Below are 144,179 nucleotides of genomic sequence, written 5' to 3' on the forward strand. Positions count from 1 at the left end.
GGCTAAAGGGAATTTAGGTTCATGGATGCCATGTCTCACAGTGAGATCAGCTTCTACCCTTAATAAACACACATCCCCCATACCCCGTAGCAGGTACCGGACAGCAGATCAATTTGATCCTATGTTGGAAATGGGAGGGGAGGACAAACCCCACCATGCTGCTGATCCTGGCTGCCAGCACAGTGTTTTGGGGCTGTGAGCAGCCTAAATGCTGGGGCTGCTCTCAAGATCTGGCTGCTGCAGAGTCAGCGCCACACCCCTCTCCCACCCACCTCCTCCCACTTGCTATTTTCATTGCCTTCTGAGCGAGATTAAATGGATAGTTAGCATGTATGGGTTTCATGGAAAAGCTTGGTCATTACCTGTAATAAGAGCAGGATCAGACTCTTCTAGAGTTCATACAGTTCCTGAAAGTGATGAGCACTGTACCAGAATGGAAGCAGTGTGCTGTGTGCAATAAGATACATATAATGAAGTTACTGGCATCCAAGAACTCTAATGGGGAAAATGCTACCCAGAATTGCTGTTACCACAAGGAGGGATTGCACTGAGTAGCCTAAGAAATGAAACTGAAGGAAACGCCAATATTTTGTGTTTGCATGCCTGTGAACTGCTTAGGCAAGCCTTCAACAGACTGTGCCTGCTCCTGCTAAGCATTCATGCTTTGCACACTCACCTCCAAGCTCGACAGAGAAGGCCATGGATTTCACCTCCTCCGAGCCTGCACCAAGGTCACAAGAGGCTGTTTTTGCCATGGTAAGGGAACAGGTGGTATTTCTGCTCTCCTGGTGAAGGGAAGTCTCTAACCAGCTGCCAAGGCTGAAGAAGACAGCCAAGACCAGAAGCACCAAGGCAATACAAAGTGTTGGGAAGAGCTGTGTGGGTTTCTCTCTGTGAAAGTAAAAGCAGAGCCATTTGCCACAACTCGTAGCAGTGGCTGTGGCTGGCCATATATTTTTTTCAGCATGAAATGGAGAAGGGAATCTCTTGAGGCCATCAGGTAAAGGCTTTTGCAGGCCCTCCAGCCCATCCCCACAGCTAATGCCCTCGTGTCCCTGTGATAAAGTTGCTGAGACATCTGAGGTTGGATGTGATCACCTGGGAAGTGTCTTACATCAGTCAGCACTGAGTGCACTTGAGGACAAAGCTGCACCATTCATCTCAAAAGTGAGGCAGCTGTTCAACTGCTACAGCTGTATTGGGTTTGGATTCTAACTGGATTTTACAGCAGAAAGTCTTGAAACAGGAAAAAAGTATCAGGAAAAATTATAGGAAGCCTAGTGGTCTGATAGTCTATAGATGCAATACAGTGAGACTGAGGTATAGAGTTTAAAACCTAAAATATTTAATATATTAAAAATATTCCAGTGATTCCATTGGGAGGATTACACCTAGCTTTACACTTGACTCAGCCTTCTTTTCCTAACTTTCTGAAAAAAAAAGCTGCTTCCTACTCACAATTTTTCAATTATTTTCTCTAGCCAGAGAAGGATTTTTGTGTGTGTAAAGTCTGAAGTTAATCTGACAAGGATTCTTAGAGAGATGAGCCTCACACAGACTAGGCTTTCTTGTTGGTATAGCATTTTCAGTTTGGGGAATTTTGAAATCTTATTTTTAAACACTGTATCTCTAAACTTGAGGTATGGAAACATTTAATGTGACTATTTAGGTTTCTTATCTGAAAAATTATTATCCTATAAATATTTTAACAAGGACACTAATTTGAAGAATTCTGCAGAACAATTGTTTTAACACATGCCTCTGACTATAATCTGCTTCATGCCAGCAACAATCTCATGCACTGATTTAAAGAAAAAGTTCACCTACCTGCTTAAGTTGCTGTGCTTTTACAAGCAAAGCAGACTGGGCAACCCTTTTCTGTCTATATCAGAATTTTATGAATGAGAAGACAATCTTAGGAAAACTAGAGAAAACTGGGTAAGCAGCTTAAAGCCTCTGAGAACATCCATATTTGTTCCTTTTTCTCACTAATTTCTGTGGTTTATTGCTAGTTAAACAGATATTGAGAGGTAGGCTCGTGTGGCTGCTACTGCTGCTAAATGTGGTGGTACAGGTAAGCTCTGCTGGCTGGTGTGTGTCCAGAGAGGGACTGTGACAGATGAGAGGGGAAGTGCTGGTGGTTTCAGGGTTGCTGATGATGGGATGGTGACAGCCAGCAAGGGCTGCTGGGGCCCTTATCATCTGCAGCTTGCTGTGAGGTCCTGCGGCAGATGCAGGCAGCTTCCTCCCTCCCACCCTGTGAAGCGACATCAGAGGAAATGTCATTGTCTGCTCTCTGTGAATCACTAAAGAAACTCTCGGTCCCATCAATCTTGTGAGGAACATTAGGTGTGTCTTGGTGCTTCTGGGACATGGCTGAGAAGGGCAGTTGACCTTCCTGCTGCTTTGGATGGTCAGCTTAATCTTTGTGCTGGACTTCTTAGTTCACAAATAACATTTAGTTACGAATTTTATGTTAAAAGTTATATAGTTTATTTATTAGTAATCCAAACAATTTAGTTGTAAATTCTATTGATTAGCATGCCGTTTGCTAGAAACCTTTGATGCAGGCACAGTCTGGGCACTATTAGCACCAGCATCACCTTATGGCTTGTTTCACCTCAGTGTCTGCCCAGGTGACCACACTTCTACCAGCTCTGGCGAGACTCAGGTCTGGCATTGCAAGTATATTTGGGCTCAAGAGCTGCAGACTGTAGGAGGTTTTCAGGCTCTAGCCAAGCAAAGGAGTCCCAGCTAACATGAACACCTAGCTGGCCTCACTCTTGGAGTTCAGTTGTTGTCTAACTGGCAGCAAATCACACCAGTATCTCCAGAGTGCTAAATTACTTTATTGCTCACTGCATTTTTTGGTAGGTAGGAAAGATTTCTCTTTCACATCAGTGGGACTAAAGTGCAGCACAGTGAAGTGGAAGATAAATCCAAAGTGCCATCAGATTTCTCAAATCCTAGCCCGTGCTCTGCTCACTGGAGACTTCCCTAGCTCTGCAGCTGACCTACATTTAACCTTGTATTTCTTGCCCTTGCAGCTCTTGGGCTTTAAAAAAAAAACAGTTCTCCCTCAATATAATCCTGGTTCTTTCTGTTCCTTTCTTCATCCGTGATTCCTGATTGTTAGAAGAATGTTTGATGGAGCTGGTTGTTTCTTTCATGTGATCCAACAGATCCACCCATTGTGGAAATATGTTTTGTTTTCCCTTGTGTGGTAAGAATTCACCATCAGGAAATAATGTTTCTGTTTTATTGCTTTATGTCTTTTGTTTGTTTGTTTCCTCTCAGAAATTTTCTTTCAAATAGTTTTTGCTTACTTATGCCCCTTTGTCTCCTCCTCCTGTACTTTGCTCCCAGCATTTATGATGTTCTCTTCCTTTTATCTTCTGGTTTTATTACTGCTCCCATTCACAGACATGTATTTCATCCAAACTCACTTTGTAAAGCATTGCCAGTCACACCATATGACTTCCTACTGGCCAGAGTGTCCTGTCTGTATTTTGGGTGATAGTCCAGGTTGTTTCAGCTCTCTCTCTCCAGGACAGAGTTTAAACTCTGCTCTGCTAAGCCCAGTGTGACTTTCCAGGCCAAGAGATTCCAATCTCACATCAATCATAGCAACATTATTTAAATTTGTATGGTTGAAAATTGTGATTCTATTTATGATTTATTAATGATTTTAAACATTTACAGGTTTTTAAGGAGCCATCTTCAGCTTCACTCACTGTATTATGCTGCTTTATGGCAGCTGCTGCTGCCTGTCAGAGGTCCCTCATGTCCTTTCACATGTGAATGGGGCAGAACAGGGCTTCTGCTGCCATTATCAGGGATCCATGTTGTATCTTGCTCCGTCTTGGGCTACATTTGATGAAGAGCTCCCCTGATAGCTCATAGAATTATTTCATCAGAGAATATCTCTGGTGTGAGGTCCTGCACAGGGGTCAGGGCAATTCTAAGCACTAACACAATGTACTCAGAACAGCTCTTAATATGAGAAGGACTTGGACATGTTGGTGAATAAGAAGATTGACATGACTTGACAATGCACACTTGCAATCCAGAAAGCCAATCGTATCCTGTGAGGGGATTCTGTACCTCTACTCTGCTCTGGTGAGACCCCACCTGAAATGCTGCATCCAGCTCTGAGGCCCTCATTATAAAGACATGGACCTGTTGGAGTGAGACCAAAGGAGGGCTGGGAAGGTGTTCAGAGAGCTGCAGCACCTCTCCCATGAAGACAGGCTGAGAGAGCTGAGGTTGTTCAGCCTGAAGAAGGCCCAGCAAAGACCTTACAGCACCTTGCAGTACCTCAGGTGGGTCTGCAAGAGAGCTGGAGAGGGACTTTTTACAAGGTCAGGTAGTCACAGGATAAGAGAGTAAGACTTCAAACTGAAAGAGGGTAGGTTTGCATGAGGTGTTAGGAAGAAATTCTTTACTGCGGTGGTGGTGAGGCGCTAGAACAAATTGCCCAGAGACGTTATGGCTGTCCCATACCCTGGAAGTGTTCAAGCCTAGGCTGGATGAAGCTTTGAGCAGCCTTCCTTAGCTACATAGTGGAAGGTGTCCTTGCCCATGGCAGGGGGGCTTGTAAGGAGGTGATCTTTAAGGTCCCTTCCTGCCCAATCCATTCCATTAAATGACTCTATGATCCTGAGTGAGAAGGATCCCACAAAGATCATCAAAGTCTAACTTCTAGCCCTGATCAGGAGTCACACACTGTGCTTGAATGTGTTGTCCCAACGCTTTTTGAACTCTGTCAGGCTTGGGGCTGTGACTATTTCCCTGGGTGGCCTGTTCCAGTGTCCAACTACCCAAACCTATTAAAGATTCTAATATCCCAACCTAAACTTTCCCTGACACAACTTCAGGACATCCCTTTGGGTCCTGTCACTGGTCACCACAGAGAAGAGATCAGTGCCTGCCCCTCCTGTTCCCCTCACAAGGAAGCTGTAACTGCAATGATGCATCCTCTCAGTCTTCTCTTCTCCAGGCTGAACAGACCAAGTGACCTCAGTCACTCCTCGTAAGGCTTCCCCTCAAGGCCTTTCACCATCCTCATGGCCCTCCTTAGGAGGCTCTCTATCAGCTTAATATCCTTCTTATATTGTACCTCCCAAAACTGCCCCCAGCACTGGAGGTGAGGCTGCCCCAGCTCAGAGCAGAGCAGGACAATCCCCTCCCTTGCCCGCTGGCCATGATGCCCCCAGGACAGGGTTGGCCCTTCTGGCTGCCAGGGCACTGCTGGCTCATGTTCAGCTTGCCATCGACCAGGACATCCAGGTCCCTTTCCATGGGGCTGCATTCCAGCCTCTCATTCCCTGGGCTGTCTGTACCTCCAGGGCTGTCCTGTCCCAGATGCAGAATCTGTCACCTTCCCCTGTTGAACTGCATACAGTTGGGGATTGCCCATGTCTCTGATTTGTCAAGGTCTCTCTGAGGGTCCTCTTTGCCTTCAAGGGAGTGAACAGCTTCTCTCAATTTAGTATCATCCTCAAACTTACTTAGTGTACCTCTGATTCTACGTCCAAGTAATTTATGAAGATGTTGAAGAGCACTGGCCCTAAATAGGGATGTGCAGAGCCCAGTGAGTAACCAGTTGCTGGCCTGATATCCCCCCATTCACTGTAAACCTTTGTGCCCAACCTGTCAGCCAGTTTTTTGACAAACAGAATCCTGCTATAGATCTGGAAGGGTCACACAGGAAGGATAGTAGAGAGAGCAGCAGAATGTTCACTTCATTATAGGAAAGGTCAAACAGTTAATGTAATGAGCTCCACAAAGTGTATAAGGGTGCAGATCACCAGTGCACAGACTTAAAAGACAGCATGGTAGCAAACTTCAGAAGCAGTTTTACTAACTTAAGAACATTCTGAGTCTATGATGGTACCTGTCACAAGAGACAAAAAACCCCTTAACAAACCCAAAACAAACATCTCCCCTGTGAATCCTGTTCCAGGTCCTTGACTGTAGAGGAATGCTAGGCACAGAACTATTAGTATTATTAGCTTGAAATTGCATCTTGAGAAAGTGACTGAACTTGGAAAACTGGAGAGAAGAATTCCACTGAGGAACCACAGAGCTGGTGGGGGACGTAAAACCGTTCATTATTCTTCAGGTCTGGGGAAAATTACAGCAGAAGTAAAGAATTTATTTTGAAATACATTCTGGTTATTTCAGACACTAAGTGAAATTTGTACCAGCTGAATTGTTAGCATGCTTTTTTTTCTTAAAGGGAAGAAAATCATGTGAAGTCATGGCACACATGGGGTGCACTCTTTTTTTATTTTTGAAGTAAGATCTAAATTAGTGTGATCTGAATTAGTCTGATAAACTTAGGGTAAAACTAGTCTGGACTTTTGTAACTGGGAACCATACCCTATACAATACAGCAGGCAACACACAAGCCATCTCTCAGGAGCTGTGATTAAGGATGTGGTTAGTGGCTCATTCCTGCCCCAGAGCTGAGCCCACCAGGAGCTCAGAGAGTTAGGAAGGAAATGCCCTTCCTTGATCCTGGGTTTCTATTAAGCTGATTTAATCACTCGAGCTGAGAATTGCTCCATCTTTGTCTCTAAATTCTTCAGAATATCTAAATGACCTCAGGGGATATAAAAATAATATTTACATGTAAGATCATAAAAGAAGAGCTATGCCAGGCTAAATTTTGCCTTTTGATGCATATGAGTTAATGATAAAGGAGTGTCTTGGGCTAAAGAAGGAATCAGATTTGCATCTCATGTAAAGTCTTGGATTTACTGCTGCAAGATTAAACAATCAACTTTAAATCAGGGGTTTATAGCAAGTGATTCTTGGCTTGTTTTTGTAGTAACAACGAACATTAAAGAATTTTTTGTTTCTTATTGAAGACATAAAAGGGGAGGGGCAAGTGGTGAAAGCACTAGAAATACAAAGCTGTAAGTTTTATTGCATGAACACTTTTTTTTCCTGCTCCCTTACGAATTAGAGGAAAAATTTTATACTTTCTTATATTGTTGGTGAATTTAGGATTGGTCTTGCAGTGTCCTGCATTGTAGGAACGGAAGAGTAGGGAATCCTTCCTGACCTATGGCTGTGGCTGTTCTTTCTGGTTACTCTTTTAGAGAGACAACATGCAAACCACATACAAAGTGAGAAAAAAACCACAGCAAATCCCATCGCAAAGGTTACTGTCTTCCACACTAATTTTTTTTTTTTTAAGTAAACTGTCTGGAGAAACACAGATTCATCACAGCTGCTTCAGCAACTGGCAAGGCTCTAATTATGTCTCACTGTTCTGAGTATTACTGCTAGGATATTTTTTGGATCACACATAATAAAAGGTGACTTTGACTTAGCTAGTTATTAGCTAACAAGCACAAAAAGAAGAGAAATCAGGCAGTGAATGAAAATTACGTAGGAGGGAGAGAGTGACTTCAGGAATTATCAAGTCCTGTTCTAGCACTGCTGCAGGTGGTGTAGCCAGCCTGAAGTAGTAATGGCTCGATGACTGCTGGAAGATGCAGCCAGGGTGGTGATGTTTGCATCTTGGAGAAGGCCACTGTACCTTCCAGTGACCTTGAAATAAATTATGCCCATCCAAGATGTACTGTGGCTTCATCTTGTTAGTGGAATCAATCCATACATTCAAAGTTTCTGACTCATGTCAAGCCCCGATTTTGGCAAGCCCGGGAGTGTGTTGTCTGATCTGTGATTAGCAATACCACAAAGTAACTCAGAGGGAGAGAACACAGGCAGATCCATGGCAAGCTTTTCAGCTTAAGTTTTGCCACAAAAAAAGGTTTCGACAACTTGCACGCAGAAGTAATTGCCACATCTGTATGTGCAGCTGGCTTGAGCCTGTGCGGGAGCTCATGCAGCTGGCCCAACAGGAAATCCTCACAGTCTACATTTGCAGCTACAAATTAGCCCTCACTGACAAGACCAGCTGGGGGCTATCCCAGCCACGGGTCCAGTAGGTATCATGGTAGTGTTTTGCAATAGCAGCTTGGCTAATACCTAATCCTCTGTTCCCCCAGGGGCCAAAGAATAGCCTTCTTATGCTAACATCCATGAATCACTGCTTTGTCAGGTGTGAACATGGGGCAGGAAGACCTAGGGGAGCTCAAGTCCAGTCACACAGCTCAGGGAATTTCCGAAGGAATAACAAAACTAAAAATTTCTTCATATAATCTTAAAGTGGATTTGAATTTTCAAAAGAAACAATCCCTTAAAACAGCTTTCTATATTCTGTTTCTATATAGACTTCCACTTGGGGGTTAGCTTTCTTGTTTATCTTACTGAAAATGTTTTCCAGTGCTTCAAATTTTCAAGGGATTTTGATAAGGTGAGGAGGCATTTTGCTTGTACATGAGCTGAGGGAGAACTTTTGGCATTTCTCTTCACACTGGTGTGTTTTTGTCTCCATTTGGGACCCATCTGAATTCCTCCACTTGGCTGCTGTTCTTCTGTCCTTCATGCATGCACAACAAGACATCCATTTTCACTCTTTTCTCCAGTTCAAATAATCTTGTAATCTGATAAAAAAGCCCATTATGGAGACTGAAAAATCATGAAAGGTGACAAGTGTTGTCCCCTCCTGACTTTCCTGACATTACCTCTCACTCAAGCTGCCAGGCAGCAGCATCTGCTTCCCTTGTTATCCTGGCATTTCCTCTGCGTGATGAAGAAAAATCCTCTTCCTCATTACCAGCCATGCAGTGCATCCTGCTTTGCACCTGCTTCTTGTTTTCCCCAATTATTTTCTTTACTTTAGTTTACAAGTCTTAATTTAGAAAGGAATGAGCAAATGCAATTCTTCCCAGATACATTTATTCTCCTCCTTACCAGCCCACTGAAATGCCATCCTTCCTTATTCCTTTCCTTCCTCTTCTCTTTCTGTCTGCTCAGATTCACTTCTTTTCCCAGCCTTTGTTGTTTCACCTCTCCTCCCTCTTCTACCACCGACTTGTTGCTCCTGCCCTGTGGTCAGCAGTGAGATTATCAGCTCTGTTGTGTTGTGCAAGGAAGGCTTGAAGCAGCAGCTCTGCTTGGCACCAGGATCCTCTGGTGCCAGTCAGCCCCAGGGCATTGCACCCAGCATCCTATTTGGGATCCACTTCTTTGTATTCCTGAAGAAACCAACAGGTGACAGCTCACAGGTTTGATGCTGGTGATGGTGGGGCTCAGGCCAGTGTAAATGATCTACTCTATTTTTAATTCCTAAGGCCTGGAGGAATGGAGCATCACAGAAATTGCCTTTGAACCACTAGGAGAAAGCTGTAAATCCAGGGTGAATCTCAAGCAATCTCACATGCCTCCAACACCTCATTCCTTGTAACTCCTCAAAACACCCTGTTGACAGACAGCTGTCATGTGGCAGTGGTACACTCCCTGTGAAAGCTTTTCCAGGCACTAATAGAAGTGATCAAACTGTCTCAGAGCCCAAGGCAAATGTTTGCTTCAACATTACCGGCACAACTTAGTACAGATAAGCTGCCTGTGAAACACATAACCTCAACGGGATTCTATCTCAAAATTTCCCTTAATTTGATGGGAATAGCTAGTGACAAGCAGAGCTCGCTGTGGCTCTTGGAGGGCCAGGCTCTGCAGTCCAACACAAGTGGAGGTGGTGGGGTTTGACCTCCAGCTTCTGTCAAGCGCTTGGATTCCTCTCCAGCCCTTGGCCTCAAAGCAGAAAACACCGTGGTGTGGCTGTGACTGAGACAAGCACTGAATGCAAATGTGCCTTGCTATCAATTAAGCAGGAAGAAACAATCATTTGGCTGCAAATATCTTGACTGCTAAAGCAAGCAGTTTAATTACTGAATCTTGCTGAAATTCAGCTTCATTGAGAAATGAAGTCTAATTCTCTTCCCATGGGGGTGGCTGCACTTCTGTTCCCTTAAGGAACATGGTAATTTTTCTTTTTGTGGTCCTCATGGTTGGTTAAAAATCAATTTTCTTTATCCTAATTCTATCTATATAAAATCCTGCAGTGTGCTAACTGCAGCCACCCCTTTGAGCCCAAATACCTACTGAGATGACTTTTCTTAGGTGAACTTTACCTCATAAGTGTTGTGTCATTATTTAACATGATCAAAAGCTATTATAATGGGTTTGTATAATTAAAGTAATTAATTTAACTAATTACCTTTTTATTTTTTGTAAGGAAAAAAGATATATGTAATAAAGTAGTGGTCTTGTTTTAATCTTCCATCTTATTGCTATACAAATTGAGCCTCCCACATGTGGACCTTTTTCTCATTTCATAAATATAGAATAAATCAATTTAACAGGATCTAGAAATTCTCCAGGACATGTAATTAAGGGCTTGGTCTATTTGTCTGCCTCGCTTTCATAATCTACCAAATATTACTGCTTCTGGTCTAAAAGCTGGGGTGTATGCTCAGCTAGAATGTCTGTACTCAACTGGGTTTCTTTCAGCCTAGCACATACCAAAATGTCTCATCTTCAAAAATTTGGGATTTTGACAGTTAACATAAAAGAAAAACAGAGGTGGAACTACTATTAAGAAAAAATATTCTCTTGATTTTCATTATTCACCCTACCTGTTTCCTCAAATGGCTCAAATCCAAATGATTTGACACACAAATCCTGACATCAACCTGATGTAACTGTGACTGTAAAGTTAGCGCATTTTTTAGCTGCTAAGGAACTGTATGTTGTCAGTTTGTCACATGCTGTAAACTGGCACATCTTTATTGAAGCCAGTTGTACTCTCTGTCGACTCCATGCAAAATAAATACTTGGTCCATTGTGTTCTAAGTCTTTATCCAATTCTAATTAAAACCAAATAATTCTTTTGCCAGCTTCCTAGAGAGCTAGACCAGACTCTGGGAAACAATGGGGGAAACTGTAATTTGTGTGATTTTTTAATATCATAGCCAAGGAATTATATTTATGCAAATTTTCTTGGCTAAAATCCATCAAGCAGAGCTGGGGACTTCAAACAGCCTTCATCCCCCCAACTTGAGGGCCCCAGAACCAATGCAAAGAAGCCCCAGAACCAAATTTTATAAAATATGTAAATTTGAGGTCTGAGGTCACCAATACTAAATGGCAATCCTCAGCTCAAAATGCCAACCAGCTGACCAGAGAGAAAAATGTAATGATGCTCATATAGGATAAGAATGATGCTCTTATAGGATAAGAAAAATCTTAAAGTTTAAAATTTGTCCTTTCATCTTATCAACAAGCCATAATGGATGAAAGTTACTTGCTACACGATTCTAGTTCACTGAGAAGAGGGAAAAGAAGTGTGACAATGAGTCATCTGGTACAAAGCATCAGAATTCAGTAAATAAAGCTTCTTTTTTTTTTTTTTTTTTTTTTTTTTTTTTTTTTCCCCAGGCAAACTGCCTTTTATCTGATAAGGTCTGCATGACAGCTGTGTATTTCCAAGAGCGCCATTCTCTAGAGGCCAGAGAACTAAAGAATACCAGTAAGTCATGGGTAACCTACTTCTCTTGTGTATTACCTCACATGCTCCTTTTTTTTTGGAGCTTCTATCTCAGCAAACCAGGGGAATCACGGGCAGTGCACACACTTACAAAGCTGTTCCCCACCCACACTGACCCCCCCAGACTCTAACTCAGGTCTTTGGACTGCTCACTTACAGGTTTACAGTGCCCTCAATCAGTCCTACAAATAAAAACTAGGAACCGGGTCTGCTGTTAGAGGCTCTGAATCAGGAACCTGGTGATTTGCTGCTGGCACAGACAGGCAGGCACAACCTTGTCAGCCCTGCTAATAAACTTCAGTCACAGAGATGACCTTCTGACAGCCTCCACAAGCTGATGATATCTTGCAGCTCTTAGGCAAAGATTGTTTCACATGTCAATGCAAAAGGATTCTCTATGATACTATTTTTAGATTAAGGTTTTTATTAGAGAGCTAGAGTGAAAAGAGAACATGAGGAAGAGGGGAGGCCTGTGACAGCAATATTTTCAAATCCTTCTCCCTTGCTCCCTGCTCCTTAATCTATGCTGAGTTACCATTCAGTGATGCAGCTTTGCAATTCCACACATCTCCCATCAAGAAGTCATGGACCACAATATGGCAGTGCTGGATATTAAACAAAACATGCTTCCTGGAAGGGGGCCCCAGTCCCAGCTGTTTCAATAGAGGATGGAAGATAAGGCATGGCTGTTGGCAGGCAGGGAATCGTGAGCTAAGTGACTTTAGGTTCAATGTAACATCCCGACCCTGCTCTACACAGGGCTGCCCATGGACACAGCTCTACTGAATCCTAACCCTTCGTGAGCTGTCTGTCCCAAGGGCATCCACACTGCACATCACAGGATACACCTGCTGAGGATGCACCTGCCCTGTCCTGCACCACCTCTGGAAAGATCAGAGAATCAGAATGATAGAATACCCTAAGCAGGCAGGAACCACCAAATCATCAAAGTCCAGCTCCTGTCCCTGCTCAGAACAGCCTAAAGAGTCACACCATGTGCTTGAGAGCATTGTCCAAGTGTTCCTTGATCTCTGTCAGGCCGTGACCACTTCCCTGGGGAGCCTGTTCCAGTGTTCAACCATCCTCTGAGTAAAGTACCTTTTCCTGATATCCAACCCAAACCTCCCCTGAGAGAACTTCAGGCCATTCCCTCGGGTTCTGTCACTGGCCACCACAGAGTGTCTGCCCCTCAGGTCTCCTCCCCTCAGTCTCCTCTTTGCCACGTTGAACCGACCAAGTGACCTCAGCCCCTTCTCATATGGCTTCCCCTCAAGGGCCTTCTCCATCTTTGTAGCCCTCCTTTGGATGCTCTCTAATAGCCCTGTGTCTTTCTGATATTGTTTTGCCCAAAATTTTACACAGGACTTGAGGTGAGGCTGCACCAGCATGGAGCAGAACGGGACAATCCCCTACTTTGGCCAAATGACAATAATAGAGACACGAGATCCCTCTAATACCCAGAGCATCTTGCACCTGTACAGGCATCTGTCCTGTCAGTGGCCCACTGATGTCTGGATGTGAAAGGTTGCCTTCCAAGGTACTTGTGGTCTCCACCTTGGGAAATAATTATGTGTATTTATGCCATCTTCCAGGTTCAAGGGCAGGTGAACTTTGAAGAGAGATGCAAAGCCATGCACTGCTGCCCAAGCCACACACTGAGGCTGTTTAAGGTATCTCAAGTGGCCACTACAGCATGCAGGAGGTATGACGTACCCCAGTTGTACTGGGACCACCAGTGGGACACACTGTCCTCTCCAGTAGTATCCTGACCCCTCCATCACCCAGTGGGACACCACTGATGTATGTAGGAAATTTATTTGCACACCTTGGCAGTACTGGTCATGCACAAGGTGCCCTTGCTGTATCTCAGCACTGCCTACCTTCATGATAAACTTGACACTAGCTAGGAGGAAGCCAGTAGTCCACCTGAGGCCATCCAGGTCCTTCACCCAAACTGTGCCAAGGCAGAAGGGATAACTCACTGTGATCCTCACAAGGGACAAGAAGCATATGCTCTCTGCATACATCAGCAAGGTCCTCTGTTTCTATAACCTTCCATATTACCCTGCACCATGACTAGCAACACCTTTGCTACTGCCTGCCCTGGAGATTCCTCTTTCTCTTTCCATCTCTTCCAACTCAATCCCTTCTACTAGTTTTCATTTCTCTGTGCTCTCTCTTTTCTCATGGCAGGCTCTTCTTTCCCTTCTCCACCTGTCTGGATTTGCCAGCCCCTCTCACTGAATCCTCTCTCTGTGAGAAAAAAAAAGTTAATTCTCTTTTGAGCTCCTCATTACCTGAAGCAAGAGGTATTGCTCCAAACAGTGAGGACTGACTGGGACATCCAAAGACCTCTCTCCCTAGCTACACTCCCATAATGTAGGTTTTGTCCTCTTCATGTAGATACTCCAGCACAAAGGTGAGCAGGAAATGGGGCAATTTGGCTACTTTGTGCAGCCTCCATCACTGGTGGGTAGCTGATTAGATGATTGCGTGAATATGTCTTAATACAGAATCTTCTGGAAACCTAGGTGGTTTTACATGTAATTGTTTCTTTCAGACCTTTGTTGAAACATTCATTTCTTTCCTACAAGCTCATGTCATGAGCAGAGTGTTTGAAGGGCTACCCTGTGCTTCAGTGTAGAAGATCCTCCTGAAAATGGATCCTTCATGGGCCATAATGTTCTCCAACCTTTGGAGAAACTTTTGGTGGATGGGTGCCTTTCTGCCACCACACAGTTCATGGTGTGTCCGGAAAAGCTGAACAGCTCTTGACTGGTGCTGCAATATCCTTTACATTAAAGGCCACGCTGTGGTCTCAGTCCTGGTGTGACCATTTAGTCTTTGAGCAGGAAATGGTGGCTTGAGGTGTTCAGCTGGAATTTGCCAGGCAAGGATGCAGCCCTGCAGATTCTCACCGGTGCAGTGAGATAAGTGCTGGTAATAGAAAGAGGAAGGCTCAAAAAAAATATTCACCTGGCAAGATCCCCTTAAACCCATGACTCATCATCACAAGCACGCTTCCGATTCTCTCTCCATTCATGTCTCAAGGACCAATACCTCAGTTCATGAAAATTTTAGGCAGTTGTTTTTCTGTGTGGTATTTCAAATTCAAGCTAATGGATGTGGGTAGCACAGATGACTTCGTTATGAATGAACAGTGCCCTGGTGAATAAGTCCATGCATTTCTCCAGCTCCTCACCAGAACACGTGAGGCTGTGAGTGGGTTTGACAGGGTCAGACTTTGACATCTGAAATGGAGCAATGATGGAGCAGCTGCTGCTTCATATGCTTGTCAAACATAGCCTCAGAATGCAAAACAACCTGGATTTTAGGGCTCTGCTTTAGAGAGAAATCCCTTTGAGTCAAGGTGCAGGTCTAGCCATAATGCAAGTTCTTATCCCACATTATTGCATTGATTATTGTAATTATGTCCTTTCAGGACAGTTTCAAGATATACTCTATCCAATTAGAGCTGTTTTAAGTACCTTTGTACTGTACAACATGTGGTGCTGGAGAAAGGAGGTAGTACATGTATTTTATTTAGTTTCTTGCTCTTACAGTAAGGCTTTTTATGACAAAAGCGTTGGCATTGTTCATATTTTTTATTTCACTGATGGCTGTATATGAAGCTATCCTCCTGTGCACCATGCCAAAAATGTTCTTGTAAATGTGTTTTTGCAGTGCATGCAGAGTGTCCAGTTTTATATACGGATGAAGAATAGACCCTCCTTACTCTTGGGCCATTCTTTTGTGACAGGCTTTATACAATGAATTTTCATATAATTCATTTGCAACAGAACACATGAAATTGTGACATCATTGAAGTCCACAACAGAAGTGGGAAAAGGGTTTCTCCTTGAATATCTACATATGTTGATCAACAATGTTTAGTGCACCTATGTCGCCTGGGCTTCTTAGGCAGGGTAGTGACTCTACTAGATCTATCTCCTCCTTCCTCCTTCTTCCTTTTTTTCCTTCCTCCTTTATGATTTAGGCTTGATTTTTTTGTTTGGTTTTTGTTGGGGGGGGGGAGTTTGTGAGTTTGTTTGCTCATTTTGGGTTTCTATTTGCCTAAACTTGAAGACAAACTTTCAAGGCTTTAATTTGCCCAAAAATGGATCCTCCTTCTCTCTGTGCAGAGGGTGAGACCAATACTGATGTGTAGTTTATTTCTAACACCTTTAATGGATTTAAACAATGGCTTTCTTTTTATTCCTCCATGAAAATTATCTCAGACTGGGAGAACTTCCACAAAAGCCATTTACAGATGAAAGTCACACTGTTACCAGTTCTTTAAACTGCTTTTCCACTTCACAGAACACTCTCCTCTCCTCTCCTCTCCTCTCCACTCCTCTCCGATAACAAGTTTTCCTCCTAGGAGGCCTCCTATGTTTTTTTCAACATACCCCTCTCAGGATGCATGTGCTCCATCATGTTTCTATGCATGTGATTACTTCATATGTAGACATCATCAAGTGCTCTTATGTTTTGCAGAGCCAGGTGTAGTTTTACAACTGAAGCCTCAAGTGTCCCTTCGAGATATTGTTTTACCTCTGCTAGAGTGCCAGTAAGCTCAGGCTCTGGGTGCTGCAAATCACTCTTACCTGATCTGTTATTCCTCCTTCCTGAGCTGAGACCATCTGACCCTTCTGCCCCAATCCCGCTGGTTTCCAGCAGCTCTGGTGACCTCTCTGAATTTGGCCCATTGGTAGCAAATGCCTGCAACCTCCCTTTGCAGTGGATTTGCCAGGCAGATCTCCCACCATGGCACAGTTTGAGGTATTGGTGGCTCCTGCTGGGGTGGAGGAAGAGAAGGAAAAGCAGGCCTGTACTGTTTGGCAGCCTGCTGGGTAGAGCCTGCTGGTTTAACAAGGAAAAGAAAGGGTAAGAGATTATTATCTTTTTTTTTTTTTTTTTTTTTTTTTTTTTTTTTTTTTTTTTCCCTCTATGCTTTCAAACAGTGAAGGTCAAATTGTATTCCAGCATTTACTGTGCATTCAAGTGTCATCAAGGAAAGGAACCCCAGGTGAGTCTGTGGACGTTCCATGCTCCCTGCTGGTCCCACTGCTCAACTCTCAATGGTGCTGGCCCACTGTAGCTAGTTTGTGTAATGAATTCCCCCGGCCATCCTAGACTTCAGATTGTGTCTGGGAGCATCAGCCCCGCACTTGTGTTGTTATGAGTTAATGTCTTCTGGTCTCTGAGTCATTGCTGATGAATATTCGGGTGTTTGGAGCCTCATCCCTTGCACACATGAACACTTTCCAGCAATGTTAATGACATTTGCAGCCAATCCTTGTTGACTAGAGCACAGCCAGAGCCAAGAAGAGCAAATAAAGAATAACAAATTGGCATAATCCAAACGTTCTGATAGCCAGATTCTGACCTGGTGACCATAATGCTTCTGGAGTCAAATACTTCAAAATTACCTTTGCTTTGTTCTGCATAAAAATACTTCTTCCTAGTCAAAAACAGAAAAACAAAGAGCCCTAAAATGTCTAAAATCTATTCCTGGGACATGTCTGAAGAATACTGACTTCTTAAGTCAGCACGAATATAAAGTTTCAGTAATTCAGGATGATGATATAGGATACTAAAATGTTCTAAATCCCCTGAATGTGTGGGTTTTTTTCCCAAAAGCGACCATCATTGTGATAGATTTTTCTGTTTAAGCTCATGCATACCTCCCAGTCTCTATCATTGCTGTTCTTATAGTAGCAGGCACTACTGAGATCCTGTATGTAAATCAAGTTGCAGACTCATTAGTGCTACTGCTGCTTGCTTGCTAGCTGAGACACCAGTTCTGATTTAGGGTATTTTGACACTTAGCAACAAACTAAGCTTTGTGAGCAGGTGGCTGAGCCAAAATAGTAGCAGAGTTTGCAGTTAGCTGAAATAATAACAAGGAATTGCTGGTCAGAATATGCTTTCTTTCTTGATTTATTAAAACAGCCTACAAAAACTCGTTTGTGAAGGATCCACTCCCACGAGACACCTGTTCAAAGCTACCATAACACAGGTGTTTTTCTTTGCACACAGAGTCACCACACCCAGAGTGTCCAACCAGTGGATCCATTCACCTGTCATGGCCAAAGTCATCAACAGCCTGTGTTTCTTGCCCACCCAGGAGATTTTTAACTTCTCAGTTCTAAGCTCTCCCAACAGCTTCTTGCACCTGCAACTCTAAATACACCCTCCTTTCCAGATCTTCATTGCTGTTCTCTCTGCCTGAAGAATTGGAAGTTGTTTCAGATGGTCTCTCCCAGCCCTTGTGTGGCAATTCCCTTTTCATCACTTCACTTGTGTTGTACAGAGAGGGTAAGGACATCCACGTCTCCTTTGAGGGTCTCAGTGATACCGTGGATCAAGGACCTCCTCTCACTGTTTTCCAGCCTGGCTGCCCTTTATAAGCAAAACAACTTTCCAGGCACTGGAGATAGCATAAAGCTGTCACTGTCAGCAGTGTCGGCAAACTTTGCCTCACATGTCCCTCTCAGTATGTCAGATACCCAGACTAAGACAAAAGAACAACCAAAAAATTGGAGGAGAGGTCAGCTCTCCACTTTGGACAATGTTCATTTGTACTCCCTGGTCACCTTATGTTCCTTTTATGCTGCATGTTTGCAATCTAATGCCGGGATTTGAAACCCATGGCTGAAGGTCAGACGTAGCCTGAAAATTAATCTCTCATGAGCTGTGGCCACTCAGTTTTTAAAGGCGTGACTGCTGGCTTGCTTGACAGCCTGAGCTCTTGTGGTGGCCGGCCAGCAGTGGTTGAAAGAGCAGCAGAGCTGCTGTCAAGCAGGCAGACCCCACCCGAAACTTAGGTCTGGAGGATGGCACTTGGGAAGGTCCAAGAATCCGTCTGCTTCTCGCAGCTCCGTGATTTCACTGCGAGGCTGTGAGCAAGCCTCTTCCAGAGTTCTTGTGTTCTGCAAAATGGGGCTAGAAATAGAAATTTGTCTCATGCGCGAGACTTGCCATCTGTTTGGGAACCTTGCTAGCAGGTTCACCAGATGAAAGTGAAGTGTTGAAGGCTTTGTATGGGAGGATGAGAAGGTGTATGTGTGCCTGGGGGGACAGGTTGGGGTGGTAGCCTTGCAAAGGTTCGTGCAGCAGTCGTGAAAGCAGCGGAGGGGACTGGGAACACAGCCTTGGTTGAGGTGCTGCGGGTGTTTCCAGCGTGCCGAGCTGGACATGAAGCTGCACACTCAGGCTCGTAGGCCAGTGAGTGGTAGGTACTTGGTAGCTTCATTATGGGCATGCATCCTGAATCACTTTAGAGGGCAAAACTTATTTTCAGAAGGCAGAGGAATATTCTCTAGGAAAATAAGCTTTCTTGCAGCACGAACTTGCAGAGATTGCTAGTCACTTTCTAAAATCCTGCCAGTTTACATTTACAGATAATTATGTATAAAGAACTAAGTTTTATTAACAGTTGCAGAAGAAATCAATGAAGATATTGCAGAGAATTGTGATCCCAATGAGGAAATTAGCTGCAGGAGAGGAGGAATTGTTTACTGGGAAGCTTTTCCCAGTAAAATACCACTGCTGTTATTAGGAATGCATAAGGAAAAAAGATATATATAACTCAGGACATGAGTGAGTTGTCTGGCTTAGGGGAAAAGGTAAAGGAGAATTGTTTTCTAAAAAGTTATTTTTGAGATGTAAGCAGGTCTTTAAAGCACAGGCAAGAGTTCTGCATATTATGTTTTCTAGCACAGGGAATTCAGCAAATGAGCACCAAACCCAAAGGGCTCAATCCCAGATGATAATTCTCATGCAAGGAGTACTTAAGTGTACCCCTGGGCCCACATGGAGAGATTGGGCAGGGACTTCTGCAGTGAGTGCACTACAGAGAAAGAGGAAGAATGATCAGCAAAGGCCATGGTATAGACTGGAATTGTCAGAAAAATATTAACCCTGTAGAAAATGGTCAGATCCTGTTATTGCTTCTTCGAACCCTTAGCCTGATTATTGCCATGTGACACATTAGGTTATTTCCTCACAGTAGCATTTGGAAAGCCCTTTATACATTCATGAATAGGCATTAAAAAAAAAAGTAAACCCCTTTCTTACCAACTTGATACATTCCAAAGGGCCAGGGCTCAACATCCTTGGATACATGAGTGCTTTGAAGATGCCCGAAGGTGAGCATGGGTGTAATGCATGAGTGGAGACCTTGAGGGCATTGTGGTTGATGGTGCCCAAGCATTTAAATGGAATGATTTGGAAGACTTTCTAAAATAAAACAACTGCAGGGAAAGAGTTTTTTGCAATGAAGAGGTGGCAAGAGAGAAGCACTGGCTCTTGGGTTTCTGGTGCTCTTGCCTTTAGACCTCAGTGCCTGTTCTTTGAGTTGTTTGGGATCTCAATAATGCACTCAAGGCTACTGAGTCAAACAGAGCTAGGCTCAGACCTCAAAACTATTACAGATCTTCCCATGAAACCTCCAGGGGACAGTTTAACATTGAGGCTATAGGCTGTGTAATGTACTTTACCACAAATTTGATTAATTTTCACATCAACAACCTGTATATGTGCTAATATTTCAAAAATCAGTGGATCAGTTTGAAGGGAAAACTGTCGGCAATACTTTAGAATCATTATCAACTGAAGTGGCTGACTCAGAGGTAGTAGGAAACCATCAAGACTGTGGCAATAGAATGAAACAAGCTTTTAAGGAGGTAGAGATGTGCCTAATTTTGGGTGAGAGTCATCAAAACATCAGTGTATGTACTTCTTAGATTGCCAAAAATTGTCTTACTCTGTTCACATCACTCTGAGCCATTTTGGATCAGCCTCCAGCATAGTGAGATGCTTAAGATGACTTACAGAAGTGTTGAGAGAGGAAACAAGGTGAAAAGTGTTTTCAAGGCTGATGCAGTAGTAAAAATGCTGGTCTCTGATGAAATGAGAAAACCTGGCTGGAGTATGGGGATGTTTATTTACTGTGCTTGACACACAGAAATGCTCAGTTGATGTTCTACTCAAGAGAAATTTCTGAGTCAACGATGACACAGCAATGGTGTGTTCAGCATTTGCACTAGTATCAAAGTAAATTTATCAAAGTCCCAGGATACAAGCATCCAGCTTGGGCTAATTAAAAGTAGATCTCTCAGTTGCAATCAAATACTGTGTCTTAGTCAATAAAGAGCACAAAGCCAAACCAAGATCTGATGTAAGCCAGCCCAGCCCTGCAACAGCAGCTGCTTTAGATATCACTTTAACCTGCCTTTACAACACAACAAAACATAGTTAATATCCTTTAAAAGCTGGCACATTATCTATGATCTTGTATGTGTTCTGGTAAGACATGACTCTTCCTGGGAGGGACCATGTGTTTTCACTGAAGTCAGTGGGAGCTGAGCACTTTTTAGTCAGTACCTTTGAAAGACAGCCCTGTATCTCACTGTATATCAACCCTCACTGGAAGCAACCATCTGGGATGATGGTTGCTGGAGAGGTTACATATGGAATAACTTTAAGTCCTCTGTCTACTTGTATGTTACATACAGGATTTATAATAACTTGGAGTAATAATACCATGTTTCTGATTTATATATATTTTTAAGTACATAGCCCATGCCTAGTCTTTGGGAAAAAAAAATACTTTTTGATCATCATACAGTTTTTAATTTGAAGCTTGCTTATTCTTTCTGTCCCAGTTGTAAAACAGGACAAAAAACCAGAGAACAGACTTGCACAAGGATGCCCAAAAATCATCTGCAGAGATGCTTTATCCTGAATCACCATCCAGCTCTATCTGGTTAACGTTGCCTCCCTCAGCAAAAGACTGATCCTCAGAAATATGTCCTCCTTTCTCTGACTTCAGGGATGGGATCAGTTAATTCCTATATTATGGAGCTGTGGTCTTTGTTCAGGTTCTCTGATTTTATTCCCATCATTCCCCTTGATTTTCCAGTTAATTTTTCAAAATCTCCTGAAGTCAACATATGTGACAGCAAGAGAAGCAACAACCACATTTCTGAGGAAGATTTGCCTGCTCTTCTCTGTGTTATTTTTTATCTTTTCTGGTGTACTGTAGGAAGAGCTCCTTGAGCTCACTTCATTTCCTATGTCCTTTACCAGAAACCTATTAGGGTGGATTGCAATAGTAAATGTAACCCAGCCAGACATCAACAATACAGCTCAAAATTAATGAAGCACAAAAAATAAAAAAGGAAGAGGAAAAACACCATTATCTTTTATTATTTTGTGTTTCCTCATGTGTATTATTTTCTTTTCAAGGGATGGAGAGGTGAAGAGCAAAATCAAAACTCTCCCCTCACCAAGGACTGTGATGGGGCCAAGCAAAGGGGAGCAGAAAGGATTTCTGGTATCTGCTGGTATAGGCAGCTACCAAACTTATCTCAGTTACCTCCCAGCCACATCAGCCTTTAATTCCAGCCTTCAACTCCCTCACCCTGGGTTATGGTTCACCAAAGCTCTGAGCTAGTAGGCTCAGTGTGGGGCTTATGATTTTCCTGAAAGCCCTGATCCTACTGGAAGATAGAAGTGTTCAACTGCCCAGACATGCAACATCAATTAATATAACAAATAATTAAAATAAAAAATTATAATAACTGGACAATTAAGTCATTGTAAATTTGGTTACTGCAGTGGCCCATCACTTCAGCCATTCTAGTCCCACTGAAAGCAGCATGGGATACTCCCACTCCCAAACTGCTAGCACAGCCAGCCTGCCTCAATCTTCTGTTCCCACAGATGTTTCAAAGAGGGGATCCCACCACCAGTGCAATGACCATAGATACCCAGTTTTGGCCAGGAATTTTGCCTTCTCCCCTTCGGCTCCACGACATCCCCTGCTTTTGTCCTTTTGTGGGCTCTGCAATGTGTTTCAACTTTTTGCCCTAAATTCAGCAAGGCCAAGGAAGCAGAGAAAGGACTGGGGTAAGGAGTCAAGGAGCACTTTGACCCAAGCCTGTCCTGCTCTTCCCACCTACTGGCTCTTCAAGATCTACTCAGAAAGCAGATTTTCTCCTTCTTCACAGGCATTCTGTTGTATACCATGGTTCTACCTTTCTGTAACATACAGGGTGGTGGGAAACTCAGAGTTGCCTGGAAAATGGAGATGCTCAATTAATAGCTGATTTTTGAGAGAAGTTACACGCCTGCCACATTTAATGGACTCAGCGTGTGACCCTCATTGTCCTCTCCCACACCAATGGGTTGGCCACCTCTGCACCCAAGAGCCCTGTGCTAGCAATCCGTCTCCCAGAGCCACAAACAGCTGATTGCTCATCCCAAACAGACCCCCCAACCCATCACCAGAGGAGTGCATTGCCAGTGAAGGCACACACAGCCTAAATAGTGATGGCCTTCATCTTGTTCTCCTGTTGATCCCTTCCCTTATCCACTACATTTTCCCACACTCCTGCAGGAATGACACTGGGATCCAACAGGCAGGGGCTGCACTCTTGATCACAGTCCTTCCTGCCCAACCTCATCATCCATCCTGGCCAAGGGAGAGACTATTCCTGTGGAAAAAAGTGTGTAATTGGTCTATACAGTGGTGATGACCACCCTGCAAAGGGGTTCACTTAGCATCCATCACGTATTTCTGTTTCTGAGCACTTGGCTTTGTCACCTGCTAATGTCTTTGACATTGACCCAGCACTGGTAGAGTAAGGCACATGCCCAGAAAGGAAAATTTCCTAGAGTGTCTTTACGTGCTTGGACCTGTCCAGCTAGAGCTACCAGCTCTGGACAAAGCAGACAGAATCAGAGGTAATGTGATGCTAAAATCAGAGGTAATGTGATGCCTGCAGCTGTGGCCCACCATCATTATCAGTTTAGTCCATGCTTTATTTCTAAGCACCTATTTTCTAGGTACATGTTTTGTGCAAAAGAGACCTATAGGCTGAACAAATTTTTGTGGATGAAAAGCACCCAAGAAGGGGTCTGAGCCATAAAGTCCCTTTTGTGTTGCAGGAAGAGACATATTTGTCTGCTGTTTGTTTGAGCAGTGATATAAAGGAACCAAGATCCACTTGGTGACAGGAATTACAGATTTAGAGTGGCATAATCAGTTTTCCTGGTGGCATGTCTGTGTTGTTCTAGACACAGCCTCTTCTGCCTCTCTCCCTCAACATTATTCCTAGTTGTATTTGTTTCCTGACACTCAATTTCTAAATATGTAAAAATCACATGTAGAGGTTCTTTTACTTTCCTAAATTCCTACACTCCCGTCTAAAGTCTGTTTTTTTTTTCCTTTTCCTCAAAATGGTGGCTTTTCCCATTGCTTAACTTCACACTTCCATTTGTAACCACAGTTGGATGCAAGTTAATTTGCAGTTTGATGATGACACTTCCCCATTGCTGAGTCTCTGAACGCAAAGGTATTTTTTTTCTTGGGCACCAGTAATGCTGATGAGGTCAACAGAGCTTTGGGAATAGGTTTTATTACTTAAAAGCTCTTCCAGAACTAGCTGATTGGAGCACAAAGTATTGTTTTATATTGCAAAAACCGTGGCTACCTAACTTAAACCAGTTGAAAGGCAGAAAATAATTCATCAGTATGTTGCAGTGGGGTTTATAATGGCCCTGCGCAAAGCTTATCTTAGTAAAGGAAAATGTCTTCCTACAAACTAAACTGTTTAGGCAGCAGAGGCTTTGGAACATCATCTTTATAACAGTCCCTAAATTAGCTCAACTTGTTTGCTCTATAAAGGCCAACAAACCCAACAAACTTTTAAGCAAACAGCACGGCAAACTGTTCCAGCTGCAAAGGGGATTTGGAGGCAGTGTGCATCACTAGTGAACTGCACGGCATTTGGTTAAAAGGAGACCAGCTCCCAAAGCATGCATCGTGGTACAAGCACAGATACAGCTAGATCAGCATAAAGATACTCCTAGGGATCACACAGCGTTAGCGTGCCACTCTGGAGAGAGCACCACCAATTCCTGCTGATGCAAAACCAGACCGGGGGGAGACTAGAGAATTTTTTCTTTAAAGCTGGGCTATCAAACCTTCCTACCATTACTTCTGAAGGTGCACTTTTTGTACCTGCTATTGGAGTGAGTTGGAGTGATGTGAGAACTTTTGTGCCAGTACATCTACACAGAGAAATAGTGAATGCTTCGATGCTCTCAGATCACATTGCCCAGGCAGATCTTTGCCATGCAGCTGTCACAGACGTTGAGCTCTTGACCATCCCTCACATCTTCTGTCCAGTAACATGTTTTTGAAAAAATGGTTTACGGTGTTTCAGTTCATGTCACAGTGATCTAAGAGCACACATTGGATCAGCTTAATTTTATCTGAGCTGGTTGAAGAGTGATTGAATTGAAGAGTGCAACAAAAGGCTCTCCAAGGGCTCACAGCCATTCAGACCAGAGATGGCAAGTCTAATATAAACCCTCCAAAATACAGTGTAGCTATCAGGAACTCAGTACCAGCAGCTTCACTCTAAAGATCTGTTCCTGTAAAACTTACTAATGCAAATATAGCTGAAGAATGTTAAAACTGAGTTACAGCTCACTGGATTTACCCCTTAGTCTCTGAGGTTTTTTTCTGTGCAGATGTTTGAAGTTCACAGCAGCATTTCACGATTATTCTGCAGGTTATTTCCAAGCAGAGGAATTTTGTAATCAGATAAAACAACCTTTAGAGTACCATATGACCACAGAGATTCTGAGACATATTTACTTTGAAGAAGGGCAGCATGCAGATAACATTTAAGCACATCTCATAATCCTATGAATCTACACAGTGATGAAAGAGATCGGTTGGTTTTCAAATGTTAATGCCCTACTTACTGTTCATACACTGCTGTAGAAAGATGACCTGTGGTCTTTTCAAGGGTAGTCACACTTCTCTGACAGAGTGGAGGTATTTAATGAAACAATGCATGCGAATGCACAAAATGTGTTCAACCTTTATGGTAGAGATCTTGCAACAAGGGCAGGTTTTGAATCTGTTTCAGCCACAGTTGAGTCCAGGTTTAACTTGATGAATCTGGGTGCCAAGAGACCCACATTCTCCCTGCAAAGGTAGGCCAGTCACTCATTAGCAGCATCCTTTCAAAAGGCAGATGCTTAAAACTGCTGTGTTTAAATGGTACTTAGAGTGGCGTAACGTTGGGAGAAGTTCAGAGGAGAGAAACAAGACTGGTTGCAAGCATGGAAGAGTTTACATGCACAAAATGACTGAGGTAGGACTCCTAAATCTGAAGAAGATGTGATGTGGGTGAAATGCCGTTCAGAAGTCTATGAAACTATAGGTTGCATGTTGGAGGGCGAAGAATTCCCTCTGATTCTCCCAGTACTAGAGACACAGGATGTCAAAGGACGTCAGTGGGAGAATGAGTTTCAAAGTAAATATAAGATGTTTGATTCTATCTGTTGATAGCACACTTGGGAATTGCCTTGGTAGATGCCAAAATCTAAGGAAGCTCTCAAAGATCACAAAAAAAGAGCCACCAAAGCTACTAAACAGAAATTCTATGTTGCATTTGTACCCAACCAGGATATTCCTGTTGCATAAGCAAAATACTTGCATCTGGAGAACCATTCATTGCCACTACAGTTTTCACTAGACCAGATGTTTCCCACTCCTTCCATTAGGATGGGAATGATCCATTTGGGTTGCTTGAATTTTGATAATGTATTAAAATTAATACATAAATTAAACTCTATTCTATGAACCTACTAGGAAAGAAAACAGACACTTCAAACTTTGCACAAACCAGTCTAACATGCCATTTCACTGATTCGTCACTTAATTCATGATGTTTCCAACTCACAGTTCTCTTATTCATAACTCACACAGCAATGAACAAAATAGTTACCAAGTAGACAGTGAGAGTTCTCATTCTTCTTCCCCCATCACTTTCTGGGTGTCCGCTGTTTCACACCTGGAGGCAAAAATGTCTCATCCGTCTGCCTGATGTTGGATCCATTTGAAAAGATTTTTGGGTAAGCCGATGTATTTTTTTAACTTCCACCTTGGAAGCTTGATCGACACCATGGATTCTGAGGAAACATTCACACAACCAATATGCCAAGTTTATGGCTGCAGGGATGGCAAGCTGCAGGTGATGGCAGCTGCATAATGACCTCCTCCCCTCCCCTTCAATCCTGCCCGTGTGTTGTTGTGGCTTTGAGTGGTGCTTCCAGCATATGCCAGGGCCTTGTGCTCACTCTGTGGTAGCCAAAACCTGAGCAGGAGCTGCGTGCATGTTTGCAAGGAGTCCCTTTTATTCCCAGGTTAATCCTGCAGAGACCAGACAGGCACAACCCTGTTTGAGTTGGGCTGCAGGTGACTTACGGAAAAGGCTGAGTCCAGCTTGGATCTCCTCACAGAGATCCAAGATATCCCACAGAGATCCAGATATCCCTTTCTCATCCAGCTATCATGTCGGCTCCGATATATAAGACAATTCCTCTCCTTCCATCGACACTTACAGTGTACTTTAGACTTTCCTCTTTCATAACAGGGATATCAATTCTGGTTTTCCCACCTCCTCTCATCTGGTTGTCTTCCATTGTCTTCCTCTGTCACTCAAATTTAGAAGTTAGCACCAGCAGCCACAGCCTTCTCCTTGGGAAAAACAAGGACTAATATGAAAGCAATATGCTGAGAAAATGCATAGCAGGAAGGAAAGTGCCCAGCAGCAGAAGGGGGAAGGGGACCAGGTGTGTCACTGATTTGACACTGTTTATTGATTAGTTTCAGTTCAAACCAATTATCACTGGTAGTACCACTCACTAGAAAAGTCAATGCTCAGTCACGTTCTCTCCTTTTGGTGCACAAATCAGATGCTGCCATTGCTTGAGAAAGGTCACAGCTTGGTGTTAACCTAGCAGCACAGGCACCAGGGCTTGTCAAGATTTTTACCTTTAAGAGCAATTATCTAATGCCCTGGTATCTACTACTGGCTTTCTTTTAGTTTTTGCTGTGCTTTATCTAATTGCATGGTGAAATTCTTGCTGTTGTATGTCCTTTTTGTAACTAGTAGACAGTAAGTGCAGGTTGTTATTCCTTGTAGAATGAACTATTTATGACCTCAAAATAAAATGGAGCATAAGGGTTCACTAGGACAGGATGGTAACAGGGGCTGTGACAGTGCAGGTGTAGGATGATATGGGAGGCCTCAGGCTACAAACAGCTCACCAGTAGTTAATAAGTGCTTGTCAAAGGGTGCAACATTAGGAGGTAGGTAAGAAAAATTATAAATGTAACAAAAGAGACCAAACATTAAGTACCCAACACAAGTACAATGCACCACGTAGCAAATTGGGATCTACTGTGGAGCTGAATCAATAAAAGAAAGAACAAGATATGAAGTGTACAAGAAGTCTGTAAAAATGACCTCTGATATATCATAGGATAACAAGGAAGATATTTTCTGTTCTTATCCTAGTAAAGAGGAAGATAAACTCTCCACACTGATATCAGACTCTGCTTGGTGGAGGACTTGGGACACTGATGACTTGCTGTTACACATGCCCCCACCCAGATTGGTGACATCACAGGGGCAGTGTAGAGGTGCATAAAAAAGCAGAGAAAGTAGAGTATGCTATAAGTTTATGTGTACCAGTTTTACCTAATATAATTTGGACAATAAATGTTAGCATCATTGTGTTAAAGATACAAGAATATAATACCATCCTAGTTATTACAGCTACTAATAATTCTCTGATTAGATTATCTTTAACAAGACTAACAATATATTCTTCACAGGTGGAAGATGTATATATTCTTCAGAAGATGAATATATTCTTCTGCTTGGAAGATGTATTTCCTTTTGATCATAGCAAGATTTGGATTGTGACAAGTTGATGGCTGTTGGAGCAGCCTGCCCCACAGCTTGGATGAAACAAGTTGGTAACTTGTTTCATAACAAGGTGTGCTTCAGGAGTGAGTTTTGTTTGCATTTAGCATCTCTGAGCTGCTGGACTGTGAGAGCTGTGGAAGTCTCAGCTCTGTCTCTTTGTTTTTGGACTGTTTCCTCCCCAGTGCATCTCTGAGCTGTGATGGTTGCATTGAGGATCCAAGTTCAGCCCTCTCAAAAAAGACCTTCAGCTGAAGAATTTGAACTCTGTAACTCATTTCAGGTTCAGAGCTTCTCTGGATCTGAGGCTGCCAGTCTGTCCTCATTATTTATTGATCACACCCTCTATGTACATAAAGTGCAATCACAGCACTCCCTTCTCCTCCAGTCAGGTTTTACCTGTGTTTGATGTGACAGCCCATGCACGGGCTGGCGAGTGGCTGAAATCCTAGAAGCCATCCTCATTTTTTCCTTAGATTTTTGTGAGCCTCTTGGTGCACAGTGAGTGGGCTGGTTGTGCCAAGGGCTGTTGACATCCCTGGTCTCTGTTCCCAGCCATCACTTCAATATACCTCTCTAATAAACTATAAATAAAATCCTTCCTGTCTCCTGGCAAAGGTCATTCAGCTGAATGTGTGTTCGTAAAATGACTTGGAATATTTAGCTGAGAGAAGCACTCCTTAAAAATAGGTCATAGGTAAGGTTTCATTAGGGGCAAACTGGTGTCTTAATGGTCTCTGACAAGTTAAAACAAATTCCAAGGATTGTTTTTCCCGGCACTAGTGATGTTCTCTGGAAATCATCACCTCCAATTCATTAGGTAGCCAGTTGTTGAAGCAGAAGGAAAATCGAAGGAAACCAGTAAAAATTAGCCTGCAATATTATTTTTCTTATATAAAAACGAATACAACACACAAGAGCAATCAGACACACTTTATTTTGAATTCTTATTACACTGTATTTATAAAATGCCTGGAATAGAAAGCAGGTTTATATGCAAGAGCACAAAATGGATAATTTTATTAAAAGATGTAGAACTTGGTTAAGCAACTTGTAATTGCTTAATTACATAACAGATCGTCACCTTGCACTGACAGCACATTGTTCAGTCTCTTTTACCCCACAGGACTTTGACATGGCAAAGTTTCTGATGTGGTCACATAAGCTGTATAAAATAAGCATGTGTCCATTCCTGAAGTGAAAGCCCCCAAAAATCTGGTTTTCCTGCATCCTAGGGTACTCCCAGACTATATGAGGTGGTATGAATTTTTCTTTCTTCCCCACACCTTAGTAAAAAGAGTAGCTGCATTTCTCCTCTCCCAAGACCTTAACAGCTGGTTACAGGTCTTGCAGGAGTTACCGTGGGCAACATGCAGCAACGAGAGGAGCAGAAGGGAAGGAAGGCATCTCCCTGCTTTTCATTGAGATCACCAAATGACTTGGCCATCCAGTAAAGCCCCTGGGTTTAAAGAGAAAGGTGTTCCTTTTAACTTTAGAAGCTCAACAGGCTCCCTGTGCTGTTAATACCTGATCTGCTCTTACACACCCACCACGACCAGAGGGGAGGAGTTGCTGTGGCTTGTGTAAGTTTCTGACTCTCAGGATACATCTTTACTCCTTTCCCAGATGAGTTTCTGTCCCTCTGTATTCCTGGGGTTACTCATGTAACAGGTCTTCGTTCTGCTTTAGCCATGATTCTTGGGAACTTTCAGGCACAATTTAATCTAAACTCATGCCCATATTTTTAGTTTAAAGTCACCCCGAGCTCCAGTGCAGGACGCTGGCTAGGCTGGTGGCACTGGCAGGAGAAGACCCTCAGGGTCCCTGCTCCACTCCTCTTTCCTCCACTTGCCAGCCTGGACTGCTCTGGGACAGTGAACACTCCTGGCACACTCATGTGGGAGATGGGTCTACAGGGTGGGCTCAGGAGAGAAAAAAAGGCAGAGAAGGATGAAAAGAGAACACGTCTTACACACGAGATGTGCCCAGCAAGTGCAAGTTTTTTGTGATGAACTCTGAGCACAGGCAGAAAAACTCTGGATTTTCACCCAGCAAAGGAGAGTAACAGCACACCAACTGCATATGGGGTCTGAGGAGGGTATGAAGTGAGTCTGTGTGAGTGTCTGCACACATCAGACAGTCGGAGAAAAAGCATAGGGAAACTACAAGACAAAACAAGGGGCTGAGAATATTCTAGAGGTAAAACATCCTGAGAGATGCTTCCAGCAAAATGAGCTCTCCCCTAACCAGAACATTATTAATTTGTAAGATAAAGAAGACCCTTTTAGCTAGAAATACCTGTTTCTATTGCAGCCTGAATGATCTACCACAACATTGTGTAATTCAGTCTAAGAATTTATAACACTGGGTTCTTTATTTTTTCCCTTCCCTTTTCAGTGAAATACCAGGCCTTAATTAAAACTAAAGTTCAGATTACTCTGGCGAATGGAGCTTTTCAAATTCCCTTGCAGCACTAAAGCAAAAGACCATAAATACAAGTGAGCTACAGGAATAATATGACCTAGAATTGCCTTTAATTACATATAGCTAATTTTAAATCATTCAGCATCCAGGTGCTTTTTTATGCTCTCCCCAGTCATACCAATTAGTTTCCTTTATCAATTTTTTTTCAGCAGAAGGATGACCAAAATAACAATAAGCAGATTTATACCTCTCCATCAGCTACCCCTTACCATGATATTTTAAAAAAATAGCTAAATGAGAGAAGAAGGAAGCACCTTGGTTCATGGTTTCTGAATCTGGACATTCAGCTCACCATAAACATGCCTCAAAGCATCGGAATTCAGGCTTGCAATCAGCTTCCGTAAACCTGGTCGCATTGGGGTAAATTTTACCTCCCAGGTCAATGTAGAGTTCATCGGGATTCTCCTGAATAAAAAAAGAGAAAAGTTTCAATATTGCAGTCAGTCAGCCAGTGCTCTCAACCTGGCACAAAACTGGAGAAACTGAAGGTAGATAGTATAACTTGTCTCAAATCTTTTATGTTTCATTCATTCTCATAAATGTCATATAAATTACTTTCTCCATCTTCTATTCCTCTCAGAACTGACCCTGTTAAAATCTTTTCTAGCCTTTCCTCCAGGCTAATTTTAAATTTCCAAAATAAATCCATTTTCTTCTGACTCCTGTCACTTCCTCTCATGATCACCTTCAGAATGACCTTCTTTATATATAACATATATTTTTTTCTACTTTATAATTCCATTTTTCCTGTTTATTATAGCCTATAACCTGGTGGTGATTCCTTAAATGGTTAGATAAGTCCAAGTGTTCAGGTCATTCCTCTGCAAACCCTATGAGATATTCAACCCCTCAGTTTCTCCTGCCCTGAACCACCCTGCCATCAGCAGATCTCCTTGGTGGCCCCTTCAGATGACTTCTCCATGTCCATACAAACGAGCCAAAATATTCTGCTGTTGTTGGTTACTCTTTTACATTATGTATGACTACTGATAACTCATATATAAAACAACGGCACCCTACACTGTTCTTGATTTTCAACTTTTTTGCTACAATTAAGATGCATGGACAGCCTCAAGTATTGGGTTTCTGTGTTTTCTCAGTGCTTTCACAAGGTTCTGTGTGCAGATTTTAAAGGCTGATATTTATTGATTGATTGATTGCGTTTGGTGGATGCTGGGATAAAACTGCTCCAAAGGAAGCAATGGAAAAAGCAGTATAGTGGGAGCTATTTATGAAAATGTATTTTTTTTATCTCAGCATTAAATAAGAGGGTTCTAAGTTCAAGGTTCTTATCTTCATATGGCTACAGTGTCCTGAAAACCACTGAGCAAAGAGAGCAAAGCAGCCTATACTTCAGTCCCTGTTTCAAATTCTTATGTGGTAGGATTTGGTTCTCAGGTGCTTTGTCGTATGCCAGGGTCAGGACAGAAATGTCTGCCCAGGCTTAGCACAAGCTGCCACAAGACAAGAAACCTTAATTAGCTCTAAATGATCTAGCCTGGAATCCTCCCACCTGAATATTTGTTTCAGTGCAAGTGTGTCCCTGGTAAAATGAGTTATTCCAGCTCCTTTTTGCATACACAGACAGAGGTACATTGGGGCACATACCCACTTTTAGAGAAAAAAAAACAGAGAAAGATCATATTTTTGATATGAGCATGTGCAGACTGCTTCCAGCAAGTGTTTTCCCTCTTTTTGCCTTTGTTATTAATGAGAGAGGTTCTGTTCCCTATAGCTGGTCAGCTTGCATCTACCAGATGCCCGCTAAAATGGAATCATGATAAACCAATGACTTCAATTGCTGAAGAAAGTAAAATACATTTTAGAGTTTATGGGAATTATCTGCAAGGGATTATCTGAATGGTAAGTGTAGAAGTAATTATAGAAGTCTGCTGTGCAGACTTCTTGAGCAGTTGGGGGTCCAGATTTTCTAAGGATGAAGATTTTTGGGCCGCAGCTTCACAGGGCTCCAGTGAGAGAGAGTAGCACTACCATGTTTGCTTTATAGTGCTCTCATCTCAGTACATATACGTGTGTGTGTGTGTGTGCATGTGCAGGAAGACAATAGCTGTGCTGGGAAACCAAACCTGCCTTTTCCTGTCTCTCTACTGTCCTGTTTCTAAAATATGTTGCTTCTCTCTACAGATGCTAATACTAGCTTAGCTCTGACATATACAAGCACTCAAAATTACTTACTTGCTAGTGTGAAAGTATGCTTGGCTATAATTGTTTTAGCACTATCCATCACTGCCTAGTTAATTCTCATTTGTCATGCAAAGACTATGCCCTGAGTAAGAATCGCTGCTGCCAAAGGCTTTTCCATAACTCATGCTCCTCATCTGTCTGAGGCTAATAGCTAAATATCAATATCTTTATCTATATATAGACTTTATGAATGGTCAAGACTGAAGCCCCCCAGCCACTACATTGCCAGAATAATGTTGTATCAGCTAGGTCACACATGATCAGTTTTTTGGAGCCACTCAAGTGATAAAGAAAAACTACCTCAAAAGTACACAGAGGCCAAAAACCTTATCCCCACTTAGAACTGTAAAAGCTCCATCCGATATGTAACAGTCCCTGGTAAATAGGGAAGTGTTGAAAGGGTGGGGAAAACCTAGAATGTGTTCAAGTCTCTTTGCAAATGGAGTAAGCCACCGTGATCTGATTTTACTGGGAGAGAACTCAGTGATGAATGATTCTGCATAATATGCTGAGCCATCATCACACTGGAGCCATTTATCACTTTGAATGCATGGAGATAAATGTGATTATTATTTAAATAAACTACAACTGCCCCTTGCTCTGTCCTCTGTGTGTATCACCTGCATCCTACATTCATCTCAGAGAAGTTAAATCTTAAAATGACTAAGCTGATCCTTTTCCATTTTCAATGTTGCCAAGGGCATTACTGAAAAGGGAAAAACATGGTGACTCTAAGGAAAATGACGTGTGTTCCATGAGTCATTTTTCTCCCCTAACTCTTGTGCCTTTGATGCACCTGATAATTTCTGCATCCTTGAAGGTGAGGGCAGTCCCCAGCAGCTTTTGGATCAAAAAGGATGCAGAACAACAGGGGAGACTGGCACAGCTGGGCAGCAATGAGGGCTATTGCCACAACTTGTGTAACTCATGTGGACCATGCTGAGTCATGCTCAGCAGCATCTGTGACATACCTTGTGCACAAAGCAAACGCAGTATGTTGCCCTTTCACGGTTATTTTTCTATCAGCTCTACTCTGGAGATTGGTTTTGATCTCTTTATCCCTGTCCCTGGTGCAGTCAGGATGAGACCTCTCCTGCCGGCTGCAGAGGACGCTGACAATTTATGCAGCTGCTGAAGCACAGGCAATTTCTCAAACTCCTTTTACACACACCTGGGGACCATCAGCTCAGGTAATGATAGATACTAAGCCCAGATAGATAGATGCCCATAGCCTCAAAATTTTCCAAGTTTCTTTGTTATATACCCTTGGCTAATGCTAAGCTCATAACACTGAACTCAAACAGAAAGAAGATTTACAACTTGCTTAGCATAGGGATATCATGGTATCAATGTAAGGTGTGACTCTGAGAATAATGAAGGTGGCTTTCCTTTTCCTCAGATCTGGGAGTGCCCTGTGCTGGGAACATGTCTGTGTGCCAGGACAGCCCTGTGCAGTGGAGCTACTGGGGGGAGCTGTGCGCTCACACACACGCCGCAGCTGTGCCAGCAGACTCTGCAAACAACACACATTTTGTGTCTTGACATGAGCTTGAAAAGATCATCTGAGGTACCTGAACGTCTTGTATAATCATGATTAACATGAGCAGAGAAAAGCCCTTTCTAGAAAACAGCACAGGACTCGATTTGCACATGCTGAGTGAGCGGCAGTAAACATTTCAAGTGCAGGATTAATCTTCCTCTCTGCAATAGTGGCTTGTAGGTGCTATTGTCAAGTGCTAAAAATAATGTAATACAGTGAAAAAGTAAACTTTGGGCTGCACTAGCAACTACCCACAAATACTGCCAATTCCTCCAACCCTGGTACTGAGGAAATGAAATGCTCTCACAATCTCTCTGGATAGCCCAACTTCTACTGACTATTGAGACCTATAGCACCCCTGTGTATTGGATTTTAAAGTACAGAGAGAGTGTTTGAATTAAATTACTCAGCACAGCATTAGTTAAGTGTCTCTTGTGAGCTTCCTACTGTGAGCAAGCAGGGGACAAACTCCCAGCTGGTTGTGCTTTCTTCCCTACCCGAACTGCTTTTTTATTGTTCTCAGCATGCCAGGTCCCTCGAGGCGGAGCGTGACATTCTCCAAGGTTTGTTTCAGAGGATTGGTGAATTCCACAACCACAGACGTTTCTTTACCAGCTACCAGTTCACCTTTGGTCTGCAAGATAAGGAAAGGACAATGCGCCAGAAACTGTTAATAACATACACAGTACAGGCAAGGCAGAAGAACAGAGCGCACAGCAAAATTGCAGGAGGCAAAGAAAGCCTAGTGAGAGCAAAATTGTTGGATGGCACGTTTTTCTACCCATTGTAATTTTCCCTCAAACCACATGGCAGATCGAGAGGCTGGCCCTCATTTCCATAGAAAACTAGAGATCTGTATGTACAGTTCTGGAGCTGAGGGCCCAACTGAGTGTGAGTCCAGCTGATGGGGCCTCTCTTCCAGACTCTGCCCCCCTTCTCAGGCTTCCCACCAGCACTGAAGGGATTGCTCAGGACATAAGCTCCAGAAGAGAAGGGCAAGTCTTACTACCCTAAATTAGAAACACCAGGTTATGTGGTTACACCCTCAAAATTGTCATGCCCATCTTCCCCTTGCTTTTGCATTCTCTTCTCGTGCTCTGAAGAGTTTCTAACTTTGCACGTGTGCCTTATGGAGGCCTGGAGGCCAGCTTTCCTCCAAACCCTGTGTAAGCAAAAGAGCAGCATATTTTGCATTGGAAAATAGTAAACCTCCAAAGAAATGTGTTTTTAAACAACAGCTACATGCATGGGGATTGGGGGCTCTTTATCCCCCTGGAAATTCAGCATTTCTCACAGAAAATGTGTACTTATTTTGCTCAGGCAAGGGTTTTTATCTTAAGGCTGGCAGATCTTCCAGCCCACTTTATGGTCCGTCAATGGAATTAAAGGGCCTTGAGAAAGGTAACTAAGAAAATCAAGTATCTTGTCAATAAATTTAAAGTGGTGCTTTAAGGAAGTATGACATTTGCAAAAAGCTGCATAGGCTCTGGTCTAAGGGATTACTCTGTGCCAAAAACCAATAAAATAACTGGAGTAAAGGAGGAGACACAACTAAGCTCTCAATAGCATTTGGCCACCTGAATATGCAAAAGGATATCACTGGCATTTTCAGAAGTCTTGGCTCAATTAGGGATCCTATAACCTCTTAATTTCAATCGATCATATAAGATCACTGGGTGTGAATCAAAATCATCCTGAAGTCCCAGACTTGCAGCTGAGATCATGATATGCATTTGCTGCTCTTATTTTTGTAACCTGATCTCAAGGTTAGAATATGGTGTAATTTCCTCAACTGTTGAGTCTGACAATCTCCTTAGACCAACAGACAAAGATCAAAGGTTCATCTAAAGACATAATGGGAGATGCATTTTTTCATTCTTCTCTCTCACATCAAGAAATTTGGTCTGCCAATCACATCCACCGGCCAAACTGCACAAGAAAACTAAACAGATAAACTATCCCAAATTTCATTAAAAACAATAAATCAAAATTTCCTCTATCAATACCTGCATACACACCCCACCCCCACACCTTTAAAAAACCCAGCTTTTAAAATTTCAGTGTATTTTCATACACCCCAAAGCAACAGAAAAGAGAAAAACTTAGTTTTACTCGGAAACATGGGTTTTGGACAACAGTCTATTCCATGTGTTAAAAGTCCTTTCTTCAGAACAGCAGAGAGGATAAACTATTTTGAAGTTGAAAATCTGAGATGATGTAGAAGATGTTCTGTTTAAGTATTGAACTGAAAGAATTCTTTACTTTTAAAATTTGGTTATTGAAGACAGGTATTTGAAGTAGAGTTTACTTGTCTTGTTTACCTCCTCTCTGGAATGCTTAGTACCAAAAATATTTTGTTTGAAAATACAATTTTCTGATCAGAATATCATGGTATTTCTAACGACCATGAAACAGAGTCAATTTTTTGGCAAACTTTGATGTAGTCTTGATCCACGTTTCTAAAAAAAGATTTTTTTGCAGTTGCTACATAAATTATTATATGGAAACCTGAGCACTAGTTCAAATAAATATATAGAAGGGGGAAAAGTTGGATTTCTTTCAAGGTCCTGAATTTTATGGAGCCATATTCATACTTATATAAAGTTTCCTGAATATGTGTTCTGATTTTTTTTTTTTTAATATTAGGAAAAAAGCATATCCAAATTCCATCATTCAAAGCAGATGAAGGCTTGGTGCTTTTGAAACTAATGCAATTTATTTGGATGCCCGGTTGTGAATTGAGAAGTTTAAATCCCAGTTAAAGAGGCTTGTTAAATTAATCCCAGTTAAATTAAAATGCTTTGTCTTTGCCATACAACATAGACTCCTTGTAGTATCACAGACATTACTCTTCTCTATTTTCATAGGTACCACACCACTGTAGAAACACACTGCAGAAATACTCCAGCTTTCGGGGAGCACTGCTACAGTACATTTAGAGTGGCAGCAAAGCACTGAAGTCCCAAGACATTGTTCTGAATCAGTGCTGCCCGTTCAAGTTTGGAGAAACTTTCCACAATACCTGCGGAAGCTTTCCCAGCAAAATTGCTTCAATAGCAGTGTTCTTCGTTCTTCAGCAAGAGGCCCCTGTTTTGTGTTGCTTTAAACATAATAGACTTTTGAAGTAGTTAAAGAATTTGAGGAACTTGAGTGAGTAATCTCTCTTACCCTTTGAGTTTCTTCAGCTTTCTCAGATCTTTTCCCCTCTTTCCTCCACCGAGATTATCTCAGCTCTTCCCTACCAGTGCTGCTGTCAGCCTCTGTCTTCAATGTAGGGATGCTCAATACACTATAAAATGTAGCTATGTGCCCTCACACCCTCCAGCCAGCCACTGCTCTATAAGGTCCATGTTAGGTGCTCTGATGTGTGTAAGCGCACACGCTCCTCCACCCCACAAGTCAATGCAACACCCTTGTAGGGAACACATTCCTTCCACCCCAACCTTGAGCTACCTTGATCCGCAGGGTGGGAATTTCCAGCATTACTGCCTTCTGCACGGCCAGAATCTTCCCCGTTTCATTGATCCGTGCAGTCACAAAGAAATGAAAGGAGGCTTGCTCCAGCAGGTCGCGCATGTACTCGCTCGATTTGATCATAATGTCAAAAGAGGTGGCTGAGGGGAGACACAGGAAAGAAAAAAGGCATCTGAAGCAATCTGATCACTAACTGCTCCTCTCATCATGGCCAGCGCCAATTACATGAGTGCCTTGGAAAAAAGGTGGCTCTTGAGCTAAAGAATGGCTTTGATTTTTTTTTCCTCAAACTAACTTAATTTCTTTACTACACCATTTCCCCTCTAATTTTTCCCTCTTTCCATTTAGGCTGTGAGTTTCCAGGGGCAAGGGCTGGGTTTGTGCACAGCCCCTGCCCAGTACCCTCAGCATGGGCCAGGCCACTGTTGAAGGCTTCTAGGTGCTACCACAAAATAAATGAGAAGGAAAGCTGGAAATACGTATCTATTGGCACAGAGGTCCAAACCAGCTTTTGAGTATCATTCCTGTAAATGTTTGCTCTTTCAATTTACTCCTATTCCAGGGATGCCACCAGAGCAGCAATTGGGGGGTGTGAGCCCATGCAGGTTACCTGGGAGATCATCTGCTCTCCAGGACCTGGCTGGATATTTGCTTTTGTTCTACACTGGACTTGCCTGCAAAATTTAGCAAGAAGGTCTTCCTGTCACTACCATGCCCTCCAGAGAGCTTTCACGTGCTCTCTGACAATAATTATCGGAAGGAACAAGTCCCTGTAGGCTAGATAGTTGAGAAGCAGGGAATCATTAATTTTAACTATATTGAACTGCAATTCCCAGGCCAACAATGGTGTGAGAATGTGATGCAGAGAATCAGACCTGCTAACTAACTGACCAGGCAAAATATATAGACCTGAAGCTCTTCTCTCTATAAACATTCATTACAACCCTAGTAAACACATCAAGATCTCCCATCTGTTACCTATGGTGATTACTGTTATCTGTTATTTGTATTGTATTTGTGACATACACTGGAAACACTGAGATAATTGAACTCAGTTGGGTAAATGACATTCACCCCTTCTCGCTCTTTTGATCTGCTCACATCAAAACCAGTTCCTTGATTTGGTTTCAAAGCTATTCCCTTGGTGGCCACCTGACCTGGATTTACTAGGCCAGCCTTAAAATTACTTGATGTACTCCTGCTCCCTCCCTCTCACTCTTTATCTTGTGTAAAAGTATTTCCCATAATACCCTTAACAGTAAATTATAATTCAGGCAAGGTATTTCTCATCTGAGAAGTAAATAAGTAAATAAATTAGTTACAAACCAGGAGAAATTTACTTTACAATGGAAGAAAAGGTAAACTTTCCAGTTTAAAATTAATCACTGCAGGAAAAAAAAATATTTCCATTATCTTAGCACTGGTTGTGCTGATAAATTGTCAGTACCACTTACTGCATGTGGGAAAGCCAAGGGAGACACAACACTGAGTTGCCTTATAGTTTTTCAAAAAAATAGAGAAAACTAAATATAACTCTGTAGATCCAAGAGCACCTTTGAAGGCACTGGAAGGTTTAAGCTATTCAAATCCTCAAAGATATTTTCAGCCCACACAATTCCTTTCATCATTATTCTGAAAATAATTCATTCTTTTCCTGTTTGAAAACTTAGCTTACCTTATGCTTTCAGTATTTTGAAGGCCTTTAATACATCTGTTTAGCATTGTAATTTTTTGTTACATATATATTTATACACACACACATACTTCTTGACCTGAACAAATCCTGCTTGGGTGCCTTGGAAGGTATCCTCCCATTACATCCCTGACAGATTGTTCTCATGCACTTGCAGATAATCACACTACCTCCTTCACACTGCCCACCTGCTCAGACACTATTCCTGATCCTACATGTACTTCTTTCCAAGGAAAAGGTGAAAAAATTAATGTTCAAATTTCATGTATCACCTTCAGAAATGGTGTAATTTCTGAGGAGTTTTTGTCCTGTTGCAGAGAAGAGCACCCCACAAGTTGATAACTGTAGCTTAGATATAAGCAAATCCCCACCTTGAAAAGTGGGAATAATTTTAAAAATGTCTCATTGTCGAGAAGCAGTGATAGGGGCATATTCTTGCTACACATACATAAACATCCATGTTCTGTTCTTTCAGGTGCCTCTCCCCAGTCTGCATTCACTCACCATTGCTCAATTCAGAGTTTCCAGCACTATTTAAAGAAGCTTTTTTCTTAGCATTTACTTAAATTAGAAGAAAATAATTATAATGCTCAGTAATGTTTAAAAATCTATTAATTTCATTTCTTGCAGAGAGGAGCCAGGTGATCCTGAAAGCACTGCAGAAACTGTATTTTAGGTAGTAATACCCTACACAGACCTTTGATACAAGTGCAGACATAAATAAGTCCTGTAACCATGCACAAATCACAGCCAGAAAATGTAGCAGACGTTTCTCCTACAAGATGACTGAATTTTCTCTCATCAAAGAAGTGGCACAGAATTTAGACCAAGATTATTGAAACTGATTTTTTTTGCTGTACCTGTTCAAGTCTCCAAAATTTTGCAGTGTTTCAGATTAGATATTTAGTAACTGATGTAAGTCACTATAAGCCCTCACACTGTGTTTTGATAGCATATATTGGAACAATCCAATTTCATTTCCAGGCCCCCTACAAATGATCCACAGAGCGAGAAAGAATCAGTAAGTAGCTCTCAGGGCTTTGTTACAAGTTGGAGGTAGAAGTTTTATTAACCTTCACAAGAAGATCTTTATCAGTGGACTTCTACTTTCTGCAGAATAATGAGCTCCAAATAAAATGCACCATTTCAGATGATGTTCAAAGTGAGGAGGAAAGCAGAGGAATTTTTTTGTGGCCTGATACGAACTGTGGTTCCACGGAGGCTTCTCACTGAGACAAAACTAGTTCTCTTGGAAGAAAGAGGGCTCACAGTGTCTCTTGAGCTGGGATGAGGTAGAGAAGATAGAAAGCTCAGAGGTCAGCCAGGACTGCTGTGATCCAGCAGCAGACCCAGTTCAGGAGGCCCATCCTTTGGGTTCCCAAATTCCAGCCACTCCTCCTGCACTCAGAAAGGTTGATTTGCCAGTAGCAGTGTCTAGAAGGCAAAGTCATGGCTGCTGACTCTCTCAGCAGGGAACTCAAGTGAAGGATCCTCTACTTCATCTCTGTAAGTGGACATGGTCACGACTTTTGCTGAGCTGGCAGCACTGACCAAGGACACCAAGGACACAGGCCTGTCAGGAGAACAAGTGACTGGCAGTCACTTGTTGCTAGAGCCTGCTAGGTAGCATTTGGAAGTACAGCTGGTCCTAAACACCTGTTGCAATGGCTAACAGGAAATAGATTATGTCCAAGTTTAAAAAGGAGAACATCCCTCTTCCCTACTTTGAGCAGTACCAAAACCTGCCCACAGCCTCCTGAGCTGGTCTGCCAGGAACTGCTTCTCTCATGAGAAGTGGGAGGCAGGATCTCCCTACTGTATTCCAGAGGGCACTATGAAAAGTAAATGCTGCATCTGTAAAGATAATTCACCTTTGGGGCTCCTGCCCAGCTGACAAATGTCCCTGCCCTATCATGACACATTCTCATTACATATAAACTTTTTAGGTCACTGTAAATATGAAATCCTGAACCACACAGTCCTCCAAAGCAAGACATTCACTTGAATCTGCTCAGAACTTGTCAGCTTCTACCAGGTAAGAAAAAAAATACACCCTTTCTGTACATGACACCCTGTGGAACCAGATCTTCCCCTTCACTCGCTAAAATGCTGCTAGGAAAATAAAGGAATTCAAAGGAAAAACAATATCTTGCAGCTTAATACCTGTGCTCCTTTGATTTCTTTTGCACTAAAAAAGAAAAACTAACAATTCCCAGACATGCAGCTTGGTGTAAAAGAGCATTATGCAGGAAGAAAACAGCCTCAGCTTTAAATGATCCTGGGATCAAGCCCAAGGTAGGGAGGGGATCCTTCTGATACCCAATGGAATATTCCTACCCCGAGCCACTAGAATTGGCTCTACCCAGTGGAAACACTGGTGAAAGCTAATAACACAGAAAACAACTATGCAAGACTTACATGACGAGGGTTCCAGTTTTGCACTGAAAGAGTGTTTCTTGAATTCACTTTTTGTGACTCCTGTATAAAACACTATGTTGCCCGAAAAGTAGGTAGTTGCAGTGTAGGAGTTGCGACTCTTGTTCCTGAAAGTTATAGTGACTTTAAAGTCATTGCCAAGGACTGCCTTTTGCGCTTGGAAGTCCATGTCAACATCTGTCTGTGGCTGGTACGTGGTGTCTTGGATACTTTGTTTTTTAACACCATACATCACAGCAGTCTCAAGAGCCAGCCTCTCCTCATCTGAGCCTAGGAACGAATGAAAACCAGACTTAGAAAAGAAACAGAAGTGCAGCGTTAGCCCACCTACTGATCATAAGGGTGTGTCTTCCACAGTTTGCAGTAGCTGAAATAAACAAATGAGGACAGTGAACTCTCATGGGATAACATTAACAGTGGGGTAACTTCACAGCTGCCAAGGGAGTTGGTGTTAAAGCCATATCAGACAAACTGATGTAGCTGAATTCTTATCAATACACTGGTTAACTCTGTGTGAACATCGGGCCTGAATAAGAAATGTCTAAACATCTGTACAGAAAGCCTTGAATTGTTTTGAATGCTTTGACTTGCTCCATGACTGGCCTTTATTCTCACTACAACTTACTTAGGCTAAAGCATTTCAGAGTAGCAAAGTTTGTGCTTTGCTTGTGCCTTATGATCAAGGCATCTACAGTGTTTCTGGGATGGAGTTACAAATAAGGAATTCCAGCGAGCACTTTGGCAGCTTTTCATGAAACTCCCTCAGTGACAGAGGTTTCCAAGTCATCATCCAGGATTTGACTGAGATAAGTCTATGTCCATATGGCCCCAGCTCATTTCAGGTTACCTTCTCGGAACTTGTACTCTTCAGTAATGTCCATCATTCCATCACCTCCAACTTCCTTGGTCACAATCAACTGCCCAATACGGGTCGTGTCAATGTTTTCTACCACTTGGGTTCCATTTTTCTCCATTCTTGTGTAGAAAATGTCACTATTCACCTATGAAATTAAATGAAAGAAGATTGAGATATATGGAAGTAGAGAGAAGAAGAGGAGTCAGCCTATCCCCCCCAAAATAATGACACATTGATTTGAAGTCCCACTAATTACTCACATCTACATTTCATGTTTAAAATTAGTCAAATTAGTTGTATGCTGAGATGCATTTTACTATTCACAGCTCCAGAATTACAGAGAGTGTAAACTTTACAAGGCTACAGAGAGGTCATTCAAATTTAAGGAACACTACTACACATTTCTTGTACCAAAAAGGTTTAGAAATAGAGAGGAGAATGCTTAATAGCTAAAATATCTTCATTCTTTTCTGTCCTAAACCATTTACAATTCAATTAGAGAGAAACATGTCCTGCAGTGTTGCAATTCTGGGCATGCCTCCTCTGGTGATGCAAGAGGTTAAAGCTCCAGACCAGGCTCTCTGTCTCCTTATTGAGATATTTCCCTCTCTGATCTGTCAGTCAAATCACCCATGTGAGGTCTCCATGACTCACAGCAGCCAAAAGGAATGTGGTGAGCAGAAAGAATGAGCAGCTAGATCTAGCGACCCATTCAGCATAGCTGAATCTTGGAAGGAAAAATGGCTACAGCCTGAAGATTCAATGAAGTCAGAGCAGCTTTTTCTTATTATTACAACGGGGAGGAGAGAGTAGAGAAATCTCTGTCATTCATTAGAGCCATATCACACCTGCCGGCATGTCAAAACATAAGGATGAGATTGTTCTGTCACATGAAGTATACATGAAGTAACTTCTCAATCCATAAATTGAAGTGGAGCCCTATCTTCTGTCTCACTATGGTCTCACTGATATCACTCACTGCAGTAAAAATTTTCACATATGTACCTCAGCATAGACAAAAGGAGCATCAAATTGGAAGCAAACATGACCATGTTTGATGGCTTGAACTGAGGCTGGACCACACCTGTACATACCTATGGGGAGAAGAGAGACAAAGTGAGAGACTAAATAAATTAAAAACATGTAAAAATATTATGTTTTCTCAAAAAAACCAAATTCTTGGGATTTGATGAAATCTTCTAATAGTTTACAGGAACTGCTGATCAAGGAGCAAAAAGCTTAATTTTGTTACCAGCCCTGTAGATAACATAGACTCAGATCTGGAGCAACCTGGTGGTTCAGTACCTTTAATGGCACTATAACATCCACTGTAGGTCTCAAGCACAGCTTGAGAAATACAGTTACAGCTGGGTTTGGTTAAAACAGATAATTTTGGGAGGAGTCAGGTACACCACAGTGACTTACAGGCTAAGACCTTGCAACAAATTTGAAAAGATTGTATTTTAAGGGCTGGGAAATTAAAGACTGGAAAGAAAGACCAGTGATTTTTTTTTTCTCCTGTCTAATGCCTGCTTTTGTGGTTCAGTTAGGGCTGCATAAAGTAAAGGAGAATTAATCTGATCAGGCTCCTATATAGGTACTCCAAAATGTGAGAAGCCATCTTTGGCAACAGGATCACATCTCTTCAGTACCAAGCAGGACCTTTCTCATGCAGGATTTTGTGTTCCAGGGCATCATGAGCAGTCTTATGATAAGGACAGATTTATTTTAGAGTTCAGAACAGATCAGGAGAAGGCCCTGAGGTGAGTGTGGTTATTTGGTTCAAGAAGTTATCACTGGCCTTATGGTGCCACTGGCTCAGCTATCGTCAACTCATTGTTTGAAACAGAGATCCCAAACACTAGAAAGTGAACTAAGGAGGACTTCAAGCAATATTACCATCACTGGTTTCTTGAGGTGTCCCATCAACAACCTGCCATCCTCCGAAGCCAACAGGAAGGTCAGGTCTGGTCATCCAAGCTTCGTTCCAGCAATGATAATTCCTTAGACAAGAGATGAGACCAGTATATTAAATTCTTGGAAATAAGCACACAGACCAAAACAATTCCTGTGTATTTATGTCCTGGCATTGCTTCAATAACACTGTTTGTCAGTTCAGGGATAGAAATGTTGACTCTTTAAAAAGAACAGATTTTTAGGTCTGTAAGTTTGCTACCTAGCTGTTAAAATCTGAAAGCCACAATCCTTCCTTGTAGTTTCTTGACTGAAAGTTGAAGAAGGTTTTTTGATTGTTCTAATATGTTCTGAGTGTAAATGTCTCAGAAGATATGCCAGTGTTTGGAAATTGCTGGGGTATATGAAAAACTACACAAACTAGAATCCCTTTCCAGCCAGACACCTCCACTTCAATCTGCCTGCTAAAGCAAACTTTGAACCTTCAAGCCAATGAAAGATATTTATAATTATTCGGACTGAAGCTTTGGCATCTCTTATGAAGAGATTCAGGATCAGCTCTGCACATACAGTGTGTAGTTTTGTTTCCATGGCTCAAAACCAGCATGCTTTGCTGGCTTCCATGTTGGTTGAGAAAAAGACCCTGCACAGCCTTTCTAAAGCTATCTTCAATGTAGATTTCTTGTAAGTTTTTTCCCATGTGTCAGGCATGATGTCAGATCTCCTAAAACACACATCTTTTCCTAAAACCTACCTACAATCACTGTGAGCCAGCTTGGATCTTTAGGGCCCAGGTCCATGACCCCAATTATAAAATTCTGAGAGTAGTTTATCTAGGTGCTCAGGGTTAAAATGTTCTCACCTGGCTGGATGCTCAGGAGAATTAAAAAGACAGCAGAGCACCATCACAGTTTGCCCTGGGTGTTTCAAATATAAACAGAAAAGATGGACAGATGTTGTAACTTCCAGCAATGCTACTGAGGCTCAAGGGAAAGCACAAGCAAGAAAAAAAGATGATCTGGAAAGAGGATATCTCAGTAAAGCCAGCAAAGTGTTTGAATTTCATTACTGCAAAAAATAAAAGAAGGAAAGAGTACAGAAAGGGGCAATTTTGCTTGCAAATTATACATATCCTACAGCAGATCTGAATAAACTTACATCTGTGCAGCTGCTGATATAGCCTCTAGTACACACAATGATATTAGCAACCAAAATGGGGATTGTTAAACTCTGACCATTCCATTAATAATAGGTGAAAACCAGCTATGGAGCAGAGTCAGAAGGATCTGAAACTTGTCTAACAAGACATTTCAAAGTGGAAATGAAAGCTTGGATCAGGGTAAAACTTGTCAGTTAGGAGAGTTAATGAAGCAGCACTACAGAAAAAGGAATTATTCAAGGAAAATGACGCACACTCAGAGAATTTTTGATGCTGCTGAATAGTCAGCGCTGAATCATGCTCACAGAACTTTGCTGAGGGCTACCTGAGAATGGGGACACCCTTCATGGAAGGTGGGTGTTTGCAAACTGCTATGCCAACATATGAGAAAGACAATCCCTGCCCTGAAGCCTTCTCTGGTTCACTTTGAATCAAAGTCGGATGTGTCACCGGCTTTGCATTCTGCGAAAGAAGAACCTGAAGAGCAGGCAAAAGGAAAGGATGATAAAAACAAGGCTGGGAGTGGGGTAACAGTGTGGAAAATGGCAAATCTAGTCTAATTATTTGATTAGGCAAAACAGTTTTACTATAATTTTTTCTGTATTTGTCTTAGGGATAGGACCTTTCTTTCTGGTTTCTATTGGTGTAGTGTGGACACAACAGGATGGCAATTTTTTAGGTCTGCCTCCATGCAAATAACAAATACACATAAGGATATAGAATCTGAATGGACAGAAAGACAATGCCTGTAGAGCAGTGAGCATTAAGAAAAGGAGGATGAGGGAAACATTTGCCTTTCCAAAGGTAGCAGAAACCTCCCTATAGAAGTGAGTGTCACTGAGGAGCTGATTCTGTGGCCATAACTTGTTGAACTGATTCTATAATTGTTGTATTCTACAGCAAGCCTGAGACATTAAAGAAAGCAAGAATGGCAATAGAGATCAATGTAGTGACCATTAAATATTTACAGAGATAATTACAGATAGACTAAACAAAGCAATGGGGAAATTAATAAAATATGACCAGGCGGATTTTATGCCTGGAAGACAATTCAGGAATCGTAGTTCGTATTGCTTATGGGACAGGCAGATGCTGGAAGCAGCTGCTGCCCTTTTATGAGCTAACAAGTTCAGGCATTGAGGTTGAGAGGGATTGCTAGGGTCAGGCACTGATAATATTGTTGAGAAATTAGAGCAAAGTGATCTGGAACTAAATGGGAGAGCAGAGGTCTCAGAAGGGCTTTCTCCACAGGGCTGGACATGGTTGAACTCGCATGGGGTTGGGTGACATCAAGAAAATTTCTGCTGAGATGCTGATATTGATCTGCTTGGACCTCACAGTAGGAGTGAGTCTTGATTCCCATCCAAGGGAAATATTCTTTAAGTGTCTTTACATCATCATCAAGAAAGACAAGGGAACAGACAGTACCGATGGCCCCAAATCCGGCCAGATTTATAAAAATAACTTTTTGCAAACTCTGTGTAATTTTGTATTTGTGTTTTTTTTGTGGTGGTGTTGTTTCCTATCCTGAGGGAGAAGACAATCTTTAATAAAAATAAATAAATGTCAGATAACATTCAGAGGGAGCCCCACACTCAGAGATTGATTGGACTAAAAATCCTGGCTCCAAGTATCCCTGAAGTCTAGAGTATTTAAGACCTGAAGACAGATCAGCTCCAGCAGTACAAGGCTAGAGTACAATAGAAATGATATATTAGTAAAGAAAAAGAGCTTTGCTTCCAGTTCGCAAGAGATTATAAATAAAAGTGAGAAATGCATTTTAAAAAATCATTATAAATACCCCGAGCTTGTCCTCTTAAAAAAAGAAATAAAAGAGGCATTAAAAATAAAATCAGGGTTAAGACACAAGTCATTAGAAGGCAGCATGTGGGCTACCAAGGAGTGTTACAGTGTAATGAAAAGAAAGGACACAGAGGAGAAATGAAAAGAAGTGTATATATTAAGTCATGCCCAAAGGGTTATGTGCACCATGTACTAATAAATGCACTGGGAGGATAAAAGGATGAACAAAGCAGTCAAAAAAGTTATCAAGCCAAAGAAAAGCAATGTAGGCTGGAAGGATGAAATACTAGTGCAAAATTGCATGTGGATTTCACTGGGTCTAGGATGATTTTGGATGATCTGACCCTGTCCCAAAAGAATGCAGGAGAAAAGAGATTAAATTAAGAAGTCTTGGGAAACAGCTGAGAAAAATAGAGGTAGGGAAGTAAAAGGAAGTGTCAAAAGTTGGTGGGATGTATTTCATAGGTCAGGTTAGGAGAAGGAGAGCAGGGATGAGACAGTGAAAATTGTAAAACATAGCAATGATCCATTGCTGGGTGTGTATGGATTGCGTGCTGAGGATCCCAGTCGCTGGCTCTTGTTTCACATCTGTTATAACAGGCAGAAGAGGTTTCAGAAGACTTCTCCTTTACAGCTCTCTGAGCCATAAAAGGACCAGCCCCACGAGACATGCTGAGTCCTTCTGTCTCACAGACAGCAAGCAAAACTGCCCAAGGATACTAACAGGTGGCAACAAGTCAAATAGCAGGACCACAGCTCTGGATCTCAGGAGAGTAGGCTTCAACCTGTTTAAGGTCCTGCTTGGAAGCATCCCATGGGAGGCAGTTCTAATTAGAAGATGGATGCACAAGAGCTGGATGTTTTTCAAGAGTCACCTCCTCCAGACTTAAGAATGGTTCATCCTTGTGTGCAGGATATCAACCAAAAAGTGGCACAAGTCCACAGGGTGGTCCCAATTAAACTCCAACATTAAAAAAAAAAAAAAAAAAAAAAGGTGTTTAAGAAAGAGGCGGGGAGGGACAGGTAACCAGGAGGGAAACAGAGCCACTGTCTGAGCATGCAGGCACAGGTATAGGAAAGCCAGAATGGGGCAAAAAAAGTATGTCAAGGGATGTGAAGAGCAGCAGGAAGTGCAAGCAAATCAGTGTCAAAAGGAAGCCTATGGAATGTGGCTCTGCTGTTGAACACAGCAGGCAACCTGGTGAAAAAGGATTAGGAGAAGGCATTCAATGTTTTATTTGCCTTGGTTTTTACTGCTAAGATTTGCCCTCAGGAATCACAGCCCATGAGACCAGTGTGGAGGTTTGGAACAATGAAAACTGGACAAGTAACAAGATAGAGAACAGTTAAACAAACTGAATACACACAAGTCCAATGGGTCTGATGGGAAATATGAGGTTATCTGATGAAAAATGTTGAGAGAGCTTGCCAGTGTCACTGTAAGACTGCTCATATCTATCTTCAAAAGATCATGGTAATTGGAGGAAGTTCCTGCAGACTGGGGGAAATTAAATATTGCTCTATTCTTCAAGAGAGAGGAGTATCCAGGGAGAGAGAGACTTGTCAGCTTCCCTTTGATCTCTAGGAAGGTTATAGAGCAAGTTCTTCTGGAAAACATTTCCAAACTTATTAAGGACTAGGTGATCGGCAGTAGTCAGCATGGATTTACAAGCAGCCAGCTGTGCCTGACAAACCTGAGAGCCTTTTCTGATGAAACAAGTGACTGAAAGGACAAAGGGGAGACCACTGCATGGGGCTGGTCCTTTTGACTTCAGTGCCATCTCCCAGAACATCCTCACAGACAAACCTTTGAAGTATAGACTAGACAAAAGGACAGCAAGATATATTGAAAACTGGCTGAATTGCTGGGATCAGAGGGTTGTGATCAGTAGTGATCACCCCAGTTGAAGCTCAGTCATTAGTTGTGTACCCCAGGGGTCAATATTGGGTCTGACACTGTTTAATAGATTCATTATTACCTGGATTACGAGACCCCCTGTACCCTCAGCAAGTTTGCTGATAAAAAAAACCTGGAAGGAATAGCTGATACAACACAGACTGTACACAAGGAAAAACTAAGGCAGCTGGGACTGCTCAGTCTGAAGAGGGAAGGCTGAGTAGGATCTTATCATGTGTGTAAATTCCTGGTTGGGGAATTGAGGGAAATAAGACAGAGCCAGAGTCTTCTCAGTAGCCCAAGGACAGGACAAAAAGCAATGGGCACATACTGAAACACAGAAAAATCTGTGTGAAGATCAGGAAACACTTTTCTTACTGTGAAAATGGTTGAGCACTGGCACAAGTTTCCCAGAGAAGATGTGAGGTGCCCATCCTTAGAGATACTCGAAGCCCAACTGGACACAGACTTGAGCAACCTGCTCTAGCTGACAGTGCTTTGAGCTGGAAGGCTGGGTGACTTCCAAGGGTCCCTTCTAGTCTCAACTACTGTCTTGCTGTGACACAAGCGTCACATGTAAATGAACCTGCTTTCCTTAGATTTCCTCTTGAATATGGAAATCACATAAAAGATGCCACAGCTACAGGTTCAGTCACTTCCTCCACCACATAGTGGGTTTATTGCAGTTTTAATACAAATACTTCCAGAGATTAAGTTATTAATGAAACATGCTGATGAGCTGCTATGCTAATGAGTTGAAGATCTCATTGACACAAGTCAGGTATATTAATGTTGAATAGGACAAGTATCTCCTGAATATAGGAATGTAGAGGTCACATTCATTTCTTCATTCTGAGGAGGAGAGGCTTGAGGGCCAAAATCCCACACAGAGCATATAATCAATATATGCTACACTTCTCCTGTCAGACAGAAGACAGCAAGACTTTGAAGAGCCAGTTAGAGGACTGCCTTCTCAAAAAGAATGTATAAACTCCTCTTGGCCCTAGCGAGTTTCCTTTTTTCATAAATCTGGTGATAGCATTTCAGTATCTTTTATGGTACCTTGACTTGTTTCTTTTTCAGCTAAACAGGGTTTGTTTTGTCTTTGCAACAATGACTTTGTGCACACAATGTAAAACCAGTCTACAAATATGTAAACTGGGCACAAGCAGATCAAAAAGGGTGTTTTTTCATAGGTATTGAGGTACCCTTTGGAGCCTGGCTCCAGAAGGATGGAAATACCCATCCTATCCCCTTCCATTTTTAGAAAAACTGGTCCCTAAGGAATACAAGCGTATTCCAGCTCTCCTGTGTGCTTAAATGAGCACTGTATGGGAACATTAATAGCAGGATTCCCCAGGGATCGCCTGTTTACACCACAAGTCTTCGTATTAGTCAGCCTACCAGCCATCTATTCATTCTGTTTCACATAAGCCAGCAGTGTTCTTCAATGCACAGAGAAATAAACACAATACAGGCACTGTCATCATGGTTTTTTACTACTTAGATCATTGACACATTAAAGGCATTTTCCAGGACTCACCAGACAGAATCTTTTGTAAGTCTGGTGTCCACTTTTCCTTCGTCATCCAGAAAGAAGTCCATCCGTAAATTGGCATTGTTATCATGGGCAGAAGAGTAGTTGGTAATGAGTCTTGCAGGTATCCCCAAGCATCTCAGAACTGTGGCAAAGACAGAAGTGTGATGAGAAGGACAAATATGGAGACGGCATTCATGGATGACAGGGTGAGAGGACAGAAATAGTAATAACCAGAATAAAATGGGAAAACAGTCAAATCAACCCAAATAATTCCTTCTCTCTGATTTATATTGCACATGTTAAATATTTGATTTGGTCTCAAAATTACGAGCATTAAAAACAAACATTGGTACAAGGGTTATAACCAAAGCATCTGATTACCAATAGTTTAAAAACAGCTTTGCATAGTGACCACATGGTGGAATTTCAGGTCAAACCTGGGTGCAATGGGTCAGCTGCATGACCAAATGTGATACAAAGGAAAATAAATTTGAGCTTGCAAGAGATACACAATATATTAGGTCTCTTAGTATCAGTAACTTTTGAGAATTATGAGACTATGCTAAAAAGAAAATTAATAAAAAGTATCTCATTTTAAGGAGTTTTTATTTGGAGTTGTCCTGTTTGATGTCTGCTGTCAGATGGGATCTGGAGAACACAAAGAATGAAGTAGAAAATTACTGTTAACAATGGGGAAAAGCTGCATTATTTGCACCTGAAATGATAAGGTTTGAGAATCAGAATAAAATGGATTACATAATTTATATTGCCTGCCAAGTAACAGCATTTTGTAGTCAATAGTCCCTTCTTTCATTAAGACTTTAAAAGGAGGATCAAAAAAAAAAGCCCCTAGCCTTAACTCTCACACCATCACAAAATAGCACTGATGACCCTTCTTACCATTTGACAAGTGATAAATTCAAGAGATGTGGAAAAACTGTGGAAATGCTACAGCTATGTCCATAATCTGCAACAGTGCATCAATAGGCTTCTGTGTTTGTTGTGTACCCTGGCAGATAAATAGGCATGGAGCACATCCCCAGGCTCGAGGAATGGCTCTGTGGGGTGACACATCGTCTCAGCTACTCCAGATTACACACTTTGTCTCAGCCAGAAAAAGGTCCTGACTTTAAATTTAGGAGCCAACATGATTCTGCAGAAAAGAGAGGGTGAGAGGTGTTTGGTGGTTGATGGGGTTTGTTTTGGTTTTTTGGGGTTTTGTTTGTTTGTGTGTTTTTGGTTGGTTTTTTTTTTTTTTAGTTTTTTGTTTTGGGTTTTTTAAAAATCTTTTTTGTTGGGGTTTTTTTCCATTTTTTGGTTGGTTTTTTGGCGGCCATGGTAGCTGTGGTTTTTGGTTTGGGGTGGATTTTTTGTGGGGTTTTGTGGGGTTTTTTTAAGGGAAAATATTTTTATTGAAAATCCTATTTAAAAATAGTTCCAATGCTGCAGAGCTGAACAGCCCTGCTGCTACTGCTGGGTTTTGTATATTCATTACTGTCACTACTGTGACTCCCAATAAAGTGTAACACTGCGCATTCATTTCAAGTTCCTGGATGAAAAATTACCTGGATGCATCCAATACCATATGTACCTATTGATTAAACTTAATTCAAGTGCCCTCCCAGGCTTCCAACACATGAGCCATCAGGGCTCATTGGAAATAATTTGTCTGACAATTTCAAGATTAATGACCATTTTTTGGAATGTTTTAGCATTTTTAACAGATGAGTATCTGGAGTGTACGATATAGTGACCTTGGAAAGTTGGACTGGTCACAATGGTAAAACATTGACAGATGAGAGACTCAAAAGCACCTCAAAACGACCGTGAGAGTTGCACATGATTGTTTGGACCTTCGCTGTCCCCTGTGCAGTGGTCAGCAGCTGGATGTGTCAGTGGCTATCATCAGATCAGCCAATACTGGACAATATTTTCATTTCATAATGTTCAACAAACTTTATACTTGCAGTGCAAAGTGCCAGGTCTCTGACTTGACTAACTTAGTCAGCAAACCAAGCCAAGTTTTGCCCCAGATAAACACGCCTCTCCCTTTAACACAGCAGGCTCCGGGCTCTGCTGCATCGCCCCAGTTTCACAGTGGCCTGCAGGCAAATTATTGCGTAGTGGTGATTCAGGGCAAGTGTGGGGGGAAGGTGGGAGAACTGGTGTGTGTGTGTGTGTCTGTGATCTAGGGAAATCCAGATGAGGGAACAAGCAGAGAAGACAAAGTAGCCCACGGAGTCCACTGCGAGGAATTGCATCCATAAGAAACATTCGCATGAACTTTTTCAAACCCACAGTGTGAGGCTCAACATAACCAGGCAGTGTGCACTTGCAGCCCGGAAAGCCAACAGCATCCTGGGCTGCATCCAAAGCAGCAGGGCAAGGGAGGGGATTCTGTCCCTCTGCTCTGCTCCGCTGAGACCCCACCCTGTGAGCTGCCTCCAGCTCTGGGGTCCCCAGCGTAGGAAGGACATGGACCTGTTGGAATAACTCCATAAGAGGCCACAAAGTGTGTTCTTGTCCATAAGCAGATGATGTTGTTAGAAAGTGCTAGACAGTCAAAATATGGGACCAATCCAATGCTGCTTTCCCCACTGTTTTTTATGACCTGCAACATTCTGTTTACTGCAACACTAGAACTCTAGTTTGACCAAATGTGTTTAGACTTAACCTTGTAGTGCTAGACAATTCATAAACTAGGCCATCATTTATTTTCCCCATTCTTCTGGCTCATGAACGCCACATAAAATGTTAACAGTGCTCAGTTAACAGGTGCAGGGACAGTGCACCTCTATTTTTCTGGGAGCGATACTCAGTAGTAAGATTTGGCCTTTCTGGAGCAGAAACACTATCACATATCCCATATTGAGTAGTTATTTAATCTTTTAGGTCTAGACAACAAGCACGCTGTCTAAGAATTCTTGACAGAGATGTGGACTGTGCTGAAGGGCTCAACTTTCTTTCACACAAACTCACCCTCATGAGTCACTGAGTACATTTCTCTGAACCAATAAATAGTTAACAGATTTGTGAGGAAGAGCAGCTGACCTGAAGGACACACCAGAAGTTTTTTTAAAGACCACCTATTTTAGCCATGTATTTTTAAGTATCTCTACTATTTACTCCTGAACAGCACAGAGCTAAGAAGTATTTTAGTTGGTTTTACCAAAAAACCCTGTTAAGCAGGAGCCACACAGCAGCTTGGAGCTTTTCTCACTGATACCTACATGTGTTGAAGACACCAGCGAAAACCCAGCACTGGCCATATCGGACAGGTTGCTTAGAACTGTAATACTCCAAGAGAATGTCCACACTTCCCGTCCAGGCTGAAGGTGCAACACCATAATCGTACGAATTGTTCCAGGATCCAGCAATCACACCATCTTCATCCCTGGAGTTAATCTAAAATCAAAGGAAATGAGCATTAGATGTGTCAGAGACTGAATAACATAAAGCTCTTTAACTCAGCAAACCGATAGGATGAGAGAGAGTGAATATAGCCAAGCTTAGGCTAGAAAGTAAGACAGAAGTGTTTCATTATGAAGGTAGGGGTATAAATAGGACAATCTTATTAAGGGCCATGGATTCTCCATCACTGAACAATTCTGAATGAAGGTCAAACACTGAAAAATAAATCTGAAATTAAATCACCACACTGGGTATCCATGTTGCCAGTTAATAAGTTTTATTAACATTAAACATGCTTATTGTTGTGTATTTTAAGTAAACGCAATCAGTTATATACTGGTAAGCAAGTCTCAGAAATATTAAGCTGTACTCTTTCCATTATCTGTTTCTCTGTCCATATCAGCCCAGAGATTTTAATAAAATAACTCTTGATTTACAACAGACTGAGAGGAGAACGAGTCCACTGTTATTTTCAGAGTAGAAACAAATTTCTTTGGTCTGGCCCACATGAAAACAAGAAGGAATTTGCTGCGTAAGTTTTCCTCTGGTAAGATTATACAAAACAAAGAGTTTTGCTGACTAATGGCTGTGCTGATAGGCATTAACGAGCAATACTTCTCCTAGCTGCAATTTGAACCAAACCAGTTGAGGCTGTGCAAAAAGCTCATTTATGCTGTACCTTTTAATTATGCTAATGTGGAACAGCTACACGCCAGCCAAATAAATCACAATTCTCATTTAAAAGCTTTTGGCTGCATTAACTACTCTTTTATAATTAGAAAATCGACTTCCTGTGAACTCTAGGACTGAACTGAGATAAGTATTCAGAGTCATAACCAACGGGTTAAGAGGTTGTGCCCATCTCACTGGTGTAGGAAATAAGCCAAGAAAATAATCACTTCAAGGACAGGACAGCATGTTGATCTTCACTCTCTGCTCTGACTGTAATGAGTGGAAGAAGAGAGGGACTCCACCTGCTCTGCCATGCCAGAAAGCCTCAGAAGGATTCCAGCATGGGGGGCCATGTCTTCAGACAAGCTCAACTCTACCACATTTCAACTTGAGCAAGAATGAGGTTGAGTAACACAGGTGGGATTTCAGCATCTCTTCCCCACTTCTTACTCAGGTCTAGATTTCAATGACCAAATCCCCTACCCAGTTATGGCCCAATTCTGCAGATTAGCCCTAAAGTCCATCGAGTCCTGGATTTTCAATGGTGAACTCCTCCATTTCTCTAAAATGTTGAGTGGCTCAAAACCTAACTAATATCCAAGACCTATTTGGATTCATAAACTTTGTTCAGTTCTGTCCTGAGGATTTCCACAGTCCTTACATGAGGGACTTTTGCATCTACTAGTTCAGGGATGAGGAAACCACATTTGATTCTTTCTTCTATCCAAAGGTCCAAAACTGTATTTCTAACATCTGGGATGAAAGAACTAACTAAAATGTCAAAAGACAAAGAGAAGTAGAGAGAGAATACTTCTTGCTGAAGTTATTCCATTTAACATGCAAGACTAAGAGGCTGAAGATTCCACTTCAATGTCTTCTAAGACAAGGAGCTCATTTTCTTAAAGCCTGGGCAAATGCTATAACAAATGGGTTAAAGAATCATCCATCTCCAGCAGCCATGTCTTGTGGACAGTCTATTTTAGTAGCTGGCTCAGGAAAATATCTAATTACTCTAGCTCAATGACTACAGTATTATTCTGGAAAGCAGAAAGCATCATCTAATAAGGCAAAAGAGAGGACTCAGCCTCTGTCTTCCACAACCTGGATGAGTCTAGCATCTTGAATATTAGGGATGGGACTGCTCTTTTACCCATAGCATGATTCCTGGTGCCTGGCAACTGGAAAGAATAGAGGTCTGGATAGTCTTCTCAGTTATTTTAGGCACTTTTATTCTGATGGGGGTATGTTTTGTGGACCTCATGTTACAGAGGACAGTCCCCACAGTGTTTTCCTCTGGGGCCAAAGCTACTTATATAACTGCTCTCAGCCTGATTAGGTCATTTGGGGCTTGGATCAGACATAACATGCACCACTGCAGTGTTCTAAGACCCCATTGAGGTTAGCACTGGAGTCCACATAAAGTCCCTCAGTTCCCCATCCAAAATTCCACCCATCACACCACTGTATTGTCCATAGAAGAAACAGCTTCCTCAATTATATTAGCTACTGGAAAAGGAGCACATTGTCACATAAGAAACACTTATGCCTGGAGTGCAATGTCTAAAAGTGGCTTTCCCACCAGTGAGGCACAATTCTCAGGAAAAGGCAATAAGCCAACAGCAGTTGCTTGAACTTTAGTGGAGAGAAATAAAGTGTCAGACCCCAGAATGGACAATTGTCAGAATGGACAACTGGCGTGTTGTGTGTTGTAGAGAGCATGTCAGGGCAAGAGGGCCAGTTAAATCAGCCCAGTTTTGATTTATGAGTCCCTTCTGGCACATACTAGGCATCCATTACATACCACTGCTGAGGCAACACGGCAGATTTTGATTGGGTTTCCACGACCAGAGAGCTCCAGTTCTGCCTTGTCCATCAGGAACAGGCAAGCATCCAGAACGTTTTCTTCAAACTAGATAAAAGAAAATAAAAAGGGACACAGGGGAAAAATTGACTCACTTTTTATTCTGGAAAGAACAGGCAAAGCTATTTTCTCTGTTGTTGTAATTGATGATCAATTTCAAAATCAGCTGGTCACATCAAAACTCTGTGTTTAACAATAGAAATTTTCTTCTGGAATAATCACCCATGTGTGGGAAAAAAAAATAAAAATGTAAGAGTCTGTGAGGGAAGAGAATTTTCAATTCAATCTCAGTCCAGTTTCCAGAAGGTTGAAATGACAACACAGACTTTCTGACAGGACATGGAATTTTTAAGTGCTAACAAGTATATAAGAGGAGGGTATATAATAATAACTACAAGAAGCTTGTCTACTTGTAAAGGACTTTATGTCCTTCACAGATTCCAGACCTACTAATTCCAGGGCTTCTCCAACACAGCCGGTGCATTGCTGGGAACTTGAACAATATGTGGTTTGCAAGTGGTAATTTGAAGACACTTGTATTTCAAAGTTATTTTAAAAATCTGTTTTAAATTGACAAGCCAAAAGCTTATTATATAGATTAATCCTGGTCTAAAAAATTTAGACATCAAAAACACCAAGTGACCTAAAGCAGTCTTCTTTAAAAATAGAGTGAAAAGGCACATTTTTTTCAATCTAGCATGAACAAGCACAAGAATGAATTGAGGGCAGAGGTGTCTAAATAGACCACAAACCATTTGTCACAGAACTTGCCCTGCTATGTATTTCATTTTCCTTAGAAGAAACTGCATAGCAAAGGAAAATACCTCTGTCCCCTGGAAAATGGTAGCAGACAGGGAAATGCACAATAATGAAACAAATATCTTCTAGATACACAAACTTATATTAACATTCAAGGTTGTGACAGAAACTATGTGGTGTTAGGTTTTATGTTCTGTGCTTGCATCCTGAAAGGTATGATTCATGCTAATAGGATTTTTGCTCTCAAGCTGCTCCTGGAGCTGGATTGATTTCCTAACTCTCTACAGCCTGGCTTAGTGCTCCTTGGCAGATAAGGCCATCCTGAATTTTGCCTCCTGAAGAAAGTGAGATGACCCCAGATCAAACTGCTGCTTTGGCAGTCTGGGGAGAGGAGAATGAAGAGTGAGGTCAGAGAGCTGAAAAGGAAGCCCCAAAGAGTAAAGACTGCTGCTGATACAGCAGAGAAGATGGGAGGAATAGAAGTGACATCCTGGACACTGAGCTCTGGCATAAGCCAAGAAAGGGGAAGCACCATCATGTTTCACCATCTTCAGCCATTTCCTGGCCAATGGAAGTTCTTTACTTCTGCCTTGAGAGTAGGACTGCCATATGGATCCTTTTCAGGAAACATCCTCCAAGGCAGCACACCGCTTATTATCACCCACACTTGCACTGAATTACTTTCTCAGGTTCAGGTATTCACTAATGATCACTTTATAATCTGAGCAAAACTGAATTAATGGTGTTTGGGAATAGGGAAACAGGGATTAGTGTTTCTCAGAGACCTACTACTAGTATTTTGTCATCACTGGGAAGCTGAATAATTGCACATCCCAGTCCCCTCCACTGGGATATGATGCAAATAATGTCTGGTGAATGGCTGCTGTGGAGAACCTCTATCCCAAGGAGAATCCTCACAAGAGAAAATGTAAACTCTGGGCCCTTGTAGCTGTCATTCCTTGTTCAAATTCAATTTTCTTCTAGTCTGGCCCCACAATCTTTTATCAGGATCAAAATCTGCTATCTGCACTTCAATTAATCAGGCCTGGGATAGATCAGTAAGAGGCTTACCCTGCAAATTAAACTTTTCTCATCTACAGTTTATGAGACACTGTCAATCTTGCAGTATATACAGAAAGAATAAAGAGAAAATAAATAGCTATCAGGGTTGTTGCCTTCCACCTCAGCATTTGCAAAGTGACCTGAATGCTTGTGAAATAAGTGGATCAACAGGGAAGAAAGGACAAGCTGCAAGGGCTACCTGGCTTACATTTTTGCAGTAGTGTAGGATGCAGAGTAGCCTTAACACCAAGGCCAGTTTTGCCCTTCTTAACTATTAGGGTATTTAAAAATAATTAATCAAACTAAATCAGTTTTTTGCCCTCACTCTTGGCAAGAAAATCCTACCTAGAGGGAAGTGGAATAGAAAAATAGCAGTTATAAGGCTGAACGTCTCTGAAACATCAGAGGAACCAGAGAAGTAGTAGGCAGGGCAGCTAGGACAGGTGAGTGAACCTGATGTAGGCACAGCCCCTGTCTGTTCCTTTCAAGCTGAAATGAAAATAAACCTATTTCAGGAGCAAGGAACTTTGGTAAAACCACCTGGGAAAAAATGCAGGTGGAAAATAAGGCACGAGAAAACACCCAGGTGAAGTACACAGCGATATGCCTTGTGTTACAGAGCAGCACACATAGCTGTCCTGCCCATCCACCTGCATGCTAAACTGTTTGCAGGAGGTGACCTTCCATTTAAACCAAAGCAAGAGAGGCTGTATCACTTTTTGCACCGGTTGATTGAGGCTGTGTTTCTCACAGTCAGCTGCAGGCAGATGTGCTCTCAGGTTGCTTGTGGTCTGACCTGACCAAACACATGTGCTGTAGAGTTACATGGGCACAGTGGGTTTCCAAGCTAATAAATATGTGGGCTTGAGAGAAGCCACGATGGCAACAGAACTCTATGCCCACCTGTTTTATTTTATTTTTCTCACAAAACCAGAGGTCAACATTAAATGATCAATAGAGCATCCAACTTCTGACATTTTTCAGCTAGAGAATTCCTATGTGCCTAGGTGTCTTCCAAAGCCAAATTTCTCCTGGATCCTCCATGGAATTTTCTGAGTGACTGACTTTTAAACTTTCTTAGGAGGGATCACAGTAATGTTACAAGGAACACCTCCATCCTCATTCATTGCGGCCATGTTTCAACAGTTCTGGTTTTTTTCTTCCTCTGTCCGTGTTTCTTGCCTTTTCTCTTCTCATGTTGATGCTTCTCATTACAGACAGCAGCTTTGAGAACCATCTCCAACCAGTTTTGAACTCTATGCTCCTTTTCAATTTACAACCTGAGTTAAAGTTTCCAGCTGTCATAATCCTAAGTCATTTTTAAGAGCATTACCATGCACAAGTCTATCTGCATTTTTGTATATGACCATATACCTTTCACCTCTATGACTCTGTGTGGCCATGTGCTTTTACTTACATGTTGTAAAGGGCTATAGATCATAAATATAAAAAGAATAATTGTATGATATAGTCAAAATATAGGCTTTTCTGCTATTGCTTTTATTCACTCACAGCAATGCTGCTGTTCTTAACATCTAGGATTGCCAAAAACATGTCTTTAAAGGTTGGAAATGGACAGGGTAAAATGAGGAACACTCTCTCCTCCCTTTCATTGAAAGTAAGGGAACCAGAAGAATATTTTTCTGTTCCTTTGCAGATTGACAGGTCTGTTGAACCCCATCAAAATTATTAATTCCATTAAGGCTCTTGGCTTGGGCCTGTTGAGATGCATGTGCCACAACTTTCACATGGGCAACCAATAGTAAAAGATGCACCACAGCACAGGGTGAAAATCAGGTCTTCTGATTTCAACCAACACAGGAATTTCCATTTCCAAAGTATGTGAGAAAGGACTGTGGAATGGCCCTAACCTCCCAGGCAGAGCTACCTCCTAGCAAAACCAAATAAATAATGCAGTTTCTCAAGGAAGGCTGGTATCTGTGTCAGGAAGATGCCAGATTCCCAGAACATAAACACCTCAGGCCAAGCCACCATAGGCCATAAATTTAGCATCTTAGAACATAAATCCAGCATCTAGTTTAAGCAGCATCTTCCACCTCCAGCTGCTTATTCCCTTCTCTTCCTCCCCCTTGCATCTGTCATGGAGTGAATCCCAAATCTAGGAACAGAGCAAGCCCAAAAAATTACCCAGGGAGAATAAAAAAATCAAGGAGATGTTTATTCAGCTAGATCAGCTCTCCAGTCTGAATCACTGCAAGTCTGCACAAGTGCTTGCAGGGGGAGAGAAGGGCCAGGAGGGGGCATTTTTGGTCAGCTTACATGCAAGCCCAGTTTTGGCCTCAGGATCTGGTTCTACATCTCTTATATAAGAGGCACATCAGCTTACGGAATTTCTTCCTTGCTCCTTATTTATGGGTTGTTTTTGTCTCAGTCAGGAAACCAGTCAGACCCTGCAAACAACGGCACTAACACAACCAAAGGAATGATGCAGAGGCAGGAACTCCCTAATGCAGTGCTACCACAGGAAAAAAAGATGAAATTGTACCCTTAAATTAGGAAAAAAGAGAGATGTGAGTTCAAAGAGATCTCCAGGGCAAGCACACTGGCAATTCACCGTACTCAAGCTTTGAGGTGGTATTTAGCTGAGGGAGAGAAAGCAAGATGTAAGGACCCTTCTGCAAGGCTATGCTAGGGAGTTGCCACAAAACCTGAATGGATCCATCACCAGAGTAATAAGGAAATACCTTGTTAATTGTGCTGTTGTGAAAATCCAGGAGATGAGACAAATTAACCACGTCCAGCATCTGTCCATTGGAGCCCCTCTGAGTGACAGCTAGGGTTATAGCTTTGCTATCATTTCAATTCTGCTTGGCAATGCCTTTTCCCATTCTAACACAATAAATTCATTCTTCCATCCCATAGGGATTTTTAGGCTGGATAGTTCTTACAGGAAGGTTGAGGTAAAATAGGCAAGTAAAAACTCTGAGACAAGGGGTAGTGGTTTTAAACTAAAAGAGCGTTGGTTTAAATTACATATAAAGGAGTAGTTTTTTACAATGGTGGTGGTAAATTGTTGAAACAGGCTACCCAGAGAAGCTGTGGATGGTCCATCCCTGGAAGTGTTCCAGGCCAAGCTGGACAGGAATCTGAGCACCTGGTCTAATGGAAGGCGTTCATGTCCATGGTGGGGTGGTGGAAACAGATGATCTTTAAAAATCCCTTCCAACCCAAATTATTCTATAATTCTATATTATTGAAGGCACACCAATAGCCCACTCCATCGTAGTGGAAGTTGTCTCTCCCATACTGCAAAAGACCACTGGAGACTGATGTTATCAAGTCCAGGCAGAAAAGGGAGAGATTCCATCAGAATAAAATTTGGAATTAAATACTAGTTTGTCTTAGGAAACTTGTGACTATCTGGCTCCCAACAAGAACAGAATTATTTCCACCAAGTTGCTAAAGCTAAAAAGAAAAGTCAAAAAGCAATACAACTTGTTGTTAAAAAAAATGAAAAAAAGCCAAACAAACAACTCTACTTTTCATAAATTGATTTGATCCCGAAGCAGCAATAATGCAGCAGCAGAAATACCTCTGCCCTGTGGAAACCTCAGCTAATGATTATAATTTCCAACAGGCAGCCTCTTAGTATCTGAAATATGCCCCTGAAACAAGGTCTTTAAATATCAGCTATTATAGTATTGCTGTTCTGGATTAGGCATATACCCACTTCATGCAATTTTAAAATGATACCCCTTATCTTTCTGAAGGAGAAACCAATAATGCATTCCAGAGCCCACAGTCTCAACCACAGTCTGGTGTCAATTAAACTCATTTGCTGTCCTACTGGGAGCATCCAGAGAAGATCTAAACAGCTCACCTGCCCGTAACTCCAGCTTCTTGATTTTACATCTTCAGCGCTTCCATGGAATACAATACCAACATCATTCAGAACATATTCTTCCCTTTCTTTCTCATCATCCAGGTACACAGCATCCACTGCATTAGTTTACCAAAAATAAATATTAGTACAAGTGCCTAATTTTCACATAGGACACATAAATGTGCATATATCTTAGCATATAATGCATTCATCTTTGATGAAAAGTTCCCCTCTTGCATCAAACAAAGCAATACTTGCTTCAACAGGGTACAGGGATAAGGAGGTAGTCATCCTAGTTAGGAATATGGTACACAACTTAAAAACATGCAAGATGGAAAAGTGCTGGCAACTCCTGCCAGTTTTCTCAGGATCTGTAAAGTATGATTAAAATGTCACATCAAGAATTTTATGATTAGTGTGTACAACTAATTTAAAAGTTGGAGCACCATGATGCAATTCTGCATCTATACAAACAGATCAAAGAACCATTTCAAACCTATTAAAGTTAATGGAAAACAGCTCAGGTCAAGAGATCTAAAGAAAAATCTGTAGTGCATTAAAAAAATGGAATACAGTTTTTATAACATATTAAGAGAAAGGTTTGATTGTCTTTTCTGTGCATTAGCTATTTACTGGAGTATCCGTTCCCCACATAGCTTGACTGACCAGGTAATATGAGGAGAAATTTATATTCAAAAGTGTCTAAGTGAGAACTGGAAATAATTGGATGAGGTCTTTACCTAAACATATACAAAGGGTACATTCTAGACTGGACTTATATCAAAAATCAAGAGTATATGCATACACGCTTGACTTGTAAATATGATTTACACATGTAAATAACTCATTATTAATCTTCATAAGAAACCCTGAATGACATGAAACCATTCAGACATTCACAGGTAAGTATGAAGCAGGCTGTGATGTTGAGATGCTGGGATAGTTGAAGATTTCTTTGCCAATGATTCCATTTTGAGACTAAAAGATACACGTTAACAATTAATAGCATGGGAATTAATTAGAGGAAATCAGTACTGTGGTTCCAGATAGCAAATTAAAGGGAATTTCCAACAGTTTGATATGAGCAAGTACAAAACTACGTTCACTACTCTCACAGTAGATTTCTTCAGCACCCCATTACAAATTACTAGAGGATCATTTAACTTTTAAAAGCCTATTGATTTGTTGTGTTTTGTTGAAATGCAAATCAGATTTGCACTTTCTTGTAAACCTCATCCTCAAAAGATTCTTCATTTTTCCATGAATCTGCAGTTTGGCCAAAAATAAGCTAAAACCTGAGCCCAAAAAAAAAAAACAAAAAACAAACAAACAAAAAAAAACCCCAAACAAACAAACAAAAAAAATCCAAACAAACAAACAAACAAAAAAAAAAAAAACCCAAAAACATCTGTGGCAAGGCTCACGTTTGCCTCAGCTAGATGAAAGGCTTTACCAATATACACACCTGACCCTTCTGGAAGTTTTGTTTTTCCTCAAGATATTTTTCTATTTCTAAATAAATATATATATATATATATATATATATATATACACACATAAGGGATTATGCCTAGATATGTCATATAATGACCTCTACATTGGTGTGCAAAGGATGATAGAGAAGCAGGGGTTAAGTGCAAGGAGCCTGTATTGCATTTGAGGAGATCAGTGCTTGCTGTTATGCTTTATGGCAGTTGCTGTACAGGCCCTGATGACTAAGTACAACTTTGCCTCAGCTAGATGAAAGGCTTTACCAATATACACACCTGACCCTTCTGGAAGTTTTGTTTTTCCTCAAGATATTTTTCTATTTCTAAATAAATATATATATATATATATATATATATATATACACACATAAGGGATTATGCCTAGATATGTCATATAATGACCTCTACATTGGTGTGCAAAGGATGATAGAGAAGCAGGGGTTAAGTGCAAGGAGCCTGTATTGCATTTGAGGAGATCAGTGCTTGCTGTTATGCTTTATGGCAGTTGCTGTACAGGCCCTGATGACTAAGTACAACTTGCAGCAAGCAGAGGAACAGCAGGTTTCATGGAGTTTTACCTAAAGCAGACAGGTCTTAGACCCACTCTTCTTATTTGGCAGGGTGGTATTCCCCTGGCTTCTAAAGGCTGGACCATTAAGAAATTTGTAAGCTTTTCACTACCCATGAGCTACTCAACCTCAACCTGCACCCAGGTACAAAAAGGATGATCATGGGTTTACTGTATTCAGAGGTGAAAGACGGCGTTCAAACTTGACAGTGAATGAAAAGGCTGCAGCCATTCCTGCAAGCAGGGACTCTCATATACTTATGAAACTGTATATTACATGACTTTTTTGTGGTCCAACAAGTTCTGCATAACATGCCACTAAAGATATGGCAGGTGTTACAGATCATGTAGGCTCTGTTTCATTAGGCTGGATTTGCCTGATTTGCGCATTGAACGATTATCTGCATTCTCTCACTGAGCTCTGGATTTTATTAAAGTCTGCCCATACAAATAGTACACAGAGTTCATTTAAAGAAGGAGAATTCACACCTTCTTCTGTGCAGTTACACATTCAGTGAAGTGTGTGCATATGCCTTCTTGACAGCTGTTGTTTTCTTTTGGGGATTAAAAATACCAACATTGATCTTGCTGGTATCAATTGAGATGCTTATGTTATTTTGAGACTGCATGATCTTTGCTAAATCAGATGAAAATTGATTAACTTCTCTGTCGATTATTTTAAATATTTGTGTTTTTGATAAGGTAAAAGGTCTTTTGTGTTTTATAGGGAAGCCAGCTGCTTTGATTTTTGACAGCTTTCACTGCTCTTGAGACTGTTTAGAAAAAAATATGAGGCATTTGTGACTACTTTGATGCTAAGCATGCTCTACATAATGCAACTCCTAATTATTTTGTGCAAGAGGAAGCTCACATCTGACAAACAGAAGAATTCCACAGAAATGTGCTGGGTTTGTTTGTTCTTTTTCTCTAGCAGTTCAGAGGGTTTTTTTACTCTGTTCTTTTATCCTGGGAATTTACTAAGACACCAGCAATGCTACAAAGAAGCAAATTAGCTTCTATGCTACTCTGTTTGAAGTTGGGGAAGGTGAAAATACACTTCACGTGGAGACAGCACTGCAGATGAGGAATCCCTTGCTAAAGACATGAGGAGTGCAGAGTAACTCTTTCTATTTGGGAAAGTGAATGAATTCTACCCAGCATGGAGGGACCCTAACCCCAGCATAGCCACCCTGTGGTGCTGGAAAAGCCATTTCTTCATGCAGACAGTGACAGCTGAGCACAGCAGCACCAGCAGACAGGTGAAAGTGGAAGCAGCAGGCTTGCCCTGAGCTCCCAGCCTCCCTTCAGTGTGACCCTGAGGGAATCCAGAAATGTGAGGCTGGGCTCACTGGAACCCACAGGGTTCATGTTGGGAAGAGGACAGTGCTGTGACAAACCCCAAGCTGCAAGAGGTGCACTCAGTTGTCTACAAAAAGCACTCTACCCAAGATCAAGATCAGTATGCTGCTTTGAATAGTGCTAGTACTTGCCTACATTAATGTAGCAAAAGGATGAAGCTCTGTGTGAATTTTGCCCATGCAGAATCTCTGACACAAGCAATAAAATATCAGATTTACCTATAAAAGTAAGAAAATGTTATTGGGCCAAATTTGGATGACTGGTAACATGTGAGAAGAGTCCAGAGTCAACCACATGTTACTAATCCTCAAACTGTGTTAGAACATTTAAGCAGAAGAAATATGCAGCTGACTCAATGAAGTTGCAATATATTAAATTGTTTAAATGAAATTCACTTGCATGAGGCTTGGGTAAGTGAAATGCACACCTCAGCCCACAGGGTCTGCAACTTACTCAGCTGCACTATGCACCTCCACCTGTGAGAGAGTCACAGAAGTCAGCACAACATCTTTTCCTGATAAGCACTTAATGTTCCCCAGCAGAAAGTTGCAGGGACTCAGCACCTGCTTGGAAAGAGCTCACAGCTCCTTGGAAAGAGCTCACAGTATCCAGATCAAAGGAGTTCTTCTCTGCTTTCATGTAGTCTGATATTGCCAAGAGTTTAGTTAAATTCCAAGAAGTTATCCTTAACTACTTGCCATTTGTATCTTCTGTTCCAGAACTGAAGAGGGCTCTGCATGCCCAAAAGCACATCTGTTTTATCCAACTATGTCATCTTGCTGTAGAAAGGATGCTGCCTCTCCTCACAGACTTTACCTTGCTTATTAAGTAATGAAAACTTCACCTGAGTAACTGAAATCTCAACCCACTAGTTAGGTGAATTCCCAGACGATTGGGGCTAGTGTATATAATTTTGGAGAGTTTGGCCCTGTGTCTTTAAAGTATTCTCGGTTATCAGTCTTAAATATAGCTAAAGGGACTAAAATATATAAAAACATATGATGGTTTTGGAAGCAAAGTACTCTGTAGCTTGACTGGTAAAGTATTCAAAATTCTTCTGAAGCAGCATGACAAAAAAACCAATCCTGCCTGGGAAAATATGTCAAAACTGAACTATAGTGAGAAAAGGAGTAATAAGAAAGGGCACAAATGCTTCTGTCCTAAAGAAAAGCTCATACTGACATATTGATGCTCCTCCGAGATGATGAGTCGGAAAGCTGCACCAGGCTCTAGAGCCGACACTCTGCTCCCTGCTATAACAATCCCCATTCATTCCTGGCATCAGTCTTCTCTCTTTTTAATGAGGCTTTTCACTCAGACTTTTCTGCTTAGCTATTAAGCCAACAAACAAGCCTAGAAGGTTTTCAAACTATTGTTTTCTCTGCACTTTAACTGCCTCAGTTTTTCTACCCTTTTGTCATTCCACTGAAAAATCTTTTCCAGCCAGGGGATAAAGCATGAAGAAACAGTCCTTGATTTTCTAACAAAAAGGAGAGGAGGGAAAGACAGATATAGGAGCCAATTAGCCCAAACTACCTAGGAGTAAAAGAGGAGCAAGAAATGAGGATATATCCAAATCCAAATGAAACAAGCAGGAAACGAAAACTACAGTAGTCAGCAAGGGACAAGACCTGAAGCCATTGAGACACACCTGAAAATGTGAGCTGCAGAGGGAAATGTCGTCCCCAAGTTGCCTGCCCTGGATCTGGGGTCACACATGTCTTTGCTGCCCAGAAAATCTTTTTTGCTTTCCTAAGGCAGACATTTTCCATCAGCCTTGCTGATGCCTGCCATGCATGTCTTGCTCCCTGTGAGTTTACTCCCATGTTGTGCTTTTAATCTTGCTGGCTTTTGGACTCATTCAGCTCAGGCATGAAGGAGGGAGGGCACAGGAGAGCAGAGTGTCTGTATACCATGAATAATGGTGGATCAGTCTGCACGTAGAGTTGCTGGGCAAGGAGGTGTGAAGCAGGGATCGATTTTCCCTTTCTTCCTCTGAGTAACATCTCACATCAGCCTGTGTGGCCCCAGTCACGCCACAGTGGGGTAGACAACCCCCCCACATCACATCTTGTCTCCACATTAGGACTGCATGCAGCCCCGGCTGGTTTTCTGCTAATCACGAGGCAAACTGAGGCAATTTAAGAAGCTTTTCCCTGGGGTTTATCCCTTTCCAAAGATGTGCTGAGCCACTGCAGCATCACTGTGCTGGCTGTTACAACACCCAGGACTAAAACCAAGTAGTGCTCTACCTTTAGGTAGAGCTTTCTACCTTTTCTGACTGAAGCTGTGAGTCTGATGATGTCAAAACAAATCTTGAAAAGTTTTATCTGCTCACAGTTGATCATAGCTTTGGCAATGTTTCCTCTCTTTCTGTTGCCCACCCTCCAGAACAAACTGTTAGCACACTGCTCTGAGGTACCTTACACTGCTTTCAGAAGTATCTCACACTGTGGCAGGGCCTTTGGCCCTGCCCTTCCCTCCTATTCCCACTTAACTAACTCCTCTTTATTCAGCATTAATCTATATCTTCTTAAATAATGCATAAGCTAATCATTGCTTATATTCCCTCGGACTAGGGGCAAGTAATGAATCCAGCACAAATCATTCCATGTACTGACAGCAGTGCAGCTGAATAATGGGCTCTACTAATAATGCTAAACTTGTCACTTGATAGGAGGGCCCTTCTTTGGTACAGGATTATTTGATTCAAGTACTGTGGTAAAAAAATGGAAAGATGAAGGAAGGATAGCAGGAGAATATTGAAGTTAGCTGGTGACCTAAATATACTGCAATACATGTGATTTGGAGCCTTGCAAGTGTCGGAAGCTAAGACAGTGCTGCAGCCTGTCAGAAGGCTGAGTCAAACCTTTCTGGTCCTCCTTGCCCTCTCCTGAAAGCCAGACACAGAGTTCATTGGGTAAAATACAACCCTGACAGCGTAAAGCCTGATTTCTTCCAAGGGCTGGGAGATTTTAAAAAAAAAGAAAAAAAATCGTACTTCAACCCACTGTATTATTAAAAAAGGCTCATTTGGAAAATGTTTTGTTCTTCAGAGAGGGCACAGTTGCTAATTAGTCACCACCAAAAGGGAAATTATAAGGGCAAATGTCATGTAGCAGCAGGAAGGCACCACCAGTGATGCCACAGCAAGCTGTCTCTACCTAACCTGTGCAGGAGCAGCAGCTCCCATTGAACTCCCGCAATATTTTCACTTCAGATGTTCAATACCAAATGTAGCAATTAGCAATGTAAGACAACAGATATGTGAGGCCGCCACATCTTACCCCACACCAAATCCTGGAAAAAAATATGCTTATATTGACTTGCTTAAGGCACACACAGGCACACTGGAGACTCTCAGTGCTGCCTATTAAGTCAGAGTAAAGCCTTGGGGTGTGTTTACTATGAGAAATGGAGCCTGGACTGGCAAACACAGACTTGGTCTCAAAAAACTGCAGAGTTTAGACAAAACAAAGGCATTGTTTCCAGCATGGAGCCCTGCTCACACAGGGCTATTCCCCAGCTTAAAAGACTTGACTTTTGGCAGAGTTACTGTAAATTTTCCAGACCCAGACTGACATGTCTCCAACCTCCTTGGTACCACGCTCCCGTTCCTGGACCAATCCACCTAAAACCTGATAAGCCCAGCAGCATAAAGTGCAAGCCTTTGACCAGGTACTTACGCTGGCACCAGGGATTGAACAAGATGTAGGTGTCGGTCTCTGAATTCCTGCGTGTCCGAAGGATGCCGTAGGGAGTCAAGACAGCAACATACAAGCGAAACTTCCCAATGATGCAGGTGGTAGAGGACATGATGGACAGCCGAATGGAGTTGTTTTCCCTGTGGATAATCTTCGCTCCCCACTGACCAGGTTTTAGAGCACTGCCTACTACGATTGGGATGTAGGTGCCTTTATTTTGCTGTGGGTAGCGACCTGGAGAGAGAAGTGAAGAGGTTCACCTTGTTTTGACAGTTCTTTAATTTTCTAGCAGTCCTCTGTCCCTTTGTTTTATTTTCAATGGAGGTGGCAGGTTTTAGTGGGCAAAATAACCTACTCTCTCATTGTCCCTCACAGGGCCTGGTAACTTGACAGCACAGCCACACAAACACCTGCAACATGTCCCTGCAGGCAGCCTGTCCCCACAGCCCCACCCACCTCACTCCAGTCTCACTGGCTTGAGCACTGCTGGGAGCATAGATAGCCCTGCCAGCATGAGAAGGGGCTGTCCAGGCTTTTTCTTGCTCACCATTGTTTATCCTGGTTGCTCCTTGCCTTGGTGTCAACAACACCAGCTAGACTGTTGGTAAGTTTAGGAGTTTAGGTAGGAGTCCCTTCCCCAGATCAGATGCACCCACCACCCTTGTCACTAGCACACAAGTGCCCTCTGGGACACAGACATCAGCTTTGGGGCTCTTTAGCAGAGCAGAACCCTCTTCTTATCTGCGCTACTGCACTGCCAAGCAGAGGGCAAGCGCTCTTTCGCAAAGTCCGCACAGATGGAGGAAACACAAATGAGTCCACAGGCAGATACCCAGTGCTCTGTTCCCCCCGAGCATCCACGCCTCAGGGACGTAGTAGGAACCAGTTCTGATGCCCAGAACATAAACCACCACACTGGGGCTGAATCACCAAATTTTCTCCACCAGAAATGGGTCCCAAAGTATGACACTCCTCCAAAGTACCTCACGTGAGAGTCTGCCTCACAGCAAGACAAATCACACCCCAGAGGAGCTTATTGTACTCTGCCAACTCTAAAAGCAGCTAGACGGATAGGCTACATGTAAACACGTACAGTGCCAGGATTTAAAGCTGTGTGAGGCTCCACCCCTTGAGACTAAGACAAACTAAATCTGGAAGCCAACCAGAAGCATAGACAGAAGAGATGCTTGTGAGAAGAATGAGTTCCTTATCTCATTCTCAAATCTACCCTTCATTTCGTATTTTAGGCTAAAATTCAATCTCTCTCATTCAAAAATAGGGTAATGAAAAGCAATGATGGCAGACGGAGGGACAGACTTCTATATTTTTCATTCCTACTATTTAAGAACTTCAAAATTAAACTCATTTTCTTGCTTGCTTATTTTTATACTGCCAATGTAGAGATAATCACAGATCTGAACACTGCTACATTTTGGGAAAGGACAACTCCAGCTTTAAATCTGAAACTTGCAAGCTGCCACGACATTTGTGTTTCTGAGAAATCTGGGGCTACTGTGCTTCATCCAAGAGATTATTCTGAGCACATGAATTTTCATTTCACAGATATTCAATGCACATAAATAGCCCACTTTGCCCTGCAGACCAGGGATGTTGTAACCCATGAAACTCATTCATATCAGTGAGGAACACAATGGAAGGAAAAGACCTACAGAAGAAAAAAGTACTAGAATAAGAGAGCAAAATCAATAGAAAACACTAGAAATAGAGCACCGGACACTTCAAATATAAACCATCAAAAGAAAGCCAGTGTAGAGAGAAGAACCTATAGAGGTAACAGATCTGGGAGCTGAACACATTCTTTGTAGTGCAACTGTGCACGACCCAGCTTGCCTCTACAGCTGATATTTTGCTTCTAGTTTTGACATAATCTTTTTCTTAAAAAAGCAGTCCACGCAAACAAAGCAGCAGAGCAAACCAAGCAGTTGAACTGATATCCTTGAAAACTGTTAACAACTGCTACTTTTAAAAATACCTCCCGTACCTCCTTCAGAAAGGTGGGAGGGGGAAGAGATTACTATTTTAACATGGTTAGGATCTGACATTCTTGTCTTTGCTGGAAGCTGCATGCTGGTGTAGGAGCCTATTGGGGACAGTAGAAGCTGTGCTCTGGCAGTGACTTTGCACCACCGTGTCTGTGTATGCCACGTGTACATGGGGAGACTGTAGAATCACTTCCCAGAAAATCTGCCTACAGCAACCAGATAGGATCTCAAAGAGGCCAGAAAAACTTTTCAAGACATCCTTATGGGACCACTGCCACTGGCATCTCATAAGCAGGTCTGGCGAAGAACCAAGCCTCTGGTATTCTCATTTTTTCTGAAAATTCAAAACTCCATTTTCCCTCCCAAACAAGCAAAGCCACAAGACACTCTAATATACCTTTTGCTTGACAGGGCAGCAGCTGTACTTGCTGTTGAAGGAGGATGCAAGGTTCAGCCCAGAGCCCCACACAGCTGGCCCCCACAGAGTTAAGAGGTCACTGCGTTAGCTTGCTCACTCATGAGGAGAAGGTGCTCTGGGGCACAAAGGATGCTCTGCATCCCTGCAGACATAGCAGATTTGCGAGGGACAGATATCCTAGAAGTCAGAGTACTTTGTGGGTGTTATAAACAGTAAATACAAGACAGCATAGTTTGCTCCTGACAGAAAATCATGATTTGGTGCTTGCTAATGGTTACATAAATCCTGAACCCACACGGGAGTTTGGAAAGATGGGCAGAGCCTTCAAGAGCACAGTGAGCAATTTCCAACGTTTTCTTTGAAGAGGGGACAGGTTCCCTAATCTTCTGAAATAGAACCAAACCAAACTAAACCAAACCAAAAAGCAAACCAAACAAAATACAAATGGAAGAATAGGGGGGTGTAAATGAAAGAGTAAGAGAATTGTTACTTCTGTCAGGAGCTTGTGGACCTGAACTGTAGACACACATCTAGACACCTGACAGCATCAGCCACTCTAGTCTCATATACACACATCTGTTGTCTTGATACTAGAGTGCTATAAAGCTGAGTAACTTTGGCATTGCGTGCTAAGGTTGCTGGCCAAATAATTCTTACATAGGCTCAGTACTATGTTCATCAACTCTGTAGGGAAGTCCTATCAGGATGGCTTGGCCTTTTGACCTTTATCTACATCTTGAACACACATTTCTGGCTGCAGTGGAAATGTAGAGCCAGCTTTGGCTCATAGCTGGGATATCTGCGATGTTGGCCCCTTCCTCAGAAGGAGTAACGTTCAGCGGTGATTTCATTCTCTGGCTGAGTCTCCAAGGAAGACAATTCAATACTATCCAAAGACTCATTACCAAAAGCCTGTGAATGCCTGGCAGAGCACTCTCTGAAGGGTCTCTGGTGCTAACCCAACCAACAGAGAGGCAGGAGGCAGTTTGAGTGCATGTCAGAACTGGGACATGTAGACAAGATAAACCTTTTTATGCTGACAGGAGGGTGCTGACATTATGCCAGCAGCATTAGCTGGCTCAGGATCTCTCCCACTCTGATTTGCACCACGAGTTGGCAGCCTGAACCATGCTCCACAGCCAGTTCTTTGTGGTTGCCTCACTCCCCAGTGTTCACGTTTGCTTTGGGTGTAGGAGGCCCTGGCCCTCACACGAGGACATTTCACAGCCAATTGCTCTGTGGCAGACAAAGTTATTGTGTGACATCACACTGTTGGGATGTTCCTGTCTGCTCACTCTAACAGCACATGGAAATGGGAAAATCCAGCCTGTGAACTCAGAAAGTCTGGCGATTCTTGCACTGGGTGATTTTTTTATAGGTTCCTTCAAAGACATCATGTACTGAATAGAAGCTACTGAGTGTCCTGCCTTTGAAGCAGGAGAGCAGAGAACTCACAGTGACCCCCTTTCTCAGGCCTCCAACACTCTGCATTTCAGTGCTAGTGCTAAGTCCTGAGCCACAGCGCTGCCAGAAGACATTAATTTTTACAGAAACCTCCCTTGTACAGAACATTTAATGGCACAAACAAATCTATTTCCCCTGATGCACAGCGCACACATCTGCGATCCTTTGATACTTCTTTCTTATCCTTTCTTATTCTACCCTGGTTTCCGTAGCTAACCAAGCTGGGGTCCTAAGCTCCTTCTCACTTCAGTTGCAGCTCAGCTCAGCCCTAGACTTCTTGGGGTTTCCAGACACCCAGGAAAAGTGGAGCAAAGTAGCTGTTGTTGCTATTAAAGGAGTTAATAAAATAAAATTTTAAAACATAAGTAAAGATCTACATGGAAAAAGACACCACGACTGCAGCATGTGTGGATGTGGGCATGCATGGGATGTCCCCTGTCACACATAGACACTTTACAGGGGCAAAGAGCAAAGTGCAGCATTTGCTAAAGCTTGCCAAAATCTATTTATGTAGCAGCAAAATAATGAGCCATCTAAACCCCAGAACTGTGGCCACACACATGCGTTCAAAGTCAGTTATTTTCAACATATGCCTTTCCTCCCTAGCATGTCAGCTCTGGTCCCATCAGGAACTGAGGCAAGCTATGTTAAATTCTGGGTAAAAGTGCCTCACCAGAGAGTGATTTATAGCAACAGAGAGAGGGTGAGAGATAGATACAGTGAGTTCAGCTGTCAAAACATGAGTGGTCCTCCTCCAGTTGTCCAATTCTGCCGTTCTTTACAAGAGACTAACAGGAACCAGGGCTTGCTCCATTCTATTCTCCTCTTTCTCCTTCTCTATCTTGCCACTGGAGGCGACTGACTACATGTAGTTTAGTTTTCCCCTTGATCCCCAGTGGGCATGCACACTGTTCTGTCTATGTGGGTGCATTAAACAGCTCATAAATGCCAGGGCTGAATTAGAGCTGTGCTGCTGGCACAGACACTGAAGGGACCAGCAGGTGCTCTTGGATCGGTCCTACACAACTGAGCTTTACTTCCAGCAGAGAGGAGGGAAAGTTTGGTAGCACAGAGATTAGAGATCTAGGGAGCTTCACAGGACATTTCCTTCCTGATGGAAGTGGGATACCTCAAAAGATAAGGAGGTGAACAAAGCTGTATCTCAGTAGCCTTTGTCTTTTTAGGAACCCTTCTTGGAAGATTGGCTTTTCCAGGAGTCAAGTGGTCTGTCTCCCTTTTGAATATATATTACACACAGTAATTAACAATTTTCCTATAAGTTCATTTGTTTTATCTAGATACACTCTTTCATATAAAGGGTAAAAAAAATCAATTTCAGCACCATCATGGAAGTATAATAATTGATATGTTGACAAATAAGTTTGAGCTGGAAGTCACCAGTACAGCAGACGTAAGCCTTTTGATAGCAAGCAGCCTTGGAGATAGGTGTTAGCATATGGGATTTATGACAAGAAACACAGAGTAAAACAAATTAGAAAGAAACAGGAGAGGTGCTCCAATAAAATTCCAAGCAATCAAAAAAAGCAAGAAGAAGAAACAATTTTTTGTTAAAAGTAGTAGTCTCTAATTATCTAACATCTCATCTGGGTTCCTACCACCCTCAAATTCCATTGCCTTCAGAAGTGCTATATACGAATTTTGAAATGTAGTAAACGCAAATATCTTGAAAGAAGTTTTCCTCATGGCTCCAGTTACGAATCCTTAACATCTGGCCACTCTGTTCCAGCAGTGAATGTTTCTAGTACTTTACAATTGTAAAACACACGTCAGAGCATGCACCTGAGCTAGTAAAACAACTAAAAAATACAGCCAGATTTTTTGTGTCAATTGATGCTGCTGAAGCAGTGCAAAAGTCAGCCTGATAAAGATTGCTTTGCATGAAATATTGCATTCATAGACCACCTCAAGGGACTCCCTCCTCTCTACTCCTCTGGGGCCCAGCTGGGAATTCCAGAGGGGAGGAAAAGAATACCCCAATGCCTTTGTTCACATAGTGGAGAGGTTTATTTTTTGCTAAGAGCTGGCAAACAGGTGTCTTTTCTGCTGGGAGGCAATCTCTAGTAAACATGTCCTGCTGCTAATAAATTATTTTTTCTGTCACAAAATGAGACTCCAAGTTTAGACCATCAGGTGTTTTTGGATCTAAAAAACTCACAATGCTGAGTTACCTACCAATTCAATGTGTCCTCTAGACTGGTTAGTTCTCTTGACAGTGCCAAGGAATCTCCTAAAACATGAAGATCTCCAAAGTTTTCCAAATAGCAACTTTTACCCAGAGTAAGAATTCAGCTCACCATCCCATCCCTAGTACTGGGGAACATCTCATTTTCCAACACCTCTGCTGGCTGCAACCTGCCCTGCCCCAGAGCTGCTGAGGAGAACAGGCGACAGCAGAGGGAGCAATACTTCCCACTAAGGTAGAATTACTGCCTAACAAAATCATCAAAACCTCAATCATCCTGGAATCTTTCCTGGCCCAATTCTGCTGTGAAAACAGGGAAAGGCAGTGGACACTGTAGGACAATGTGAAGAACTCCATTGATTCTGGTGTGCATATCCTGAACTGGACCTCTGGTTATTTAGTTGAACTCAGATATCCTGCTGACTATAAGTGGGAATTTGGTATCACCTAAATAAGCCATATGGGATCAGCTGTAAAATCTTTATGTTCTTAGCTTCTTTGATGTGTTTATAACTATCCCTCTGGAACTGGCTTGGGAAGACTGTGGAAAAAGGAGCAGTAAGTCTCTCCTCTGATCTTAGGCCAGAAGCCAATGATTTATAGAAGCCTGAGGAGAGCATATGGATGGGTGCATGGGAATCCACACATGCACACGTGTGGAAAGGTGATAGTAGCCTGGGGGACTGGAATTTACAGTCGTTCCAGAAGTGCGTCAATGAATAAAACGTCCATAATAACATTTAGGGCTAGACCAATATATATGGATTTATGAAGCCATTTAAGGAAAACACAAACAGACAGCAATTTATGAGGATGTGGGGAAATACATCATTAGAGTCAGGATGCACCATATAAACTCATCAACCCCTCAAGGATTTACAGCCACATACTGGAAACTACTACTAAAAGCAAGATTGAGGGCTGTATAAGCCCATCTCATGATTCATCTGTTTTTCAGAGAAATCCCTGCCAGTGTAGCAGAGCCAGTGGAAACTTTGCAGCACCCACACCAAACTGGTTGCCCCAGGTGTGGGAGCTATGCTCAGCCAGGCTAAGCCTTGCATTGTGGAAAACAAAGAGGAACACAAAATATCCCCACCACCACAAAGGTAGGAGTCAGGACAGATCAAGAGGAGTGAGGAAGTCCATTGGCTCTTCTGGGTTCACTGAGGCTCCAAACAAACTGGAATTAATCAAACTGTGGGGAACTAGATATAAGCACAGCATCTGCACTTCTCCTGTGGCTTTTTCATCGCAACCCCAGACCAATAAAACAAGTTTTACCCAAGTGGTGATGCTCACCTTTCCTCTTGTAAAAGCCAGGAAGTAGGCAGAAATGAAGGAAATATGTGGTGTTGGAGCAGCTCTCAAACCATAGGTACTGTGGCAGGGCTGAGGCCCAGCACAAGAACTGGAATTACATCTAATTACTCTTTATAAGTGGATATTTTTCCATGCGGATTTTTTGGCACATTCATTGTGTTGCATACTTTGGCAGGCAACTATGGTCTTAATTTAATAAAGGATTATGTGCAAAACTGAATTATAATACTTCACATGTTAGCATTTCAGTCAATTTCACCAGGGATGACTCTACAGAAAACAGTCTGTTAAAGCAAGAATTACTTCAGTCGTAAAGAACTATCATAGAAGGATGTCTGTAAAAGTGCCTTTCAAGAGATTGGGGTGAACTATTTATATGTTCACACACACACACACACATATATATATATATATACATACATACAGATATACAAAAAATATATATTTACACAGATACACACACATATATGTATTTGTTTATACAATTTAACCCATGAATTCTGTGAAAATGGCATTTAAATGGACAGTGGATTAAAAAGGATTGCAATTAAAGATTGTTCTCTGAGTGTTTCAGATCTTTTTTCACATGACAGAAGAAGTATTTGTCCCAGGTACCCTTGATTCATTATCAATTAGAAGGATTAAGCAGTCTCTACTTGCTTTACTTGCTTCATTAATCATCTTTTTAATGATGCAAAAGAAGAAAAAATAGGAGTGAAAAAAACCGAGAAAGGAAAGTAAATTTTAGGGAATAACGGAAATAGAATAGTTCTGTGCACACCCACAGGACCAATCCATTACAATTGTCACATTTTTCAGGATCAAAGTTAGTCTTTAATAGATAAAAATTCTGTGATGGATTAATGTCAACTTGGGGAACTTTCTCAGAGCTGGGAACTAATAACTTCTGAATAGCTTCGTAGACACTGTTGTACAAACAGCCTCCACTGCAGGCACAGCCCTGCAAAAGGAGAGTTCAGGTTTTCCCAGCTCCAGCTGAATTCCCTGGGAGCCAAGGCCAGCCAGCCCTATAGACCAACTTTGTACCTTACAAGAATAGAACCTTGAACCACTCAAAATATTCTGCAGCTCAGGACAGCCTGGTCCACATCGTCTGGGGAAACATCCACACTCTTGGAGATACTCAAAAACTCAGGACAGCCTGGTCCACATTCCTGGTCTGGGGAAACATCCACACTCTTGGAGATACTCAAAACCCACTAATGGGGAAAGACCCAGAGATGCTGGACAAGCTGGACCTACTTTGACCACGGGCTAGACATGAAACCTCCAGTGGCCCCTCCAATTGAGATTATTCTATTCAACAGTTCTGCTGCACCATTTGAAATCTACTGCTCAGGCACACAGAGTGCTCCTTGGAAAGGTCATCTTACAACAGCCTGCCAACATTTCCGTGTGTCCATCACTTTAATCTCCCAAACTCAGCACATTCCTAGGAGGTATACTCCTTTCAGAACAAAAAGTTTCTCTGAGCTCTAGCTGCCTCTGCTGCAGGGCTGTTGTCTAAGCCACTCCCTAGGGATAGCTTCTGCCTGACAGTACCAAAGGGCAGGATTCACCTTCCCTGCTTTTGGTGTTCTTAAAGCCAGAGTCTGGTCTATGAGAGAGAGAGTCAAGAGAGGAAGAAAAAAAAATCCAGAAGAGAGTTCATCCCAGACAGCAGGGTTAAACTCTGTTTGGAGGTGCCTGCCTCTCTCCCTTGCTCACAGGCAACCTGGGCAAGAGCTTTTTGTCTGGGTTCTGCTGTTCGGGCAGTACAAGAGGTGAGAGCCAGCCCTTCAGGAAGATAAACTGAAAAAAACTGGAAGAAAATGGCCACAGCTCCCTCTGACAAAAGGTTTGAGAGCACAGCACTGAGGCATTCAGCAGTCAGCTGTCTTTCCTAAGTAAATTTCCTTTCTCTTCTCAGCATTAAACATTGGACTCAATACTAAAAGGAGAAGTGGCAAGAGTCAAGCATATAATTTCTGAATTTTCCTTCTCTGCTGTGGACTGTGTTTGTTTTGCTTCCTGTTGCTAGCCTCTGAGAACAAATGTACTGCATTTTCACCACATGTTCACAAAGAGAAACATTTGCAGAGCCCTGAGTGTTGACTAGTTCCCAGAAGAGGAGCTTGAACACCTCCCAGCTGAATCTCTGTGAGTTAAAGTCCTTGCAACATGAGGGCAGTTGTGCTCACAGAAGCAAAGAAAAAACAGGGGAGGGCAATAGCATTGAACACTATCTTGTATCTGCAGCCAGTTGTCAGCCACCACGCATGGACACCATGTCACAGGAAGGACAGCAACAGCGAAGAAGAGGGAGGGAAATTCCACCACACACTCAAGGCTAGCTCCAAAGGAATCATTCAGAGCTGTTTATTGCAGAGGCTCCCCTGGCTCAGGCTGTATTAACCCCATTCCTACCATGGCTGAAGATTAGAACATTTTTATCCATACTTTCAGATTCAAGGTACAAACCATGGATGGATGTGTTAGGAAAGAGCAACAGAAAAATAAGTGAATGTGTTCTCTTAAGCGGATTGTGCAATGTCAAAAGAAGTGTTAATTTTCTTCTTCCAATATAGAATATCTGATTAAAACAAATGCAAACTGCACAGAGTGCAATAAAAAACAAATGTTCCATTTTCCACATCTTCTTGATACAGCTGTTTGTTTTAAACATATAAAGATTAAGGGAACAATCTTGAATTTAATTAAATCCCAAAAGAACTAATGATATTTATGCATATTAAGTTTTTAAAGGCACTTGTGGCTGTTCAGCCAATCATTCACTGGACTGTCATAACATGCCTCCCAACCCTAATTTAAATTAGAAAGAAGAGAGCCATGGAAAAAAAATGTGCAGCCAGTAACATTTTCACTGCACATATGTTTAAGAGATAAACGCCCATCTAGCTTTAGAAGGCAACAAATCTAATAAATCGCCACATCATCATAATTCAATGATGGAAAAAAGTCAGCATTACAAATTTCAGATCTGCATCTCACAGGAAAGTAAATTAAAACATCAATTATAACCTACTTTAAAGACTTTATAAGGGGAACGTTGACGTCTTAACACAGAAACTCCCAGATCAATCTAGATGAAGCTGGGTGTTTCCCAGGGTTGTGTTGTAGGGACCAGAATTTGGTGGGGCTATCTTTGGAGCATAGCAGGAAACCCTTTAGCTTCTCTCCTTTTCTAGTGAGGTCATGCCTTTCTCTAGTCCCATTCCTTCAGCGAATCAACAGGTACCTTAGGACCTGGGTCTCTGATGAAGACTTCTCAACGAGAGGAAAAAAGCTCTCTTTCTCTTTCAGCAGTAAATCAAGAAAGTCTCTGATGTCATCCTGAGTAAGTCTCTCAGCACTGGGGAAGCCACACCTCAGATCCTGTGTTCAGTTCTGGAACACTCGCTGCTACAGAGACATTGAGGTGCTGGAGTGTGCCCAGCAGAAGAGCAACAGAGATGGGGAAGGGTCTGGAGCATAAGTCCTGTGAGGAGTGGCTGAGGGAGCTGGGGGTATTTAGCCTGCAGAAGAGGAGGCTCAGAGGAGACCTTATCACTCTACAACTGCCTGAAAGGAGGCTGTAGCAAGGAGGGGGCTGGTCCCTTCTCACAGGTGACAAGCAATAGAACAAGAGGAAATAGTTTTAAGTTGTACCAGGGGAGGTTTAGGTTGGATGTTGTGAAAAATCTCTTCACTGAAAGGGTAGCCATGCAGTGGAACAGGGAAGTGGTGGAATCACCACCCCTACTTAGGTACACTGTTTCGTGGTAAACATGGCAGTGCTAGGCTAACATGTAGACTCAATGATCTTAGAGGTCTTTTACAACCTTAGAGATTCTATGATTCTGTTTCTGGTCCAAAATTACAGTCGCTGAACTTTATCTCTTCTTACTAAGTTGTTTGTAAATGTAGGCTGAAAGTTGCAAGACTTTTCCACCTGGTGTAACTTTTCATCTTTATGCAATCAATATTTTGCTATCTCAGTTCATACACTCACCTCTCCTACCTCAAACAACAGACTCCTCCTCCCTACATCTCTTAAACACTAACAAAAGAGGTTTCCTATTCCACCTACCTTTCAGCATTGCCATACAGCATTAACCAGACATAACTTTGAAAGCTCAAAAAAGTACAGCTTCTTATGAAACGGAAACCCCCAGATTTTGCTCTTTCTTCTCTCACATGAAATTCTGCTGATATTCTCAAGAAAGGATTCAAACTCTCTTTAGAAAAACACTTCCTTATGGCTAAGCCTGTTTTTATGGTTTATCAATCATAACAGGAAAAGACCCAGCCATTAATTTCTGCTGTTTTCCTGTTTATGAGAGACTATTTGCTTTGCTGATAAGACACAGCCTCTGCCAGGCACTTACCCATCAAAAACTCCAGCCAGAATTGGTCTGACTGTGGCTTGTAAGGTCGGTTGAAGTCAATCTGGATTTGGAAAGCCTGTCCCCGACGCACTATCAGCTTGGGGTTGTAGTACTTGTCAGTGTGGTGCTCCTGCTTGTTGATCTCGTGAGGGTCCTTGAACATATAAATATCCACAACACGCAGATAATCTGCAGAGACACGTAAATGAGCAGAGGGGGAAGGAGTCAGTGTGCTGAAATGTCAATATTGGTATCGTCATTAGAGGCCCTGTCCTCCCCTTCTCCAGGGAAGGAACACCATGCAACAGGAACATGCTGGATCTGTCTGGGGTTTACATACTCCTGGCTGAGAAGAGGCTTATGGACAGACACTTCTCTGTCCACATGCCATTTTCACAGTTGCCAAAAGGCTTCTAGTGCATGGTGAGAGCAACCACAGAAAGAGCAGGTTGCTAGGTGTTGGATGCTGAATGACCCCAAGGAGAGTCTGGACCCATCTATCCATTGGCATTGGCTTTCTGCGAGTCTGGGCCTTGCTGCCACAAATTTACCAGAGCAATCAGTGGGACTGATGGCTGGGGCTTCGTGTCTCCCTTCTTGCAGCCCCCCATTTATAAAATGCAAATTCACAGGGGCTTTGTGTCACTTAAATACCTCATTTGCAAAATGCTGCCAGTACTGAGAGCTGAAGAGCCTGAGAGGCAGTTAATGATCTTGCATTCAGCTGAGAGCTTGGATTGCCTGTATTAGATAAGGTTTGGGTGTACTGCATGTGTCTTGTCTCAGCTTCTCAGTACACCTCCACTGCTATTAGTGTCTTCTTATGAAAACTAAATATAACATTACGGCATATAATTACAGCATAGAGTTACAGGCAAGCAGCAGTAGGTATCTATAACATACACAGGCAAAGCTTTGCTCCCTTCAAATTTAGGCTGTATAAAGGTTTATAGCAAATTATAAATAGTTTGTGCAGCAAATGACCAGCGTGGGGTGGCACTGGGATAGCCACAGGCATTTGCAGACACCACAAGCTACATGACTGTACCACACCATGAATCTGCACAATGGGAGTCTTCTCACACTATGAGAAACCACATGAAAATGAACTGGACATTGTTCTGTCGCCTGCATGCTTAGGCACATAATTGTGAAACCTCTGCCAGGAGGAGCAGGACCATTACTACTCACCCCCAGGAGAGAGACAGCAGAGTAAAGCTAGATTTGCAGCTCTCAGCTTGTCTTTCCAGGTGCTGACAGTTAGAAACAAGCTAATTCCTGCATTTTATGCTTAGAGTGACAGAGCCAAACTCATGCCTGGCAAAAAGAGCTGCACATTTACAGCAGCTGGTGGAGCTATGTGTATTTGTGATGGTGGCTAATTTGGCTTTCTACTAAGCACACTGTGGGCAAGAATGATGTGCTCAGTAAATGAGTCAGACATTCAAGTCATTGAAGGCTGAATGTGGCCCCTTTGACAGAAGCTCAGCACAATGGTTTAATTTGTCAGTTCTGGACAAGCAGCAGAGCCCTGCAGGCAGCACCCTCACTGTATGGGAAGCATGGTCAGCATGGTCCTTCTGCTCCATCCTGGGCTCTGGGCAACAGCCAATGACAGACAGGGGAGTAATGGCCATGGGAGTAGGTCCCACTCCTGCTTGTGTCATCCCTCAGATCCCTACCCGTGTCCTTTAGGAAACAGAAGGAAAGTAATATGCTTGAGGACACAGCATGATAAGGAACCTTTCATGGAAAAGCCCTTCATAACTGAACCCAAAACCATCTGCCTCCTGCTAACCCTAATCTGCAAAAGGGCTAGAATACTCTGCTCAATCCCGAGTCAGGCTTAGAGTCCCATGACAACGTGATTGTTATTCTCTGCTCAATTCACCAGGTTTCTGCAGTAACTTCTGTAAAAATCCACTGATTTTAGCACTGGCTGAGGTTACAGACTTGTCTGTATGAAACATTTTGCTCAGAAATCATTCCCATTGCCCCTCAGTGAAGTAGGGCACATCTTCACCTCCCTCCTTGCAAAACTTACCAATGCTCTTCAAAAAATGCTGACAGAACTCACAATTGAATTACACAAGGCAGAAATTTTCTGCACAGGGATGAAGCGGGGACAGGTAGCAATCTCTCCCCTTACATCTTTCAAACCCATCTGGGCCGAAAGCACTACATGTAAAAGCTGTATATTTTGGGGTTCTGTGAATATCAATAAGAAGCTGGCTCAGCTTGTCCCTCATTCCAAAGAGGCATAAAAACAGAGCTGAGGGTTTGTTTTGTTTTCATCTCCTGTTTTGCAATAAAACAGAAGATGGGGGCAACAGTGACCCCACCCTTCCTCTGCATGGTAGCCTCTTCGTGGAACTGCAAAGCTAAGCCATCCTGGGCTTTCAGTTCAGCATTTGTTTCATTTATCACAGGACTTTACACAGCTCCTCTCAGAACACAGCCATACACATCTGCAAAAAACACATTTCATTTTTGGGCTCAGTGTTAAAATGTACGTTAATCTTGCCATGGAAGATAACCCATGGCTGAGCCTGTGCTAATTGCAGTAATGGTAATTACAAAGAGCAAAACACGAGCAGGGTAATGGGATGTGCTAAGACCAGCACCAGGGTGTGATCCAAAGGAAAGCTCCAGGCGATGCTCAGCTGTGAGGGACAGGTGGCAAGTTGAGACCTCCTTTGAAGTCAAGTCCACTTGAGGGTTTGCCAGTAGCCTGGTCTGTTGTTCAGGGCAAGCAGGTTTGCTGCACAAGAGGCAACAGTATGATGCCTTCTTAAACCTTGTGTAATGTTAAGCTTGCAGGGCAATAAATGAGCACAAAGTTGAACAGTTTTTCAAATAAAAAGAATAGCCTCCAAACATCAGGTTTCCTCAGACAACCAGAGAGGAAGAGCTTTGAATTACTCCAAAAAATAGCGTGAATTTCCAAAGGAAATGCCCATCACTCCGCTAGCAGGGGAAGCACAAATGCCTGGCGACTCACTGGACTCTGCAAGGGTGAGTGGGATGACAGGGCTGTGTCTCCCCATGGAGCCCACTCACGACACACTGTGGTGAGATGAGCTGGCCAGAACGAGCCAGGGGGAGAACAAGGCACAGGGATGTTCCCAGGGACACAGGCTTCCTGCTGAAGAAGTGCTCCGTGCCTCCCATGAGCATCTCCTCCCGCAGCTCCAGCAGCAGACAGCCACTGGCCGGGCTGGGGACGCAGCCGGCCAGGGCAGCCGCCCTGCTCGCCCCGGCTGTGATTCAGCGGAGTCGAAGTGGGTGTCAGCAGAGAGCTAGGCAAGCACAGGGTCTTACCTCATCCGAGAGTAGTAGCTAAAATAGGTCAAGTGAATCACACCCTAAAAATGCCTGTTTCTCTCTGTTGGCTGTCAAGGGAAACGAGGGTGACGAGCTCAGCTGTAGACTCCTACACTGCACAGATCAAGGGCAGAATTCAGTTAAATTTAGGCATCTAAATGATGTGAACCTGGTATGTAACAGCTTATTATGGCCAGCTGATGGCTGGTTGCTGCAGGCAGTGGAGCTGAGAGAAGGGTACAGATCATCATGGAACTGACATCCAGTGACTCTCCGGACAGCCTGTGCCCTCACCTGCACTCACCCGATGGCTCTGTGTTGGCTACAGTCTGACACAGGTGAAGACACAGGTGTTTAGGTGTTTATATCAGGTGTCCAAAGGCTACAAAACACCTCCATTGTAATAGCAGAGATAAAAGCACTTGTATGCTTTTTTTCAGTGTGTTATGGCAACGAAATCTGGGAACCACCACAGAAAAATCTGGAGCCCAGAAGTGTAGGGGTGTGCAGGAGAAGGGGAAGGTGTCACAAGCAGCTCTCTGCCGGGATGTGCTCCCAGCTCTAGGGCCTCATTGCACTGTGCTGCTCCTGCTCTGACCAATGGACAATCATTTTATCCCCCAAGCACAACACTGAGAGTGCTCTGGGCAAGCTCAGCTCCTGAATGTCATGTTGAGCTCCACGGGGCAAGAAACCTTTGATGTGCTCTGACGGGTGACCTAGGCAACCTGCCCCAGACAGTATGTCCAGAGACCACTCTTGTATCAGCTGGTACCACAGGCTTAGATCACAGCTGATGTGCACCAAAACACTGCTACAGTCCCTTCAGGGACCCTTCAGGTCACTTCTTGCATATTTTGGCTACAAGCATTAAAGAGAATCGCACAGCAGAGGTGATCCAGCTGTACAAAGAGTTTTGCTATTATGCACAGATTTAATTTTCAGCCATACCAGTCCCATAGCCAGGTTTACCCAATGGCTACAAAAACTCTTGCTTTGGACAAGAAAAGATGTTCTTCTCAACAACACCATCACCTTAAGGACATGTTGGGCTCCTGCCTCAACTCACTTGACCCAATATTCCTGTTTCCACTGCATTTCTGAAAAGCAGGAGGCTGCCACCCACAAGCACCAGACTTCATTCAGAGCTTGATGAGAAGCACATCAAAAGGCAACAGGAATCTTTCTCTTGGTACTGGTGGGCTTTAGCTACAGGCTGCATTCCTTCTAAGGTGTCCCACAGTAATACATCTCCAGTTTCTGTGAGGGTGCTGAGTTTGAAACAGTGTCTAGCTGGGACCTGCACTGCATTGCACTTGACAATTTAAACACACACACTTGCCCCAGAGCTACAGGATTGTCAGAACAGGTTCAAGCAAAATTTCTGCAGTCTTAACTGCAGAATGGCCAGTTGGTTTGCTCAGGCATTTTTTAAAAAACAAATACTTATAAAAGAAATGTGTAAGTATTAAGATGGGGGTAGGGAGGGGTGTGTGGGGAGGGGATTGTGGTTAAAGCACATGATTAGGATTACAGAAATAATGCTTTGCAACTTGTCACTTAAAATCTCTTTGCCTGTTTCCCAGTGTGTGAAATTCAGTAATTAATTCTTGTCCACATTTATTAAGCACTCCTTCAACTCTGGGTGAAAAGTCTCCTATGAGCATTAAGTAGTATTACATCCAGCTACCCTGAGCTGCCACATTCAACAACTTCTGCTGTTCAATTCAAATAGGCAAAAAATTTAACATAATTTTATTAATGAGTCATTCAGAATTTCATCCTGTTTTCTTTTAAACCAGATCTTACATATTTTTTATTTCTGGTTGACTCCAAAGAGCTGACACTGGGAACATACTTTGATTTGTCTATTCTCTACCATGATATTGTTTTGTTTCCCCAGCCAAATGATTAAAACATTTTTCACAGGAGTATAAATAATCATATGGGTATTCCCTTTCGTCCCATTTTTTGTGAGTGAGCTGAACATATATAGCAAAAGTTTTCCCTGCCAGACAACATTTTGCAGCAGTTTCACAGGCAGCTTAAGGCCATATAAATGAGATGAGCCTTTAAGAGAACAGACTCTTTCTGGCCCTTCACTCCAATGCTGCCACAGCCATGCCTGAAGCCAGTGGCTTCTTAAAGTGACTCTGTGATTGTGATCAAAATGGAAAAAATCCATTCTTGCCTTTTTTTAACCAGTCTCACAGTTCAAGCTGATAACTGGTCACTCAGCTTCTTTACTCCTCACTTTCCACACCCATAACCCATGTTAACACTTCCATATACACAGGTGGTTTCAGTAAGTTTTCCCACGAACAGTAAGAAAATCTGTCTGAATTGGAAAGATGTAAGGAAAAAGTGGTTTGGATTTAGTTCACAGACCTGTGCTAAGAGTATGGAAGATGTAAAAATAGATTTACAGCTTAATTGTACACTGTACCTCTAGGATTAAATCCTCTAGGTATCAATCCAAAAGCTTCCATCTCAGGAACCTCATTTTCTTCATCATTGGAGTAGTTTGGTGGGATGGCTCTTCTCCCATTCAAAGGAAGTTTATTCTCCTCATTGGTGCTCGTTGTTTCAGACATCCTGTGCTAAAAAAAAGTTGCAATAGCATGAAAGAAAGAGCTCAAGGAAAAAGCAAACATGAGCTAGCATGGCACGTGCAAGATGGGAGAAGCCAAAGGCAATGTGGGGTGCCAGTGAGCTACACATTTTTAGACTTCCATAAATAAAACCAGAGAGGCAGAAAACATCAGTCTAATGATAAGTACGGCTCTCTAAGGATTGGAAGGCATTTTGTGTTCATCAAAACACATGAATAAGAGAAGAAGGAGGGGGCGGGAGAAGGAGAGGGAAGTCTAACACAGAAGTACTTGCCTAGCAGAGGAAGGGCACTAAAAACATCAGGAAGTTTCAGGTAAAAGAACTGGAAAATCTTTCACTCTCTCATCCTCCATAAAAGCATTATTGAATCCAAAAGAGCAAATTATATTTTCAGAAAGTGCATCACACACTACCTCTCCCTAATAAAAATGACATTATAAGTCATACTGCAATCAAGCCAAACATTACAGCCTACAACAGTCTGTGGATAAGTGGAGAATTGTATTTTTGTCCTTATGCACACAAACATCCAATATCTACAAGGCTAACTCCTGCACCCAGACAATACACTTTTGAGAAAAAGAGGGGGAGGGGGGATGAGAGAGGGGTGTAAAGGGGAAAAACGGAAAAGAAAAAAAGCACTTATCCACTTATTTCTCTCCCACAAAGATCCTTAAGGGAAATCTTAGATGTAGGCTGATCAGAGCCTTTTTGAGCTACTCAAAATTGCTTTCACATCTATTTCAGTGTAAGCATGTAGCAGTGCAAAAGCCATGCAACCCTTCTAAGAAAATATTAATGACTGAGAAGAAAACTTCTTCCCAAAGCCCCTGAAAACAGCAATTTAAAATGTAGCAATTATTTAATAGAAGTAAGCTCTAAAAGGAAGTTTTTTCAGTTATCAAGGGTACCTTCTTTTCAGATAGTCCTTTTTTTTTTTTTTTCCTTCTCCCTTGCAGAATTTCTGCAGTGCAATGGAAGCAGGGAAAATGTTGGGGGCTTTTAAGTAACCTCTGTATATCCTCCTCCTTCCTGTTGCAATAGGACAATGCTGAAAATGTTGCCAAGCCCTCCCAACGCCACCTCAGAGGATCTGCCACCACAGCTGGCATGTCTTTTCTTCCTCCCTCCTCTCCCTGCCTTTCTTACCCCTACTCTGCTCACCAGGAACATTTCAGAATGTTTGTGCTAAGGAAACAATTTGGCCATTGAAGTTTCAGTTCTTTTTGGGACAAAGTAGGAGTGTTTATGGCCCAAAAGCTTATTAAATGGGAAACTGGAGGGGATTTTCTGAGGTCCACAGTCCAAGAAGCCATGCTTACCATGTTGCCAGTCTTTGGTGGTGTCTCTGCCTCAGGGAGCCTGTGATGCAGCTTCAGGTGCTGGTTTTCAGGAGTCCTCCCAGGCAGACACAGTGATGGTTTCCCTGCTTGGTGCTCACAGCAGTCCTTTAGAGGCTGCAGGACACATGAACTGGAGAGCTCATTGGCAGCCCAGCTTTTTCTAGAGACCTTGTGGTGTCCAGGACAATGAAGGTGTTTTGCACCACACAGCTATATTTGGGTCAAATGACCTTCAGCTCTTGCCCATGATGAAATGTGCATCACCTAACAGGTCTGGGGCCGCACCCTGTGGGAGCTTTTTAGCTTCATGTCAACTTTCTTGAAGTTTCACCAAGCTCTAAGGTATCTGGAGACTGTGTGACACCTCCTCTGTCAGACATAACTCCACAGGCCAGTGGAGTTACATGGAGAAAAAGCAATGGACAGGGAAGAATTCAGGCCTATGTTCTGCCAGCTGCTGCTGTTTGGCAGTAGAGGTAGAAACCACCTACTGAGAACATGCATGGGCAGTGGAGAGCCCCTCTTGCACACATGGCACCCACCAAGGGTACTCACTTGCCTCTGCATCTGCAGGGCAGATGAATGAACAGACACAGGGAAGACAACTTGTCTGTCTTTCAGACAGCTGTGACTTCCAGCCCCATACCAGAGAATTCTCAGACCTCCAGTGGCTAAACACCACTGAAATCAAGCCAGAGGGCAGAAAAGGAGAGAATGCCTCTCATGGGAAGCAGCAAGTAAATAATCTGGAAGACAGGACCCCTGTCCTACCTCTCTGGGGCTTTCCCAGCCACAGCAAGGCAGCTCCACAGAGGTCAGGACACATGCAGAGTATGGATCAGAGACCCGAGCTGGGCACATTGGAGCAGCATGACGGCACCAGTAGGAGGGGTAAGGAGCTTGTAAGTGCTGGTAGCCAAGGCACAGCATGGGGCTGCAGCAGTTTTGGGTCAGCCTGGTTACCTGCACACAGGTAAGTGTTGCTCTAGGCTTTCTCACAGCTGAAGGTATGAGAAGACTGCTGAACACTGTTTGGCTTGTAGCACAGAAAGCCACCTGGCTAGAGGATTTCCCTTCCCCTGTCCTGCTCCCCCAGGAGTGCAAGCACCCTGAGGGGACAGATCTGATCCCATCACACACATCCTGAGCTGCAATTGCCATTGACTCACTTTTACACAGATGGGCACTGTGGTAACCATCTGGAGGGCAAGCAGCACCCCTGGCACCGGGGAACACAATGAGCTTTCTGGGGGAGGAGGCTGGTTGCCAATTTTCTTTTCTTGCCATTTTTTTTTTCCCCTTGCATCCACATTTCTATGTGGCGTGTTGTGCTTTGTGCCTCTCTCTCCCACTTCCAGCCAGAACTCCAGTTCCCAAAATTGCAGCTGCTGCGATGATGTTACAAAAACTGATATAAATATTACCTCGGTGCCATGCCTGCTGGAGGCCTGCAACACAAATAAGAAACACCGTCTCCCAAGGAAGTCATGTGCTTCCCCAAGTGGCTGCAGTGCTGTCAGAGCCAGGAGGAAAACTTTCCGTCAGAGAGAGCGGCTGCAGCAGAGCAGATCCCTGCACTCCAGCCGTCGCGCCTGGGCGGGCAGCGCTTGCAGATGTCTCCCCGCGCCCAGGCACGTCACCCTGGGGCTTTCGGCAGAAGCCACCGACCACGCAGAAAGCGGGGAGGCCAAAATTTTTGGTGGCAGCGGCAGGAGTGGGACTTTGCATCCAGGGAGACTAATGTTTTGCAGGCTGTGATTTATTTATTTTGTGGGGAGAGATGTAAATTCATGCTTATGACAGCTCCAGATGGCAGGTATTTTCTCATTACCTTGACTTCTTAGCATTTGCTATCCCTTGCCTATTAGACTGCACTGGCCTTAATTTAACTTCCGTGGTTCCAACCTACTGACGTCAGGGCTGATGCAGGAGCGGGTATGGAAAACACAAAGCCTTGATTTTCCTGTAGGGCGTTATGTTTAATGAATGATGCACTGGGATGACCGGTGGAAAAGCGCTCACTTCTGCACAGCAGCCTGTGGGGAGCTGTGAGCCCATATCCATTTCTCAGAGCAGCCTTCAGATGCTCGCGGCCTTTGTCAAAGACTTCTGCAGTCACAGGCACCCTTCCCACCGCAACAGACTTTGGATGATGGACAGGCCTTCCTCTCCAACCCCACAGAAAAGCCTTAAATGGCTGCAAAGCTTGCACCATAAAGGGTTATCTAAAATGTACTTTCCTGTTGTTGCCAGAGCCAGAATTGTTCTGTTCCAAGTCCTCTCATGCCAGACAAGAGTTTGTGGGGGAAAAACCACACAAGTCAGTAAAGCTTTACAGCCAGAGGAGAGGGTGTGCCAAGATCTGTCACAGGCAAACTGATCAGCCAGGTGCTCACATAAATGGGTTGCTGTGCTGTGTGCCAGTGACTAGATGGGAGGGATGTTTTGCCTGCTGTAACTACACCAAGCACTCCTCGGGAACAGCTGAGCATTGTAAAGCTCTCCAACAGGGTGGTTTCATTTCTTCTTCTGCTTTTAAAATATCACTCCCATGCCATTTGCAGCGTAGATGGATGTATGAATGCACTGGAACATTGTACTACAGCAAGTGCACAAGAGTACCTGCCAGGACATCACCCTCAAAAAACCAGACTCTCAACTCTGGCCTTCTATACATAATAACACAACTGTGGCTCTCTTGTCATCTCACAGCTTTACTTAGGAACCTGCACTCTTTCTTAGATGATCAAGTCTTCCCCCTTCCTCTGCATCAGTACTTGTCTCCCAGGAATTCATGTTCCTCTTCCTGTGATGCTCTGCCTCACCAAGGCTGCAGCCAGAATAGAGCAGATCCTAGAAGAAAAAAAAACCCCAAACTAATAAAAATGTTATTTTTAAACAGAGGGAAATTTCAGAAATCTTTATCTGGCATTTTTGCTTGCATATTTTGCTTTGGATTTTTTTAGAAAACAAACCCAGTTATAATATCTGTCTGTGTGTAACAGTAGTTCTGGCTACCACACACAGAGGAATATATTTTAAGTTAATGCTGAAAACTCAGAGGGCCCAGCTCTGAAATATGGTATGTGTACACATGTCTGTATGTGTGAAAGAGGGGCAGAGGCAGAGATAAAATGGCAGCTCTTCAGATGGTAGAACATTTGGAAGGGGATATAGGGCCAGTGTTCAAAAGATATTGTTGCAAATGTTTCTGTTGCAGAGAGAAAAATACCATAGATGTATATATTCATACACATATTCTGCTAGAAAAACACAGCTTAGGAAATTTTACTCTTCTCTGGAAAATTGTTGTTGCAAACTGAAAGCCTAAATTCAAAGTGTAGATCTGTACAAGCATCTGCATCTGTGCTGGCCATCTTAGGCTCCCTTTATCCTCCGCACAGATCTAGCCTAGGCAGTGATTCATCTCCTCCTACAGCAGACATGTAAATAGGTCAGATGAATCATGGCCTAAAAGTGCCTGCTCCCTGTATTGACTGCAAAGGGAGCTTGGGGTGATGGGTTTTGCCATATGTGTCTACACTGCTGATGTCTGCAGTGAGAGGAGATATATCCAAGGCTAGGTACAGAAACAGAAAAACATTTTATTTTGGTTTTCAGGCCTGACTTTCAAGTGCTAAATTATCCTTTACTTTTATGGAAATACTGCTGCAAGTCACTATCAGTGATACACAGTGTATCATTCAATACATTTTTTTTTCTATCAATCAGAATATGTGTCTGCCACTGCCAATTATATAATATGTATTTCTTGCAGTAAGTGTCAGATTACAGTAAAGTACACATAAGCTTGGGAAAACACATACATCTTTTTATACTCATTTGTGAAGCTGTTCTGTTTCTTCAAGCAGAAATCTAACCATACCATGTAGTAACTGCTGCAAAATATAATACTAATACTAATACTAATACTAATACTAGTGACTATTATGAACATGGAATCCGGGTTCCCACTCCTATTCTTACATCCAAATCAAAGAATTCTGTTGGTTGGACACTAGGAACTGCCCTAGTTTTTTACAGGAAGAGTAAGAGAGGAGCCAAGCAAGGGCAGAGGGGGTTGTCATAAGGGTCAATATTCACAGTCTTCAGATAAATTTACGTTTTGCTGGAATTGAGGCCTTAAAAGATGAAAGAACATCTCTCAAAAATGGGATTAGACAACCTCTCTGCTGGCCAGCTGATCCAGAAGCTGATGGGGACACAAAGACTGTGAACCTCAGATATTTATTTCAACCCCAAAAGAAAAGGGCAGAACATCCAAGCAAAGCCTTAACGACCTAGAGGCTAAAGCAGGAAAGGCCATTTTAGATGAAACATTTGTCTGAATAAAATTCACCACAGGTGCCATGTGCCTTGGCCACAGAACGTTTCCTCTCTAAAGCAATTGTTTCAGTCTTCTTAAGCCCACCTACCCAAATAAGCCCTTGGCCTGGGGATCAACCCTACCTGATCTATCAGACAATGAGGCTGAGATAAGAGATGTAACTTGAAGAGCAGGGGAAACAGAGAGGAACAGAGTATGATTCCCATTCACAGACTATTTCCGGATATCTACTCCCTTTTGAACAACCACTGTATCTAGACACAGGCAGAACAAGCAATATATTAAATCTGGTAAGACTTTGTCTGTCATTCTTGCTATATACCCACAGAGCTGCTTGAATTCTTCCCAGTGCATGAGGCTCCATATAGTGAAGGCTGATTCCACAATACCAAAACTTTTTCAAGAAAATGACAATTGATTATGGGAATATGGTTAGTAAGAAGTTACCAAAGCATGCTTAGCTTTGATTTGCAAATTTTAGCTTTTAAGTTTAAAGCCAGGCTGCAGTCCTCAGGTAGTGGATGTCCACGGCAACAACAGGCTTGAAGGTAACATTAAAGTTCCTGCAAAGACCCAACTTGACTTTAAGTAGCTGCAGCCTAGTTCTGCACCCTGGCTGGCTGCAGCCCTCAGCTCCAGAGGGGCTCAGTTTTCATGTATAGCAGCAGATGAAAATGATGGTGCTGTACCATGGCTCCTAGACAGTATGGAATTATCTTGGATACATCAAAGGCAGAACCAACAAGCCAAAGAAAACCCAAACCACCTACAAGCAAAAGTAAAGGGTCTGTGCTCTGCATTTCTGAAGCACTTGCAGCAAAGACCTGGTACAAGACACCTGAGATGTCCCTACCTAAATCCAGTTGGACTGAGTGGGGTTTAGTAGGTCCAGGTCTACTTTGGGCACAGATGAATATCCTTGTTTTACTGCTCAGCTGAGAAGCATGTTCACAGAACATTGCATCTCAGCCAAGAAGCTATACCAGACCACAGCTCTTTTCTGTATCCAAGGGGTGGTAATACATAACCCAGGCAATTCCGGAATACATAGTTAACAGTTGCTTCTAATTAATTAAGTGACATATGTGGACATGCAATATTTCAATCTTAATGTCTCAAATAATTTCAACATTACTGACACACAATATTTCAAGTACACTCAATTACAAGATTTCTGGAATTAAAGACCTCCTAAATTTCATTAAAAGATAAAACTTCCTGTTCCAGTTCGGAACAAAAATACATTTTAAAATGCCTCAATGTCTTGTAGAACAGCTTTTCTTCTTAATACAAACACAGATGTAGCGCGTAGGCCAAACACAACAAAATGCTTTAGCACATCTTAACTTCAGTCGTGTAATTCCATCTTCAGGCATGTGCCTAAACCCTGTAATGGGCTCAACTCAACCAAACCAAGGCTGTACAATATCTGTTTGTACAGAAACACTTAAGCTGCCTGTTGATGTTGCATTTCTGCAACATGAAGTTGCAGTTTAACATGTTCCTACTGCAATTGCTTTTTTTGACCATTTCAAAAATGGTTTCCAGAGAGGGGTGTTGATTCATTTTTCAGTCCCGAGACTGACCTTATCTCTGTACAAATGAGCTGAGCAATTGTTTATTCAAGGAAATGTGCAATCTTTTGAGAAATGGGTTCAAATGTGGATTGTAAAACATTGCAACTAGTTGGTTCATTAATGGCGGATGTTCTGGAGGGAAAAGGGAAATTGAAAGGATGAATCATTATCCAGATGAAGTTCAAAAGCGATTCAAAATTCATTTCATAATCACAGATGTGTGCCAAATAAACCCATCCAGCACAAGCTGCAGGCTTTGATTTTTGTGAAGCCTGCAAGTTCTTTCCTTTGCTATTCCCACTATAACATTTGGAGTGTGGCTAAAAATAATAAATAAATTAAAAAGTTAGAAGAAATTATTGCCTTCTAAATGCTCCATATACCTGTCTCTTTCTACAGTGTTGTGCTGCATCCACAAAATTACTGTCAATGTGCACAGTGGAATACAAATATTTTTCCCTTTGGGCTTGTAGTGAACTCATGGATGGAATAAAGATAAAAGTCAAAGCAGCTGGGAGTGCATCAGGACTGCAACTCCTGCATGCACCCACAGCAAGGTCCCTGGCTCCTCAGCTGAAGTGAAAACCCTATGTTACAAAGAACAGGCATGCACAGTATTTCTCTTACATGTCCAGATTCTCTGTAAATCCTGTCAGGGCTCAACAAAGTCCTAGGTGAAAACTATGGTCAACAGGTGCTCTCTCCTTTTGAGGCTTATCCGTCCTCTCACGCAATTCCACCTCTGGCGGTGTGTCCCTAGCAGAACAACCCTACACAGTTTTAGTTGTGCTGTTTAGGCTGTGAGCCTGCAAGAAGGCATGTTAGGACAAAACTCTGCAGGCAGATATCTTGTCCTTGGTCTGTCTCTGGTCTCTGGCCCATCCCTCTCTCAGCTGTAATCTTCACAGACTTTTGCAGCTACCATAGGAATGGTACGATCTTTCACTCTTTTCCTTTCAAGCCCTTTTCTTCAACAGTCTTACACTGCTTTTGATTTGCTTTCAAAACATCAATGGTTGGTTGCTGGGGGAGCATTTACTCTTCACTAATAGATTGGAAACTCATCCGGAAAGTGGCAGTGCAAACAAAACAGGAATTGATCTGTCTTTTACATTAAATGATCATTTTTTCAGAAAGACCCTTGGGATTCAGAATCTTCAGACCTGCTGTTCAACTCATACAAAAAGAAAGGGTTCACTGGCTGTTGTTAAGATGTCTTCACCCAAGTGCATTGTTTGCCTGAGATTCCTCCTGAAGCTCTGTAGTTCCTGTAATTTACACAAATAATTCCTTAGAGATGTGTATAAAACACAGTATAAAAAGCATGTTAGGAAACTATAAGAAAAATGGTCGTAAAGTTAGGTTGAAGAAGCAGCCAATAGATTTTCCAGTAAGAGCATTAACATACTACAAAGGCATCCATTGGAATCCACAGGTGGAAATGGGTTCTTTTAAAGCCATGTCCCTTAAAATGGTCCATGTCACCATCTTGTCACCATAGGAGTTTCTAGTCAAGGAGAATGAGAATCAAGTAACTTGAACAAATGGTTTTATAATGACCAATAAGCTGAATTTCTTTGCATTATACCACAATAAATTTTTACCAAGATCATGCATTCACTAAAAGCGAAGTTGATTTGTGGATGTCTGAAGGAAAAAGTTGGGACAAGCAAGTAAATTGGAATGACCTACTTGTTCAAATTTTCCCATTGGTAAGGACAATGTCTTACTAATACTTTTGTACCTGCTGACAGTCAGAGTTCAAATGTTGAATCTGTAGCTCACTGACACTACATGTTCTGTTGTATTCAATGGCAAATATAATTTCTTGTGCCTGTTACTTGAAAAACCATTAAGACCTTTTTAAAAAATGTGGCTCAAAATAAATGCTTGATTTCTGGGTTCAAAAATTATGAAAGCCCTTGGAATGTGTAGAAAGGCCAGTGTTGCAAGTGTCATCTAATGAACATTACTCTAAGGTCGTGTTTATTCTCACAAATACCACAGCTCTTCAGAAAGGCAACAGAAATATGCATGTAATGCTTCAGCAATAACGCAAATTATGATCTAAACTCACTGCAGCCATGATATCTTTTAGAATTAACTCCTATCAGAACTCCTCATCTTCACAGCTCTGAAGGCTGCAAACATTGCACCTTTTCACGACTTTAACCATACCAAAAAAAGAAGTGCCATCTCACTGTAATAATGCTGTCTTAATTATGTACAATACTTAGCACTAGTTTTACACCAGATGAGTCATAGTAGAAGCTTGTACTTTACTGTTTGACTAAATCCCACAGCAGTTAGAAGTCCCTGCAGTGAGCGCTTACCAGCTTGTGCTTAGCTCTTTTCTCAGACCATGTCTGCTGAATCCTTTGGGGAAGGCTGGTTTGGAGGGTGCTGCACTAGGATGAGCAGACCCTGTGGTTGGAAACAAGGTCTCAGAGTCAGTGAGAACATGCCAGAGAAATGTCTCCAAAGCTGCTCAGGTGCCTCTGCTTCTCCAGTCACATCCATTTTAGTGAACTGGGATTCTAAAAATTATAGACCTGGGTTTCATTCCTTTCTTTTTAAAAGCAGTTAATCTTCTGAGTAGAAAGATGTTCCTTTTTTGTCATTTTGTGCTGTTTGTTGTGGCAATTAAGATGATGCCAAACAGGTAATTGAAATGCAGTTATTTATGGAATCCCTCTTCACCTATCTTACACCATCTACTCTTTTACTGCTAAAAATAATCCCACAGAAGCAGATACATATCATTTTATAAAAAATTTTTACCACTGGGGTTTTCAACAAGACAGCATGATCTGCTGGGCATTTCTTCATTTGTGCAGATTTTTTCTCCTTCCTGAATTTTGGAGCTTGATGAGATCAGTGAAATTTCCTGGTAGGCACAGGATCTTTTTCCAGGTCCTCTTAATTGCTGGTGTCTTGGAGAATATTGGCTATTCTCAAGTCAGATGTTACTTTGACAGTTCAGCTTTCTTCATCTGAAACATATGAATAATACCCCTTTTGAGCCTTCATAAATGGTGCTGGAAACTTCAAAGGAAAAACACTTTTAGATAGATTTAAAAAAAAATGTTAAAGAGCAGATGGACTTGTAGCTGAATATACTGCAGTCTTCATTCACAGTCAGCAGGAGAGGTAGGTTCCAGCCTCTTTGAATCTCTGTTTGGAAGACCATGCAGGAACTTTAATGTCAGACATTGTGAAAAATTGGTCCCATCTGCCTCCCCTCCTTCACCCAACAGAAACACAGAGAGCCTAAGTACCTGGCTATCACAGATCACTGGGAACATTGCTGAAGCCTCTCTCTATGCAAATGACATATATTCTACTCATTAAACATCCCTGTAATGAATGCCCTGCTATGGCAACTTCCAAGAGACTCTTGATTAATTGGAAGAAGCAAAACACTTCATGTTGAAGTAACAGCTGCTTATGGTACTTACCAGTATCAGCTGATAGTCTAAAGACATATACTTCACCAGGAAGCTTTCACTCCTGCACATTATTTAAAAAGAAGTTGGTTTTTTTTCAAAATTGGTACCTCTAAACTGAGGTCTATTACATTTGGCTAGTAGGGTCCTTCTAGTAAACAGTCAGTGTTTTTTCAAAGTCTTACAAAAAACTTTGCCCAGAAGAAACCCCAAGGAGTGGTGTGCATGCCACACTATTGTGTGATGCAAAAAGGATGCATCCAAATGAAAGGACAAACAAATCTTTGTTCTAACAAAAATATTTCATTTCCATTTCAGCTAGCTAGGAATGCACTAAATAATGCATCATGCCTCAGCTACTTGAAAGGTCACCTTTTGGTCTGCAAGCAGCTGCAGCAGCTGTGTTCCTTTGAGACCCTGCTCTGAGCACAGAACAAAGCGTGAGAGCTGACAACAAGCTTGGGAGATGCAGGTATGGGACAGGCTTTTGGAGGCCTCCCAGGAGCTACAGTTGAGAACCACTGCCAAATTTCCTTTCTCTTATTTTTTACTTCAATCTCAAATAACCTCCTTCCTTTCCCTCCCTTCCTAAGTAAATTAGTCATATGCAAAATATGAGAAAATTAACAGCCAACTCAGATTTTGACACCATGCAGAGACAAGTATCCATGGAGATTAGGGACCTCCTGTTCACTGATTTCCCATCACATTTGACAGGAAGGTACAACAAACAGAACAAACTAGTCCCCAGAAAGGCACTCCATGAGGCAGAGTTCAGCTTAGAGGGTACCGAGCCTGTTATTCCCAAACTATAATGCAGGCAAGACCCACAGCTGCTTTAGATATATCCCTCATATTTGAGGCTTTCATCCCATAAATCCGGATGGAAGAAATAGATTGATTCTCACATATTATCTTATTATCAGGAACTCAGATATGAGTTTTGCAGCTGGGAATCACTTCAGCTTTCTAGACTGGAGTGTTGGTTATAACATACAGACCTTAGTTTGGAGACAGTAATTTTGAAGGGGAAAGAAAATCTGTGTCCATTATCATCCAGTTCAGAATCTATCCTCCTAACAGGTAGGTCAGAGTGGTACAGAGTAGATGACCTGATCAGACCTGACTTTGACAGGATGGTGGAGGAAGCAACATGTTGTTCTGGTAGGACTTTTGCAGTTGTATTTTCCGTAGATCTAATCCTGTTCCATTTCCTGAATGCCTAGATCAAAATTGCCTACAACCAGAATTGTTTTTTGCTTCAAATTAAATTAAACTAGCAAGGAGAGAAATAACAACTACAGGGGAAACAAACAAGAGTTTAAATCACTGTAAAGGCTATCTTGCATTGATGCATAGAATTTTCTTCTAGACTACACCCTGGGGAAAACTTTATTTTTAAAGGTTATACACACAATAACATACATCTAACCATATGTACCACTCATCTTTCCTTATCCAGAAAAACAAGCAAATCATAAAAAGAGATGGGGAAAAAAAACACCAACAAACCCAACCAAACCATCTAATGCACAAGCATTGAATTAAGTATTAGAATCCCAGTGCTTAGGCATTCCTTAGCACATCCAGATGTGCTTTCATCTCCTCCACTCACTCACAATCAAGATTGCATCAGACGTCCATGAAAACCCTCTGAGCTCTGGGATTCCTGTCCTTGATCCTGGGTGATGTAGGATTCATTAATGCCAGCTGCCATTGTTAACTTCTCCCCACTGCAGTGGCTCAGTGTCCCCCCCAACCAGCACAAAACCCATGCCATGTGGCAAGGCCCTGTGGTTAAGCAGGCTGCCAGCCTTGGAGCCACAGTGGGCACAGCAAGGTGGCAGCCATCAAAAGACAGAAAAGAGAGCAAGGGCCCATGGGGCTCTTCAAATAAGTTGCCAAGAAAATTTTAAATTTGCACTTAAAAACCAAAAAAGCAGAATACTGCAGAGCAACCAAATTCACCGTAAACTGCTCTTTACAAGCTGGAGGCAACAGCAGGAGTTTTCAGTCAGCCTGATCAAACTGAAGCCTCCTGCTTGCTCATGTGCCTCTCTGGCACTGGCACATGAGGGCCCTGAACAGCATGTCCTGCAAGTCAGGAGAGAACCCCATTGCTTCTGACAGCAGCAGCCATTGTAACCCTTTTCCAGCCATGTTACCATCAGGCATGGGATATTACTGGAATTCAGTCTGCATCAGCAGACATAGATACAACTTATACTGAACCCATCATTTAGTAGACACTTCAAATGGGGCCAGCATATCACTGGCATCACTTAGATCATCTGGCCAAGCCCAAGCTGCATTGGTCTACATAAAAAAAAGAGTAAAGAGAACAAGTCTATTATCAGAAGGTTTAAATTTGTCCAGCAGGAGCACACACCTCCTTTGCAAAACATCTGTGAATCTGGAAAGTAGAAAAGGCTAAAGGCACAGAGCAGTCAAGCACCATTTATTTAAAATATGTGATCCCAAAAATAATGGAGCTAGATTTCTAGCTTTTGAGCTAGAAATCCAAGCCAGAAAGTGATAGCAGCCCCCTGGACAGACAACAATCCAGGGTTTAATTCTGGACCTACAAACAACTAAATAAGTGCTCATACTAATGGCAAGAGAATGGGAACACGCAGCCTTTGCACTCTGTGCCTTTTCTTCCAGTGCTAAAAAGCCATGTGCTCTGGACTTCCATAAGATGATTTTAGAGTCTTTAATGCAATATGAATTCACCAAAGCACTTGACATCATTTCAGCTGTTCTAAGTCACGTCCTTGGACTGCCTCTAAAAAAGCCATCCTATCTTCACTGACAGTGTGGGCAGCCTGGTAAGAGGAGGTTTCCAGTGCAGACTCCTGCATAACGTGCTTCAATTCAAGCAGTGACAATATTGCTCCTGCCCCCTCACCCTTCCACCCCTGTTCTTCCCGCCTTGGCTAATGACATGTTTTACTTTGGCAGAGCAAACTATGCCAAATAAGTACAAACAGCCATGAGAGTGGAGTAAGAGTGCATCTCTGGGAGCAAAGCAGCCCTTTCTCAGCTTCATTGGTGCAAGACCAAGCAAGCATCAATGTGCTCCATCCCATCTCCAGGCCACCATGGGCAGGAGAGCCCAGCCCAGCAGCTGGACCACAGTCCCCCTCTGCTGCAGTGAGCTCTACCCTTCACATGGTATCTGCTGGGCAATTAAGATATAACTGCATTAATTTTTTGTCTCTTAAGCATATTTTCAGAGTTGCCCCCTTTGACTTAAGTATTTAATGAGTTGCAACCCAGTTAACACATTTGCACACACTCCCAGACACAAAAACATACAGAGTTGCTTACATATGGCTTTCCTTACAGTTCTGATAATCTCGGTAATTTATTCAGTTTGGCAAAGTTTGAGTGTTTTTCCATTTCCTCTGCAGAAGGGGAGCAATGTGATTGTTGCTGTGGTGATCCTTCCCTTAATATTTTTAGCCATAATCTGACTTAAAGTCATGACTGGCAGTGGAAAGTGTCATTTTTTTAAAGCACAATACCAAAACATTTCTGAAGAGCCTTTTATTTTTCACACTGAATATTACATATATATATAAAAAATAGGTGTGTGTGTATATATATATGTATATATATCTATATGTATTCCTTGAAATTCACATTGATAAATGTAAACATGTAGATATTCCTTTATCATAAACAGACCTGAGTTTGGCCTTTCTTTTGTAAGCCTTGTTCTCCTCCACCCACTTGGGCTAAAGCTTCACAGTCAGAACCTCTGTTCATTATGTTACGCTTTCAGAAAGGGACTAACTTACTTAGACACATCAATGCTGACATTAAGAGCAGTTGCTTGTCTAATGTCCCCAGGCACTGGGATTAAAAATCTACCCCCTTCCCTGTTACTGAGGTTAATGACTTCTCTGTTCTAAGAGAAGGGGAGCAAAGCAATTTCACGTTTTTCCTTCTTTTAAGAGGTTGCAGAGCCAGCAATCCTCTCAGCGCTGAGAGGACAGCAAATTTCAGCTCCCTACCTTCATTTATGCCTTGATCAATGAAGCTGTTGGCAGAGAATACCGTGACACTCATTGAGGAAAGAAGCACAAACCTGATGGAAATGGTGATGTTATTCCCAATTGCAGCACGGACTGTAGGAATATCCCTGCAGGGCTCTACCAAAGCAAGGGTGGTAGCACCACCCCACCAAACTTAGAACTCTGCTGCTGCATGGCAGTGGTGCAGAGCACACAAGGAGCTGAGGTGGAGGTCCAGCCCTCAAGTGTCCTGTGCTTGTGTCCTTCCCTTCATTCCAAATAGGAAACTTGAGAGGACTGGGAATGGATGTGTTCTGAAAGTCACAAAACTTTCATTACATTGCTTTTCCATAACCTGTTTCACAGGGAGTGAAATGCTTAACATTTAATTATCCCATGGGGCTAACTAGAGAAAAGGATGCCATGAAGTATGGATGAAAATAAACCCAACTGGGACAACTGAAAGCTGTCCTCCCATTTAGTTGTGGTTTCCTGAAAATTATCATTTGGGATGAATTTTTGTTTGTCATTTAAAATCCAGGATTAATCATTTGGGAAGGCTGACAATTCTGTTTCTACATTTTGTACCTCTGGTGGGTGTTTTTCAGCACTTAAAACAATTCCCAGATTATTTGTTTTTTGAGGTGCAGAAAAACAAGAGGCTGTTTATTTTCCATTCAGACAAATAAAAAGTGACATTCCAAAATATTATAAAACTTCTATCATTGCAACTAAATATGTTTGGTGCATCTGAATAAACCAGATTCAGATATTTGTTCCTGAAATGCACCAAACAGAAACTACCACAATACTTTTCTTCTACAATGGATTGCAAATACAGGTGATGTGGAATCATATATTCTCTTAATTTAAATATGAAGAATTCCTAGAATCATAAGTAGAGAAACCATTTAACAAAGAGATGAATACATATTTACACACACACATTTACTATGAACTGCATTAAATATGACAGAATACCCCAGCATGATTATGCCCATGTCTTATGTTTCTCACTGCTCCTCTAGAAATTTCAAAACTTTTAGGATTTCATCTAAAAGTTTTCATTGAGTGCTAGAGACCTGTGCCTTCCAAAAAAGTAGCTCAATCCTCTGTGATCTTTACACTCCCTGGATAGACTCTGGTAGATTCAGCAGCCTGTTGATGCAGCAGATTATGTCAGAGGTGCAAAAAAAACAACCAGTGCCGCACTGGTGGAATTAGGACACGGCTTTCTCCCACTGCTTCAGTATTTCCCCACCATCACCACCCTGAGCACTAGGACTCTGCCTTCCCACTGATCATCCTGAGGCAAGGCACTGGACACAGATAACACACCTGTGGCCACACTGCACCTGCACAATATTTTGGGGACACTCTGCAGTGGCTGACCTTGTGACGTTGTGCTTGTGTTCAGCTGGGCGATGCCAGCAGACCTCTCATAGCTGCAGCCAGCATGACACTGCTCCTCAACAATTCCCTCATCAGGACACACTACACCTTGGGATGTTAATCATGTGCTGGCATGGGAAGGGCAGGAAGTGTGAGCTGATTTGCTTTCACCTTGGCCTGTTTAATGCCATCTCACACTGTGATGCCAACAGCACCTGAATAATCTGCTGGCATGCATATCGTGTACGTGTTTATTCTTCCCCACACCGTGCCTTAGAATGAAAGAATTCTGCAAAGAAAGGAAGGGACAGCTCTGCGAGCTGGGAATAAGCACACAGGGTCAGCTAAACCTCCTTTCTAGGTCATTTTAAGAGGTTTCATTACACAGATCCAGTTAGTTTAACCCAGTTCCACCATAAGAGAAAAAGAACCAAAATAAAGCAGATTGCTGGATGGAGCTCACCTGCTTAGAGCTACTTTGACACTTTTCATTAGATGTAAATGCCCGGTCTTGCTTTCCATATTGACCCAAAGGTGCTGGATCCTGGCTTACTTTCCCTTAGCATGCACCTCATCTGACCTAACCAGTTTCATGGGACCAGGCTGAACCTCCAAATTCTTGCTCTGCCACACTCAGCTTCATTTTCTCACAAAACCTTTGAATCAAGGCAACCTTCCACCACATCCTCCAAGCAAGTAGAAGATTTCCTACCTGCTGTAAGGCAGTCTTATTGTGAGTGTGTATCACAACATAGCTTTTTACATGTTATTCCACACCAGGATTGCTGTCTTTTTTGCAGGGGACTGAACTGCAGCCCCTGTGGAAGCTCTGGATGGTGTATTTGCAAGCAGAATGTAGGTTTTTGTGCTGTTTTGGAAGCTCTGCAATTCACTTCCTGCCTTGCACACAGAGCAGGGTTTTGCTTAGATGCAAAGCTGAGATTGAGCTGTCAGTCACAATATACTTCTCTTTTTCCCCATTTTAGAAAAGGGATTCATATCTGTAAAGGATGCACTCAGTTCAAAACACTGCAGCCTTCACTACATTGGTTCTGGAGCAAAACATCAGAGAGATGAAGGTATGTGCCAGAATTAGGTCTGTGCCATAAAACAAGCCTAACTAATGTCTAAATTCCAGCCTTCCTGAAAGTACAAACAGCAGCCTCCTTTGCTGTGCGGGTAAAACCAAGCTGATTTTTTAACAGTGTATTTCCTAGCAATTTCAATGATTCTTGCTGACAGTTTAGTTTTAAGGACCAAACTCTCAGACAATAACTCATGACCTAATTCTGAAGTCAAGACTTCTGTTCACAGACAATTTTCACCATACATCCCTCAGCAGTTTTGGAGAGAAAGGATTCTAAAAGAAGGCCATGGTAAGCACAAAAGAGACAAAAGCAGTTATCTGGACATTTAAACCAAATAAGCCCAAGTAAGTGCTAAATAAGGATTCTCAACAGCAGTTTTTACAAACTCATGTCAAGGCAGGTAAGAAGTTGGGGAGTCTTAACTGGTTACTTACTGCCTTGCCACACACCACTGCTCACCTCCACCCCATGAGAAATGAAGACAGAAAATAATTCTCAGTTAAAACCAAACTATGTGCTCCTCCCTACCAAAAGATATTAAGATATTTATGTATCTTTAGTCAAAGCTGATATAAAAGACAGAGAAAGCACACAATTTTTAAATAAAGGGATAAAACCCATACAAACAAACTGAAAAAGGCAGCAAAACCAGGATATTTACTGTCTCACCTGTCTACAAAGTTTAAATTTGAATTACCTTTGTGACTTGGATACTTAGCCTATACACTCAGATATTTAAATTATGATTGATTTTTCCAGCTCCTTAGAATATAATTCTAGTAATCACAGCTGCTCATTGCTATAGCTGGCTAAATCTTATTTGAGACCTCAACTTCAAGCCTCCATCTGTGGGTATTTTGAAGGAGGAGTTAGACACACATCTGTCAGGGATGATGTTGATAAATTTGCACTTGCCTTCAGAAGGAAACACAGTTTAATGGTATCTTAAGGTCATCTTTGGGACTAATTTTCCGTGACAGAGTCTGATCATAACACAACCCAATTGCACTAATTCAAGAGAAAGTTACCTCATCACAACAGCTCTCCCTCCAGTTTCCATTCTGTTTCTACTTTAATTTATCCTTTCTCTCTAGTGTAGTTTGGCTACAAGAAAAGTAGGAATCTTTGAGAAACTACCCCTAGGCCAGATAGGCAACTTTCTGATGACAGATGGAGAACCATTGGCTTTGTCATTCTATTGTACCATCAGCCGTACGTGACATAAAAACTAGCAAATTCAATATTGTGAGGAGAGAGGTAACAGAGAGTCTCTCTCCAGGGTTTCACTGTCACAGACTCCGGCTTTCTCCACCAGCAGACTGCTCGGCAGGACAAATTTGATCTGGGCAGAAGACTGCATTTCTACCAGGTTAGTTGCAGTATCTGACATAAAGGTAACATTTGCTCCAGCACAAATTTGTCGTTGCTATTTCCAGCCTCAGAGTTTTTGGACATTTGAACCATTCCTGGAGACTATGAGTGATATCTGTGTTGTTGATATCTGCAATATCAGTGTTCCGCATGGTGTGCCCACTTTATCTAAAAAAGGCTCCTGGGGACCTTCCTGTTGGGTTTGCTCCACTGTCAGATTCTGGTCTAAAAGAATGAGAGCCTTGGCTCCCTAACAATTCTGACAGACTTTTTGAGGCAGATCCCATAAAAATTATAGAGTAGTTCACAATCCACATGTGCGTATTTTTGAAGCATAAAATGTTCCAGAAATTCCTGGTGTATTCTGCATTCTCCACAATTTCTACCTTCTGTTTTCCTCCTCCTTTTTTTTTTTTTGTATTTCCATTTACTCACCATTTCAGTAAAGATCAAAAGTCAGTACATTGTTCTGTTTTATGGATCAAATCCCTCTAGACTAATCTCTGCAATGGCATACAGATCTGCAGATGTATTCTTCTGGAAAAAGTCAAAAGGCATTTGCATATTGTTCAGTATATTATAATATTTTGTCTGTTCATTTTTAATTGCCTCTAGAGTGAAGCTTTATGTTCTTATTTGAACACAAAGATTTCTTTTATGCCTGAGATTTAAATTAGCAGTGGGCAAAGCAATTCCATAAAGAAGAAAGGAGAGGGGATGAACATTTCACCTTTCATCAGAAAATAATACATCCAAAGTGAGTTGGATGTTGGGTGTGTGCCCTGAGCTGGGACCGCCACATCTTCCCACTACTCAGTGGTCTGTGATTTGGTGCAGATCCAAACCCACCCACCCCACTCCCATTCAGCTGCTCCAGGGGAGACTGTGGAGACCAGCAGAGAAGCTTTAAACCTCCCATGCTCAAACTGAGCATTTCTCTTTGCTTCTTTACCAAAAAAACATCAGAGAGGATTCCAGTGGCACTCCTTAACAGATCCTGTTTCCTAAGCAGGGCTGTGCAGAGTGGCAAGCCATGGTAGCAGGCAACTGAAGCCCTTCAAGTGCCAGTGTTTGCACAGAAAAGTGTGCAGGCATGAGAGGGGGAGGAAAGTGCCTGGCCTGAGTGGAGCTACCAGAGTTCCAGCAAACACAGATGGCACTGGAAGGGGACACTTGGTTTGTAGCCTGTTGGCCAGTAGTAGGAGAAGGAGCAGAAGAATAAAGGAGTTCTCAGTTACAGAGGAAGAAGACCATTAGGTTATCAAAACTATGTGGTTGTCAGGGAACCACCTGGACATCTCTCTGCATCTTGGAGCTGATCTCTGAATATTTAGTGGAATGCTGCTCCCTGCATGGCATCTTTACAGGGGAAACACTAAAACACAATTAGAAGTCTGTTTCATAATATTGTATTATTTACAAACACACTCATTTGAAAGGGATGAAAGTTGGTGCTGGTTTTAAGAGCTTTTGCTTTATGTTTTAGTTCTCTAAAATTAACTCTGATAAACCTGACTGCTTCTGATGGCAAGATAAAACAGATTCAAAATCTTAATATCTGCTTCTAAAATAAACCAAAGCAAAAGTAGTCATCTCTCCTTTAAACTCCTCTGACTTTAATTGCCTTTGACTCCTTAGACAAAATGAAGGATCTGATCCCCCTCGTTGCCTGTACACAATCCAAGGGACAGTACTGAAGACACTTTTCCAAATGCATACGAACAACAACAAAATCTGATCAAGTGACTTCAGTAAAATGAAGTATCTGATCCCCCTCATTGCCTGTACACAATCCAATGGACAGTACTGAAGGCATTTCTCCAAATGCATATCAACAACAAAATCTGATCAAGTGACTTCAGAAAGAGTTTTTCTAGTGGTACATGTGTGCTGTAACCTTCTAGGGAGAACAGCAAATTTGTCTGCACTCTTTTGGTACAGCACTTCCATTACACAGCCCGAGACAGATACATGTGATAGCTCTGTGTCAAAACCATGAATAACAGACAAGGTGTCAGAGATAGAAGAGAGGTAGGGGAGAGTAACTATTTCCATTTTCTGATCCTCTAGCAGATGTACTGTCAACACTGAGCTTTCCTTTGTAAGAAGGACTGACAAAATACTCTGGTGCTCTCCCACACACTTGTCCTTTGGAGCAGAGCATGGTGGGAGGCAGCCCAAGACAAACTTTCCTGACCTTCTCTGTCCAGAATAATTTTTGAAATTGGTATGGTCTTACTGTACCTTATGCCCAGTTTCCCTTGCAAAGTCTCAGTGCTGTTCAAAAGAATAATTTTTCCAAGGATATGTCCATCTATGCTGAGAAAACAATTGCCACAGTCCCTCAAGGAGCTCAGTTTTGATCAGATGAGAGATATCAATAATGCTGCATTAACACACAGTCCTCACAGTCTTTCATAAGATCCCTGGTGCTGCCAACACCATTGCCTGGTTTACACTATGCCAGTTCTTAGGTACCACATCATTTCTCTGTTCAAAAATATTCTGCCATTTGTCTGGGTAGGCTTTTCACACAAGCATGTGCCCCTGTCTCTTGGTTTTGTTCCAGCACAAGGTGTCTGTTTTTCCTAGCATAGCACTGGTCACTACAAAATAAACTCACATATCCCATCCTAAAGGCTGCAGTATTTTCAAGCTTTTTGAAGTCATTGTGTCTGTAATGCCATCCCTCCAAGGATCTGCTAATGGGTTCTATCTTATGCATCGTATTCCAAACTGTACACCACAGCTAGGAAAAAAAAACCCAGACACTACACGTGAAGTGTCATTGTTGTGAATTTGATTTATAATACCTAAAGAACAAAAAAGTGAACTGGTAATGTGTTGAACTTGGATTTGGATGCTAACTTCTCATGAGATGAAGTACTTTCATTGAGTGCTGAAAACTGAACCTGGTTACAGAAAAGCTCCTAACTGCATTCCAGTCTGACCAAGTATAAATATTTTTCAAACAAGGGGTTACTGGATTTGTCAAAGACACAAAGAAAGCCTGCATTATCCTAGAAGTTGCAACAGGGAACCTGATGGAGAGTGTCAGCCTAACACCTAATGGAGAAACTGTGTACTATAAAGACAAGGGATCGCTATGTCCCCACCTCAGAGCCTGCCATTTAACAAAGTAGTTCTAACAATGCAGTCACATTCTCTGACTTGGAATGCCCAAATAGATTGGCTCTTGACTCCCTCTAAGTATTCAGAAAATCTGGGGGATCTCAATTACACCCCTGTACAATACAAAGAGGAAAAAGGAAAGAAAAGGAAAAGATTCATCGAGTACATTTGAACTGGGTTGAAACCTGTTTTGATAGGGAACAGAGTATAGTATGGTTCAGCTGCAAATAAAACCTAACTGCTCTTAACATCCTGCAAAGTTGCTAAGGACCTATACACAAACAGCACAATCAATATAAGCTAAACTTGCATTTCATCGCTGAAATTAGAGCCACTTCATAGTGACAAAATAATAAAACAGCAAAAGAACAATGAGACACTCTGGCACATGTGTACATTTTCTAAAACCACACATAATGAAGCTTTAGCAATGCAGAACTCAACCTCCCAGCTCAAAGTTTTATTGGCCATTATCTCACTGGATTTGGAACAGCAGTTCTGAATGCAGTAAAAGACATCCATTTTTCACAATGTTTCCCCACATAACTGACAAATTTATTACTGTTATAAAAAAGGACACTATCTTGAAATCCTCGGGGTGCTTGACTTGTAATGGTGCCCGAACATGTTTCTCTTTTCATTATCATTCAGGGAACAGTGAATATGCCCAAATCAACCTCATCTACTTTCCCACCTCACACTGATGCAACTGATGCTGGATCTCCAGCCTTCTCCGTTGTGGTCCAAGACAATAGCTTAGGACCAGAGTAATCAGATATACTGAGAGGCTGTTTCCAGATTAGACTGGAGACTGCCAGGCATTCCCAGCATAGCCTCACACTGGCCTGTTTCAATAAGGTGTGTACTGTGAAAATCTTGTGGCTACCTCACAGAACAGGCAATGGGTCTCTTCTCTTAGAAGAGATGGGTCACCTGCTCCAAAGTTCTCCCTGCATGAGAAATAAAAACACTTGTCTCAGATTATAGGATGGTTGCAAAAACCCTCACAGGTGTTATGTAAACCTCTGGAGTGCATGAATTCTTCAACAGGTTTGGCACATCTTCCACCTCCACGGGAAAAAAGTGAGAGAAATGGCAGCACAACATGTTTTGGGTGGTGTCTGAAGAGATCCCAAACAAAGAAAAAAACCCAACCAAACAAAAAAAACCCAAACAAACAAACAAACAACAAAAAAAAAATTGACAGTAACTAATAGGGCATCAAGGTACTTGGTTAGCCAAGTTTTGCTTCTCTCTGGGAGAACTTTTGTCCTCCATCCATATTGCAACCTTTATGAGGAAAGAAAGAAGTCACAGCCCAGAAACCTCCTGCTGTCTACCAAACTCTTTGGTCAGCTCTTTGGTCCTCAACTTAATGACCCAGATCTGAGCACCACAATCATTCTGAAGTTATCTTTGATATCTTGTGTCTCTCATCCGTGAAGTCACTTTTGGGGCCTTATATGATATAAACTTTGTTCCCTTCAGCTGGACAAGCCTAAATTCCCCTACTGGAAAAAAGGCTTCTTGAGGAAGGCTGGACCCTTTTCTTTCCATGACTTCCTCACTCTGTCATCTGTCCACCCTCTTGGTCAGCACAGGCCTCTGTCTCCTTTTTGCCCACAACTCTCCTTTCTCCCAGAAACCCTTCCTGGAGCTCACTACATCCAGTGATACCAGGGTTGTGGCCTTTCACATAATCCCCTGATACCCCCCTACATCAGCTGGATCTCTGTGTCCTACAGGACAGCCAGGCTTCAGCAGCCAAGTGCCACTAACTCAGTCACACCTGCAGATCATGTTTTACATTACAGACCTGGCAGTAAGGAGTTGTTATCTTAATTTCCACTTGGCTTCTTACACACTTTCACTGTAGCCCTCAGTCTGGTTTTGCTTTCTTTGACATATTCAGACCTATCTGCAGTGGGCTTGGGTTAGGTTCTTCTCCTCTCACCATAGATAGTTATGAGTTTGATATAACCTATCAGCTCCGTTGTTTATGCTTTCTCTGCAGTAAATGGAGAGAGACAGTTCCAGAGGGTGTTCATCCCACTGTATTCTGGTACCCCAGAGAAGGGGGGAATGCATCACCTTACACAGAGTAGATCAGACAGCAAGCTCAACATTTACATACTACAGTTCAGCACTGCAAACCTTAGAGCATGAACAGTAGAGATCTGAAAACCAGAGACTGACTGACTGATTGAGAGCTTCACTCCCATGGAAGCCCAGATGTCCTCTCTGTCCCATTATCACTTTCAAGTTGAGGGGTGGGGATGGTGTTCTCTGGTACTCCAGGAGGTTGTGAAGATCTTAAAGGCATAATGAACACAGTTCTGTGGGGCTGACATCAGTTCTGTGCAACACCATGCTCAGTGTTAGGTTATCATTTGGGTCAACAGCCATAAATGTTTCTTTCAAACTTCTTTTCAGATTCTGCATCAAGGTTAAGTCTAGTTCTCCAGGATCCACATCAACCTCCATTTAAGGCAAGGAAAACAAAGGGAACTGTTCCTTTGAAACTACTAATGATTGAAGCCTTTTAATTATTTTCCTTTTTGCCATTAATTTCTGCCCCCGTGAGTCTCAGAGCTTGCTGCTTTATCTTCTAAGCCTTAGAAGCCTTGCTCTCCTCAAGGACACATTGGATTTATGAACATTTATTTCTTTGTTCACCATGCCCTTCCTATTTTTTTTTCAGAACAGGGAACTCTTTACAGCACCAGTTCATCCTCTCTCCTTGCCAAGTGAACCTTGAGTATGGAAAGTTAGTGTTTTCTGTATGCAGGGATCCTTTTCTTAATAATTTTCCAAGTAATACAGGATGCCTATTATAAGAAAGAAATCTCTGCATATTCTTACAAAAACATAATATTGATAAAAAGACATAACTCTAGACTGATCCTCAATTTCTGTATCCCAATCTTCAAAGATACTAAAGAAAATTGTACATTATCTTCATTCAGTGAAAAAATTCTCTTCTTTGTAAATCAACAAAATCACTTTTTCTCAGGTCTGTTTCTCCCTAGCAGTCTCACACATGCCTTCCTTCTTGCCTTGATTATTCTCTCTCTGCTTATTATCGTTAGGAGTTCCTATTCTTACCAGGCATGAAACAGGAATCTTTAAGATTTTACTGGCCACATCTCTGGTCTCATTTTTTCTTTATGACCTTCCTTCTGAGTCCAACATAAGTAACACAGAGTGAAGTCGGAGGTTGTGTATCGTTGCTGACAGTGAGTTCTACTTAAAAAAAAAATTTCAATCTCTTCTCTAGTTTCACAAATCTATCAGAATGGACATTTGTTCATTCTAGGATATATCCTCATAATAGAGTTACAAGTTATTTCAGGTCCCTTAATTCCCCTTGCCAATTTGCACAGGCAAACATTGTCCAAAATACTTTTAAAAAGAATAATAACAACCTCCAAAAAAATAAACAAGTGCTGTTCCACTGGGCAAACATGAAGAATAGTCTCTGTATGGCAGAGCACTGAAATTGTGGTCAAACCATCTATGCTGGTGGGGAAAGTACTGAAATAATGAACCAAGGCAGTGTTAGTATATATGTTTGTTACCAAAATCATTCATAAAGAGAACAGCAGAAAGGCCCCTTGTGCACCTCACTGATGTGCTGTGGAAGGCAACAACAAAGCAAAGGGCTGAGCCTGGCCACAGGCATGGGAGTGATGGGATCCCACTTGACCTAGAAGACTGAGATATTTCCTACTGGAGTGCTGCCTGTGATCCACTTGAAGGGACAGACAGAGAAGGGGATTTTCAGTCAGCAATCGCTGTGTTTACTACAAGACTCAATAGAGGAGCAGCTCTTAGTGAGGTCTTGATGTTCCCAGAAGTGGGAGAGAGAGTCAATCCATGGAGAAAGAAAAAAAAAAGAGAAATTAACATTTGCAATTTATCTCTCCAACATTTGCAATTTATCTCATAAGCTCAAATGCGTTTCAAGGGAAGTCAGTGACAATCAAGGATCAGGGTCCATTACAGTTTAGATCTTTTAACAGATATTTGAAATATCAACAGATGGGTAGGTTTCCAGTTCCTTTCAGCACACAAACCCATGTGCTCTTTTACAGTATTTTTAGAACTGTTAATTCCTGCATCTTGCTCTTACCTTTACAGTCCTCAGAAGCTATGATATACCAATTGCTACTCATACTTAGTTCATTTATTGAAAATCTCATCACCTTGTCTGCACAACAAGGGCTCTCATATGGTTGAAGCCACAGACATTCCCCAGGCATATTTAGGCTGCTCTTCAGAGCTTTAAGGAGAGAAAGGCACAACATGAGCAGCAGCCTACATCTGAGAGCTGTCCTCATCTTCCTGCTACACCGAGGTGCAACAAAGTACACAATCTGTGTGAAAGCTCCTCATATGACAAAGTCAGAAAAAGGAGATAAATATCAGGAAGACAAACAGAGCTCAAAAATTTCTTATTCTGTTTCCCTATTTGTGTCTCCTCCTGAGTATTGTTGGACATGATGAAGAGGTGCAGGAAGGTTACAGCTTTCCTGACAAGTTAGACTCAAGCCTGAGTCTACATAATTCACAAGAGCTCATAGAGTCCAAAAAAAGCTGCAGAGTAAACAAAGTCTGCACACCTCATCTTGGCCTCTCCTCTTGGAAGAAGCTCTCCTTCCAAGTTACAATATCAATATTAAATCAAAAGTTGTGAGAGAAAAATTTACGTGAGTGTTAAAGGCCTGTAGACAGAAAAGCTGTGGAGGAAGTTACCAACCCGGGAAAAGAAGCAGCCTATATTAAGTTAAGTTTAAAAAAGAGAGCACAAAGTATTGATCTGATCTTTGCCAGAATAAAATATTAATCATAAGACCCTTCCCTTACACCAACCACAACCATTATAATGATAAAAAACCCAGGAAGATAATAAAGTCATCTCACAAAAGAAGAAAGAAAATAACCCAGGGAGATATGGAACACCATTTGTACCAAACATCTTTTCTTAAAATATTTTGCCACAAATAAAAGCCCTAATAAAGCTTTTTTTCCCCCACTTACTTCCTTTCCTTGGGCAAATGCTTGTAAATCAGAGAGGAAGATGGCCAGTAACAGTCTCTTGCAGATTTGCAGGAGCATATTGCAGGACTACTGTGTGAAAGTGATGTCCATTGGGATGGCTGGGATCACCACACAGTAAATCACAGAGAATTTTACCAAATTAATCTCTCCCTCATCTTCCCCTGTGCTCTGTCTAGTCATCTGTCTCTCTGTGAGTTACAGGATAACACATCCCAATTCTATGGGTATCTCCAATTAGCAGCACGCCATAAATCAACCTCTTCTTGTTGCTCTGAGTGAGTTGCCTACCGTACAACCCAGAAATCATGACTTTTTTATAGTTTATTCATCTCCCGTCTTGCAAACATTGAAATAACAGTTCTCAGACAAAGCTTGTGGGGAATATTCTGTTTTTCTAGGAAGAAGAACGAACTTAGTTAAAGCCCTGGAAGGTCCTGAGGCTTGCATTTAGTGTCATGAGGTTATTTAAATTTTTCTGGGATTTTGGGGTTGCTTTATAATTTTAAGTCTTCTAATTCTAAGAACTTCATGAGTAAATGACAACAGTCCCAATATAATTTCCATATCTGTCTAAAGTAGCTCTCAATGACTTCTACTGACTTCTGCTCTAGCAAAATCCTCACGGCTTGTGAGTGGTACAAGTGGCACAGCCCAAATAATGTGTATGGTCCTACTCCAAGAACAGCCCATGCACTCCCTGAGTGACTGAGCCTGTTTGCATGCACACACAGCCACAGGACAGAAGTACTCCAGCATCAATATTCATCCCATAAGGACTACATAAAAATGCAAGGCTGGTCACTAACACCCAGCAGCCTTGTGCTGGCTTCTCTTTCAAGAACTCCCAAGAAATACCCATGTGATGGTGTTCAGGGTGCCTTAAGAGCTCTGGCAACTCTGAGTAGAGCATCCAAAGAGAGACAGACACTTTCTTAACCTTATGGATACCACCTATTTCACAAATCTGCTCTGCACATGTGAAAAAAGCCCAGCTGTCGCATACCTTAATTGGAGCCGTGGAGGAAAAAACAGAGGATTCAGGAGTTACGAGGTCACGGACACTCTTCAGTGGCCTCTCACACAGCTGGCCCTTCAGTAGGACTGTAATGCTCAGGAGAGACCTAAAAAAGAAGTATCCAAAAGAGGATGGAAATGCTGCAGAGTATTTAGTGAGACACAAGGTCAGTAATGTCAGCAGTTCTGAAGTAAAAAGGGCATTGAATTGAAGAACATTCACCTTGCTACTCAGCCTATGAAGGAATTCAGGGAAGGATGGCAGAGTTTAAACAGTGAAAATGAAAAAAAACCCTCAACATTTGCAGTTTGAATAAACCAGTGGTACCACAGGCATGGGACAATTGAGAGATGCAGTTTTCCATAGCTCTTAAAGTAGATCAAATATTTTGGCTTATATTTTTCCTGAGCATTCACTTATACAAGTCCTCAGAGGCATTTCTGTGACTTTTTTCTCCCCAAAAGAAAGCTGAGTAAGAATTTGGCCCAGGTAAATTTGCAATAAAGGAACCATGAAGCCACAGAAGGAGAAACTGCTTTTGGGAGGATTGACAAGGATCATCGATATTGTTGCCAAGGTAAGAAAGATCATTCAAATATACTTGATGAAAATTAAATATATTGCCAGATGTTGCCATTTCAGTGTGATGTGGTCCAGCACTCCCAGAAGAGAAAAGTCCATGTGTATTTTTCCAGATCTGATTATCATACTCCAAGAGTAGGAGTTGGGCCAAACGTGTCTCATAAGCAACACACCTTCTCTGACAATCTCTGCCCTGGAAACATAAATTGCTTTATTTTTAAAAGAAGTTTAATAAAGATGAGCCTGCCTTTAACTCTTAAACTAGAAGTTAACTGTTTGTCAGACAGAGCGCTCTTGTTCTATATAGGGCTAAGGGAAACCTTATGACAAGATGCATTTTTCCTTATTGCCAAATGATTTAGGAGTTCTTGCGGCTTTTCCCTAGGTCCTTTGAGACACCATGACAACCCTAGTGTGTCAGGGACAGGCAGAGGTCAGCACCAGAGCTCAGTTCTTTCTTCTGGAAGGAGCTGAGTAATTTTGTTCAGAGAAATTACATTGTTCACTAACACCAGACCAGTAACAATAGTATTGAAATAATAACTTCAATGGATCATCAGTTTTTAAGGGCTGAATTTTGCCTCTAAGTTGCATGACTGCTTCTAGAGGAAAATTTTGCCTGGTGCTCTCTCCTTCTGGTGTGAAGAAATCTGTGCTTCCCTGACCAGACAAAGTGCTTGGTGCCATCAAATATGATGGAAGGAATCAGGGAGTAGGCTGTTTGGAAGATCAGGTTCTCCATAGATAACCATGCCTCAAATGAAATTTTCTAGGTGGAAATTCCATTAGATACCTTCTGCTTTCTGCTTCTTTCTACTGTGAGATTTATTGCCCAAGGGATCAACATAATCCAGTCAGCAGACCCGCTCCAAACCTGGTTAGGCTCAGCAGTAACCACTACAAAGCAGATGAAATTTTCAGTGGAAATTTCTATCTAATTTCCAAAACCTGTGGAAGGAGCTATTGGCACATATTTATAACATTCCGATTTGCCTTCAAATGATCTAACTTCAGCTTTGTGAATTTTCTGCTTATGTCTTCAGATTTGAGTTCTCACAGATCACCTTCATTAAAGTCAGGTAGCCAGCCTGCCAAAACCAGAATTGAGAGCAGGCTTCAATGATGACAGAACTCAACTGAATCTCGACCTCAGGTCACCAAATTTTTCTGGTACAGTTAGAGATTTGTGAAATGCATAATTATGCAAGAGGTCTAAGACGTCAGGGGAAGTTAAAGGAAAAGCCCAGAAATTTATCAACCCTGTGCTCTTGCTGGGATGCTGAAAAAGAATTTTGACATCAGATAATATCTTGTGCAGTTAGGCTAAAACTTTGCAATGTCTTCATCACCCATTGAGGGCTTTTGTATTTAGTATTTGAGGAAAGGAAATTGTGAACCGGTGTGAGTATGCATTTCTGATGAAAGCGATGAGAAGACAGAGGAGATAATTTCCAAGAAAGTGAAATTGTTTTTCTTTACTCACACTAAATTTTCTCTTCCAATAGCTACAGTTCTCTCTGCTTGTTTTTATTATCAGCAGAGTACTGGAATATCACCACTTTGGCATTGACAATCTCTTCACAATGGAGAGGTAATAATGAACACATTTGCCATTATTTCAGTTCACCCTTTTGAATGGTTGTTATTCCCAGCTTCATTATCCATTTAATTTTGAACATGTCTGCTTCCTGCATCTCCTCCTCACATGATTTTATAAATTCCTGCAAAATAAGTACTCTCAGCTGTGTCTGAGACATGTCAAGAAAGTGATGTGTAAAGTACAGGAGGTTTCCTCAGGTTTTTGGGTATCTCAATATCAGCTAAGAATAATAACAAAACTGGAAGTCACCTTCAAGTCACCAAGCACCCATGATTTCATGTCTGTCATGGCACTCCATCACTGACAGGATGAGGAGTCCAACTTTTATTCAGCTGCTGCTTTAATGTTTCATGCCTTTGAATAACTTGGTCTCTCTCTCCATACTTTTGCTATCCCTCCACAAGGACTCCCTCCCTGAATGCTACAATTTGTTACATGAATATTTCTCTCACCCGTTGCAGCACTTTGTTGGAGTCGTTTCCTGAGTCCTCCATCAGCCGTGCCTGGCAAGCCCTAGGAGCTGCCATTCAGGCAAGGATACCTTTGAAGACTGTCTCCCTTCAATTACGCTATTTCAGAGCAGGCAGAGACAGTGCCCGATCACAGATCCCCCACATGCAACGTGGTAGGCTAGCTGACCTGAGCTGGTCTTTTTCTTGGCTTCTAGTCAAACTCTGGCTCTTCTCATTTCAACTCTTTTGAGCTGCAGCCACCTCAAAGGACGTCTCGCTGGCAGCAAAGCTCCCTCCAGTTTACACCTGAAGTCTGGTTCTCTGTTTCCCATCACAGTCTGAGGGCCTTTGAATCACTCTGTCCCCTCTGGAGCGTTGCAGACACGCCTGTGATTTTCCAACCACAGGATGTTCTGTATAAAGAAATTTCAAAAGACACACAGAAATAAGAAAGCGCTGATTCACAGGTACTCTGCGGCAGAAATAGTGGGAGTATTTCTTTAGCACGCTACTGGAAAGTCTCTCATTCACTTCAGGATGAACGTGTCATTTTAAATACCAAGCTACGAGTCCATGTGTATGTCATAAATTCCTTACTGATCTCCAGGGATGTGGCTATCTGATTGCCACTCTGCTACAAGCCACAGATTTTTCCAGATGTCATTAGTCTGTGGAAGATCCTTTTTCTGTCCCTGATGTCTGTGAGATCAAGTCCCAAACCAGGCTCTTTGGATAAACTCTCATCCTGAAGAGAAGTGCACCAGGGAAGTGGGCACACAGTTTTCATTTTAAAGAGCCTAATTCAGGACATTCCATTACCATACATCTATTGTTATTGATATCTTGCTCTAATTTTGAAATAAAAGCATGCAGAATAAATAAAAGCACTGAAAAAAAAAAAAATTGGACATTTTGCACTATCATACCTAAGCCCTTTCTTTCCCTTTACTTGAAAAGCAATTTTTGTTTTTCCAGTAAATAAACAATATTTGGCTTCTTTTTGGAAATTCGGAGAAATGTATTAGAAACAATGGAATCCACCATGCAACTGATGCTTCACTTCCTAAGAAACATGGGGTTTGAATTTCTGTTCTGCTTTGTTTTATAATAAGATCAGCTACTACAGGGATAAGTTTGGGATAATAAGAATTTTTTTCCAAAATAAATATTTAATAAAACAAGATTTGAGCAATTTATAATGATTGTGAAGCCTTCTGAAGGCAACTGTATTTTGTAGGTTAGTTTCTAAGCAAAGTAACAGTAAAAACCCCAAAATAACATAAAACCATTTTTATCCTTTCAACTGTTCAATTTCCCAGAAATATCACCAAATTAGTGTAACCCAGTTCTTTAGAACTAGTAAAAACAAGCTTTTACAAAAATCTCAAGTTTATAAAAATACTTCCTTTCACATCCTCACAAGCAGAACTTGAATTAATAAAGTGAAATAATCCTTTTTAACAGTTCCTATTTTAATTAAGATTCAGCGGGCATCATTCCTTTAAATTGGAAAAAAAAAGGTTATTTTTCTATTTCTCATTTTCAAACATATATGTATGTATAAAGAGGAGCGAGTGGGGAAAATACTCCAATGGAAAATGAGATTTAAAAGAGTTTTTCTTTTTTTTTTTTTTAAGAGAAAGGCAATTTTTTAACTGATTCTGCATACAAATATCTGAAGGTATAGAAAGGACAAAACCTATAGTCCAACATGTTATGTGAAAGAGCGTGAAATATTTTCATTTCACCCAGTCAAATGCTTTTAAAAATTCTTTGTAAGATTCCCAATGTTGGCCGTTACTGAAAATGGCTCTTTAATGTAAGATGGACTATGCCAAACAGAAGTTCTACCTTGCATAAGCAAGAATATCAAAGGCTATGGCACACACGCTGCTCAGCTTCAGCTGCAGCAGAGAGGTAAAGAGGGCTCTGACATGCAGCACTTTAGAGCTGAGAGTATGGATTGACATGAGGGAAAAGAGTGACATACTCCCTCAAGAAATGCATTTTAGGTTAATGCCTGGAATGTGCCAAAACTAGAAGAGTATAAGTGCAGAAAACAGAGCCACCAGGAAAGCTAGCTGGTCAGAAGGCAGCTAGTGTGAGAGGTTAAGGGGAGGGATGTGAGAAGGTCTGAGAGTTTTTCCCTGTGCCAGCTCCAGAAGCTCTCATACGTGACCTGGCTGAGCTCAGCCTTTAAGATAAGGTTTGCATCTGCTCTTGTAAGAAGAGTGGCTTCTGGAAAAGGACCAATGCACCTTTTGAATTATGTGGTGCTAAGGTATGAAGCCTGCTGTGGCTTGGCTGCAGCTGTGGTTAGTGCTGCACAGTCACCACTCAAAATGGATTTGAAGAGTGCAAAGGGGCCTCTGTTCTGGGGGTGGGCACAACACCACCACTAATATCTTTATTAAGCCAGTAATGTGGTGCTGCCCAAGGACACCTGACAAATACTGCTTAAATATTAACACTTTAGAATAGGTGTTTCCAAAGAATTCCAGAAAATCTAAGCCACCTCATTTCAAACACCCACTTGTTTTCTTTCAGCTTTTAGAGCCAAACAACTTTTCTGCCTGTCTGAAATTTTATTAAAATTACTGTTGATCAGAAGAGCTTGGCAAAGGTCTAGGTGACCTTTTCTTACTGTATTCCAGCAAACCATCACAGTAATTTTTCTCCAGCTGTGGAACATTGTAATATTAAGCAAAGCATTCTTGCACATTGTGATGGTTGAATTTTTTGCCTTGTCTTTGAAGCCTGTTATTTTCTTCAGGAACAGTCCAAGACATGCAATTTCTTTACAGGCAATTATTTCCATTAATACAGTATTACTTGGTCAGCAAGAGACCCTGCAAATCTGACCTTAACAAGCACCCTTTATATGAATAATCTGTAGTCTCTTACTAACAGATGACAACAATAAATTTACCCAGTGACTATGGCTCTAATGTGTATGTACAAGAGATACGTGAAAGAGAACTCCAATTTGACTTATTACATAAACATATTTTCCTCATGTAGACCTCCAAGTATGATTGCTATTGCCATTACAGCCTGCACTGTTCAAAAGAGATGTTTGAAGAAGAACTTCAGTCGTCAGCATTGGGTTTTCAGACTGTTATTATCAAACTAAGAACTGACTTAGTGGTGCTTTCTAACCTAGTTCCAACTTTTTGGAAAGATAATAAATACTTGATACAAGAAGTAGAAATTGAATGGGATATGCTCAGACATTTCTGAAGTAAAATTGAAAAACTGCAATAAATGTGTTCTTAAATTTGTCTCCTCAGAGAAAATATCTCTACTTTAAAACAGCTGCTCTCAAAATGATTTATAACCTTCATCTTCAATGATACCAAGATCTTTAAAAGATTTGAAACTTGGTGAATCATGGCTATTTCATGGGGTGATGCAGCATGATACTGCTTGAAGATGCACCCAGACCTCCCGTGGCTTGCATTACTTAGAGACACACTGCCATGGTGGAACAAGAGTTTGAGAAGGACAGTAATTGTTTTGCTTCAGCAGTGAGAAAAGGCTATGATTGTGAAAGTATGCTTTGAAATGAGTAAAGGCTCATTCCAACTTTCAACTGCTTCCAACTCCTTGCAAAAGCATGGCAATCCATCTTGGCGTCTCTCATCCCTTGGAACTGTACCTTGCTTTCCAGTAACGGCCAGGACGCTTACACAAGCTCTTCACATTAGAGATTACCAAGAAGGTCTTCATCACAAATCATGTTGACCAAACTGGTCAACAGAAACTATTGTAGAGAAGAATGCCAATTCTAAAAAAAAACATCATCCTGGTTTCTCACATGAGGCTTCTTGACTGCTAGAGCAGCAGTTATTTGATGATTTTCCAAGATCTCATCCAACACAAGAGAACAGCAGAACAGAAACTTTATAATTTGTCTCCCTCATGTGTACTTTAGTCCAACAAGTCATTCTTTACCTGGAGAGCATAAGGGATGCTGGTTTCTCCTTTGCCAACGTGACAAGTATCACCATTGCATTGAAAAGTATCAATGGAATGAAAAACATTATTTTTATCCAGACACAACATATTTAAATAGTCAATCAGTTTAATTACAGATATGCCTCAAATACAATCACTTTCTTGTGTATGGTTAAAGCAAAGACCTTGGAATACCTAATAAGCCTCAGGTTTCAAGAAAGTTTCAGACTGAGGAAATTTATATCTCTGACTCCTAGTAATTTGACACCTTGAGAATGAGACATGGGTCTGTGACTGGTGTGAACCAAAGGAGACCTGGGAACAAAAGAACGAGACCCTGATACACTGAAGGACAGAAATCCCTCTTTTTATGACATCTGTCATTTAGGCTTCATTTTAATAGGCTCTTCTCAGGCCTGTTAAGTTGAACGAGGCTGAAATTGACTCCTGAAAGTATTGACTCCACTAATTAGGAATCCTCACATTATTACTGCACTAATAGTGTCCTCCATTATGGCAGCTATAATATAATTTGCCTACACTCAGCATTGTACCATTTTTGGAAAGAAGGCTGGGTAACCAAAATGGGAATTTGAATAGGGCTTGACTTGAGGTCTACCATAATAGAGAGAATTAGAAGACAGTATATGTTCCATAAGAGAAAACACCTCTCTTCATACATCTAGCATATCAACATATACCTCAGCAAAACTAGGGATTCACACCAAGACCCAAACCATGTGTTTGTTTAGAAAGACAGGCAGTATGCCTTTTTCTTTTTTTTAAATTCACCCTTTTACAGGCAAAAATAGTGTAAAGTGTTTCTTTACAGAGAGACTGTATTACAGAGACTGCAATAGTCTCACTGCTGAAAACCCCAGCACAGCAGATTAAAAGGAAAGCTGTGCAGAGGCAGCAATGTGTTGTACCACCCTTGGAGAGCTTGGGTACACATCAAATGAGCCCAACCTTCAGTGTGTGGGTGTGCTGAGATTTTAAAGAGGTTCCCAGATGAGGAGAAAGAGGAGTCTTTCTTTAAGCTAAGCGCTGCATTCCACATGCGTTAAGAAAGATGAATTTCAGGATTTCAGGGAGCCTGCCTAAGATGCAGTTAAGGTATTCCAACAGATAAAATCCTCTCTGCATGCTGCATTAAAACACAACTAGCTGAGAGACTGACCTCTGCTCTGCCCATTGTTCTTGATATCAGTAGAACTCAGGACAGCAGGGAGACTGCAAGGTGGAAAAAATAAGTAATGCTGGACACCAGAACTGCTTGTTCACAGGGTAGCTGGAACAACAGTGCTGAAAATAATTTATTATACAGAATCATAGAATACCAACCTATTTTTGGAAAAGCACGGTATAGGCAAGGCAGCCCAGCACCCTTTCCAGCTGAATCTCAAAAGCGGCCAGTACTGGGGAAAGCACCACTTTCCTGTGAAAGAAAATTCCTTTCCCTAAAGGGCTGCTTATGTTCATTGTGAAAAAATTTCCTCTTTTGTCCAATTGGAATCTTCCTGGGAGTGATTTGTGTTTTCCATGTGACTTCTTGCAAATGGGAATATCCAACTTCTTTGTAGCCACACTTGAAATACTAGAACATGGTGATGAGGTCTCCCTAAGCCTCTTTTCCCAAGACTGAACAAATCCCTTTCTCTCTCAGCCTTTCCTCATGCATCAGCCTGCCCAGGCCTTTGATCACCTTTGTGGCCCTTCTCTGGACCCTCCCCAGCCTGTCCACACATTTTTGCATTATGGGGACCAAAGCTGAACACAGTGTTCCAGATGCAGCCTGACAAGCAATGATTAGAGAGGGACAATGACTTCTCCATCTCTGCTGGTGATGCCCTTGTTGCTGCAGCACAGCATCCTGCAGCAGCAGCAGCAGCAGCACACTGCTCACTCAGATTGAGCTGTTGGTCCACCAGGACCGACCTCAAGTCCCTTTCCACAGAGCTGCTCCCCAGGTCTCATTTATTAGCCTCACATGTAAATCATGTTACCCGGAGAAGTTTGACTTTTTAGCATACAGCCAGAGCCATGCCCACTTTCCTCCATGGACTCCAGAGAGCCCCCACATCCACTCACTGTGCAGCAGTTTGGACAGTTTGTCTGCCTGCATAAATGAATGCACAGGCAGGGAAGGAAGGTGCACATGGATATTCTCAGACCTGGCTTGCTGCCCCATGACAATATGTCACTCTGCCAGCTGAGACACCACACTACAGCAAAGCTGGGAAAATCACCCAGTGTGCATTCTCCCAGACCAAAGGGAAAATCAGCCCTACGCTGCTGGGGAGAAATTTGGCAAAGCATGGACCTCAGCCTACACTTGTGGCTGCAATGGCTTTATAGCATTATGTTGTAATAAGAGAGTAAGAACATTATTGACCTTAGATCTGAGAGCCAGGAAGATGCCTGATGGAAATCTTCCCTTATCTCAGGACTGTGTGAGAGATAAGAGGTGTAAGTGCTTTCAAACCTACACTGACATACAAGTAGGGATGTAACAAGCCTATACATCTGTCAAAACTATCAACTTTTTCTTCGTAAAACCAAACCAAAGACTTTCTGAGGGCAAAATAAAGGTTAACTACTTCAGGAAGTTTTTCCAAATGAGACTGATGTTTCAGGGTAGCACAGAGTGTACTTGTGTGACTTTAAAATAAAGCTGTTTATCTAAGGTGACAGCCTCAGGGTCATTTCCTATAAGTATACATATGATCCTCTAAGCAACATTTTCCAGTTCTCATTCATGATTAAACCAATGCATCTGATCCAAAAATAGCAGAGAGAAAATATTTGTGGGCAAAACTTATCTGACCCCTTAGCATCCCACTTGACAGGCACTACAGGACTGTTCAATGTCAGACTTTTTGCACTAATATGTCTTTGATCTCATTCTATCACACAGAATGTGATCTGCCAGCAGCTCTTCTCTTACCTGTGCCAGTACATACACAACTTCTGGGCTCTTCCTTACCTCAAAGGCCATAGACAGCAGCTGGTTTATTGGCAGGAAGATGTAGTTTGTCACAGACAATGTTTAGGTGTGAATCACACTAATGCTGAGCAACTTTATCATTCAGGCCTCCTCCCAGTCCCCGTGGGGATGGCATGTCGATGCGGTCTTGAAAATACAGAAGAAAAGAGGGGAAAATCCCACTCCTGTAGCAACTCCACCAACTCCTCCATTTCTCTGAGGGATTTTCCCCTCCAACCCAGCACTCTGGTGCCTTTATCTCCATGTGCATGGAAGTCCCTCCCCACGCACCTCAGAGATGAGTGCTGTGCTAGCAAAAGGCTGTGTAGTGTTTTCTGAAACCACAAGCTGAGCATGGGTCAGCACCTGAAAACTTCACCTCCTCCACCTGCTGCTCCACCAGGTGACTGACATCAGGACACACTACTGTGTCACAGCTTTTGCAAGCATGCGCAGAAAAATTGCCCATAGAGAGAAACCCTGAACTTGGGGCACATGAAAAAATTGTACTTGTAGATGCTAATAACAATGTACCAAAATCCTCTGAGCTGAGGCACCTTGATCATTCTATTTTAACAGTTCTAAAAACAGTAAATCATTCTATTTTAACAGTTGTAAAAAAGAAAAACTATGAAAAATCTTAGTCTAAGTTGTTTTTAAGAGATGCAAAAATACAACACAGAAAAACCCTGACGTAATTCAAAATTACATTTTTTCCTTTACATCTTCATTTAATACTTATTTGGAAACTTCCAGAAGTTTAGACTGTAATATGAATTTAAGCACGACTTAATGACTTGGCTCCAGCTGAATATATCTTCATTAGGCAAATGTGTCTTATTTTGTTTTGATTAAGCAAGAGTCATTGTTCTTTGCCACTGTTATTTGAAACAATCCCTAGAATGGTCCCCAGTAAAGCGCTCATCCCAGCTAACCATATTCCCCTCAGAATGAACCCAGGAAGTTCAGAGAGGGTTCCTTCTTTGATGTCCACTAAGTGTTTAACCTGATTCTGTGATTATTTATAAAAAATCCCATACTGCCAGTGACAACATCTGACTTCCAAATTGATGGTCACAGATAAAGCAAAAGGAACTTCTTGAAACCTTTTATATTGTCCTCAGTAAAGACAACAGGGTAGATCTTTTGAAGGCTGAGGAAGAGTTAATCCTCATAAATTCTATTAAAACAATAGGCAAATCCCTAGGAGGAATTTGAAAATTTCAGCCCTGACTTGTTATCTTGTTGCTCTCACATAGGCCAAGCCACGGACCAGGAGGGAAAGCTCACTGTCACAGACAGGCGTTCTCACCAGCCAGGAGAACGCTGTTACTTGGCACAATGATATTACTCACCGTGCAAATTAAATATGGGTAATATGCCACGGGATGAAGGCCCTGTAATAAACTGTCCAAGGAAGGAAATGCCTCCCGCTGTGTTTCCAGAGTACCATGTAATTTACAGTCACTGCTGTGACTTCTGCATGAGAATATTAATGACTACGTTTCTCAGCCAGAAATATTAAAATCATTATTACCATCTGAGGCTGTAGACTACAGGTTGGAAAGAAAGGGGGTTCACTGAAAGAGATATTATTTTCTAGCTAGGAAAAAGAAATTACTATCTTAATCCAGAATCTGCATTACTAGCATACCCTAAAAGTAAGAACAGAAATAGCTGCTTAACTGAGGCATAGCTAAACATGAGTTGAGTCCTTGGATTACATCTTTTTTTTCTTCTGTTCAGTAAGGTAGCTCTTTCAGATTCCTACTGGTTTCTGGGAACCTTGGGCAACTTCATCCACTGATACAAGGAGAGTTTGTGTTTCTGTTGAAACATTTCTCTCAGTAAGCAGAACATTACCTCACAATTCAGACCATCTTTTCATGATCAGCTAGTGTGATAATGGCAACGAATTTGAGAGTGTTTTCAACTATAAAGTTCTGTGCCTCTACAGTGTCGCTGTTGTGAAAGGTGACAATAAGATGTGCCTTCAGTGTGCCATGCAGCAACTCCATGCTGCTGATTAACTTGGCCACACACTCCAGTGAAGTGAAGAAGGATAATTTACTTTAACATCTTAATTTCAGCTGTGACCACACAGTCAAAAAATAGGAGAGCTAATCAGCCTGGCACAGCAGCAGACCTCCACTCTGAAGAAACTTTGCTATCTTGTTAAGTCAGCCACCAACTATACCATCAGAATTCGACATTCCCAACTACTTTAAAAAGAAAGGTGGTTTAATGAGGTCTCTGTATTTTATTATGGATGCCAACATACTCATGTGGTGACCTGGGAATTCCAATAGGAAAAGGGAATTTTTAAGGTGATACAAACAAACAAAACCAAACAAATAAAACAGAAATAAATGTTGCAAGTAAGAACTGAAACAGGGAAGTTTCACGAACATTTTCAACTGAGATATCTACAAAAATACACATCAGCCATACAAAATGGAAATGTGAGGACCATGCCAGACCCAAAGTTGTTTTACATTAGTGTGTTAATTTCTGTATTCTATGTGTACCAGTAATGGACCAGACTGAGTCGAAAAATGTGGGTCTCTCCTATGACAAGACACTGACAACTACTCAGAGAATTCTGACCCCAGAGTAATCAGACATTAAAACAGGTATTTCCAGGAAAAGCTAGAAGTAGAGCGAGCCTGGGGTCTTGTTTGACCAAGGTGATAAGCTGCTCTTCTGAGGAAGAAACTGGTGGAAGCAGATGGCTGAGCAAATCTCAGTGAGCTGCCAAGGGCATGCACAAGAGTGATGCAACACGTTTTACCCAAACTGTGATGGTCAAAACTGTCCCACATGAAGAGGATACTGAGATTTCCAGAATTGCAAGAAGCCACAACTAGCAGAAGACACATATTCCAGACATCTAAAATCTTTGACAGAAGAATGGGTCACTCTGAGGGGCTGACAGCATCTTTGCAAGAAACACCCAAACCACAAGGGTAACTGGGAAAAGTTGAAGGGTACATGTACACAGGCTGGCACAGAATCAAACTTTTCACTGTCCATGCTCCATGTTGGCTGGATTTGGAGCAGTGGGGAATTTGTGTAAATGCAAGAGTGTGGGTAGAGGAGGTGAGGCTGTCAGCCCTAATTTATATAGGTGTGCTCTCAGGCACTCTGCTTCATTCAACATTTTACTCTCTGCAAAAAATGCATTAGAAAAACAGGGAATGCTGTGGTCATCTGTCTTTTAGCTAAATATATGTTCATAAATCATTCAGTGCTTGGAGATACTTGGTTCCTGATTCTTATGCATGTCAAAACCCATTGTAGCACTCTTGCAGGGTCAAAAGAACTTTTCTGTTGCTGATGGCACAGCAAGGGCATAAAAAAGGCTCTGAGTACCAATAAGAACTGAGTCTACATCTTTTTAAGGTCAGACTTGGTTCCTGACCTGTGGTGAAGCACTCATTTTTACTGTAGCAGTTAAAATATTAAGAAAACAAATGTATAATAGGTGATGGTGGCTGTTCACAGACATGCACTCAGAAGCTTGGGTAAAGCTTCCTCAGGCAGAAGTACGGGGCATGTACTGTGAGCCTGTCACTTCCAGGAGACAAGGACACATCCAGGCAGAGCTGTGAGCTGGGCTCTGCAGTGGGCTCTGGGCTCTACAGACGTACACGTGCAGAAGACATGCTTTGGGTTTCTACAGGGTCTGTAGACTTGTTGAAAGTATTTTGGTTTGGCTTGTTGCTGCAATTGCTTTTGCTCCAACCAGGAATCCTTGAAGAAATCTGAAGTGCTCAAATTCTTCAGGAAGGGGTGGGGACCAGAACAAAAGACACAACTGAAAAACCTGAAGGTAGGGTTCCATTAGCCAGGGAGTACCTCCAAGCATTAGTCTAAAAAGCTAACAGCCCAGACTGAGGGAGGGCAGGGGAAGAGGTTGTTTGGTTTTTTTTTCTCTGAACTAAATAACAGAGTAGAAATCCTCAGTGACTTGCAGAAAGCCCATCTGTTTCAATGGTAAAAACGAGATTCCCACCACTTATAGTGGATGAGGGCAGGAACAGGATATAATGAGAAAGAAATGAGAAAGTTTTTGAGAATTTTTACCTCAAGCTGGAAGCATTTTGTGAGCCTGTTTTGGGAAGTCCTTTGTTGTTCTCATATGGCATAAAGTACTGAAAATCAAATATGCTTAAAAGGACTAACATTCAGAAGATCTCTACAGCTAAGGTTTATCACTCTTAATGTTCCTGTCTAAAAAGTGTCCCTGCAGTGCAGAAGGTGACTTTGTAAACACAGAGTTTTTGTGCGACATTCATTTTCCCTTTCCCTTTCATGTCAGCTTTGCTGCATTTTACACAGCTACATTTCAAGGTAACCCTCAGCATGGCCAAACCAGTGTGGCTTAAAAAATACAACCTGGAATTACTTTTTTTCCTCTCAGAAGTATTTTTGCCTTCTTTAGAGACCATTTCAATAGCCCAAGATAATTCCTAATTCTATGTCTAGCAATTCAACTTATTTATGTACAAAAGAGCAAGGATAGACTGCAAACAGTCAGCAAAGCAGAGCACAAGGCTAAAGAAACACATCTGGAATAAATGCTTCAGGAAAAAGAAGCCTCCCCTGATAAGGACATTAACCTGAACAGCCAAAGGGATATTTTGCCTAAGCCTCAGGCTGTGAAATTTCATTTAGTTTTCACTCACTACTCTCATCACCTATTTTCAAATCATGTGTTTGAAGCGAGTTACCTAACTCCACATCTGGGCTCACAAACAGCTGGGATGAATGACAGAACCACTTAACCCTGCCATGTTTACAAAAGAACCCAGAGGGTTAGATACAATAAAAGCTGTAATGATAGAGTCTTAGCTGAAATATTCAAAAGTGAGTTGAGGTACCTAATGAGCACCTTTATTTTCTGCAAGTGCAGAACATTTGCCTTAAATAAAGCAGGCTCTTCAGAGAGCATAAGTTGAGCAATTGATATCACAGATGGTTTTTAACATGTTGGTCCATAGCCTGAAAAATGTGGTTTATATTTTTAAAACATGGCTGTATCTAATGAACTTGTTTAAATATTAGGCAGAACGGCAAACATGAGCTGGAAGTCACAGAAGAGAATACGACAGGATGCAGACACAGGAGCCCATGGTGGGAAAGTGCTGCAAGCCAACTCATACATTTTAGGACAAAAGTTAGTATTGCCCCAAACCAGAGTTTTCATTTAGCCCTTTGAAAAGCTGCACAAAGCTACAAACTTCACAGGTAGATCTGAAGCTGTGAGAAGGGGTGAACTTGCATCAGATTTAGGGGGAAACAGAATTTAGTTTTCAGTCCTGGTCTCTCACAAACAAATACCTGTACAGTAAATATATATGCACTGTTACATATTCACTTTTCACAACTTTGCCTTAAAGTAGGAGGATACCTTAAAAAATACATCAAGCTTGACAGCTGAAAAAAATTTAATAATAATAAGGCTGATCTAACATTTCAGAGTACAGAAGATTTTATTTCAACTTAAGAGAGATATTGAACTTCCACCATGGAAGATCAAGACCATCAGTGCCAAGAAATGAAAAAGCTGGTAGACAAAAGAACAGTGTGTTTGAAATGTTGCTAGAGTATTAAAAAGTTAACTGCAGTTGACCCACATGCAAGGCACAAATCTCGGAGTATGAGCTGTGTTGCAAGAGCAGCGTACTTTGTTTCAAAGAGGGCTCAGTGCTATTGCCCTGTATACGGACTGGTGAATTAGTCACACTCTTCCAGTACGAAAGAGTTTGACCCAAAAAAAAAAAAAGTTCTTGCAAAACTGATTTTTTTTGTTTTGTCACTTATGAAATCAGAAGCTTGCTCTCCCACCACTGTGAACTATGCCAGCCACATCGCTCCTCATGCTTCCATGGAGTTTTATCCTCCAGGTCACAGTGGTTTTTTGCTCTATTGTGGGGCAATGCAGCCAGGTTTTGCTGCTGCACAGCTAAGGCCAGAACACAGAAATATGCTGTTGCAGCACATCACAAAAGAATTACTCATTCCCTGGGTTAAGTAACAAAAGGTCTTTGTCTCAGGAGTTAGGTCTACTAGGACCAAACACTGGCAAGCAGGTTATTGCCTTATTCCCCCACAAAGCAGAGAATGTGTTTAGTAGATTTGTCTCATCCCTCATCTGCTTGTCACAAAAGCTGAGCACAAGCTAGTACCCTTCAAATCTTCTGATGTTCAGACTGAAGATAAGAGGATCAGAAGCATGGCTGTCCAAATTCAGAGAGACAGAGCCTGAAAACACATGCACACAGCCTTTACCTTAGGTGCACTCATTTCCAAAGCAAAATTTTCAATACTGCAGACACCAAACTCAAAACACACTTTGAAAACAATTCTAAATAGCAACATTACATCACTGTAGCTATTTCTGTGCTGTGAGATGCAAAAAAAGAAATTATTCAGAAATATCACTATCAAACCTATTCATTAGAATGCCCTTTTCTTACCTCACCATGTTGTCCCACTTGGAACTCATAAAAATAGTAAGGTTGACAGGATTAGGACACTGCTTGGAGCATGACTATTTCATTTGAGCAAACACCATGCAGTGTTCCCTTTACCTCATGCACAGTTCCTTGGCGTGTGTCTTAAGTACAAATCAGCTGCTCTTCACATTAGTATAGAGCAGGGGCAGAAGCACTGAAATGCAGCCATCCCATTTTCAAATTTCTGATTCATACAAGACTATCAAGACACAGGCTTTGTGTTGCTACTGAGCCCTGCTGATTTCATGTGCTACCACAGCTACAAGTAGCCCACAGATGTTCTGCCCAGGTAAAGGAGGTGAGTTTCTCCTGTTTGCCTTCAGTTTTGGCACCAAAAGAAATCACGGGTAGATGCTAAAGGTATCCCACCTGATTTCTCAGAAGGGTATCCAAAACAGCATAAGTGACCAAGTCCACTAGTGGGCTTTCAGGACTTTCATCAGACTTGGGGCAGGTGGAATGACTAGTTACTGAAATTCCATGGGTAACAGGAAATTGTCACGATATGAAAACAAAATTCTCTTCAGTCATTTAATCACAGCCTGATAGGGCCAGAAGAAGCAGTGCTGACTCCTGGGAATAGCCAAAGTTCCAAAACTTCCCTCCTGTTACCAGGGGTGATAGCTGTGGGTGTCCTTTGGGGGAGCAGCATACAGGGATGGAGTCAGCATTCCCTAAGCTACTGGTTCACTCCTCACTACCAGTCTGGATGGAGTCTGAATGGGTGACGAAGCCATACCATTCACCAGAGAACTGTGTTCAATTGGAAAATTAGGTCTTATGTGTTTATAACTAGGAATGTAGACATTTTCCTTAGAAACCACCTTCTGGTGGTGGGCAGACACCTTGCTGCAGTCGCCTGCACGAACTGATTTAAAATAGTGCATGGGTTCCTTCCAGTGCCACTGTGATGCTTGGTCCCACAATTTTAACAGGTCTTGAAGACACGACTTCTCTGCACGCCTGTAACACGCACACTCCAGTTCCACATATCTGTCTTCTTTCAGTTGCCATCAAACAGCCCTTCTCCACACCTCCAAAAAAATAAAAATAACAAAGCCAACCCCACTTATCTTAAATGGCAACTTCATGCAAGGTTTCAACCCAAGGTTATTTTTTCCTACCAGTTGTTTCTTTGAGAACAGATGGCGTTTGCAATGGTTGAGGATATATCCTATTTTTAAGTGTCATATGTTTTACTCTTCTGCAGTGGACTCAGCAATCAGAGGAAAATGCCACAAGAGATGGGCTTTTTACATGATATACAAACCATGCTGTCTCATGCCACTCAGGAAATTATCTCCTATTGCAAGTGCCCAGAGGCCAGGGTGCCTGTATCCACCCTTCTGGTGCAATGTTTCCTGCCAGTAATGGATAAGGAACAACCTGCATCCGGCAATGCCAACTCAGCAGAGCACCCAAATATTAACACAACAAAACTGGCACTGAGAAAGTTTAAAATTACACACCATGCCATGATCTAGTACATGGTGTCCCAGAGAACAGTCCCATCTTCCACCACAAAATTCAGTATGATGAGAATACCTCATTTGTTGCTTGATTTTCTTTTTGGTGTTTTCTTCTGCACACATCCTATTTTGACAAGGTAGCAGCTCCCCCAGAACAGGAGAAGCAATGAAAAATGGAGTCAAGATCTGGCATTTTATTTCAGTTTGTGGTTTCTTATACTGCAAATTCCTAGGATAAAGTTCAGCCTGACATTGCAAGTAGCTGCAAGCTCAGTCTCCCTCTGTTTTGATCCATCTGCACAAGGACCCACTCTTATAACAGAAAGCCACCTAAAAAAAAAATCTGACCTTAAGCTTTTAAAACCTGCCAGAGAGATTAGACCATGTTTTGGACTTTGCTAACGTGGCTAAACAGCTTCAGGGTCAAACCTGGGGTCTCATCAATTTGCAAAGGCCTGGGTATACCTGAAGTTAGTGTTTGAAAGTAGCCACATGAACAGGGAAAAAATGCTGTTGTGAACGCTTAAAAGGCATTTTAAGGATTTAAGCACAGCCACAGTGACTCATTCACCAAGGAAACACAAAAATTGACATCTATAAACCTCTGCCAAAGGCCTCTGGGATGCTTCCACTTTGGTTCATGCTCCTGAATAATTTCCATTTTGTTTCTCTGTCAGGCTGAGCACTGAAGCAGCAGCAGCTCAAAGGCGGCGCTGCCTAAGGCAGCTCTGGCTGCCTCCCTCTCTCACTGCCACCCCCTCGGGGCTCAGCAAGCCCTGCAAGGAACTTTGAGGCAAAGGCTGGCATCAGCGGCCTGAGGGGGTGATGGTTGATGGCACTGGGATGGATGCCCCTCAAAAAACCTGAAATTCAGGAGAAAGGAAAATAAAAACAATCTGGAATCAAACTTCCCGTGTGAATTCAAACAGAAGGAGAATGAGGAAGGGGAACATTCCACATGTATGCTTCACACCAAGTCAACGGGACTCAGGGGTGGAGAGTCTCTTACTGCTTTCCACTAGTACAGGTATTCAGCTAGGACACTGGAGACCAGCGTTCCCCTTTCTGATTAAACAGGAGCAGAATTTGATCTTATGAGAATTTCTCGTTCACCAAACTATTTTGAAGTCAGAAGCTAGAGGACTTTTGTGTCTCTCCTGGTTCCTCTTCTTCTAACAAGTTGTTGGTGTCTGTTTCTTGGCTGCTGTGATACCAAGTTATTCTCACTGTCTTTGGCCCCATGAATATGCACTGTTTGCCAAAACCCCGAGCTGATCTGCTCTGCTTTCCTGTCACATGGAACAGAGAGATGTTTAGATGCCTGCAACATTTGGAAAATCGAATGGAAACACTTCTGAGAAATTTACTGTTTGTTTACTTCTGCATAGTTTTAAATTAACAACCTCTTGTAACATGGAAGTCTTAGAAGGAAACAAAATAAGATGTATTCCTAGAAAAAAGCTGCTTTACCATAAATACCATAGGAAAAATAATAAAACCTCTTGGGTACCCTTCCAGCCAACTTACACGGTCCACTCCCTTAATGCCAAAGTTTAATGTCTCTGCCATTAGGCTGGATCCTCAGAGTATGTCAAAGTTTGAGTAAGCACATCTGAAACTTGCTAGCAGGATAAATGTCCTTTGGTCTCACATACACTTATTTTCTCGCTATTTTTCTACAGCACTTTAGAAGCCAGTCTTGCTAGATACAGATCTCCATACTAGAGCTATTTTGTAGCACATTGCTTCCAACTTATGAGGTTAGTTGTCAAAGAAGGTGCTCAATAAAGTCAGTCTTAAGAAATCACATAACCACAGAAATCAAAATCTTAAAAAACTCCCATTTCAGGCAAGCTGCAGAAGCTAGTTCCCTTTCTTCTGAAAGGCCAAGAGCATGGTCCATAACCCTCTGTTCAAAGAAATAAAGTGTTGCATATGCTATCCCCAAAAAAGTCAGGAGATGCCTGTGAAAATCCTGATTTTTTCCCATGGATTGTAGGCTCCAGGATCTAATGTTCAGTTACACAGTGTTTTCCCAGAGTTTCTAGCTTCCTTCAACGTATAGCATGAATTCAACTTTGGACACAAAGGAAGCATGTTAAAGCAGGCTCTGGTCTGATAGAGCTTACAATAACAGAAGTTGGGAGATGTGCAGCGCTTCCCTTTGATGATAAACCTAGAGAGAAGGTACCTGTTCAAATGAAAGGTGTCATGGACTGCTTTCCTGCACACTCACACAGATCTGGAAGCTTTATAGGATAAAGCAAAAGGCCCTCTAAATCCCTTTCTGTTAGGTCATTAGGAAAGTGTGGCAGCAGAAAGGAAAAAACACATATGTGCCAAGTCCTGTATATGGGGACCTCTGGAGCTGTAATAGAAGTCCACAGGGAAGGTATGGAAATGCTTCAGGTTTTGTGGAGAAAGTTCTCTTGTTGAGACCCAGAGGTCCTTACCCTAAAATTGAGCAGTGTAGAGATGGGTTGATACTCAGAAGTGCCCATGGTCAACATCAAAGAAGGGCATAGCCAAAACACCTGACCTGGAGAAGAGCTGTAATTCCAACAATAAATTTTACTGAGAGATGGAGCAGTTTCCCAAATTGCCTTGAAAAGGTAGACCTGTAATAGTTCTGTGACACTCTGAAAAAATGAGATTTTACCCATCTCTGGGGACACCTTTTCTACATCACAGAGTTGCCCAAACCTCCTTCTAATCCAGCATCCTCAAGGTACCCCTGTTTCATTTTCTAGGTGTCCATTTTGGGACATTTGGTACACAGATTATGTAGGAATTCCCCCCTCCCACTGAAGATCAGTGTGAGCTGTGCTTTTAATGTGAATGCAAGAAGAGAAAAAAAAAATTATAAGTACTTTGGTCCCCCATATCCCAGGTACAGAATCAAAAAGCAGTGGGCACATCAGGCAGACAGCTGTAACATCTGCATCTCAGTGTCTCATGTACAAGGACACCCCACATCAGTGGAGAGCTAGCTGTGAGCAGAAATCCACTTGTGTCCATGAATAGCTTACAAACTATGATCAGAGCACTTCCAGTCCCCTGGGCAAGGCCTGTATTCAGTGCAGGGCTCAGAGGATGTGTATGAAGTAATGTGAAGGAGAATAAAAGGAGATGAAAAACCACAATCCACCTGGGCCAAGGTGAGAAGTCCAAAGAGGGAAAATAGAGTGTGACCACCTACATGAAGACTGGTTTAATGCAAACACACACACACACACACAGAGCAGAGAAAAAGGATGGAGGGACAAATCAGGGGTTTGGACAACTGAATTTAAACCAGACACATCTAAACATTTAGCATATAGTCTTAAGAAGACATATAAACATACACATACCTATACTGAAAACTGAGTCAGGCAACTCCTACCACTATCAAATAAAGATATATATTTATATGTGTGCAAATTTTCAGCCAGGGCTACTCTAACCTAAGCTCCTTTCCCTTGTGGACATAATTCATACATGGTGCACTTAAACAGCCCTAGGCAGTGAATTAAAAACAGTTTTATTTACAGTTCAGTATCAAATGATTCACTGTAGATATACGTCAACTCTTCCATTAAATATTCATCATTTGGTGGTTTGCTCCTGCTGCCATAAGGCAACACCATGCCACTTCCAGGGCTTAGATAACAGTGACAAATGCCTTAGGATTACTCAGAGTACCCACCTCTGCATTAATGCAACCTATTTAGCAAGAACATACATTTTGAAAATGACTTGATTTTCCTTTCAAACAGCACTTTGACCTAAAGTTCATCATCAGGTACTGAAGCCTCTTTGATGCTACAGTCATCTGGTCCACTCCTAGGATTGGTCAAGTTCAGTGGGTGGATGGGCAGAGGTCAGTTGTATGAGGTTCAACAAGGTGAAATGCCCATTCCTGCACGTGGGTCACAACGATCCCATGCCACAGGCTTGGGGAATAGTGGCTGGAAAGCTGTCCAATGGCAAGGACCTGGGGGTGCTGCTTAACAGAAGAAGGTCAACAAGAAGGCCCAATCCTGGCTTCCTGGCCTGTGTGGCCAGGAAAGGACCAGGATATAGTGTGGCTAGCAGGACCAGGGCAGTGATCATCCCTCTGTACTCAGCTCTGGTGAGGCTGCATCTCAAATCCTGGTTTCAGTTTTGGGGTCCTCACTACAAGAAAGACATTGAGGTGCTAGAGCATGTCCAGAGACAAACCCAAAATGTTTGTAGATAATAACATATACTGCCTCACTCACTACTGAAATACCAGTGAAAGCACACACATACAGTAACAATGGGATATACTGCTTTTGTCCTGAACACGGAGCTAACCATGCAGCTGGAAAGCCTGGAAATATTTCTGCAAAATTTCAGATATTCTATATAGGTATATTTTCCAAAGAGTCTCACTGTTTTTCACTTTTTTTTTTTTTCCCCCTTTTGGTCTTGCTCAGTCACACACAAAATTAGGGAGTATTATTTCAGTTGAAAACTAAACAAGATCTTACTTCAGGCACTTAAATACAAGTAACTGGAACCAGTTGCCTCTGAAATCTCACCACAAACAGCCACAAAGCTCCACTGACCTGATTTTTCTCTTAGCTGATATTATACATGGTTTATTACACAGAAGAAAATCAGGGACCAGTTTACACTGATGTGTCTTCCTGAGCTGTTGGGATACGTTTCAGGCAGGCATGTGTTCAGCAGCCACACATCAGCTGACCCATGAGAGCTCTCTGGGTCAGCCACACTGAACTAGCAATTTCCAGCTCTACAGAAATATCTGTTAAAACAGATGCATAAGATGGATGAAGTCCATGCTGGCTTTAATGCTGGCTTTTAGAAGAATAAAGGAGAAACTTTTACCATTTATAACTACCAGAAGAAATTAACTTATAACTGTGTACTTGCCAGTCTTTGGTACCCTGCCACCACTTTCTCTCAGTGTTAGATGACTGCTGCAACATTATTTAGTGGAATTTGGGTAAAAATGGTCAACATATTCCCCCAGAAAAATATTTCTATGAATATGTAATAAAGGGGAATGAAGTGCTTAGAAATGTCTCCACCTAACCAAGCACTGTTTGGGATGTTTGTTCCAAGCCAGTCACACTGCCCTGTGCTGCTGCTTTCAGAAACAATGTTATCCATCCTACAGCCAACTGAAAAATTATTCCTGGCTTTCAAACTCTCAAAGGAAATGCTTTCCATTCTGTTCCTGAAACCAGTCAATACTGCAGTACACACAATTGCTTCTAACACAACTTCATGAAGAGCACGTGTAGGCACTGGGTGAGGGTTACCAGAAAATTACCCCTTTCCAGCTGGAATATAACATTTTTTTGCCCAGAAAACTGTTTAATTCTCTGCTGAGTAAACTGCTGGGACTGTATTTCTGCTTCAGAAAGAATCCTTAGTGAAGAAAGAAGTCATGAAATAAAACTATGGAAGTTGAACACATCTTTTAGAAAGTCACTCTGAACTGACGTTTGTGTTGTCAGAGGGATCTGTATCCTGAGGTTTCCCTAACTCTAGTTTGCTGTGCAGCTCCAGGATTGCAGAATATCATGGAAGACACAACCATTTTGTGAAAGGGAGCCAAATAGTTGATAATCAAGATTTATCTGCATGGGCAAAGAGTGTCAAATCAAAAAGGAGCCTGTCAGCCACAAGCAACACTGACCCCAGAATGCTGAATGACATGACCAAGCTCGTGTCTCTGGGGGCCTGAACTTTTAATGAAGATTTTTTTCTCATAAATTCTATGTACAGTACTAAAATTTACTTTACTTTTACTTTGAAATCTACCAATAAAATGTTTAACAACTCTCAGGTTTCCATGGTTGAGATGACCCCCGAGGTATTAGAAAGTCTTTTTTTCCCAGTCCCGCAACCAAAGAAGAAGTTGAGATTCGTCAGTTCTGCTTTTCAAGATTGTTTATTTTTACTTATCTATTACATTCTTTCTCTGACCTGCTGAGATCTGTCCAGCAGGTTGGGTTGTGGCACAGTGTCTGCCCTTGGGATGGTGTTAACTTTTTATACTAAGAACTACATGTACTTTATTTACAATAATTTTCCAATACCTATCATCTATGTTAGACAGTCTATCTCTACTCTAAACCAATCAAGTGGCACCATCCCAGCAAAAAAGAGAAAGGACAAGAAGAAAGACAAGAAGGACAGGACACACTCAGATAGCTCCATCTTTTCTCTTGAATCCCCATTCTAAAACCCCCAAAATTCTACTTTTTCACCCTGTGACAAATTAACTATCATTCTGTGCATACTCTTGTGGCTTGTAAACTTTTACACAAAGTTGGTAACTTTTTCCATGGGTTAAAATCAAAGGCACGGGTGTTTTTGACTCCGTGCCTAGGTCTCTGAGCCCCTTGCCAGGGTCTTGAATCACCCAGGGCAGCCAGAGGAATGTCCTGGGTCCTGAAAAACAACATCCTCTTCTGGGAAATATAACCACCCTGTGCTCACTGCAGAGCTGTCAGAGCTCCAAACTCCATCATCACTTGCTATCATGGGAACACAAGGCACCCAATCAAAATCCAGTTGAGAGAACAGAGGAGGATGGGGAGCCAGGCTGCACCACAGGCTGGTAGCAGGAGCATCGCGGAGACTCTACCCTTGCTCACACAGGGTACAAATCTTGCAGGATCTGAAAAAGCCACCGCAGTTAGTACACGTTCACCAGGAAAAAGCATGCCCTTAAACCAGGATACAGCTCGTGACGGGCAGCTCCTGCTGTCAGAAGGGGACTTGCCAGGCAGGGGCAGTGACCACTGAAAGCAGCTGGCCCCAGCCTGCACACGCTCACCCTGATCCCTGCCCTGGCACCGGCAGCAAACCTGATTTCCCCAGGCACTGGCAGAGGCAGAGCAAGCAATGAAGACACGACCATTCTGCTGTGCCCTTGGCAGGCTGCTGCTGCCCAAGGCAACAGCCCACATCACCTATGCTCCCAGCTGACCCTGTTTTAAAGTCAGTTTTCTGTTGTGTCTTTAAATGACTCTATTAACACCTCAAAATAAGTCATTTGGGCCCCACCTAAGGCTGGAGAGATTTTAACAGTTGCCTTGACTCATGGATCTGCAGACTAAATGCAAGTATCATCCAGGAACATTAAATCCCACACACAATTGTGACAACTTTGATATTATTGCTTAGAACAGTGCCCACTTGAGTCATGCTTTAATTCAGTCATTAGTATTTCCATGGAAAAAGGCATATTTCCCTGAACCCTGTTTCACAGAGTGGAAAGCGCACAGAAAGGATTTACGGCACATAAAAATAAATTGCTATTTGCATGTCAGAAAATGGCCGTGGAAAACAGAAATACTTCATATTCAGAGCAGAAAATAAACAAAAGTGAAATTTTTCCAATTTTTAAAAATAAATAGGTTATCTGCAAGTGATAGCTCCATTTACCCCCCCAACAAAACAATTGGCTTATCCATTTCTGTATGGAGTATAACTATCAAGTCTGACACATTGGTTTGATTACTGTGAGAATCAGCAAAGCAATGAGCTTTTACAGCCAAAGAGCCTTGAATTCAATCTAACCTGTGGAGAGATACTCCATCGTGTCTTTGAAAACTTGCCCAAAAAATAAAATTTAAAAAAAAGAGAAAAATAGTCTTTTGCATTTTGTTTTGAGAGAAAAAAAGAGATGCTTTCCCCTTTTAACTGGTGGCCTCAAGGTGTCAGCTCCTCTCTTACATATTACCATGCCATCAGAACACAAGTTCAGGACAATTATCCTGGAAAATGTGACTAAATGCAATGTAAGGCACCAAAGTGAGAAAAAAGCCCATAAACCTCAGTGCTAAATTATTTACATAGCTGTTGCAGTCAGACATGCCTGTTGGGTGGGGAGGAGATTGCTGCTCTTCAGCCTGTGTGCTCAGTTTGGGAACATGGGTCAGTGTCTTGGCCTCTCCATCTTCTCCACTGCTTCTTCCCACATAAAGTGGGATGAATAGTCCATCCGGCACCTACTGATGTTCCAGTGCAATTATTTCCCCCATTGGATGAATAGGGTCCAGCCTTGACTTGACCACCATTGGAGGAGCAGCAGTCTCCCCCACTTCCCATCAGAATGAGCTCACAGTGGATTTAGCTCATTCTTCCTTATTCTGGCAGATTTAAATGAGGATGGGGAAAACTAGTGAGCATAGATAATGAAAATGGTGTTTTGTGCAGAAGGTCAGTTCAGTGTTAGTTTGATGGAGGGATAAAACAGTAGACTCTGGATGGTGGGGTTTTCTGCTCCATCATCTATTTTTCTTAAGATAACAAACAGCTAGCCAAGTGCTCATTAATGGATAGTGACAAACAGTTTCCTGTGGTCTTAAAATAAAACATCAGTTACAGAGGCTGTTTTCAGTTCTACAGGCCAAAACTCATTCAATACCATTCAGCTGGTAGCATGTTTTTTGGGTGATGAGAAAACGAAGATATTAAAAAAAAAAAAAAAAAAAAAAAAAACCAAAAAAAAAATTAAAAGTGCTTTCTTCCAACCAGCATGCTGCAAAATAGCCTAGACATTCAGTGTCCCTGTAAAACAAATGGCCCTTTGAAGGGCTGTAGCCTGATCTTCATCTGACCTTATCATCTTTGTTTGGCAGGTCAGTAAAGGCTCAGGTCCCATAGATCAAAGCATAAAGCATCAAGAAGGCCCAGCCATAGGTTTAATGGATACTGCCAAGAAGGTCCATTCTCATCACCTTTTCTTTCCATTTGAACCCTTCTGCACTGACAAGTCAAGTCAAGATGGAGGAGATTTCAGCCTGGTTACCAAAAAAAATCACATATGAAAGGCAGGAATTTTCCTGACACTCGAGTGGCAGAGAACACCCCATGCTCCTAAACCAGCTCATATTTCACTTCATTTGAAGTGATCCTAGTAAAAAAGCCGACACCCTGCTGGCAAATGTTACAAGGCTGGTTCCTCACTGTAATAGAAAGAGGAACTGGTTACACCACAGGAACATACAAAATAACAGCAACCTAAAACCGTATCCCAAAACATTGGATATCTGGGGGCTGTTAATCTGAAGAAAACCAAGAAATCTTCATAGACGCCCTTGGAGAAAGTTTATAGGGTCTCAGGTAAAACAGAGTTACTGTGTTTAAAATGGTGAGAGAAACATGCTGTTGAGCTGCGGGCACAGAGTGGGCACCCACAGCCTGGCTGTACAAACACATCTACACCTTTCATTCAGTAGATGTGAGGTTTGGAAAACTTGGCTGTAAAAAGCACAAAGCATACCCAAGCATGCCCTGCTATTACAAGCTCCATGAAGCATTTCCAGTGGAAGAACTACCTCTGATTTGCTTTTCACAGGCAGATTGCAGCACATTACAGAGATGGTCTGAAAGGCCTGTGTTGGGCATAAGCTACAGTCACACAGCACGGCTGGTTTTGTGGGTCTCTCCTGCAGCCAGCATTAGAGCACCCAAGACCCAGAACTCCATAGCTCAATATGGGACTCAGACATTTTCTAAGTTTCATGGGGATTGTATCCAAACATCCAGTTTAGGATCAATCTCTTGGCCCTCATCCCCTCCTTCACCAACAGAGACACACCTGTACAGTGGGGGAGCAGTACAACTGTATCTAAACTAACATAAAGAGGGTTCAACACACACACAAAAACCCCAGTATAAGCAAGAAAGCTTTTTCTGGGCCAGTGTAATGTAGCCATATCCTTTTTAAACACTCTACATCCAGGTCCAGCAGGACAAGGGCTGCCAGCCCCTTGCACCCACTGAGGGTGCTCAGAGACAAAAGCGCTGCCCTTGTCGCTCACAGCCAAGCACCAGACAGCAATTATGGACTGCTGTGCCAGCACAGAACAGCAAGTGCACACAGAGCCACAGCTGCTGGGCTGAGTTGCGTGCAAGGCAGCTCATCGTTCATGAAAGCTTTCTCTGTCTCCACAATGCAACAGCAGGGTCTCATTTTGTCTTTGCATGTGTACACTTGTTGAACTTACAGAGAACGTGAAAACAAGAAGCACAGCAAAAGGTGGCTTTCTGTAAGTGGAAAGCTCTCTCCAGAAACCTGACTTCTCATGACAACAGAGGTGATTGTTTGCTTGTGCTGTCGTATTCCCACTGCATCCTCACATGATTCCACCCCCCTCCATCCTAGCTGTGTGGTCATGCCATGACCAATAAAATAAGCCTTGTCAAGCCATTTCAGGTTCAGACTATCCTTATTATTCACCCCTGCGGATATTGTGCCTTTTAGATAGACTGGTGGTTTCACAGGAACTGCCTGGGTTATCTTGCTATAGTGTAACCACAGTGCCAACCACAAAGCAAATATTTCCGCCTACATGAATATTTAATACAAGCATTTTCTTTGTGTGGAAGGAAGGATAGCAGGGACCCCTGTGAGACTATCCCGAACCACACCAACTACAGCAGTACCACTTTGCTCCAGCAAACACTGTCCATAGCTGATATCTCTCAGAGGCAAGACTTATCAATGTAAGTTTTATAACCTCATTCAGGGTGAGTTTACTGAAGTCAGAAATTAAATATAAGGACTCCTATTAGTGTGACCTCTCCATTTTGGGTCAGACACCAGAGGAAAAAAATGCTCTCCCTTTTCAATCATAAATTATGTGCTTAATTATCCAAATGTCAAACTGTGCTTGCAAATAACTAGGAAGGTCAGATCAGAGTGAGAAAGACCTTTGAAAGCCAGTTTCAGAAGCCAGTCCTTTCCACAGCAGACATGAGTACATTGCAGTTAGAACTCACTGACACTTCTTGCAAGTTGCTTCTACAAGGGCCATGAGCAAGGAAAAATCTTGTCTTCCTGCTTGGAAATGTTAAGGAGCATGGGATAACAGGGTCTGTTCTAAGCACTTGCAGGTAGACAGGATTTCAGTTCCAGCAGTCTCCTATGTGAGCATGTAACATATGGAGCAGGAGGTAATCAACTGTCTCTCATTATGGAGAGCTGTTCGGACTCCTCATCACACTCAGGACAATCTCAAGGGGAATAAACCCAACAGAGTGTGGAACAAAGGATGGGTTAAGGCACTGGGTGTTTTGTTTGAAGTATT

The 144,179-nt window shown here is 42.1% G+C and overlaps 1 protein-coding gene across 2 annotated transcripts; it reads right to left on the reverse strand.

Moving 5' to 3' along the window:
- Nucleotides 1-29,187: 29,187 nt before the first annotated feature.
- F13A1 (coagulation factor XIII A chain) lies at nt 29,188-88,697 on the reverse strand. 2 transcript variants are annotated; one of them, XM_041475427.1, is made up of 15 exons: nt 88,648-88,697; nt 87,570-87,723; nt 81,800-81,988; nt 69,983-70,234; nt 62,877-62,995; nt 57,155-57,262; nt 54,501-54,675; nt 51,274-51,412; nt 44,857-44,960; nt 43,963-44,051; nt 42,949-43,102; nt 42,084-42,371; nt 37,952-38,112; nt 34,996-35,132; nt 29,188-31,158 (listed from the first exon to the last, which is right to left on the reverse strand). In XM_041475427.1, exons 2-15 carry the CDS (start codon nt 87,715-87,717, stop codon nt 31,014-31,016), a joined length of 2,208 nt encoding a protein of 735 aa, XP_041331361.1. In that variant the 5' UTR covers nt 87,718-87,723; nt 88,648-88,697; the 3' UTR covers nt 29,188-31,013. The 2 variants fall into 2 exon arrangements, with proteins under 2 accessions (XP_041331361.1, XP_041331362.1); XM_041475428.1 differs by having other exon boundaries at nt 87,570-87,718; nt 88,648-88,668.
- Nucleotides 88,698-144,179: the final 55,482 nt, after the last annotated feature.

Source organism: Pyrgilauda ruficollis, unplaced genomic scaffold (genome assembly GCF_017590135.1).
Source record: "Pyrgilauda ruficollis isolate IOZ18807 unplaced genomic scaffold, ASM1759013v1 scaffold35, whole genome shotgun sequence".
In the NCBI taxonomy this organism is placed as follows: Eukaryota; Metazoa; Chordata; class Aves; order Passeriformes; family Passeridae; genus Pyrgilauda; species Pyrgilauda ruficollis.

Coding starts and splice junctions, on each gene's coding strand:
- F13A1 (XM_041475427.1), bottom strand. CDS start 87,717: ATGTCTGAAACAACGAGCACCAATGAGGAGAATAAACTTCCTTTGAAT. Junction 62,996..69,982: donor GTTCAATCCCTGGTGCCAGC/GTAAGTACCTGG, acceptor AAACTAATGCAG/TGGATGCTGTGTACCTGGAT. Junction 54,676..57,154: donor GCCGTGTTGCCTCAGCAGTG/GTATGTAATGGA, acceptor CTTTGATTTTAG/ATTAACTCCAGGGATGAAGA.